We start from the raw sequence: 144,179 nt of genomic DNA, 5'->3' as shown, positions 1-144,179 counted from the left end.
GTGGCGAGGAGGGTATTCCTGGTGCCTCGGCTTAGATAGGTAGAGTTTTGGTTCTCGCAAGGGCGGCGCTTCTTCTTCGAGTCAGTCTTCCAGGCTCCGATCCTCCTCAAGTTCGTTCGTTGGGATGGATTAGATGGAGCTCCAGCGTAGAGTCTTGCGAGCTGCTCGTAGCGGTGAGGTTAGGGTTTCTCGTCGTGCGTAAGCAATAGTGAGATTTAGTGTGAGGTTCTTCAGATCGATTCAAGGATTCAATGGAGACAACCGAGGCTCCCCAAAGCTGGTCCTTAGGGGCACATGGACGAAGACTTCCCAGCTATCATCGACAAGGTCAAGCCGCTTCAGGTATGGGAGTGGCAACAGCGGCGCGTTGGTGGCTCTTTGCGTCGGCAATGGTCGTTCAGTTGTCCATGGACCTCGATGTAATTTTTAATATGTTTGGGGTGCTTTATATTTCCTGTGAATCTTTATAATAGATCTGATTTTTTTAAATGAACCTGACATGTGCTACCTCTTGAGCTTGCGTTGGTTTTTCCCTTGAAGAGGAAAGGGTGATGCAGCAAAGTAGCGTAAGTATTTCCCTCAGTTTGAGAACAAAGGTATCAATCCAGTAGGAGACAACGCACAAGTCACCAAATACTTACACAAACAATCAACAACTTGCACCCAACGCGATAAAGGGGTTGTTAACACTAGTAGAAAACAGGGCTTTCGTTCGGGCCTAGCCAGCCCATTAGTCCCGGTTCACTCACGAACCAGGACCCATGGGGGAATTTGTCCCGGTTCGTGAGCCCAGGGGGCCGGCCGGGGCCTCGTGGGCATTGGTCTCGGTTCATTTCGGCCCATTTGTCCCGGTTCTAGGCACAAACCGGGACCAATGGTCCTCGCTCCTGGCCCACAACCATTGGTATCGGTTCTTGGCTCGAACCGGGACAGAAAGCTGGGCTTTAGTCCCGGTTTATACCATGAACCGGGACAAATGAGTTGCCTATATATACCCCATCGCCGCAGCAGAGCACTCCATAGTGCTCTGTTTTTTGCTGGCCGGCGGGGGGGGGGGGCATTGGGTGCTCTAGCTCACCTCCCATGCACATGAGGTGTTCGATGAAATGCCCGAGCCACGCTAGTTAAGCTTTCTCCTCTCGAAGCTCGACCTCCGAGCTCCATTTTTCCCAAGATTTGTCTAGGTTCATATTAGCGGTCCGTCACGCCCCGTCCCCGTCTTCACCGCCGTCGATCGCCCGCGCCGATCTCGTCGCCGGCACCACCGTGGTGAGCCTCTTGGTCTTATCTTCTTTCTGAAAGAAAAAAATTCTTACTTTACATAGATACTTGTCTAATTTTCTTACTTTTGACACACATAATTATATATAATGCACGCAGATGAACCGGCAATGGATGTACGGTGACAGACACACCTCCGAGTACATTAAGGGCGTGCATGATTTTCTCGAAGTGGCTGAGGCAAACAAGCAGAATGGTTTTATGTGTTGTCCATGCCCTAAATGTGGGAATACGAAGTCTTACTCTGACCGGAAAATCCTTCACACCCACCTGCTTTACAAGGGTTTCATGCCACACTATAATGTTTGGACGAGGCACGGAGAAATAGGGGTTATGATGGAAGACGGCGAAGAAGAAGAGTACAATGACAACTAAGTGCCCCCTGAATACGGTGATGCTGCTGAAGATCAAGAGGAACCAGACGATGTGCACGATGATGGTGCAACGGGCGAAGCTGCTGAAGATCAAGAGAAAGCAGACGATGTGCCCGATGATGATGATCTCCGCCGGGTCATTGTCGATGCAAGGATGCAATGCAAAAGTCAAAAGGAGAAGCTGAAGTTCGATCGCATGTTAGAGGATCACAAAAAAGGGTTGTACCCCAATTGCGAAGATGGCAACACAAAGCTCGGTACCGTACTGGAATTGCTGCAGTGGAAGGCAGAGAATGCTGTGCTTGACAAAGGATTTGAGAAGCTACTGAAAATATTGAAGAAGAAGCTTCTAAAGGATAACGAATTGCCCGACAGTACGTACGCAGCAAAGAAGGTCGTATGCCCTCTAGGATTGGAGGTGCAGAAGATACATGCATGCCCTAATGACTGCATCCTCTACCGCGGTGCATACAAGGAATTGAACGCATGCCGGTATGCGGTGCATTGCGGTATAAGATCAGACGAGATGACCCTGGTAATGTTGACGGCGAGCCCCACAGGAAGAGGGTTCCTGCGAAGGTGATGTGGTATGCTCCTATAATACCACGGTTGAAACGATTGTTCAGAAACAAAGAGCATGCCAAGTTGATGCGATGGCACAGTGAGGACCGTAAGAAAGACGGGAAGTTGAGAGCACCCGCTGACGGGTCACAGTGGAGAAAAATCGAGAGAAAGTACTGGGATGAGTTTGCAGGTGACCCAAGGAACGTATGGTTTTCTTTAAGCGCGGATGGCATTAATCCTTTCGGGGAGCAGAGCAGCAATCACAGCACCTGGCCCGTGACTCTATGTATGTATAACCTTCCTCCTTGGATGTGCATGAAGCGGAAGTTCATTATGATGCCAATTCCCATCCAAGGCCCAGAGCAACCCGGAGACGACATTGATGCGTACCTAAGGCCATTAGTTGAAGAACTTTTGCAGCGGTGGAATGGAAACGGTGTACGTGCGTTGGATGAGCACAGACAGGAGGAATTTAACCTGCACGCGTTGCTGTTTGTAACCATCAATGATTGGCCCGCTCTCAGTAACCTTTCAGGACAGACAAACAAGGGATACCACGCATGCACGCACTGTTTACATGACACCGATAGTATATACCTGGACAAATGCAGGAAGAATGTGTACCTGGGCCATCGTCGATTTCTTCCGACCAACCATCAATGTCGAAAGAAAGTCAAGCATTTCAAAGGCGAGGCAGATCACCGGAAGAAGCCCTCCATGCGTACCGGTGATCACGTACTTGCTATGGTCAATGATTTACACGTAATCTTTGGAAAGGGTCCCGACGGACTAGCTGTTACGAGTGACGCTGAGGGACACGCACCCATGTGGAAGAAGAAATCTATATTTTGGGACCTACCCTACTGGAAAGACCTAGAGGTCCGCTCTTCGATCGACGTGATGCACGTGACGAAGAACCTTTGCGTGAACCTGCTAGGCTTCTTGGGCGTGTATGGGAAGACAAAAGATACAGCTGAGGCACGGGAGGACCTGCAACGTTTGCACGAAAAAGACGGCATGCCTCCAAAGCAGTATGAAGGTCCTGCCAGCTACGCTCTTACCAAAGAAGAGAAGGAAATCTTCTTTGAATGCCTGCTTAGTATGAAGGTCCCGACTGGCTTCTCGTCCAATATAAAGGGAATAATAAATATGCCATAGAAAAAGTTCATCAACCTAAAGTCTCATGACTTCCACGTGATTATGACGCAACTGCTTCTGGTTGCATTGAGGGGGCTTCTACCGGAAAACGTCCGATTAGCCATTGTGAAGCTATGTGCATTCCTCAATGCAATCTCTCAGAAGGTGATCGATCCAGAAATCATACCAACGCTAAGGAGTGATGTGCTGCAATGTCTTGTCAGTTTCGAGCTGGTGTTCCCACCATCCTTCTTCAATATCATGACGCACGTCCTAGTTCATTTAGTTGACGAGATTGTCATTCTGGGCCCCGTATTTCTACACAATATGTACGCCTTTGAGAGGTTCATGGGAGTCCTAAAGAAATATGTCCGTGACCGCGCTAGGCCAGAAGGAAGCATCTCCATGGGCCATCAAACAGAGGATGTCATTGGGTTTTGTGTTGACTTCATTCCTGGCCTTAAGAAGATAGGTCTCCCTAAATCGCGGTATGAGGGGAGACTAACTGGAAAGGCACGCTTGGAGGGGACCCAATAATATGCAGGGACGGATATTCTTGGTCTCAAGCACACTACACAGTTCTACAGAACTCTACCTTGGTGACCCCGTATGTCGATGAACACAAGAATAGTCTGTGCTCCAAACACCCGGAGCAGTGCGACAACTGGATTACATGTGAACACATCAGGACTTTCAGCAGTTGGTTGGAAACACGTCTTAGAGGTGACAACACTGTTTGTGATGAGCTGTACTCGTTGTCCAGGGGACCATCTTCGACTGTAATGATTTACAAAGGATACGAGATAAATGGGAATACATTTTACACGATCGACCAAGATCAAAAGAGCACCAACCAAAACAGCGGTGTCCGCTTTGATGCAGCAACCGAGAGGGGAAAGGACACAAATTATGGTTACATAGTGGACATATGGGAACTTGACTATGGAGTAGATTTTAAGGTCCCTTTGTTTAAGTGCAAATGAGTCAATCTGTAAGGAGGCGGGGTACAGGTAGACCCACAGTACGGAATGACAAGAGTGGATCTGAACAATCTTGGGTACACTGACGAACCGTTCGTCCTAGCCAATGATGTGGCACATGTTATTTATGTGAAGGACATGTCTACCAAACCGAGAAAAAGGAAAAATAAGGAAGAGAATGCATCATACGATGAGCCAAAGCGCCACATAGTTCTTTCAGGAAAATGGGACATCGTGGGAGTGGAGGGCAAGACAGACGTGTCCGAAGATTATGAAAAGTTTCATGAAATTCCTCCCTTCAAAGTCAAGGCTGACCCGAGCATCCTGATAAATGATGAAGATTATCCATGGTTACGCCGCAATAAGGAAAGGACAGAAGCAAAGAAAAAGTGAAGACTTTTTCTGCACAACTATTATGATGATACAATGCCAACTTCCAGCCTTTTGTAGTTCATTTGAAATGCCTGTTGTAACAGACAAGTTTCCGTATGAATCCTGATACTTCGAAAGAGATTGTCCGTTTTGTACATGAAGTGCATCCAGTTTTTGCCGTAACCCTCTCAACTTTTTGCACATGCTATGTGGATGAAATGATTATACCATGCCAACTTTCAACCTTTTCAGAGTTCATTTGAAATGCTTTTATAAACTCTAATAGCAAAAGGAATCAACTAAAAAGCTTTTATAAACCTCTAGTATTTTTTAAACTAAAATTATATAAAATTTATGCAACTAAAATTATCAAAGTATTTTCTGATCAAAACATGAAAAGCAGAAAGAATTATCATAAAGAATGTTTTGTTAGAAACTTTAGTAGCAAAAAGAATTTTCATAAAGTTTTTTTTATAGAAACTAAAATAACAAAATCTGTTTTTGAATATAATGATAAAACGCAGTAATATTAAATAGCAGGAAAAAATCAATCAAAATATATAAATAATTCAAAAAACAAAAAAAAGTACTGGAAAAAATAAAAAAATGCCGCCTAATGGGCCACACGGCCTGCATACGACTAGAAACCCATCTGTACATGGGCCAGGATGCAGGCCCACAGGCCCAATAGGCCCAACAAGGCAGTGACAACAGTAGGCAACTAATGCCTGCATATTAGAGAGGAGTTCAGCACGTGAGCTGCAACGCAGCTTATAAACAGGTGCTGAGCTCTCTCAGCTAGCGAGGTGGGACTAAACTTCCCACCGCACCGCGCTGTGCAAGGCCTTTGGTCCCGGTTGGTGGCACCAACCGGGACTAAAGGGTGGCTTTGGTCGCGGTTGGTGGCACCAACCGGTACCAATGCCCCCCCCCTTTAGTCCCGGTTGGTGCCACCAACCGGGACCAAAGACGACGTCATCAATTTCCAAACTGGACAATCTCTTTCGGAGTATCAGGGTTTCGGACGAGAACTCATCTGTTACACGGGCACTTCAATGTTTTTTAAACTTATTTGAACTCCAGCCTATTTTTGCGTTCAGTATGCAACTTTCAAAGCGACATTATCAATTTCCAACACGTTCTGACATCATTTGCTGTTTTTCAGTCATTTACCGATTTGTTTAGGGAGCTAAATGACGGTGAAATTGAAAATCACTACAAAATTAACTCTGAAAATGTTGGAACTTGGCCTGGTACCATCATTTCGCCCGCATAGCATGTGCAAAAGAGTAGAGAGGGTCACGGCGAAAACTGGACACACCTTGTGTACAAACTGGACAATCTCTTTCGGAGTATCAGGGTTTCGGACGAGAACTCATCTGTTACACGGGCACTTCAATGTTTTTTAAAATTATTTGAACTCCAGCCTATTTTTGCGTTCAGTATGCATCATTCAAAGCGACGTCATCAATTTCCAACACGTTCTGACAACATTTGCTGTTTTTTAGTCATTTACCGATTTGTTTAGAGAGCTAAATGACAGTGAAATTGAAAATCACTACAAAATGAACTCTGAAAATGTTGGAACTTGGCATGGTATCATCATTTCGCCCGCATAGCATGTGCAAAAGAGTAGAGAGGGTCACGGCGAAAACTGGACGCACCTCGTGTACAAACTGGACAATCTCTTTCGGAGTATCAGGGTTTCGGACGAGAACTCATCTGTTACACGGGCACATCAATGTTTTTCAAACTTATTTGAACTCCAGCCTATTTTTGCGTTCAGTATGCATCATTCAAAGCGACGTCATCAATTTGCAACACGTTCTGACATCATTTGTTGTTTTTCAGTCATTTACCGATTCGTTTAGAGAGCTAAATGACGGTGAAATTGAAAATCACTACAAAATGAACTCTGAAAATGTTGGATCTTCGCATGGTATCATCATTTCGCCCGCATAGCATGTGCAAAAGAGTAGAGAGGGTCACGGCGAAAACTGGACGCACCTCGTGTACAAACTGGACAATCTCTTTCGGAATATCAGGGTTTCGGACGAGAACTCATCTGTTACGCGGGCACTTCAATGTTTTTTAAACTTATTTGAACTCCAGCCTATTTTTGCGTTCAGTATGCATCTTTCAAAGCGACGTCATCAATTTCCAACACGTTCTGACATCATTTGCTGTTTTTCAGTCATTTACCGATTTGTTTAGAGAGCTAAATGACGGTGAAATTGAAAATCACTACAAAATGAACTCTGAAAATGTTGGAACTTGGCATGGTATCATCATTTCGCCCGCATAGCATGTGCAAAAGAGTAGAGAGGGTCATGGCGAAAACTGGACGCACCACGTGTACAAACTGGACAATCTCTTTCGGAGTATCAGGGTTTCGGACGAGAACTCATCTGTTACACGGGCACTTCAATGTCTTCTAAACTTATTTGAACTCCAGCCTATTTTTGCGTTCAGTATGCATCATTCAAAGCAACGTCATCAATTTCCAACACGTTCTGACATCATTTGTTGTTTTTCAGTGATTTACCGATTTGTTTAGAGAGCTAAATGACGGTGAAATTGAAAATCACTACAAAATGAACTCTGAAAATGTTTGAACTTGGCATGGTATCATCATTTCGCCCGCATAGCATGTGCAAAAGAGTAGAGAGGCTCACGGCGAAAACTGGACGCACCTCGTGTACAAACTGGACAATCTCTTTCGGAGTATCAGGGTTTCGGACGAGAACTCATCTGTTACACGGGCACTTCAATGTTTTTAAACTTATTTGAACTCCAGCCTATTTTTGCGTTCAGTATGCATCATTCAAAGCGACGTCATCAATTTGCAACACGTTCTGACATCATTTGCTGTTTTTCAGTCATTTACCGATTCGTTTAGAAAGCTAAATGACGGTGAAATTGAAAATCACTACAAAATGAACTCTGAAAATGTTGGAACTTGGCATGGTATCATCATTTCGCCCGCATAGCATGTGCAAAAGAGTAGAGAGGGTCACGGCGAAAACTGGACGCACCTCGTGTACAAACGGGACAATCTCTTTCGGAATATCAGGGTTTCGGACGAGAACTCATCTGTTACGCGGACACTTCAATGTTTTTCAAACTTATTTGAACTCCAGCATATTTTTGCGTTCAGTATGCATCTTTCAAAGCGACGTCATCAATTTCCAACACGTACTGACATCATTTGTTGTTTTTCAGTCATTTACCGATTTGTTTAGAGAGCTAAATGACAGTGAAATTGAAAATCACTACAAAATGAACTCTGAAAATGTTGGAACTTGGCATGGTATCATCATTTCGCCCGCATAGCATGTGCAAAAGAGTAGAGAGGGTCACGGCGAAAACTGGACGCACCTCGTGTACAAACGGGACAATCTCTTTCGGAGTATCAGGGTTTCGGACGAGAACTCATCTGTTACGCGGACACTTCAATGTTTTTCAAACTTATTTGAACTCCAGCATATTTTTGCGTTCAGTATGCATCTTTCAAAGCGACGTCATCAATTTCCAACACGTTCTGACATCATTTGTTGTTTTTCAGTCATTTACCGATTTGTTTAGAGAGCTAAATGACGGTGAAATTGAAAATCACTACAAAATGAACTCTGAAAATGTTGGAACTTGGCATGGTATCATAATTTCGCCCGCATAGCATGTGTAAGAGAGTAGAGAGGCTCACGGCGAAAACTGGACGCACCTCATGTACAAACTGGACAATCTCTTTCGGAGTATCAGGGTTTCGGACAAGAACTCATCTGTTACACGGGCACTTCAATGTTATTAAACTTATTTGAACTCCAGCCTATTTTTGCGTTCAGTATGCATCATTCAAAGCGACGTCATCAATTTCCAACACGTTCTGACATCATTTGCTGTTTTACAGTCATTTATCGATTTGTTTAGAGAGCTAAATGACGGTGAAATTGAAAATCACTACAAAATGAACTCTGAAAATGTTGGAACTTGGCATGGTATCATCATTTCGCCCGCATAGCATGTGCAAAAGAGTAGAGAGGGTCACGGCGAAAACTGGACGCACCTCGTGTACAAACTGGACAATCTCTTTCGGAGTATCAGCGTTTTGAACGAGAACTCATCTGTTACACGGGCACTTCAATGTTTTTTAAACTTATTTGAACTCCATCCTATTTTTGCGTTCAGTATGCATCTTTCAAAGCGACGTCATCAATTTCCAACACGTTCTGACATCATTTGCTGTTTAGAGAGCTAAATGACGGTGAAATTGAAAATCACTACAAAATGAACTCTGAAAATGTTGGAACTTGGCATGGTATCATCATTTCGCCCGCATAGCATGTGCAAGAGAGTAGAGAGGCTCACGGCGAAAACTGGACGCACCTCGTGTACAAACTGGACAATCTCTTTCGGAGTATCAGGGTTTCGGACAAGAACTCATCTGTTACACGGGCACTTCAATGTCTTTTAAACTTATTTGAACTCCATCCTATTTTTGCGTTCAGTATGCATCATTCAAAGCGACGTCATCAATTTCCAACACGTTCTGACATCATTTGTTGTTTTTCAGTCATTTATCGATTTGTTTAGAGAGCTAAATGACGGTCAAATTGAAAATCACTACAAAATGAACTCTGAAAATGTTGGAACTTGGAATGGTATCATCATTTCGCCCGCATAGCATGTGCAAAAGAGTAGAGAGGGTCACGGCGAAAACTGGATGCACCTCGTGTACAAACTGGACAATCTCTTTCGGAGTATCAGGGTTTTGAACGAGAACTCATCTGTTACACGGGCACTTCAATGTTTTTTAAACTTATTTGAACTCCATCCTATTTTTGCGTTCAGTATGCATCTTTCAAAGCGACGTCATCAATTTCCAACACGTTCTGACATCATTTGCTGTTTTTCAGTCATTTACCGATTTGTTTAGATAGCTAAATGACAGTGAAATTGAAAATCACTACAAAATGAACTCTGAAAATGTTGGAACTTGGCATGGTATCATCGTTTCGCCCGCATAGCATGTGCAAAAGAGTAGAAAGGGTCACGGCGAAAACTGGACGCACCTCGTGTACAAACTGGACAATCTCTTTCGGAGTATCAGGGTTTTGGACGAGAACTCATCTGTTACACGGGCACTTCAATGTTTTTTAAACTTATTTGAACTCCAGCCTATTTTTGCGTTCAGTATGCATCATTCAAAGCGATGTCATCAATTTCCAACACGTTCTGACATCATTTGTTGTTTTTCAGTCATTTACCGATTTGTTTAGAGAGCTAAACGACGGTGAAATTGAAAATCACTACAAAATGAACTCTGAAAATGTTGGAACTTGGCATGGTATCATCATTTCGCCCGCATATCATGTGAAAAAGAGTAGAGAGGGTCACGGCGAAAACTGGACGCACCTCGTGTAGAAACTGGACAATCTCTTTCGGAGTATCAGGGTTTCGGACGAGAACTCATCTGTTACACGGGCACTTCAATGTCTTTTAAACTTATTTGAACTCCGGCCTATTTTTGCATTCAGTATGCATCATTCAAAGCGACGTCATCAATTTCCAACACGTTCTGACATCATTTGCTGTTTTTCAGTCATTTACCGATTTGTTTAGGGAGCTAAATGACGGTGAAATTGAAAATCACTACAAAATGAACTCTGAAAATGTTGGAACTTGGCATGGTATCATCATTTCGCCCGCATAGCATGTGCAAAAGAGTAGAGAGGGTCACGGCGAAAACTGGACGCACCTCGTGTACAAACTGGACAATCTATTTCGGAGTATCAGGGTTTCGGACGAGAACTCATCTGTTACACGGGCACTTCAATGTTTTTAAACTTATTTGAACTCCAGCCTATTTTTGCGTTCAGTATGCATCATTCAAAGCGATGTCATCAATTTCCAACACGTTCTGACATCATTTGCTGTTTTTCAGTCATTTACCGATTTATTTAGAGAGCTAAATGACGGTGAAATTGACAATCACTACAAAATGAACTCTGAAAATGTTGGAACTTGGCATGGTATCATCATTTCGCCCGCATAGCATGTGCAAAAGAGTAGAGAGGGTCACGGCGAAAACTGGACGCACCTCGTGTACAAACTGGACAATCTCTTTCGGAGTATCAGGGTTTCGGACGAGAACTTATCTGTTACACGGGCACTTCAATGTTTTTAAACTTATTTGAACTCCAGCCTATTTTTGCGTTCAGTATGCATCATTCAAAGCGACGTCATCAATTTCCAACACGTTCTGACATCATTTGCTGTTTTTCAGTCATTTGCCGATTTGTTTGGAGAGCAAAATGACGGTGAAATTCAAAATCACTACAAAATGAACTCTGAAAATGTTGGAACTTGGCATGGTATCATCATTTCGCCCGCACAACATGTGCAAAAGAGTAGAGAGGGTCATGGCGAAAACTGGACGCACCTCGTGTACAAACTGGACAATCTCTTTCGGACTATCAGGGTTTTGAACGAGAACTCATCTGTTACACGGGCACTTCAATGTTTTTTAAACTTATTTGAACTCCAGCCTATTTTTACGTTTAGTATGCATCATTCAAAGCGACGTCATCAATTTCTAACACGTTCTGACATCATTTACTATTTTTCAGTCATTTACCGATTTGTTTAGAGAACTAAATGACCGTGAAATTGAAAATCACTACAAAATAAACTCTGAAAATGTTGGAACTTGGCATAGTATCATCATTTCGCCCGCATAGCATGTGCAAAAGAGTAGAGAGGGTCATGGCGAAAACTGGATGCACCTCGTGTACAAACTGGACAATCTCTTTCGGAGTATCAGGGTTTCGGACGAGAACTCATCTGTTACATGGGTACTTCAATGTTTTTTAAACTTATTTGAACTCCAGCCTATTTTTGCATTCAGTATGCATCATTCAAAGCGACGTCATCAATTTCCAACACGTTCTGACATCATTTGCTATTTTTCAGTCATTTACCGATTTGTTTAGAGAGCTAAATGACGGTGAAATTGAAAATCACTACAAAATGAATAGCAGAAAATAAATAATGCAGAAAAGAAAAAAACTATATAATTTTTTTATATTCACAAAGAAACTAAATACAGCAAAAAAAATTACTCGAAAATAAGTAGAAGAAAATTATATAAAAAATTGTTGGGGCGCTGCCCGCTGGGCCTGCCAACCCTAGGGTTTGCAAATACAGGCCCAGAAGGGCCAGCAGGCTCAACGGACAGCGCGCCAAAGTTAGGCCAGAAGCCTGCTATAGAGAGGAGTTCGAGACAGCAGCCGTGCCGGGGCTTTGAAACTGGTGCGGGCGCCCCTCGGCTAGCGAGGTGGGACTAAACTTGCCCGCACCGCTCCTGCGCCAGCGCACATCTTTAGTACTGGGTCGTGGCTCCAACCGGTACTAAAGGGGGGCTTTTAGTACCGGTTGGAGCCACGAACCGGTACTAAAGGGGCAGTTTCCCGCCCCTTGGCCTGGCGAAAATTGGCCTTTAGTACCGGTTGGTGGCTCCAACCGGTAATAAAGGCCCCTCCTATATATATGGCACTTACGAAAAATTCTGTTTCATCGACCACCACTTCTTCTCCAACTACTTCGCGCGACATCGCCACCGCCCCCGCCGCCCGTGGTCGCCGTCACCGCCGTCGCCCTCAGCGCCCGTCGCCGTCACCGCCGTCGCCCTCACCGCCCGTCGTCGTCGCCGTCACCGCCGTCGCCCCCGCCGCCCGTCGCCGCCGCCCCGTACCACGTCGCCGTCTCGATCGCGCCGTCGCCCCCGGCCTCCCGCTCGTCGTCACGCCGTCCCCGTCGCATCGCCGTCTCGCGTCGCCGCCCGTATGCCGCCGCCCCCCGCTCGTACACACACACACATATTGTTTTTACTTATTTTCTGTTTTCTGTTGTTTAGATTAATGTTAGATAAATTACGTAGATAAGAATGTTAGAATGTTAATGTTAGATGAATTATATGGAAAAGATGTTAAATATTAATGTCAATTTTAGATGAATTAGCTAGATATTAATTAGGTATATATATGAGATTTGAACTAGTTGAATTAATATAACTAGTTTATTTTTAGTATGAAAATTAATAAAACAAGTTTATTTTTAGTAAGAAAATTTAGGTATATGAGATTATTTAAACTAGTTGAATTAATATAACTAGTTTATTTTTAGTAAATGCTTAGTTGAACTAGTTGAATTAGTAGAACTAGTTTATTTTTAGTAAGAAAATTTAGGTATATGAGATTTGATGATCTAATTAAAATATTACTATATATATAGCTACTTTATATATTTTAGTAAGAAAATTAATAGAACTAGTTTATTTTTAGTAAATTCTTAGTTGAATTAATAGAACTAGTTTATTTTTAGTAAGAAAATTTAGATATCTGAGATTTGATGATCTAATTAAAATATTACTATATGGAACTAGCTACTTTATTTTAGTAAGAAAATTAATAGAACACGTTTATTTTTATTAAATGCTTAGTTGAATTAATAGAACTAGTTGAACTAATAGAAGTAGTTGAATTAGTTGAATTAATAGAACTAGTAAGTGTTTAATGTTTCACCTATATGAACATAGGAAATGTCGTCTGACGACAAAAAAAGATTTCATTAAGTGCGAATTCTGTGAAGACCAGCGCGGCCTGTGCGACAGAAATTTCCTTGTTGATGATAGGCGCTTCAGCATCAAGCTGGATGAGACCTTCGAAGTGGATACAGTAAGTCACAACGACAAGTCTTTTTTCGTAACTAAGCATGACTTATATATGCTTCATTGCTTCAACTTATAATTTTAAATTTTCACTATTCTACTAGCGCATCCCCTGCCATGCAAGAATTTTTGTCTTGGATAAGATAGGTTTCAGTGCTATGGAAACTATGGAGGTAAAGAGAGTTTACCTAAAGACCGAGCATGCTGGTTATACTTTCAACGTCAAATTATACAATGCAGACACGTACACCTATTTTGAATGCAAAACTTGGCAAGCACTATGCAAGGCTTATGCATTTGAGCCTGATATGGTTATCACCTTTGATATTCGTCCGAAAGATGATATTGAAGGCAATAGAGACATCTGGGTCGATGTGCAGACGCCTCCAGTTCTACCATTATGTGAGTTTCTCAACCATATTTATGTCTTTGATATTGTTTATTCAAAAATAGTTGACAACTAATTTCTATTGACAGCTTATTTCCATTCAAGCAAACATGTCCGGCGCTTGGTAGACAGGACCTACTACTGTCCCGGAGTAAACTGCGAGGAGATAAGTCATTATGTTTCATGGCTTGAGGATCTTGATGCTGTTAAGAGAAATCATTTTCCTGATTTGAAAATCTTAGTACTCAAAACGTGCGACCAATAGTGATCGTATTGAACTACGGTCACATGTATTTAGGAAAGATGGTAAGATTTTTACTATTAGTCCTCAGTGCATCTTTTGCATACATTATTTTTCAAGCTAAACTTTCATTGCTAAGTATATTAATTACTATACGATGTTCTTCAACAGGGACTCCCGATGACAGTTGTGCCTTAGTGGATCGAGACTAAAGGTCGCATGTCAATTGTTAGCTTACGGCCAAGATATCCTACAGTGCACATGAGTGCATTCAGGATTTCTGAAAGCGATGAATGCTTAATAATGAAAGATTGGAGCAAAATTGTTAACGATCGCATAGAAGTACTAGGGGGCAGCAATCAGAAGCGCAGCCCACGATTAGGAGACAGGTTTATCTGCATGCTCCAATATGTTGAATCAGGAGAGCTATACATGTTCTATGCTATTTTACCTGAGAGAGAGCAGCATCAGTGATTTAGCTAGTTATCATGCTCTTAGTACTTGTTGTCCTCTCATGCGCGTCCGTGTTCTTTGTCCTGAACTTAATCTCAAAGAGTGATTTGCTTTTGTGGTGTTATGCACGCTTATAATATGATGATGATGATGAGTTATTATATCATTTATGAAAGAAACCGCATATTAGTTTTAATTGGATGGATCCTAGCTAAGTGATCAAGTATATGCCATATCCATATTACTTAGATCACTAGGTGATCAAGTATATGCCATATCTATATTACTTAGATCACTTATATGCCATATCTATATTACTTAGATCACTTAGTGATCTAAGTAATATAGATATGGCATATACTTGATCACTTAGCTAGGATCCACATGCATCCAGTCGAAACTAATCTGCGGTACTTTCACCTAATGATTTAACAACTCATTATAATGTAAAACAATCACTAAATTAAATTGAAAACACAAAACTAAAGGAAAAATAAAAATTAAAACCAAAACACACCCAAACATTTAGTACCGGTTGGTGTTACCAACCGGTACTAATGTCCTACACGCACCCGGGCCTGGCTCGTGCCACGTTAGCGCCGGTTCGTGCCAAACCGGTACTAAAGGGGGGGCCTTTAGTCTCCACTCCATAGTGCCGGTTGCAGAACCGGCACTAAAGGCCCTTACGAACCGGTGATAAAGGCCGGTTCTGCACTAGTGTATTCTCAAACTTTTTCAACTTTCACGCAATACATGAGCGTAAGCCATGGACATAGCACTATAGGTGGAATAGAATGGTGGTTGTGGAGAAGACAAAAAAGAGGGAGATAGTCTCACATCAACTAGGCGTATCAATGGGCTATGGAGATGCCCATCAATAGATATTAATGTGAGTGAGTAGGGATTGTCATGCAACGGATGCACTAGAGCTATAAGTGTATGAAAGCTCAAAAAAAGAAACTAAGTGGGTGTGCATCCAACTTGCTTGCTCATGAAGAGCTAGGGCATTTGAGGAAGCCCATCGTTGGAATATACAAGCCAATTTATATAATGAAAAGTTCCCACTAGTATATGAAAGTGACAAAATAAGAGACTCTCTATCATGAAGATCATGGTGCTATTTTGAAGCACAAGTGTGGAAAAAGGATAGTAACAGTGTCCCTTCTCTCTTTTTCTCTGATTCATTTTTTTATTTGGGCTTCTTTGGCCTCTCCGTTTTTTTATTTGGGCTTCTTTGGCCTCTCTTTTTTTAATTTCCTCACACGGGACAATGCTCTAATAATGATGATCATCACACTTCTATTTACTTACAACTCGAAAAATTACAACTCAATGCTTAGAACAAAATATGACTCTATGTGAATGCCTCCGACGGTGTACCGGGATGTGCAATGAATCAAGAGTGACATGTATGAAAGAATTATGAAAGGTGGCTTTGCCACAAATACGATGTCAACTACATGATCATGCAAAGCAATATGACAATGATGAAGCGTGTCATAATAAATAGAACGGTGGAAAGTTGCATGGCAATATATCTCGGAATGGCTATGGAAATGCCATAATAGGTAGGTATGGTGGCTGTTTGGAGGAAGGTATATGGTGGGTGTATGGTACCGGCGAAACTTGTGCGGCATAAGAGAGGCTAGCATTGATGGAAGGGCTAGACTGCGTATAATCCATGGACTCAACATTAGTCATAAAGAACTCACATAGTTATTGCAAAAATATATAAGTCATCAAAACCAAGCACTACGCGCATTCTCCTAGGGGGAGGGTTGGTAGGAGTTAACCATCGTGCGATCCCGACCTCCACACAAAGGATGACAATCAAAGAGATACCTCATGCTCCAAATTTGTCACACAACAGTTCACCATACGTGCATGCTACGGGACTCACAAACCTCAACACAAGTATTTATCAAATTCACAATTACTCCAATAGCATGACTCTAATATCATCATCTTCATATCTCAAAACAATCATAAAGAATCAAACTTCTCATAGTATTCAATGCACTTCATACAAAAGTTTTTATTATATCCCTCTTGGATGCCCATCATATTAGGACTAGTTTTATAATCCAAGCAAATTGCCATGCTGTTCTAAAAGACTCTCAAAATAATATAAGTGAAGCGTGAGAGTTCAACAATTTCTATAAAATAAAACCACCGCCGTGCTCTAAAAGATATAAGTAAAGTACTAAAGCAATATTTCCTAGCTCAAAAGATATTAGTGAAGCACATAGAGTATTCTAATAAATCACGATTCATGCGTCTCTCTCCCAAAAGGTGTGTACAGAAAGGATGGTTGTGGTAAACTAAAAAGCAAAGACTCAAATCATACAAGACGCTCCAAGCAAAACACATATCATGTGGTGAATAAAAATATAGCCTCAAGTAAAGTTACCGATAGACGAAGACGAAAGAGGGGATGCCTTCCGGGGCATCCCCAAGCTTAGGATTTTGGTTTTCCTTGAATATTACCTTGGGGTGCCTTGGGCATCCGCAAGCTTACACTCTTGCCACTCCTTATTCCGTAGTCCATCAAATCCTTACCCGAAACTTGAAAACTTCACAACACAAAACACAACAGAAAATCTCATGAACTCTGTTAGTATAAGAAAATAAATCACCACTTTAAGGTACTGTTGAAAACTCATTCTTTATTTATATTGGTGTAATATCTACTGTATTCCAACTTTTCCATGGTTCATACCCCCCCCCCCCCCCCGATACTACCCATAGATTCATCAAAATAAGCAAACAACACGCGAAAAACAGAATCTGTCAAAAATAGAACAGTCTGTAGTAATCTGTAACTCTCGAATACTTCTGTAACTCCAAAAATCCATCCAAATTAGGAAAACCTGAGCAATTTGTCTACCAATCCAGAGAAAAAAGAATCAGATCAAAAGCACCTTAATTTTCAAAACTAATTTACTAAGCGCAAAAGTTTCTGATTTTCAGCAAGATCAACACAACTATCACCATAAGCTATCCTGAAGGTTTCACTTGGCACAAACACTAATTAAAACATAAAACCACATCTAACCAAAGGCTATATGAATTATTTATTACTAAACAGGAACAAAAAGCAAAGAACAAATAATAAAATTGGGTTGCCTCCCAACAAGCGCTATCGTTTAACGCCCTTTGCTAGGCATAAAAACACGAATAGATCTAGGTATTGTCATCTTTGGTATGCAATCCATAAGTGGATCTCATAATAGATTCATATGGGAATTTAATTTTCTTCCTAGAAAGTGTTCCATGTCTTTCCTTAACAGAAATTGGAATCTAATGTTTCCTTCTTTCATATCAATAATTGCACCAATCGTTCTAAGGAAAGGTCTACCAAGAATAATAGGACATGTAGGATTGCAATCTATATCAAGAAAAATGAAATGTACGGGCACATAATTCCTAATTGCAACAATAAGAACATCATTAATCCTTCTCATAGGTTTCTTAATAGTGGAATCCGCAAGATGCAAATTTAAAGAACAATCATCAAATTCACGAAAACCTAACACATCACAAAAAGATTTTGGAATCGTGGAAACACTAGCACCCAAATCACGCAAAGCATAGCATTCATAATCTTTAATCTTAATCTCAATAGTAGATTCCCACTCGTCATAAAGCTTTCTAGGGATAGAAACTTCTAATTCAAGCTTTTCTTCAAAAGATTACATCATAGCATCAACGATATGTTTAGTAAAAGCTTTGTTTTCATTATAAGCATGAGGAGAATTTAACCCGGATTGCAACAAGGAGATACAATCTGTTAAAGAACAATTATATCATAATTAAATTCCTTGAAATCCAAAAGAGTGGGTTCATCGCTACTTAAAGTCTTGACCTCTCCAATCCCACTTTTATCAATTTTTGCATCTAGATCTAAAAACTCTGAATCATTGGGTCGCCTTTTAACTAAAGTTGACTCATCTCCAGTCCCATATTTATAAGATTCATATTGGAAAACAAAGATTTAATAGGAGTCACACAAATTACTTTTAGATCTTCATCATTATTATCATGAAAACTAGAAGAACACGCTTTTACAAACCAATCTTTTTTAGCACGCATCTTAGCAGTTTTTTCTTTGCACTCATCAATGGAAATTCTCATGGCTTTGAGAGACTCATTGATATCATGCTTAGGTGGGATAGATCTAAGTTTCAAAGAATCAACATCAAGAGAAATTCGATCCACGTTCCTAGCCAAATCATCAATCTTGAGAAATTTTTCTTCAATCAAAGCATTGAAATTCTTTTGTGAACTCATAAATTCTTTAATATTATTCTCAAAATCAGAGGGCATCTTATTAAAATTTCCATAAGAATTTTTGTAGGAATTACCATAATTATTAGAGGAATTATTAGGAAATGGCATAGTATTAAAATTGCATCTATACGCGTTGTTACCAAAATTGTTCCTACCAACAAAATTCACATCCGTAGATTCACTATTATTCTCAATCAAAGTGGACAAAAGCATATCATTAGGATCAGAAGAAACACTTTTATTAGCAAATAATTTCATAAGTTCATCCATCTTTCCACTCAAAACATTAATCTCTTCAATCGCATGAACTCTTTTACTAGTGGATCTTTCGGTGTGCCATTGAGAATAATTAACCATAATATTATCTAGGAGCTTAGTAGCCTCTCCTAAAGTGATTTCCATAAAAGTGCCTCCCGCGACCGAATCTAAAAGATTTCTAGAAGCAAAATTCAATCTGGCATAAAAAATTTATATAATCATCCACAAATTCAAACCATGTGTAGGGCAATTACGTATCATCAATTTTATCCTCTCCCAAGATTGTGCAACATGCTCATGATCAAGTTGCTTAAAATTCATAATATATTTCCTAAGGGAGATGATCTTAGTGGGAGGAAAATACTTAGAGATGAAAGCATCTTTACACTTGATCCACGAATCAATACTATTTTTAGGCAAAGATGAAAACAAGTTTTAGCACGATCTCTAAGCAAAAACGGTAATAGCTTCAATTTAACAATATCATTATCCACATCTTTCTTCTTTTGCATATCGCACAAATCAACGAAATTGTTTAGATGGGATGCGGCATCTTCACTAGGAAGGCCAGAAAATTGATCTTTCATAACAAGATTCAACAAAGCGGCATTAATTTCACAAGATTCAGCATTAGTAGTGGGAGCAATTGGAGTGCTAATAAAATCATTGTTGTTGGTACTGAAAAAGTCACACAATTTGGTATTGTCTTGAGCCATCGTGACAAAGCAAGCAATCCAACACACAAGCACACAAGAAGCAAACAAAAAGAGACGAACGGAAGAGGGGCGAAAAAAAGGCAATTGTTTTCGAAAATCGTTTTACAAGTGGGGGAGAGGAAAACGAGAGGCGAATGGCGAATAATGTAATGCAAGAGAGAAGAGTTTATGATGGGTACTTGGTATGGCTTGACTTGACGTAGATCTCGCCGGCAACGGCGCCAGAAATCCTTCTTGCTACCTCTTGAGCTTGCATTGGTTTTTCCCTTGAATAGGAAAGGGTGATGCAGCAAAGTAGCGTAAGTATTTCCCTCAATTTGGTAACCAAGGTATCAATCTAGTAGGAGACAACGCACAAGTTACTGAATACCTGCACAAACAATCAACAGCTTGCACCCAACACGATAAAGGGGTTGTCAATCCCTTCACGGTTACTTGCAAAAGTGAGATCTGATAGAGATAGATAAATTGTAAAGTAAATATTTTTGGTATTTTTGGTTTGTAGATCGGAAAGTAAAAGATTGCAAAATAGTACTCGGAAACTAGTATGATGTAAAAGAGATTCAATATAATGGAAAAGAGACCTGGGGGCCATAGGTTTCACTAGTGGCTTCTCTCAAGATAGCAAATATTATGGTGGGTGAACAAATTATTGCCGAGCACTTGATAGAAAAGCGCAAAGTTATGACGATATCTAAGGCAATGATCATGAACATAGGCATCACGTCCATGTCAAGTAGACCGAAACGATTTTGCAGCTACTACTATTACTCCACGCATCGACCGACTCCTTCCTGCATCTAGAGTATTAAGTTCATAAAGAACAGAGTAACGCATTAAGTAAGATGACATGATGTAGAGGAATTAACTCAAGCAATATGATGAAAACCCCATCTTTTTATCCTCAATGGCAACAATACAATACTGCCTTGCTGCCTCTACTGTCACTGGGAAAGGACACCGCAAGATTGAACCCAAAGATAAGCACTTCTCTCATTGCAAGAAACATCAATCTAGTAGGCTAAACTAAACCGATAATTCGAAGAGACTTGCAAAGATATCAAATCATGCATATAAGAATTCGGAGAAGAACCAAATAATATTGATAGATAACAATTCATCGGATCTCGGCAAACACACCGCAAAAGAATATTACATCGAATAGATCTCCAAGAACACCGAGGAGAACATGGTATTGAGAATCAAAGAGAGAGAACAAGCCATCTAGCTACTAGCTATGGACGCGTAGGTCTGTGGTAAACTACTCACGCATCATCGGAGAGGCAATGGTGTTGATGTAGAAGCCCTCTGTGATCGAATCCCCCTCCGGCAGGACACCAGAGAAGGTCCCTAGATGGGATCTCACGGGTACAGAAGGTTGCGGTGGTGGAAAAGTGGTTTCGTGGCTCCCCTGGATGTTTACAGGGTATAAGAGTATATATAGGCGAAGGAGCTAGGTCAGGAGAGCCACGAGGGGCCCATGAGGTAGGGGGCGCGCCCTCCTGCCTCGTGGATGTCTTGTTGCGTCTCCGACTTCATCTCCAAGTCTTCTGGTTTCCTTCTGGTCCAAGAAAGATCATCGCGAAAGTTTCATTCCGTTTGAACTCTGTTTGGTATTCCTTTTATACGAAACTCTAAAATAGGCAACAACAAAAAGAAACTGGCACTGGGCTCGCGGTTAATAGGTTAGTCCCAAAAATAATATAAAATAGCATATAAATGCCTATTAAACATCTAAAATAGATAATATAATAGCATGGAACAATCAAAATTATAAATACGTTGGAGACGTATCAACATTTCGTGGAAACTACAGCCGGTCAGTTCAGTTTGTTGCCGAAGCATAAAATGCTTGCCTTCATAAATAGCTTACAAGATTTAGAAAATAGCTTAGGTGACACATGCAATAGAAACTTGCATAAGGGACGCAAATGTCTAAGAAGAGAATAAGAAAAATAGGTCATGTGTTCGACATGCATCAGGAAAACCCAATGTTTGTGCTCGTAGTTGAATACAAACAATGGGATGAAAAACCTGATGCACCAAACCCTTTATTCCACACACAATGTAACAAAAGGTCTTATAGCTAGTATCACTGTTGAGGATATCGCTTGTCATTAGCGTTTCGGTCGGCTGAGGATTAGAAATTAATTGGAAATCAGTCGATTATTGATTTTATCAATCGACAACTAATCAGCCAGTTTTTGCTGCAATTCCCAGGTTCCAAGCAATAATAATGTAAAAATGGAAACAATCACCAGTGTGCTCCAGCCTTTAGATAGAAAAACACTACATCAGTACATAACTACATATTACATGTTAAACAATGAGTCATTGAAAAATAAAATAGGACAACACTACAACACATGTCCAGTTGAATGGGGGATGAACTGTGTTGTGGGGGAGGCCACTGAAGGGAAGGCCATGTTTTAAGGTTTCTGACCATAGGGGCCCAGCCTAATTAATTTCTAGATTCCTGATTAATCGCTTGTCACGGCGATAAATTGGTCCAAATGGTAAATAGCAAAGATAAGGTGTAATCTCAGCAGTCACCCACCGATAAGCAATAAATTGTAAGATAAATCAGTGAATCAGATGACATTTTAAACATCCTAGTATAAGGTGTCCACTATCAGTATTCTCGAAATAAGTTGTAGAGCCGTGGTAAATGGCAGAGCACGGAGTCAGGGAAACAAACGTGTAGCTCAGCTTACTTGATCTTCTTGCTGCTGTGGAGGAAAAAAGGGGGGGATCCGTAAATCACACGATGTAGTGCAGTGGAATGAAGAAACCAGCGGGCCAAGATGTATACCTCTAGCGCATTCTCCTCCAACATGACCAAAGGAATGAAGAAACCAGCGGGCCTTCCCCTCTTTCTTTCCTCCTCGTCCTTGAACATAAGATGTTCATCTTTTCTATGGAGATGGAGTTGAAGAGTCTGACGGTTGGGATGCAAGGTGACTGCTTTTTCAACGGGACCCTCCAGGGCCTCCACCTCCTCTAGAGTTGCACCAACACACCAAGTTTCGACCTGGAGTTGTGCAAGGCTTGAAAGATGCTGGATGCCCATGCCAACACCATCACTATACCTCAACCTCACTAGCCTTGCGCGCCAGGAAAGATGGAGCCGCCGGAGTGCTGTCATAGCACCTGCTGCAAATTCTATCCCCTTTTCTCCGTATGATATGTTACAGTGGAAGTGGAACACCTCTAGGAGCTTGAATCCGTTACTACCAACATTCATGGGACTCATGACGCCACGTAACCCTACCGATAGCTGCAGATAGGCGAGAGAAGGCATACCCATGAGAATGTGGAGACCTTCCTCATCAGATTGTGTGACTGCTATCTCCAATTTCACGATGTTGGTTAGGGAGGCCATTCCCTTGGGAACCCTTTCCATGTCATGCACTAGTTTAAGATCTTGGAGGAGTGGAAAGGTGCAACATGGATCCCTGAATATAATGTTTCCCATATCTCCGTTAGTATGAAGATACTGAAGGTTGTATTTACCCAACTTATTTAGAGACGACCCCAGTGTTTCTCGATAGCATTTAACATTCCCGAAATTCACACGCCACCACCCCCATAACCGACTCATCGAAATCTTTCTCAATTTTGTTAGATGTCCAAACTCTTCCAAAAATTTCTCAGGATTGTCAACTTTATAGATATCTGACACTTCCTCCAGGGCTCGCATGTTCCCAAACATATCAGCAGAAAACACAAAGTCATCGTTGTCAATCAATAGGGGCACCAGTTTCTGTAGTCGGGATATTGTTGATGGCAGTCTTCTAATACGACTGCCCCGCAAATCAAGTGTCTCTAAGTTCTGTAGCTTTCCAATATCTGCAGGAAGCTCTGTGATTCCTAGTCCGTGCATCCTCAAATACCTCAGTTGGTAGAAACTTCCTATATTTCTTATATGCTTGTTTTCCCACGACGAATAATCCTTGTATATATCAAACACACGCAAGGACAGGAAGTCCACAAGTGGTGGTATCTCCTTTGTTTCTTCAAACACATTCAATGAGCGAACATGTAACTTGCTTCTTATGATGGATTGGATTGTCCCTTTCTGTTCAAGCCCACTAGATTGCAGGGAGAGTCGACGCATCTTGGTTGGCAACGAATTGCACACACCGTTCAAAACAGTGGCGAAATTCTCTTCAGTTGATCGAGAAATTATAAGGTCAAGCACCATATCATGAACCTGACAATATTTCTCTTCAAAACTGTCAACATCAACTGTCTGGATCATACTTCTGTTGAAAAGTTCATTAAAACAACTCTCTGCTTCTTGATTCAAATTTCCCTGTTTTGAAGTAATAAACCCTTCGGCTATCCATTTCCATTTCAGTTCTTCACACGAGATTTCCGCATCCTCTGGATATATACATAAGTACAACAAACAAGTCTTCAAGTGGTGTGGGAGATTCCAATAACTAAGTAACAATATATGTGACATACCCTTTCCACCATCATCACTCTCATATGAAAGACCTGCACCAATGGAATATTGGAGTCTCTCCCATTCATCTGCGTTTTGAGGTTTATTGGCTAGCAAACTCGCAATGGTAATTATAGCCAATGGCGGACCACCACATTTTTTTAAGATCCTAGCTGAAACCAGGGGCGGAGCCAGGATTTAGACATAGGGGGGGCGAGACGACGGTGAAGCTAATTTTTTTTTATGTCTCACAAACCATCAAAGAGTTCTATATCCACATATCAGTCACATTTAACTTTGCCTGGGCGGGCATGCATAAAGCATGTCTAGCTATAGCTAATAGTGTTGAATAATTCCACATACACAGCACGTAGATGAAGTTCTCCAAAATATGGCATAAAGTATCTTGTTACAAAACATTATCATATTTATGTTTAAGATATGCGAACATGACCAATCGTTGTATGTATAACTGAATGGCTTGATTTCGCTTGCACTCATACACCTTTGAAAGAAAAATCATCACTGCCTGGGACACCACTCAAATTTACTTGATAGTTTACTAACGTGCAGACATAGTTAAACATAAAAAATCAAATTGCGTGTGATCAAGGTCGCCAAAATACATACCTTATAGAGTATCAAATCCATCCCCTCTCCGTCCCATGCATGTGCTCGTCATAATAACTGGTCAGTGTGTAGGCGGGCATGCGACCAAATCGCTGGTTAACTTTGCTCAACGAAGCATCGAGGGATCCGTGCTTCTGAAAGATTGCTTGTGACTGTGCCCTAGCGTGGAGATGACGGCCAATAGCAACGCTTGATTAAGCCCTGGGTGTGGGCGGCGGCGGCGGCGGCGGCAACAGATCGTCGAACAGCCCCGAAGAGAAACTGAACGGATGTACGTGTAGATGCGACTATTGCGCATGGTCATTGATCAATCGCTGATTGGATTGATGCGTCCATCACGGAAAACCAATGCCTTTTCTGGGTTATTTGCCATGGGCTTGGGCCAGCCAACATTGGCTCTACCGCGCATGCCATTGGCTTGGGCCAGCCTAGAATAAAGAAGGCCTGTGCGCCTTTTGGTAGCTACTAGGCCGGAACTAATCAAAGAATACACGGTAGATTAGTACTAGTCCCCTCCAAAAATCCATGGGGGTGGCCGATCCATGGGGGGGGGGGGGGGGGGGGGGGGTCTGGCCCCCGCTCGCCCCCCCAGTGGCTCCGCCTCTGGCTGAAACCTTTTCTAGTTGAGGAGGGAAGGAGCTTTCTGAGTCGAAAATTCTCTTAAAGAACAATATTCGGGGAATCAACATCATTCAAAGGTAGCATTTGATAGAGCCGACCACCTTGAGCTGCTCGCTCTCCTCCGTCAACCAAGAGATAACCTGGTCCCTAAGGCCGTCTATGGCCACCAAGCCCTTGGCCACTCCGTGGAACGCAGCTAACCGGGGATCTATTGCCACGACCCTTGTTGGACTTACAATATACTTGTCGAGGTTTAGCCTCTGCCGCCGTCGGTTCTCCTCCTCAACGCGGGCCTTGAGCTCCTTGATCTGGCTGCCGATTCCATGGCGCTCAAAGAGAGTCTTGAGCTGGCGCACTGTCTTCTTCCTGAACCTGGGCTTGGCGTCACCATTCCCAAGACGGAGCATGAAGCGGTGGATGCACTCCTCCATGTCGTAGCTGAGGTCGCGCATGGTGCCCTTCCAGTCCTTGGCCAGCTCGTCGAGCTCTTCCATGTCTGCCAGTGTGTCCACCAGGATCTGCATCCTGCGGAGCTCACGCTCGAGGAAGGCGATGTCCTTGCGTACCCTCTTGAGCATCGTGTACTCGTGGCCGAGCAAGGTGGCGAGCTTGCCGATGACGGAGCCCAACGCCCCCGTCCCGACGCCCACGCCCAAGCCCACCATCTTCCTCTCTTGCGGCTGCTACACAAGTGCCATGGCTGGTGCCTGGTGGTATTTGTTTGATGGTTGAGTAATGGTCGTGAGCAGAGCGAGGCGCTAGTGAGGAGCGTGGTGTGCATATATGCGTGTGGACGGGCTTTTTTCACGATGGGAATGGGACGTGGAAGCCAGGCTACCAAGTAACCCGAGCAAACGTGATAAGATGAACAATTATCGTGACCAGTTAGTTCGTGTACCATATGGGAAGGCGGGATGAACCATCGGACATGGATTTCATGGTGCTAATCAAGAATGGAGTTGCTAAATCTGAGTCGACTGAGACATAACCAAGTCTCAGTTATGCTATAGGGAAACGTTTCCAGCCGGTGCGCCGGCGGAACGTTTCAGCCGGTCGCGCACGAGTCGTAGATGTAGACTGAAATTGCCTGCCCATCTGCTGACACGCGTCCCTCCGCACCGTTCTATCCAGCCCCACCTTTTCATTTGGTCCACACACGTTCCCCGCAGCCCCGAAGCTCCTGGACCACCCGTGTCTTATCTTCTTCCCTGTAACTTTTTCTCTCTTTCATTGCCTGGCTGCTCTGTTTCCATGGCGCTGCCATGGATTTTTCTCAGGCCGTCCTCCTCTCATCTCTTCTTTCCTTCACCTTTTAGTTGCGTGCTGGGAACAGAGCTATCCTCTGCTGCGAGCGATGGCCGGAGCTGAGCGAGCTGCAATCACGACGGTGCTGCAATCAGCGCTCGTCGCCATGGCCGTCCGCAACTGATTGCGCTGCTCTTCATGGCCGCCGCATCAGATTTTTGCTACAACCATGCTTTGATTTTGCTGAAACCAGTCCATGTTTTTGCTACCACCCACCCCCACACCCCCTCCCCAAAATCTGCTACCACGGTAATTTATGCTGGAACCGATGAACCATTTTGCTACATCTGTTTTTGCTTTTGTTACTACCGGTGTTTTATGGATTTTTGCTACATCCATCTTCATGACATGGTCTGTTTTTCCAATCGATTTTTGCTACAACCATGCTTTGATTTTGCTGGAACCAGACCATGTTTTTGCTACCACCCACCCACCCAAAAATCTGCGGCCACGGTGTTTTTTGCTGCATTTGTGTTTTTTTGCTGGAACCATAATCAGATTTTGCTGGAACCATGTAATTTTTTTGCGACAAGCATATCAATGTTTTGCTGAAAACCATCTCATTTTTTGCTGGAACCACACAATGTTTTTGCTGGAACCATATAATGTTTTGCTGGAACCTTGTTTTTTGCTGGAATGTCTCCGCTTTTTTGCTACCCAATTCTTTCTATTTTTGCTTCCATCGTTTTTAATTTTTGCTGGAACCAGCCTCAAAATTTGCTACCAACATATTTAGATTTTGCTGGAACCGGCAATTTTTTTGCTTCAATGAGTACTGGAGGTTTTTGTTGCTTTTGTTTTTTTGCTGGATGTGGCTTTTCCGTTTGCTACAATCGGCTATGCAGGATGCTAGAACCTCTTGTTTTGGCGAAGCTGCAATGCCGCATGAAAACTGGTGAAGGAACTGCCTGCGCGCTTTGGTGTTGCAACCATGAGTGGTGGAGCCGCAATCCTTCGCTGGCAGTTTTCTCATGAATTTATCGAGCTGCAACCCGCCCACATGGAGTTGCGACAATTTCATCGAAGATTTTTTGCGTGGGCCATGGCCACCACTGCACTGGTGGGAGGGAAGGGGAGCGGAAAGCTGCAACGGGCGAGCAAGGACGGAAAACTCCGACCGGCGGCGAGGGCCGCGAGGTTCGTCCTGCGGTGAGGGAGGGTGGCGGGAGAGGAGGACGGTCGGAGCTGCAGCGGGCGCGCATGGTGAATCGATTGACGGGGGCGAGGGGATTTTTTCTCCTACTGAGTTGGGAACGAAGCGGAAGGAGATCTTACGGCTAAATTTCATCGAATCGGACAGCGTGGGTGCGACCGACCGAAACTGTTGGGCCGGTGCGCCGGCGCCTATTAGTCGCCTATGCTATATCCGTGAGATTGAGATTCGTGCAAAATTTTATTTAAATTTTTTCTTTCTTCTTTTTTATACAATCTCTCACTTGATTGAGATTTAGCCACACACATAAAAAAAAGGTTATACCGTGCAAGGAAGGAGAGCCACCAATTCTTCGTGCCCGTTGCCATGTGAATTATCCATGAATTCCAGAACACTAACCAATCAACCGTTCAGTTCAATGCCATGTGAATGAATTAATGCGGTGGTTGGATCGACCGCTCATCATGCATCCTAGTAGTAGCATCCACCTTCCGTGCCTTCCCTGCCTGCCCGGGAAGGAATGCCTCGCCGTCTCTTGTGGGCCGTGGCGCTGACGAAACTTGTCGCCAGTAAACTGACTCGCGTAAAAACTATGTAATCAAGAGAAGGATAGGTCCCTCTTCGGACAGATTGTAAATTTTTTTTTAAACAAGGTAAAAGACTCACATTTTCATTAATTAAGGAGAAGGTTTAGACAAGAGCCACAAGGCGGCAAAAATAAAAGACTACTCTTGCGACATAAGTTCATGCAGGTGTTTGGTTACAGCCAACGCCCAAAGATGGGCCTCCTCTTTGATCTTGACAACAACAATGGTTGTCGTTGAAGCCGTGTTGCGAAAGATTCTAGCGTTCCGATCCTTCCAGATTTCCGACGTGACTAGCACATCTAGCTCCTTGCAATCGCAACACTTGTGTTGCTGGTCAGACGGCGCGCGCCTGCGATGACATAGCATACACACTTAGAAAACTATTAGCCCATTTTTTTCTCAGTATTATTTTTTAATATGTTTCAAGGATTTAGAAAAACATTAGTAAAATTTTAAAATTGTTCGTGCATTGGCCGGCCCATGTAGTTTCTTTTTCACCGTTCTAGGCAGTTTTTCTTCTGGTTTTCCCATCATGGGATTTTGCCATTTTCTCATTTTTCTTTCCTTTTTCTTTTTGGGTTTCAGTTTCAGTTTCGTTTTTCTTTTTTCGTCTTAATGGAATTTGTGAAGTTTTTTAAATTTGTTTTTTGAAATCTCTGTTAATTTTGTTCCAAATTTCGTGAAATTTTTTATATTACACACTGTATTTCAAATCTTGTGAACTTCTTTTTTGAAAATCGATGAACTTTTAAAATTTGTTATGCTTTTTCTAAATCTCTGCGAACTTTTGTTCCAAATTTAATGATATATTTTTAGAAAATCACGTGATTGTTTTTCAAAAAACGATATACTTTTTTTTTCAAATCCATGAACTTTTTAAAAATCCATGAACATTTTTTTTCAAAATCGTGATTTTTTGATTTAGTGAACTTTTCACATCCGTATACTATTTTGAATTCACAACTTTTTTTCAATCTTTTGTAAATTTTCTTTTGGTAATTTTTTTTTTTGCATTTTCCCCAAAAGTCAATGGTTGACGGGCTGAGAGGTGATCATGTACCCTATGGCGGATGTCAGCACAGCGGTTCAAGTCCAATGTCCACCCCATGAACTCAGCGGTTACTATGATAACGATATCACTAAAAGGTTTTTAGTACGGTAACACCGGTGACATAAGGTTTAGTATGGTAACACGGATCCTATCTCTGGGGATACAAGAGGTGTACTCATTAAACGCCTAATGCTTTTGTCCAATTATTACTATCTTAATTATCGGGATAGTCCTGCGCGATGCACAGGGCCTTCACTTGGACAACCGACTCTTGATGCAGGGCCCGTGCCAATCAAGACGTAATTTGGACACATCCCCCCACTTCAAATCGTAGCAAGCATGTCTCGAGGGATGACTTCCAGGGCAAAAATTAATATCATAATGATCCTGTTCCCAGATATATGGTTGTAAGAATAAGTCCTCATACCCATATCTATTTGATGTGAATTGTTTCTTAAATTTGTGACCGAATTAATGAATAGTTTTCAAATTTGAGAATTTTCTCACAGACAACATGAATGCTTTGTTTAATTCGTGAATAAATTTTGAGAGTAATAGAAAAATATTACCTCCATCACAAATTAGTTCACTTAAATTTCCGTATCTAGACAAATCTATGAAAATAAATTTGGGATGGAGGAAGTAAAAAGGAAACACCTAAAGAAATAGAATAAAAAAGTAACAACACTCAAATAAACATGAATATCTCTCAAAAACCAACGTTACCGAATGAGCATAAAAGAAACAAATCCTTAAAAAATTGACCAAATAAACGTTCATGCATTTTATAGGAAATACCAAAAAAATTATTTCCCATTCATTGTGGGCATACATGCAGGCTCATGTACTATGGAAGATTTTCTTGGTTTTCGGAAGTTCTTTTGTCTCTTTTTATAGTTTGGTGATTCTTTGCCCGTTTTAATGTTATTCTTGTTGCATTTTTTATTTTTCTCTTTAGTTTTTGTTTTATCACCTTTTATATATTTTATTTTCATCTATTTCAGTCCATGAATATTTGTTAAATTTGGTTAAAAAAATCATGATTTGTTAACATTTTAGTTTTTTAATGAGATTCAATTTTAGCAAATTATTGAACTTTTTTAGAATTCTCAATTTTTAATGCACCAACATTGTTTTTAAAGATAGATCATTTTCAAAATTTGTTAGTACATTTAAATCCTGGAATATTCGATTTTAAATTGTCATGAACATTCTAAAAATATTGTGCACATTTAAAAAAACCTATGAATAATTTTTAAATAAAGGTATATTTTTCTAATTCATGTTGTTTTGAACTATTAACTGATGCAATAGAATCGGATTTTTTTTATGAGCATACAGTCGATCAAACTGAGCAGGGCGAGCAGGCATTATTGAGGCAAATCGTCGCTTGAAACACGAAATAGGACCTCGTATTCTGCGCTTTAAGCGACAAATAGCCTATAGCAGAAACCTAAGCAACGAACAATTATGCTTCGCTCGCTTGCTCGTTGGCTGGTTTGTCGGCTTACTCGTTCGTGTGTCGTTGGCTGAGGGAAAAAGTATAATTTTTCTGTTCGTTTTTCAAAACGTTGGTGAAACAAAGAAAGTTTATAAATTAAAAAAAATGTTTACAGATTTTAAAAATATTCATGGGTTTGAAAATTTTCATGAATTAACAAAATGTGCACTGATCTAAAAATGGTTTTCAATTTTTTTGAAAAACATGATTTTTTCAAAAGGCACAGATATTTATTAAATATTCATGAATTTCAAAGATTGGCCATCAATTTAGAAAAGATGTTTGCACAAAAAATTTAAAACTTGTAAAATATATAAATTTCATTATTAGAATCAAAAAGAAAAATAAAACAAAAAATAGAAAATAACAACAGAAAACAGAAAAGGCAATTAAAATACCGGCAAAATAGAATAAGGAACAAAGAAATACTCATCGGAAAAACAGGAGGGGACCTTAGCTTATACTACTTCCGTTTCTAAATATAAAGTTTTTTAGAGATTTCAATGCGGATTACATACAGAGCAAAATGAGTGAATCTACACTCTAAAATACATCTAAATATACCTGTCTGTAGCCCGTATTGAAAATTTTAAAATGTTTTATATTTAGAAACAGGAGCTTGAATCCGTTACTACTAACAGTCACGGGGCTCATGGCGCCACGAAACCCTACCGTTAGCTTGAGATAGGCCAGAGAAGGCATACCCATGAGAATACGGAGATCTTCCTCATCAAACGATGTGACTGCTATCTCCAATTTCCGGATGTTGGTTAGGGAGCCCATTCCCTTGGGAACCATTTCCATGGCACACACTAGTTTAAGATGTTGGAGGTGCGGAAAGGTGCAACATGGATCCCTGAATATAATGTTTCCCATAACTCCGTTAGTGTGAAGATACTGAAGGCTATATTTACCCAACTTATAGTCCTAACACTACCATGTAAATAAAGAGTAAAAAGTGATGAAATATTGGACTCATCAACTCCCCCAATCCTAGAGTTTTGCTCGTCCTTGAGCAAATGCCACAACTTGTAAGAACAAGGTCATCTTGTTCATGAGGTGAAGATAGAAGTACATTAATGAGTCCATTGCATAGAATCAAAATTCACAAAAGATATACAATCATGATGGGTCCTACGTCATCTTCATCACCAAGATAATTATGAAGATTTCCACACCTTTGCTAACCAATTCATCAATGAACGCGCTGAAACTCTGTATAATATGTTATCAATCTTTCAACCGAGCAAGTAGCGTGGGGTTCTCATTTTACATTTGGAGGGTTTTAAGCGCTCATCTTTCAAAAAAAAGTCCAATTGTTGTTTTTCACCTTTTCTCAGAGAGTAAGCTTATTTGCCCATGTCACAATTATTTATTGTTTTAACTTGTGACATGTAAGCTAAGCATACTTTTTTTAATATGAGATTGGACTTTTATAAAAACTTTAATATAGTCTTGTTTAGAGAGTTTCACCTTCTTGCTACTTGCTCTCTTTTTTTTTTGCGGATTTCTTGGTACTTGCTTTTGTTAAATAATTTCCGGTCGGACTCGTGGCTTGAACCTCTTTTTCATTTGCTTCCAAAAACTTTCATGGGAATACTCGAAATCAAGATACACTATTACACACAGTTGTTTACTTCCACTAACGAATCGACACCGAAGTTGTAGAAGACTTATAATTATCAAAGATTAAAAATGCGATAACACCACTACTTGACCATACACCTAATATAATTTTCCAAAAGGTGCAATGGGACTACTCATTATAATTATCCATAACTCATCAGATAAAGGATCCTCCCGTCATCAAAAGGGAATTTAAGGGTCCACCTTATTATGCAAAACGAATTAAGCTTGTCCACAAAGTAAACATGCAAGATGGTAAAAGAAGATACAAGGGTTCAAATATCCCCAAGCTTAACACTTTAAGCTAATGAGATTCATTCGTCCCCTTGATTATTGGTACCGGGGTTCTCCTTTGCTGCAGTTCCGGGACGACGAGCGAGGGTCTTGCGTAGGCCCTGAAGTGGACCAATTCTTAGTCTTTGATTTCTTCAACAAAGTGAATTGGTACCATTTATCATTGCAAGCAGAACCTATCCACCGGTTGTAGTTTATGGGATTCGCTCCGTGCACTCGCGTGCCAAAACGAGTTATGTAGGATTCTTCTGGACTTGTCTAGGCATCACGTGTTGGTACTTAGAAAACTTTCTATTCAAGATCTTTTGTGGTTATTTTCTTATGTACTCATCATGTAAAGACGTAATTTTTGCAGTTTAACCAAGAACCAAAGTGCATAGCATGTGCCTTTTACTAGTAAGCATTAGTATACTTGGGTAAAAAATGGAATATCCAATTCTGAGCTCGGGCTCATCTGCACCCGCTCAAGAAACAATTCGTAAAAAATTCAAACAAATCCAAGTTTGTTGTGCAAGGTAGATAATTTGGTGCGTGACGTGCGCTCCAAATTTCAGAGCATTTGGACATTTGAGTAGCTCTCCGCAAAAAAGACAAATTGGGTCAGAACAGTATATGAACAGTACACTATTTAACAGACCCTAAATTTGTCTTTTTCAGTGAGAGTTACTTAGATGTCGAAATGATTTGAAATTTGGAACGGACATCACACACCAAATTATCTACCATGCCAAAAAAATTTGGAAGTTTTTGAATTTTTTAGTATTTGTTTTGGTTTTATTATTGAGTGCAGGTGCAGATGATCCTGGAGCCAAAACGCCTCTCTTGGTAAAAATACACTAATACTTTCATGTAATTTTAAAAAATGGTTCACATAGACTTTCTAATATTTTTAAAAAGCTTCATGCATTTATAAGAACGTTAATGATTTTTTTTAAAAAATTGTGCATTTTAATAAATGTTGATGACAATTTATAAAAATGTTGGTACATTAAAAATATCTTAATGACATTTAAAAATATGCTAAAGAAATATCAAAATTTCTTCGTGCATTTTTTTAAATCCACCTTTCTGAAAGAATATAGCATGATTCAAAAAGAAATTATGTGTTTTTAAAAAATGTTCAAGGCATAAAGTTTTAATATTTTAATAATGCTAAATGGTCATATATGTATCAACAAAACTATGTTTATGATTTTTTAGGAAACAAACATTTTAAAATGGAAAGGTGGAAAAGAAATAAGAATAGAATAAAAGAAATGAGAAACTAAGTAAAACAAGGAAAACTCAGAAAAACTTTACCAATGGGTATAGAAAAAAGAAAAAGAAATACAAGTACGCAAAAGTTGTGCGAAAACTTAATTCCCACACACTAATCCAAGGAGGAACCAGCCCTCCAAGTTTTTTCCCCGGAAAACTAGGAGCCCTCGTTACGGGCGATTAGGGTTTCGGTGGAGGCGGAGGCGGCCGTTGTCTTCTCGCCGGCGGGTCGCAACACTCCTAGGGCTGAGGATGTCGTCGTCCTCGGATCCCAGCAAGGGGAAGCAAGGGGCTGCGCCGGACAGGACGGCGAGGGCTCAGATGGAGGAAGCCATGGGCAGATTGGATCTCACAGAGGAGGAAGCCACCCCCTGGTGGTGGATGATCTTGAGGAAGGACCGCAGCAGAAGTGGGCGATCGCTGGGAAAATTCTGCACCGCAAGGTATTCCACATCCTGACGATCGCAAACGCATTAAGGTCGGCTTGGGGAAACCCGAGGGGTTTGTTCTTCAGGCCAGCTGGAGAGAATATTTTCGTGGCGGAGTTTGAAAATCGCCGCGATCGTGATCGTGTGCGTGATGGATCTCCGTGGCACGTCAGTCGGCACGCAGTGATTCTAACTGATTTCAATGACAACATGCGACCGTCGGAGCTCAGTTTTGATAAGCTTCAGTTGTGGGCTAGGGTTCTAAACCTGCCCTTCAACATGCAGAACGAAGTCAGGGGACTGGCGGTGGCCAAGCAAATTGACAATACGGTGACGTCAGTACAGTTTGATCCTGTTGGGGGGTTTCTCAGAGCGCGTGTGACTATTGATGTATCAAAACCCCTGCGACGCTGGATATTAATTGATTCTGCAAAGAGAAAGGGTAGAGATTGGTACGATGTGCAGTACGAACATGTGCCAAATTTCTGTTTTTCGTGTGGTCGTCTTGGCCATGCTGATATGGTTTGTCCCACACCTGGTACTCGAGATGAGAAAGGAGATTTGCCGTTCAACACAAGTCTGCGAGCACCGGAGGATAGAAAACCTAGTGGCTCAGGGGATAGCTCATCAAAGGACCATCAGAGCTCTAATAATAGCAGGACTGATGCGGCTGCCCAAAAGAGTAAGGCAAGTGGATCAGCTGAGGTTACTTCCCCCAGGAAGAATCGAGAGAACTTCAATAAGCGTAAGGGAGGCCCCCAGCAGAATCAAGTCTACCGTAGGGTGGATATTTCAGCATTGGCTAATTCTGGTAATGAACAAACTGACAACACAGCAGCAGCGCCAATGGATATGGTTTTGTTTAAGGCAAAGGGGCAGGATAATTCAGCAGGAACTGAAGGTGGGGGCGAAGCTTCGGTTGAACCTGATGCAAAGAAGAAGAAACCAACGCCTCCAACATCTGAAGACTCGGCAACGGCTGATAAACAGCCCTGCCGGAGCCAATGAATTATCTAAGCTGGAACTGCCGGGGGCTTGGGAACCCCGAGGCAGTTCGAGAGCTTCGCAAAATTGTGAAGCAAGAAGGGCCTTCCCTGGTTTTTGTTATGGAGACAAAGATTAGGGCGACAAGGGTGGAAAATTTAAAGCATTCACTTGGGTTTGCGGGAAGTTTCGCGGTTGATAGCATGGGTCTCAGTGGTGGAATTGGACTGTTTTGGTCCAAGGATGTAACGGTTGAACTAAAAAAATTCAGTTCTGGTCATATAGATGTTATGGTCCGGAAAGCTGATGGTACTGCTCCGGTATGGAGATTTACTGGGTTCTATGGAGCCCCAAGAAAGGAGGAAAGACATCACAGCTGGAGGTGTTTACGCACACTGCATGCTATTCAACATCAGGCATGGTTGTGTGTCGGCGATTTTAACGAGACGGCGTACAGCACCGAGCACTTCAGTCGCGCTGCTAGGCCGGAGTGGCAGATGCTGTCGTTTCAGGAGGTGTTGGAGGATTGCTCTTTGCAAGACATGGGCTTCTCTGGCGTACCTTTTACTTGGGATAATAGACAGGTAGGTGGTGCTAATGTAAAAGCCCGCCTTGATTGTGCTGTAGCAAATGCTGAGTTTCTACAACGCAATGAGCACTCACGTGTACGCCATATTAGTTCTGTAGAATCAGACCATTGCTTTGTTTTGATTGAAACTCGTGATTCATTGAATAAAAGGGGACCACGACAGTTTCGATATGAGGATGTGTGGCAGACTCATGCTGACTATGATAGTGTTGTGATGGATATGTGGCAGCGTAACCATACTGGGCAGGGTCTTGCATCGATATCGGCTACTTTGCAATGTATGCAGAGGGAGCTGGGGTCTTGGGGGGCACAGGAGTTCGGCTGCCTCGCAAAGACAATAAGGAAACTTCAGAAAAAACTTGAAATACTCCGAAAACAGTCGGTTGGGAGAGGGCCCTCCGAGGAGGAGAAAGTAACTGTGGCTAAACTGCGGGAGGCACTCCGGCAAGAGGAAGTATGGATGAGACAGAGATTGAGGGTGCCGTGGCTGCAACAGGGTGATCGGAACACAAAATATTATTAGGCTCAAGCAGCCCAGAGGAAACGTATGAACAGAATTTCTAATCTTCAAAGAGCTGATGGGACAGTGTGTGCTACTGAAGAGGAAGATAAGACTGAGATTCAATCGTTCTATCAAGCATCATTTACGACTCAAGGCTTTCATGAAATGGATGAACTGCTGCAATATGTTCCTGAACGGGTGTCGATGGAGATGAACACCTCCTTGGATAAACCCTTCGAGGCTGATGAAGTGAAGGCGGCGTTGTTTCAGATGTCACCGTCCAAAGGGCCGGGTGTGGATGGATTCACTGCCGGTTTTTTCCAGAGGCACTGGGGAGTTATTAAAGATGATTTGGTGCCAGCTATTCTGGACTTTGTTAATGTGGGGAGCTTCCGTAGGGATTTAACGATACGTCAATTACTCTTATACCCAAGGTATGGAACCCCCAGTCTATTTCACAATACCGTCCTATATCCTTGTGCCTAGTTCCTTATAAAATTGCTTCGAAGATGATCACCAACCGTCTCAAGCTTTTGATGGATATAGTTGTGGGGGAGGAACAGAGTGCGTTTGTTCCCGGTCGCCTCATCACGGATAACGTACTTGTGGCTTTTGAAAGTGTACATGCGATGAGGAGAAGAAAGAAGGGGAAAAATTACTCGTGTGTAGTTAAGTTAGACATGATGAAGGCTTATGATCGAGTGGAGTGGCATTATTTGGAAGCAATCATGTTGAAACTTGGCTTCAGTGCAACTTTTGTGCAGTTGATTATGAAGTGTGTTTCATCGGTGAGATACACTGTTCGTGTTAATGGCGAGTTGATGCCTTTTTTCACCCCCTCAAGGGGATTTCGGCAGGGGGACCCAGTGTCGCCCTTCTTGTTCCTGCTCTGTGCGGAAGGTCTAACATCTTTACTAAAGTTTTATGGAGGAGGCCATATTGACAGAGGCATACGCGTGTCGTACAGAGCTCCGTGGGTCAACCATCTTTTGTTCGCCGATGATTGCTTAGTCTTTATCAGCGCAACAACAGATAGTGCGGATAGACTGAACAGAATTTTACTCATCTATGCTTCTTGCTCGGGACAGTCAGTCAATCGCGCGAAGAGTGCTGTGTTCTTTTCTCCTAACACGCCTGCTAATAGAAGAGAAGCTCTTAAGCAAAATCTTGGCGTTTTGGTGGAAGCTTTCACTGACAGATACTTGGGACTCCCAACCGCGGTCGGGAGGATCACTAGTGGTACGTTTGATCATATTGGGGAGAGCTCACGTAGCAAAATGAATGGATGGGCGGAACGGTTGCTAGCTTGTGCGGGCAGAGAGATTCTTATAAAATCAGTTATCCAGGCCATTCCTACTTTCAGTATGAGCTGCTTCCTGTTGACAAAGAAGGTATGCAAAAAGTTGACGTCTTGCATGGCAAAATTCTGGTGGAGCGGTTCCCTTGATAGACGATCTATGCACTGGATATCATGGGACAGTCTCGCATCCCCTAAGGTTAACGGTGGTATGGGTTTCCGAGATCTACCATTGTTTAACTTCGCTTTACTTGGGAAGCATGGGTGGAGGTTCATTACAAATCCGGGATCCCTGTGTGCCCGGGTTATGAAAGGTCGCTATTTTCCTGATGGAGAGTTCATGGATGCAGTGGTGTCGCGCTCGTCTTCGGCTGTATGGCGGGCTATTGTTGCAGGCCGTGAAGCTCTCCAGAAAGGACTCGTGAAGCGTGTGGGGACGGGGTCTACCATCTCCATATGGGAAGACAAATGGATTCCAGGATTGTCAACTCTTCAACCGACAGTCATACCGGGGGGCACTACTTTGTCCTGGGTGAGTGAACTTATAGATGAAGAGAACTGGACATGGAAGAGGGACTTGATTCGGGATGTTTTTATTCCCCCGGAAGCGGAGGCCATACTAAATATAGCTCTTCGTAATGGCGGCGGGGAGGATTTTCTAGCTTGGGCTCGTGAAATTAATGGCAACTACTTTGTCAAATCTGCGTACCGTGCTCTCGTGACTCGCAAAGAGCGTGCAGCTCTAGAGGAAGGGGCGGCTACAAGCACATCACAGAATGAAGGACAGATGTGGAAGCGGCTATGGAGGCTCAAGGTGTTGCCTAAAGTGCGCGTATTCTGGTGGTGAGTTGTTAGAAAGATTTTGCCAGATGAATGCACCCTTCGGCACAGACATATACAACCACTTGGTAGATGCAAAGTGTGTTTGGCAATGGATGAGGACTTGATGCACGCCTTAGTGCATTGCACTCATGCGAAGATGTTCTGGGAAGAAGCTTATGCCTGGTTGGGTGTGAGTCGGCCATGGCTACACCCGGACACGTGGGCTCGTGACATTCTGTCTGACCCACAGTTCACGGACACTCAGAGGGCGCAGATGATTTCTGTTATGTGGGCGATCTGGCATTCTAGAAACAGAATTACGCATGACGGAGAAAAACTGGACCCGTTGACGACTGTTCGGCGGATCAAGGAAGACCTGTCCGTTTTGGAAATACCGAGTTCGGCTGCTGCTATTTTACCAGGGTACCGTTGGGTGCCTCCGGATCCTGGGGTGGTGAAGATCAATAGAGATGCAGCAATGAGTTTGGTTTTGGCTCAGTGTGGTGCAGGAGGAGTTGCTCGTTCTGACACTTGCTTGCTGGGAGCTTGGAGCAAACCTCATCATGGGGTTATGGATCCGTTCATTGGTGAGACGATGGCGCTAAGAGATGGAGTTATCTTTGCAAGACTGCGCGGTTTCTCACATGTGATTGTGGAGACAGACTGCCTGGAGGTTGTGAACCTCTGGAAATCTCGCCATAATAGTGGTTCTGTTGTGGTATCTTTATTTGTAGAAATTGGGGAGCTAGCTGCCAACTTTACTTCTTTTTGTATTCAACATGTAAACAGGTCAGCCAATTTACCGGCCCATCTTTGTGCTAAACATGCATGCTCACTGATGGCAACCGAGAGTTGGACTGACACTAGACCTTCTTTCCTGCTCACTAGCCTGTTTGTTGGCTGATGATGCTAGGAGTTCCTCAGTTGAATAAAGCTCCCGAGTTTGAACGCAAAAAAAAAAAAACACACACACACTAATCCAAGGAAAACCAAAGAAAAGGCCGACACCAGGAAAACCCCAGAAAGATAACCAGTCACGCGCTTTGTTTTTTTTCTTTGAACATAAGAACGGCCTCCTCTTCGATTTTCTATTAAAAAAAACCATCTGGTTCACCTAATAACAAAGGGAAACGCTTACCTTCAGCTAGGATTCGTGCGGCTGGCAGAGACAGAGACTCGTGCGGCTAGGATTCCATCCGGATCTCGCCGGATCCGGCGAGTATGGCGTGTGGGCAGGAGGCTGGGACGTCCGGGAGCGACGGGGGCGGAGACTCGTGTGGCTGGGAGGGCGACACAGATGTGGATCGGACGAGGATGTCGCTGGTAGGAGGCGGGGAGGTCCGGGAGCGGCTGGGGCTCGGCTCGGCTCGGTCCGGCGGGGTTGGAAGCGAGCTTCATCCCGAGGTCCCGTGACGGCAGCGACGCATGGCGCTCCTGCGGCAGGAGACAGATAGATGGAAAAAAGGAAGGAAGGGATGGCGGCAAGGCGACCTGGTCGAAGGTCCGGTGTTCGCCGGCGGAGGCGCGAACATGGGGACGGGCCAGCTTCGATCCTCTCCCTCACCACCATCTAGTGGAGCTCGTGGCACACTCTTGCTGCTACTGGGTGATGAAGAAGACAACCTCCGCTCGCCACTGGCGACGGCAAGGCTGCCGTCCAGTTCTGCAATGTCACTTCTGTTGCAAAAAACAAATGTACAACAAGAACTTGGTTGCAAAAACAAATCCTAAACAAGACGTTGGTTGCAATAAAAAAAATCCATGAAGGACACAAGTAGAAGCTGTAGATGCTTTTCTCAAACATAGATGGTGGCTGCAGTGTCAGTTCGCGTAGCCGCGCTCTTTCTCGATCTTCTTGGTGCAAGCTTGGCAATGATGGGTGCTCTGCTCTGAGGTCATTAGTCTTGTTTGCATCCCTATTGGCAGATGCATCCTTACCATATCTCCAGGTTTCTCTCGCTTCTTCTCCTCCAAAGGAAACGTTTAACTTGGCCCTTATAATGGGAACAATTTGAATGCCACAGTAGATGCTAATCAAACCAGGAAACGAAATGCTACCGAATGTCTGAGACTACCGTTACCTATGTTCAGTTTAAGTGTACCTTTACAGACCATGGCCCAGGGCTTATCAACGCTCAAAATCTGTATATATTTTTTACATTAACGAGTACTTAATGTAATTTAGAAAAAAGGTTAATAATGATACAGTAGATGCTACTTAAATAAGGAAACGAAACACTACCAAAACCACCGTAAAAACAATGTTCAGTTCAAGTTTAAATTTCAGATACATTCCAGAGTTTATCATCACGGGAAAAAAAAATGGTTTTCACATTGACTAGTACTACTTCTCAGTTCTCACTCACACTCCTTTTCCATATTGTCTCACTATATGAAGACTCTGTTTACATATTGTCTCACTGTATGTAACTAGCAGGCTGAAGACTCTGTTTTGAATCAAACCTTGCAGGAAGGAGGGAAGGGCTGCCTCTGTTTTGTGACAATGTTGTGGAACGACTGCAAAACTGAAGAAAATCCAGTCCCGTTTAGGCCTGCTGCCGTTATGTTCAGTCCTTGCCTAGAAACAGCATTCTATCCATCCGCAAAAAAAAAAAAAAAAACAGCATTCTATAAGGACTCAGAGTAAACGCCAGCTTGGCTATAACTTGAGCTCCAGTTACAACTTACACTACTGTTTTTCTCTCTTCATGACTGCTTCTCTTCATCAGGCTTAGCCTGTGTTGCAGGAGAACAAAGGCAGGCCAAAAAAGGCTCTCCCGTCCTGCGATCAGGTACTTGAAAAATTCATCGGCCTCATACCGAAACGTTCATGTTTATCCACAGGTACTGCTGCTTTAGTTGCCACTGCGGCAGGCAACAGTATTGCTTTAGTTGCCACTCTCCGGGCAATTCACATTCACCATTATCAGGACTACCAGAACCGTCCCCCGGCCTTCCCAGCTACCAATCAAATATCAATGTAGCATCCATATATACACCAACTTCAAACAGTTCAGCTAGTATACCGTAATATGCTGCAACCAAACTGAAGCTGTTGACCACGTTGCTCCTGAAATTCAGAGATTTGAACCAGCCCCATTTCCAGGCAACTACAGCCGGTTCACTTATGTTGACTGCTGAAACATAAAAACCCTGCCTTTTCCAAATACCAACTTATAAGATGCAAATAAATAGTTCAAATCATCCAGATACAGGCAAGATCAACTTGAAAAGAGGAAACAACAACAAGCCTGTGAACAGAAGAAGAAAGTAGGTTATGGGTTCGACGCGCATCAGGAAAACCCACTGTCTGCAGTCATACTCGAATACCAACTATGGGACAAAAAACCTGATGCACCAACCAAATTACCCTATTACAAACACACAATGTAACAAAAAGGTTCTAGCTACAACACATGGCAATACATAAATACGGTAGCTCACACCACTTGCTCTTCTCGCTGCTGCAGAGGAAAAGAGGGGCAGATCAGTAAATCACAGGATGCAGTACAAAGGAATGAAGTAACCAGCGGGCCAAGATGTATACCTCTTACAACCCGTCACCTGCTCTCCTACGCCTTTCCTCTGCCCATGTCTCCTGCAATTTCTTGTTATATTCCTTCTCTGCCCTCTCCTCGATAGTTATAATCGCATATTCACATTCTCTACTGAGACGGAGCTGAACATTGTGACGGTTGGGATGCAAAGCGATTGCTTTTTCTATGAAACCTTCCACAGTCTCCACCTCGTCCACAGTTGCACAATCACAATTAATTTCGACCCGGAAGTCAGCAAGGCTTAAAAGATGCTCGAAGCCCATGTCGGAGCTGTCACTATTCCTGAATGGAACATGACGTGCCATCCAGTTAAGATATAGCCATCGAAGTGCTGGCATAGCACCTGTTACGACCCAGCCTACAGCCCTTACCGCACCAGCTCACACCAGCGGTCAAGCCCAAGAGAAGAACGGACGAGCCCGCAAGCCCAGCAAGCGGTACGGAGGCCCAGAATGGACGACCTAGCTACTTAGGCCAGCAGGGGAACCGGACAGAGGCAGGCAGAAACGAGACACTGGCGGCGGCGGCTCTCTCTCTCTCGATCCCCTTTCTTCCTTGTATCCCATGAACCCTAGATCGAAAACCTCCAATTCCTCTGTACTCCGCCTGTGATTGAGTTAAATTACCTAGTGGGAGCGTAACAGCACCTGCGGCAAATTTTATACCCGTTGTTTCGGGTGCATTAATTCTGTAGCGGAACACCTCTAGCAGCTTGAATCCGTTCCTACTTACAGTCAGGATGCCAGCCGACTCCCATACATGTAGCTTGAGATTGGCCAGAGAAGGCATACACATAAGAATATGGAGACCTGCATCATCAAATTGTCTGACGTCTAGCTCCAATTTCAGGAGGTTGGTTTGGGAGGCCATTCCCTTGGGAACCCTCATCATGGGGAGCACTAGTACAAGATTTTGGAGGTGCGGAAAGGTGCACCATGGATCCCTGAACAGATATTCTCCTATTTCTCCACGAGTATAAAGATATTGAAGTCTCTCATTGCACAACCCCTTCAGAGATGACGCCAGTCTTTCTCGATAGCGTACAGTCCATGATTCAGTCATCGTGATCTTTCTCAATTTTGTTAGATGTACAAGCTGTTCCAAAAATTTCTCAGGGTTGTCAATTTGTTCAATATCTGCCAAAAGTTCCTCCAGGACTCTCATGCTCCCAAACATATCTGCAGACAACACACAGTCATTGCGAACAAATAAGCGCACCATATTCTGTAGTCGGGCTGTACTTGATGGCAGTTCTCTAATGCTAGAGTGCCGCAAATCAAGAGTCTCTAAGTTCTGCAGATTTCCGATATCTTCAGGAAGTTTTGTGATTCCTCCAGACTGAATTCTCAAATACCTCAGTTGATAGAAACTTCCAATATTTCTTATATCCTTGTTTTCCCACGAAAAATAGTCCCCACATATATCAAACACACGCAAAGACTGAAAGTCCACAAGTGGAGGTATCTCCTTTGTTACTCCAAACACGTTCAACGAGCGAACATGTAACCTGCTCCTTGTGATGGCTTGGATTGCCCCTTTCTGTTCAAACCAACTAGATTGCAGGGAGAGTCGACGGATCTTGCTTGGCAAAGAATTGCAAACACCGTTTAAAACAGTGGCAAAATTCTCTTCATCTGACAAAGATATAATAAGGTCAAACACCATATCATGAACCTGACAATATTTCTCTTCAAAGCTGTCAACATCATCAACTATCTGGATCATGCTTCTATTGACAAGTTCATTGGAACAACTCTCTGCTTCTTGATACAAACTTCCCCATTTTGTTGCAATGAAGCCTTCAGCTATCCATTTCCATTTCAATTCTTCACACGAGATTTTTGCATCCTCAGGATATATACATAAGTATAACAAACAAGTCTTCAAGTGGTGGGGAAGATCCCAGTAACTAAGTAACAATATATGTCTCATATCTTTTCCATCACCGTCACTCTCATATGAAAGGCCAGCACCAATGGAATCTTGGAGTCTCTCCCATTCAGCTGGATTTTGAGGTTTATGGGAAAGCAAACTCGCAATGGTAATTATAGCCAATGGCACACCACCACATTTTCTTAAGATCCTAGCTGAAACATCTTCTAGTTGAGGAGGGCAGGAGTTCTCCAAGTTGAAAATTCTGTTAAAGAACAGCCTTCGGGAATCAACGTCATTCAGAGGTGGCATTTGATAGAGCTGATCACCGGAGTTAGAACAACATGACTTCGCAACCTTGATAATGCGTGTAGTAGCAATTATTCTACTACCATTATTATTGTCGGGAAAAGCTGCTCTTAGAAAATCCCAGTCTTGTTTTTTCCATACATCATCAATAACAAGAAAGTACCTGTATGCAAAATGTTACACTGTTAATAAATCTGACTAACAAAAATATGTTTGTTGTGTCTTTCTTCCACTACTAACTGGTTGTGTCTGCAAAAAATTACTATCATCAATTATGGATGAAGAAACTATACCTCTTTCCTTTCAATATACTTTGGATCCGACGAATTAGTTGGTTTTTCTTCCACCACTCTGACTGGGCATCTCCATCGATTTGAGACGGGATATCTTTCAAGAGCGTCTATAGATCAGGGGTGCGCGACACCGAAACAGAAGCTCGGCACTCGAAGTGCTCTCCCATCTTGCGATAGGTTTCCATGGCAAGTGTGGTCTTCCCCAATCCCCCACCTCCAACGATAGCCACCACCTTCAGCTCCTCACTCTCCTCTTTCAGCAAAGAAACAACCTCATCTCTGCGGCCGTCAATGGCCACCAATCCCTTGGCCACCCCGTGGAATGCAGCGATCCGGGGATCTATCACCACGGTCGTCGTTCGGGCGTAGTTGTCGAGGTTCAGCCTCTGCCGCCGCTCACCCTCTTCGGCGACGCGGGCCTTGAGCTCCTTGATCTGGGTCCCGATGCCATGGCGGGCGAACAGCGTCTTGAACCGGCGCGCGGCCTTCTTGGGGAAGCTGCGCTTGGCGTCGCCGTCGCCGTCGCCGATGCGTCGCATGAAGCGGTCGATGCACTCCTCCATGTCGTAGCTGAGGTCGCGCATGCTGCCCTTCCAGTCCTTGGCCAGCTCGTCGAGCTCTTCCATGCCCGCGAGCACGTTCACCAGGATCTGCATCCGGCGGAGCTCGCGCTCGAGGAAGGCGATATCCTTGCGGACCCGCTTGAGCATCTTATACTCATCGCCCAGCAAGGTGCCGAGCTTGCCGATGACAGAGCCCAGCGCCCCCGTCCCGACGCCCACGCCCACCATCTCCCCCTTCCCCCCTTGAGAAGAAGAGGAAGCTGCTACACGACCGCCATGGTTTGGTGCGTGGTGTTCGATGGAGGAGCAGAGCAATGGTGGCGAGGAGAGCACTTGACCTCTGCTTTGCACTGTATGCGCGTGAAACGGCAGTGTCTCGGTTATTGCTACAAAGCTTGCACGAAGCCCATCGTTTGAGACTGCCAAGTAGGTCCCATCAGATAAATAAAAGAGCATTTGTTCGTAAAGAAAACCTTTTATTAGACTATTATATCAATAAAAGAGTCCATTTCTCTTTCTATCTCATCTTTTGATATTTCTGACACAATTTCCATTCAAAAACGTTTTGCCCCCAAGTTTAAATTATGTGAATCATTTTCCCCCTCATGTGTGTGCAAATGGCTATGTGCATAATATTTGGTGCACCGGAGCTTGCGGTGCTACCGGTGTACCGATCTCACATTGTGCTTTTAAAATGTTTAAATTTTTTGGAAAAACAATTAGCACAACATCAACATAGGTTATCATAAAAATTTAATTCAAAACTCAAAACATAACTCAAAAAAATATTTGAAAAATTCAACACTAAATAGTACATAACATAACTTAGGCTTTAGAATTGGCCCATTATCACACTTATGACAAATTTGTCATTTTTATATCTCTAAATATATATTAAATTTTTATGCAAATTTCTATGAGATCATACGTTGATGTTGTGTTAACGTGCTAGATTTTTTTAGATTGTTTAAAATATTCTATGGCATCCGGTGCACCGGTAGCACCACAAGCGCGGGTGCACCAGATACATTCACATGTGCATCTTGTGATGCAGATGTTGTATACTCCTCATTTTCAAAAATAAAAAAATTACAACAATGGAGTGCATCTTAGCAAGTCCGATGGAGTGAGCAAGGGCATCTCCAAGGCAGACCCGCAAATTACCGCATCTGTTCGTACCGTGCTGTCCGGACCACGAGACCCATCCAACGCGGCTCTATATCGGTACGCGCGTGGTCCGGATGCAATTTATCCCGTAATTTGGAGACAAAGTGGGGGAGGTTTGCGGGAGTCCGAACACCTGAAACGTAGGACTCCGACACTCCCACCCCACCCAATCCCCCTCCATGTCTCATTTCCTTCCACTCCGCTCCTTCTGCCCCTTGCACTGCATCCATTTTTAAACTTTTTAGAAAGGAAATTAACAATCATGAATTGCCGAATATTCTTAGAAATGTGAACAATTTTTAAAATCCCTAATTTTTTTCAAAAAATGCGAACAATTTTTTGAAAATCCCATCCATTTTTGGAAAAAAGACAAAGAAAAATTGAAACGGGAAGATTTTTTTGAAATTCACAAACATTTTTTGAGAAAATGAACTTTTATGAAAACATGATTTTTTTTTGAATTTATGAATATTTTTTGAAAACGAGAGCATGTTTTGAACATTCAGAACAATTTTAGAAGATGCGATTTTTAAACATGAACATTCAGAACAATTAACAATCACTTAGCTTTGCTGCTAGCCTGCTACAGAGTAGACTTGACCGCTGTTTTGCACTGTATGCGCGTGAAACGGCAGTGCCTCCGTTATAGCTTCGCGAAAGCCCATCGTTGAGCTGCCAAGTAGGTCCCATCACATCAATAAAAAAGCATTTTATGGTAAAGAAAACCTTTTAGACGATTATATCAGTAAAAGAGTTAATTCCTCTTTCTATCCTCTCTTTTGATATTTGTGACACAATTTACCCCCTAATTTCCGTTCAAACACTTTTTGCCCCCAAGTTTAAATTATGTGAATCATTTCCCCCTCATGTGTGTGTGCAAATGGCTATGTGCATCTTGTGATGCAGATGTTGTATACTCCTCATTTTCAAAAATAAAAAAATTACAACAATGGAGTGCATCTTAGCAAGTCCGATGGAGTGAGCAAGGGCATCTCCAAGGCAGACCCGCAAATTACCGCATCTGTTCGTACCGTGCTGTCCGGACCACGAGACCCATCCAACGCGGCTCTGTATCGGTACGCGCGTGGTCCGGATGCAATTTATCCCGTAATTTGGAGACAAAGTGGGGGAGGTTTGCGGGAGTCCGAACACCTGAAACGTAGGACTCCGACACTCCCACCCCACCCAATCCCCCTCCATGTCTCATTTTCTTCCGCTCCGCTCCTTCTGCCCCTTGCATTGCATCCATTTTTAAACTTTTTAGAAAGGAAATTAACAATCATGAATTGCCGAATATTCTTAGAAATGTGAACAATTTTTAAAATCCCTAATTTTTTTCAAAAAATGCGAACAATTTTTTGAAAATCCCATCCATTTTTGGAAAAAAGACAAAGAAAAATTGAAACGAGAAGATTTTTTTGAAATTCACAAACATTTTTTGAGAAAATGAACTTTTATGAAAACATGATTTTTTTTTGAATTTATGATTTTTTTTTGAAAACGAGAGCATGTTTTGAACATTCAGAACAATTTTAGAAGATGCGATTTTTAAACATGAACATTCAGAACAATTAACAATCACTTAGCTTTGCTGCTAGCCTGCTACAGAGTAGACTTGACCGCTGCTTTGCACTGTATGCGCGTGAAACGGCAGTGCCTCCGTTATAGCTTCGCGAAAGCCCATCGTTGAGCTGCCAAGTAGGTCCCATCACATCAATAAAAAAGCATTTTATGGTAAAGAAAACCTTTTAGACGATTATATCAGTAAAAGAGTTAATTCCTCTTTCTATCCTCTCTTTTGATATTTGTGACACAATTTACCCCCTAATTTCCGTTCAAACACTTTTTGCCCCCAAGTTTAAATTATGTGAATCATTTCCCCCTCATGTGTGTGTGCAAATGGCTATGTGCATCTTGTGATGCAGATGTTGTATACTCCTCTTTTTCAAAAATAAAAAAATTACAACAATGGAGTGCATCTTAGCAAGTCCGATGGAGTGAGCAAGGGCATCTCCAAGGCAGACCCGCAAATTACCGCATCTGTTCGTACCGTGCTGTCCGGACCACGAGACCCATCCAACGCGGCTCTGTATCGGTACGCGCGTGGTCCGGATGCAATTTATCCCGTAATTTGGAGACAAAGTGGGGGAGGTTTGCGGGAGTCCGAACACCTGAAACGTAGGACTCCGACACTCCCACCCCACCCAATCCCCCTCCATGTCTCATTTTCTTCCGCTCCGCTCCTTCTGCCCCTTGCATTGCATCCATTTTTAAACTTTTTAGAAAGGAAATTAACAATCATGAATTGCCGAATATTCTTAGAAATGTGAACAATTTTTAAAATCCCTAATTTTTTTCAAAAAATGCGAACAATTTTTTGAAAATCCCATCCATTTTTGGAAAAAACACAAAGAAAAATTGAAACGGGAAGATTTTTTTGAAATTCACAAACATTTTTTGAGAAAATGAACTTTTATGAAAACATGATTATTTTTTTGAATTTATGAATTTTTTTTGAAAACGAGAGCATGTTTTGAACATTCAGAACAATTTTAGAAGATGCGATTTTTAAACATGAACATTCAGAACAATTAACAATCTCTTAGCTTTGCTGCTAGCCTGCTACAGAGTAGACTTGACCGTTGCTTTGCACTGTATGCGCGTGAAACGGCAGTGCCTCCGTTATAGCTTCGCGAAAGCCCATCGTTGAGCTGCCAAGTAGGTTCCATCACATCAATAAAAAAGCATTTTATGGTAAAGAAAACCTTTTAGACGATTATATCAGTAAAAGAGTTAATTCCTCTTTCTATCCTCTCTTTTGATATTTGTGACACAATTTACCCCCTAATTTCCGTTCAAACACTTTTTGCCCCCAAGTTTAAATTATGTGAATCATTTCCCCCTCATGTGTGTGTGCAAATGGCTATGTGCATCTTGTGATGCAGATGTTGTATACTCCTCATTTTCAAAAATAAAAAAATTACAACAATGGAGTGCATCTTAGCAAGTCCGATGGAGTGAGCAAGGGCATCTCCAAGGCAGACCCACAAATTACCGCATCTGTTCGTACCGTGCTGTCCGGACCACGAGACCCATCCAACGCGGCTCTGTATCGGTACGCGCGTGGTCCGGATGCAATTTATCCCGTAATTTGGAGACAAAGTGGGGGAGGTTTGCGGGAGTCCGAACACCTGAAACGTAGGACTCCGACACTCCCACCCCACCCAATCCCCCTCCATGTCTCATTTCCTTCCACTCCGCTCCTTCTGCCCCTTGCATTGCATCCATTTTTAAACTTTTTAGAAAGGAAATTAACAATCATGAATTGCCGAATATTCTTAGAAATGTGAACAATTTTTAAAATCCCTAATTTTTTTCAAAAAATGCGAACAATTTTTTGAAAATCCCATCCATTTTTGGAAAAAAGACAAAGAAAAATTGAAACGGGAAGATTTTTTTGAAATTCACAAACATTTTTTGAGAAAATGAACTTTTATGAAAACATGATTTTTTTTTTGAATTTATGAATTTTTTTTTGAAAACGAGAGCATGTTTTGAACATTCAGAACAATTTTAGAAGATGCGATTTTTAAACATGAACATTCAGAACAATTAACAATCACTTAGCTTTGCTGCTAGCCTGCTGCTACAGAGTAGACTTGACCGCTGCTTTGCTGTATGCGCGTGAAACGGCAGTGCCTCCGTTGTAGCTTCGCGAAAGCCCATCGTTGAGCTGCCAAGTAGGTCCCATCACATCAATAAAAAAGCATTTTATCGTAAAGAAAACCTTTTAGACGATTATATCAGTAAAAGAGTTAATTCCTCTTTCTATCCTCTCTTTTGATATTTGTGACACAATTTACCCCCTAATTTCCGTTCAAACACTTTTTGCCCCCAAGTTTAAATTATGTGAATCATTTCCCCCTCATGTGTGTGTGCAAATGGCTATGTGCATCTTGTGATGCAGATGTTGTATACTCCTCATTTTCAAAAATAAAAAAATTACAACAATGGAGTGCATCTTAGCAAGTCCGATGGAGTGAGCAAGGGCATCTCCAAGGCAGACCCGCAAATTACCGCATCTGTTCGTACCGTGCTGTCCGGACCACGAGACCCATCCAACGCGGCTCTATATCGGTACGCGCGTGGTCCGGATGCAATTTATCCCGTAATTTGGAGACAAAGTGGGGGAGGTTTGCGGGAGTCCGAACACCTGAAACGTAGGACTCCGACACTCCCACCCCACCCAATCCCCCTCCATGTCTCATTTCCTTCCACTCCGCTCCTTCTGCCCCTTGCACTGCATCCATTTTTAAACTTTTTAGAAAGGAAATTAACAATCATGAATTGCCGAATATTCTTAGAAATGTGAACAATTTTTAAAATCCCTAATTTTTTTCAAAAAATGCGAACAATTTTTTGAAAATCCCATCCATTTTTGGAAAAAAGACAAAGAAAAATTGAAACGGGAAGATTTTTTTGAAATTCACAAACATTTTTTGAGAAAATGAACTTTTATGAAAACATGATTTTTTTTTTGAATTTATGAATATTTTTTGAAAACGAGAGCATGTTTTGAACATTCAGAACAATTTTAGAAGATGCGATTTTTAAACATGAACATTCAGAACAATTAACAATCACTTAGCTTTGCTGCTAGCCTGCTACAGAGTAGACTTGACCGCTGTTTTGCACTGTATGCGCGTGAAACGGCAGTGCCTCCGTTATAGCTTCGCGAAAGCCCATCGTTGAGCTGCCAAGTAGGTCCCATCACATCAATAAAAAAGCATTTTATGGTAAAGAAAACCTTTTAGACGATTATATCAGTAAAAGAGTTAATTCCTCTTTCTATCCTCTCTTTTGATATTTGTGACACAATTTACCCCCTAATTTCCGTTCAAACACTTTTTGCCCCCAAGTTTAAATTATGTGAATCATTTCCCCCTCATGTGTGTGTGCAAATGGCTATGTGCATCTTGTGATGCAGATGTTGTATACTCCTCATTTTCAAAAATAAAAAAATTACAACAATGGAGTGCATCTTAGCAAGTCCGATGGAGTGAGCAAGGGCATCTCCAAGGCAGACCCGCAAATTACCGCATCTGTTCGTACCGTGCTGTCCGGACCACGAGACCCATCCAACGCGGCTCTGTATCGGTACGCGCGTGGTCCGGATGCAATTTATCCCGTAATTTGGAGACAAAGTGGGGGAGGTTTGCGGGAGTCCGAACACCTGAAACGTAGGACTCCGACACTCCCACCCCACCCAATCCCCCTCCATGTCTCATTTCCTTCCACTCCGCTCCTTCTGCCCCTTGCACTGCATCCATTTTTAAACTTTTTAGAAAGGAAATTAACAATCATGAATTGCCGAATATTCTTAGAAATGTGAACAATTTTTAAAATCCCTAATTTTTTTCAAAAAATGCGAACAATTTTTTGAAAATCCCATCCATTTTTGGAAAAAAGACAAAGAAAAATTGAAACGGGAAGATTTTTTTGAAATTCACAAACATTTTTTGAGAAAATGAACTTTTATGAAAACATGATTTTTTTTTGAATTTATGAATTTTTTTTGAAAACGAGAGCATGTTTTGAACATTCAGAACAATTTTAGAAGATGCGATTTTTAAACATGAACATTCAGAACAATTAACAATCACTTAGCTTTGCTGCTAGCCTGCTACAGAGTAGACTTGACCGCTGCTTTGCACTGTATGCGCGTGAAACGGCAGTGCCTCCGTTATAGCTTCGCGAAAGCCCATCGTTGAGCAGCCAAGTAGGTCCCATCACATCAATAAAAAAGCATTTTATCGTAAAGAAAACCTTTTAGACGATTATATCAGTAAAAGAGTTAATTCCTCTTTCTATCCTCTCTTTTGATATTTGTGACACAATTTACCCCCTAATTTCCGTTCAAACACTTTTTGCCCCCAAGTTTAAATTATGTGAATCATTTCCCCCTCATGTGTGTGTGCAAATGGCTATGTTCATCTTGTGATGCAGATGTTGTATACTCCTCTTTTTCAAAAATAAAAAAATTACAACAATGGAGTGCATCTTAGCAAGTCCGATGGAGTGAGCAAGGGCATCTCCAAGGCAGACCCGCAAATTACCGCATCTGTTCGTACCGTGCTGTCCGGACCACGAGACCCATCCAACGCGGCTCTGTATCGGTACGCGCGTGGTCCGGATGCAATTTATCCCGTAATTTGGAGACAAAGTGGGGGAGGTTTGCGGGAGTCCGAACACCTGAAACGTAGGACTCCGACACTCCCACCCCACCCAATCCCCCTCCATGTCTCATTTCCTTCCACTCCGCTCCTTCTGCCCCTTGCACTGCATCCATTTTTAAACTTTTTAGAAAGGAAATTAACAATCATGAATTGCCGAATATTCTTAGAAATGTGAACAATTTTTAAAATCCCTAATTTTTTTCAAAAAATGCGAACAATTTTTTGAAAATCCCATCCATTTTTGGAAAAAAGACAAAGAAAAATTGAAACGGGAAGATTTTTTTGAAATTCACAAACATTTTTTGAGAAAATGAACTTTTATGAAAACATGATTTTTTTTTTTGAATTTATGAATTTTTTTTGAAAACGAGAGCATGTTTTGAACATTCAGAACAATTTTAGAAGATGCGATTTTTAAACATGAACATTCAGAACAATTAACAATCACTTAGCTTTGCTGCTAGCCTGCTACAGAGTAGACTTGACCGCTGCTTTGCACTGTATGCGCGTGAAACGGCAGTGCCTCCGTTATAGCTTCGCGAAAGCCCATCGTTGAGCTGCCAAGTAGGTCCCATCACATCAATAAAAAAGCATTTTATGGTAAAGAAAACCTTTTAGACGATTATATCAGTAAAAGAGTTAATTCCTCTTTCTATCCTCTCTTTTGATATTTGTGACACAATTTACCCCCTAATTTCCGTTCAAACACTTTTTGCCCCCAAGTTTAAATTATGTGAATCATTTCCCCCTCATGTGTGTGTGCAAATGGCTATGTGCATCTTGTGATGCAGATGTTGTATACTCCTCATTTTCAAAAATAAAAAAATTACAACAATGGAGTGCATCTTAGCAAGTCCGATGGAGTGAGCAAGGGCATCTCCAAGGCAGACCCGCAAATTACCGCATCTGTTCGTACCGTGCTGTCCGGACCACGAGACCCATCCAACGCGGCTCTGTATCGGTACGCGCGTGGTCCGGATGCAATTTATCCCGTAATTTGGAGACAAAGTGGGGGAGGTTTGCGGGAGTCCGAACACCTGAAACGTAGGACTCCGACACTCCCACCCCACCCAATCCCCCTCCATGTCTCATTTCCTTCCACTCCGCTCCTTCTGCCCCTTGCACTGCATCCATTTTTAAACTTTTTAGAAAGGAAATTAACAATCATGAATTGCCGAATATTCTTAGAAATGTGAACAATTTTTAAAATCCCTAATTTTTTTCAAAAAATGCGAACAATTTTTTGAAAATCCCATCCATTTTTGGAAAAAAGACAAAGAAAAATTGAAACGGGAAGATTTTTTTGAAATTCACAAACATTTTTTGAGAAAATGAACTTTTATGAAAACATGATTTTTTTTGAATTTATGAATTTTTTTTGAAAACGAGAGCATGTTTTGAACATTCAGAACAATTTTAGAAGATGCGATTTTTAAACATGAACATTCAGAACAATTAACAATCACTTAGCTTTGCTGCTAGCCTGCTACAGAGTAGACTTGACCGCTGCTTTGCACTGTATGCGCGTGAAACGGCAGTGCCTCCGTTATAGCTTCGCGAAAGCCCATCGTTGAGCAGCCAAGTAGGTCCCATCACATCAATAAAAAAGCATTTTATCGTAAAGAAAACCTTTTAGACGATTATATCAGTAAAAGAGTTAATTCCTCTTTCTATCCTCTCTTTTGATATTTGTGACACAATTTACCCCCTAATTTCCGTTCAAACACTTTTTGCCCCCAAGTTTAAATTATGTGAATCATTTCCCCCTCATGTGTGTGTGCAAATGGCTATGTTCATCTTGTGATGCAGATGTTGTATACTCCTCTTTTTCAAAAATAAAAAAATTACAACAATGGAGTGCATCTTAGCAAGTCCGATGGAGTGAGCAAGGGCATCTCCAAGGCAGACCCGCAAATTACCGCATCTGTTCGTACCGTGCTGTCCGGACCACGAGACCCATCCAACGCGGCTCTGTATCGGTACGCGCGTGGTCCGGATGCAATTTATCCCGTAATTTGGAGACAAAGTGGGGGAGGTTTGCGGGAGTCCGAACACCTGAAACGTAGGACTCCGACACTCCCACCCCACCCAATCCCCCTCCATGTCTCATTTCCTTCCACTCCGCTCCTTCTGCCCCTTGCACTGCATCCATTTTTAAACTTTTTAGAAAGGAAATTAACAATCATGAATTGCCGAATATTCTTAGAAATGTGAACAATTTTTAAAATCCCTAATTTTTTTCAAAAAATGCGAACAATTTTTTGAAAATCCCATCCATTTTTGGAAAAAAGACAAAGAAAAATTGAAACGGGAAGATTTTTTTGAAATTCACAAACATTTTTTGAGAAAATGAACTTTTATGAAAACATGATTTTTTTTTTGAATTTATGAATTTTTTTTGAAAACGAGAGCATGTTTTGAACATTCAGAACAATTTTAGAAGATGCGATTTTTAAACATGAACATTCAGAACAATTAACAATCACTTAGCTTTGCTGCTAGCCTGCTACAGAGTAGACTTGACCGCTGCTTTGCACTGTATGCGCGTGAAACGGCAGTGCCTCCGTTATAGCTTCGCGAAAGCCCATCGTTGAGCTGCCAAGTAGGTCCCATCACATCAATAAAAAAGCATTTTATGGTAAAGAAAACCTTTTAGACGATTATATCAGTAAAAGAGTTAATTCCTCTTTCTATCCTCTCTTTTGATATTTGTGACACAATTTACCCCCTAATTTCCGTTCAAACACTTTTTGCCCCCAAGTTTAAATTATGTGAATCATTTCCCCCTCATGTGTGTGTGCAAATGGCTATGTGCATCTTGTGATGCAGATGTTGTATACTCCTCATTTTCAAAAATAAAAAAATTACAACAATGGAGTGCATCTTAGCAAGTCCGATGGAGTGAGCAAGGGCATCTCCAAGGCAGACCCGCAAATTACCGCATCTGTTCGTACCGTGCTGTCCGGACCACGAGACCCATCCAACGCGGCTCTGTATCGGTACGCGCGTGGTCCGGATGCAATTTATCCCGTAATTTGGAGACAAAGTGGGGGAGGTTTGCGGGAGTCCGAACACCTGAAACGTAGGACTCCGACACTCCCACCCCACCCAATCCCCCTCCATGTCTCATTTCCTTCCACTCCGCTCCTTCTACCCCTTGCACTGCATCCATTTTTAAACTTTTTAGAAAGGAAATTAACAATCATGAATTGCCGAATATTCTTAGAAATGTGAACAATTTTTAAAATCCCTAATTTTTTTCAAAAAATGCGAACAATTTTTTGAAAATCCCATCCATTTTTTGAAAAAAGACAAAGAAAAATTGAAACGGGAAGATTTTTTTGAAATTCACAAACATTTTTTGAGAAAATGAACTTTTATGAAAACATGATTTTTTTTTTGAATTTATGAATTTTTTTTGAAAACGAGAGCATGTTTTGAACATTCAGAACAATTTTAGAAGATGCGATTTTTAAACATGAACATTCAGAACAATTAACAATCACTTAGCTTTGCTGCTAGCCTGCTACAGAGTAGACTTGACCGCTGCTTTGCACTGTATGCGCGTGAAACGGCAGTGCCTCCGTTATAGCTTCGCGAAAGCCCATCGTTGAGCTGCCAAGTAGGTCCCATCACATCAATAAAAAAGCATTTTATGGTAAAGAAAACCTTTTAGACGATTATATCAGTAAAAGAGTTAATTCCTCTTTCTATCCTCTCTTTTGATATTTGTGACACAATTTACCCCCTAATTTCCGTTCAAACACTTTTTGCCCCCAAGTTTAAATTATGTGAATCATTTCCCCCTCATGTGTGTGTGCAAATGGCTATGTGCATCTTGTGATGCAGATGTTGTATACTCCTCTTTTTCAAAAATAAAAAAATTACAACAATGGAGTGCATCTTAGCAAGTCCGATGGAGTGAGCAAGGGCATCTCCAAGGCAGACCCGCAAATTACCGCATCTGTTCGTACCGTGCTGTCCGGACCACGAGACCCATCCAACGCGGCTCTGTATCGGTACGCGCGTGGTCCGGATGCAATTTATCCCGTAATTTGGAGACAAAGTGGGGGAGGTTTGCGGGAGTCCGAACACCTGAAACGTAGGACTCCGACACTCCCACCCCACCCAATCCCCCTCCATGTCTCATTTCCTTCCACTCCGCTCCTTCTGCCCCTTGCACTGCATCCATTTTTAAACTTTTTAGAAAGGAAATTAACAATCATGAATTGCCGAATATTCTTAGAAATGTGAACAATTTTTAAAATCCCTAATTTTTTTCAAAAAATGCGAACAATTTTTTGAAAATCCCATCCATTTTTGGAAAAAAGACAAAGAAAAATTGAAACGGGAAGATTTTTTTGAAATTCACAAACATTTTTTGAGAAAATGAACTTTTATGAAAACATGATTTTTTTTGAATTTATGAATTTTTTTTGAAAACGAGAGCATGTTTTGAACATTCAGAACAATTTTAGAAGATGCGATTTTTAAACATGAACATTCAGAACAATTAACAATCACTTAGCTTTGCTGCTAGCCTGCTACAGAGTAGACTTGACCGCTGCTTTGCACTGTATGCGCGTGAAACGGCAGTGCCTCCGTTATAGCTTCGCGAAAGCCCATCGTTGAGCAGCCAAGTAGGTCCCATCACATCAATAAAAAAGCATTTTATCGTAAAGAAAACCTTTTAGACGATTATATCAGTAAAAGAGTTAATTCCTCTTTCTATCCTCTCTTTTGATATTTGTGACACAATTTACCCCCTAATTTCCGTTCAAACACTTTTTGCCCCCAAGTTTAAATTATGTGAATCATTTCCCCCTCATGTGTGTGTGCAAATGGCTATGTGCATCTTGTGATGCAGATGTTGTATACTCCTCATTTTCAAAAATAAAAAAATTACAACAATGGAGTGCATCTTAGCAAGTCCGATGGAGTGAGCAAGGGCATCTCCAAGGCAGACCCGCAAATTACCGCATCTGTTCGTACCGTGCTGTCCGGACCACGAGACCCATCCAACGCGGCTCTGTATCGGTACGCGCGTGGTCCGGATGCAATTTATCCCGTAATTTGGAGACGAAGTGGGGGAGGTTTGCGGGAGTCCGAACACCTGAAACGTAGGACTCCGACACTCCCACCCCACCCAATCCCCCTCCATGTCTCATTTCCTTCCACTCCGCTCCTTCTGCCCCTTGCACTGCATCCATTTTTAAACTTTTTAGAAAGGAAATTAACAATCATGAATTGCCGAATATTCTTCGAAATGTGAACAATTTTTAAAATCCCTAATTTTTTTCAAAAAATGCGAACAATTTTTTGAAAATCCCATCCATTTTTGGAAAAAAGACAAAGAAAAATTGAAACGGGAAGATTTTTTTGAAATTCACAAACATTTTTTGAGAAAATGAACTTTTATGAAAACATGATTTTTTTTTGAATTTATGAATTTTTTTGAAAACGAGAGCATGTTTTGAACATTCAGAACAATTTTAGAAGATGCGATTTTTAAACATGAACATTCAGAACAATTAACAATCACTTAGCTTTGCTGCTAGCCTGCTACAGAGTAGACTTGACCGCTGCTTTGCACTGTATGCGCGTGAAACGGCAGTGCCTCCGTTATAGCTTCGCGAAAGCCCATCGTTGAGCAGCCAAGTAGGTCCCATCACATCAATAAAAAAGCATTTTATCGTAAAGAAAACCTTTTAGACGATTATATCAGTAAAAGAGTTAATTCCTCTTTCTATCCTCTCTTTTGATATTTGTGACACAATTTACCCCCTAATTTCCGTTCAAACACTTTTTGCCCCCAAGTTTAAATTATGTGAATCATTTCCCCCTCATGTGTGTGTGCAAATGGCTATGTGCATCTTGTGATGCAAATGTTGTATACTCCTCTTTTTCAAAAATAAAAAAATTACAACAATGGAGTGCATCTTAGCAAGTCCGATGGAGTGAGCAAGGGCATCTCCAAGGCAGACCCGCAAATTACCGCATCTGTTCGTACCGTGCTGTCCAGACCACGAGACCCATCCAACGCGGCTCTGTATCGGTACGCGCGCGGTCCGGATGCAATTTATCCCGTAATTTGGAGACAAAGTGGGGGAGGTTTGCGGGAGTCCGAACACCTGAAACGTAGGACTCCGACACTCCCACCCCACCCAATCCCCCTCCATGTCTCATTTCCTTCCACTCCGCTCCTTCTGCCCCTTGCATTGCATCCATTTTTAAACTTTTTAGAAAGGAAATTAACAATCATGAATTGCCGAATATTCTTAGAAATGTGAACAATTTTTAAAATCCCTAATTTTTTTCAAAAAATGCGAACAATTTTTTGAAAATCCCATCCATTTTTGGAAAAAAGACAAAGAAAAATTGAAACGGGAAGATTTTTTTGAAATTCACAAACATTTTTTGAGAAAATGAACTTTTATGAAAACATGATTTTTTTGAATTTATGAATTTTTTTTGAAAACGAGAGCATGTTTTGAACATTCAGAACAATTTTAGAAGATGCGATTTTTAAACATGAACATTCAGAACAATTAACAATCACTTAGCTTTGCTGCTAGCCTGCTACAGAGTAGACTTGACCGCTGCTTTGCACTGTATGCGCGTGAAACGGCAGTGCCTCCGTTATAGCTTCGCGAAAGCCCATCGTTGAGCTGCCAAGTAGGTCCCATCACATCAATAAAAAAGCATTTTATGGTAAAGAAAACCTTTTAGACGATTATATCAGTAAAAGAGTTAATTCCTCTTTCTATCCTCTCTTTTGATATTTGTGACACAATTTACCCCCTAATTTCCGTTCAAACACTTTTTGCCCCCAAGTTTAAATTATGTGAATCATTTCCCCCTCATGTGTGTGTGCAAATGGCTATGTGCATCTTGTGATGCAGATGTTGTATACTCCTCTTTTTCAAAAATAAAAAAATTACAACAATGGAGTGCATCTTAGCAAGTCCGATGGAGTGAGCAAGGGCATCTCCAAGGCAGACCCGCAAATTACCGCATCTGTTCGTACCGTGCTGTCCGGACCACGAGACCCATCCAACGCGGCTCTGTATCGGTACGCGCGTGGTCCGGATGCAATTTATCCCGTAATTTGGAGACAAAGTGGGGGAGGTTTGCGGGAGTCCGAACACCTGAAACGTAGGACTCCGACACTCCCACCCCACCCAATCCCCCTCCATGTCTCATTTCCTTCCACTCCGCTCCTTCTGCCCCTTGCATTGCATCCATTTTTAAACTTTTTAGAAAGGAAATTAACAATCATGAATTGCCGAATATTCTTAGAAATGTGAACAATTTTTAAAATCCCTAATTTTTTTCAAAAAATGCGAACAATTTTTTGAAAATCCCATCCATTTTTGGAAAAAAGACAAAGAAAAATTGAAACGGGAAGATTTTTTTGAAATTCACAAACATTTTTTGAGAAAATGAACTTTTATGAAAACATGATTTTTTTGAATTTATGAATTTTTTTTGAAAACGAGAGCATGTTTTGAACATTCAGAACAATTTTAGAAGATGCGATTTTTAAACATGAACATTCAGAACAATTAACAATCACTTAGCTTTGCTGCTAGCCTGCTACAGAGTAGACTTGACCGCTGCTTTGCACTGTATGCGCGTGAAACGGCAGTGCCTCCGTTATAGCTTCGCGAAAGCCCATCGTTGAGCTGCCAAGTAGGTCCCATCACATCAATAAAAAAGCATTTTATGGTAAAGAAAACCTTTTAGACGATTATATCAGTAAAAGAGTTAATTCCTCTTTCTATCCTCTCTTTTGATATTTGTGACACAATTTACCCCCTAATTTCCGTTCAAACACTTTTTGCCCCCAAGTTTAAATTATGTGAATCATTTCCCCCTCATGTGTGTGTGCAAATGGCTATGTGCATCTTGTGATGCAGATGTTGTATACTCCTCTTTTTCAAAAATAAAAAAATTACAACAATGGAGTGCATCTTAGCAAGTCCGATGGAGTGAGCAAGGGCATCTCCAAGGCAGACCCGCAAATTACCGCATCTGTTCGTACCGTGCTGTCCAGACCACGAGACCCATCCAACGCGGCTCTGTATCGGTACGCGCGCGGTCCGGATGCAATTTATCCCGTAATTTGGAGACAAAGTGGGGGAGGTTTGCGGGAGTCCGAACACCTGAAACGTAGGACTCCGACACTCCCACCCCACCCAATCCCCCTCCATGTCTCATTTCCTTCCACTCCGCTCCTTCTGCCCCTTGCATTGCATCCATTTTTAAACTTTTTAGAAAGGAAATTAACAATCATGAATTGCCGAATATTCTTAGAAATGTGAACAATTTTTAAAATCCCTAATTTTTTTCAAAAAATGCGAACAATTTTTTGAAAATCCCATCCATTTTTGGAAAAAAGACAAAGAAAAATTGAAACGGGAAGATTTTTTTGAAATTCGCAAACATTTTTTGAGAAAATGAACTTTTATGAAAACATGATTTTTTTTTGAATTTATGATTTTTTTTTTTGAAAACGAGAGCATGTTTTGAACATTCAGAACAATTTTAGAAGATGCGATTTTTAAACATGAACATTCAGAACAATTAACAATCACTTAGCTTTGCTGCTAGCCTGCTACAGAGTAGACTTGACCGCTGCTTTGCACTGTATGCGCGTGAAACGGCAGTGCCTCCGTTATAGCTTCGCGAAAGCCCATCGTTGAGCTGCCAAGTAGGTCCCATCACATCAATAAAAAAGCATTTTATGGTAAAGAAAACCTTTTAGACGATTATATCAGTAAAAGAGTTAATTCCTCTTTCTATCCTCTCTTTTGATATTTGTGACACAATTTACCCCCTAATTTCCGTTCAAACACTTTTTGCCCCCAAGTTTAAATTATGTGAATCATTTCCCCCTCATGTGTGTGTGCAAATGGCTATGTGCATCTTGTGATGCAGATGTTGTATACTCCTCATTTTCAAAAAATAATTTTGCAGTAACGGAGTTCATTTTAGCAAGGCCGGTGGAGTGACTAAGGGCATCTCCAAGACGAACTCGCAAACCGCTCGCATCGGTGCAGACCGCGGAAGCTATTCAACGTGGGTCTGTATCGATACGCACGATGTCTGGATGCGATTTATTCCGTAAATTGAAGATAGGGAGGTTTGCGGGAGTCCGAACACCCGAAGCGTAGTACTCCGATACCCCCGGCCAACCCAATCCCTCCGGTCCTGTTTCCTTCCACTTCGCCCCTTCTCCTCCTTGCTTTGCACCTCAGCCCCACCTTCGTCGCCGCCGTTGTGCGTCTCCGGCCGCCACAGAGGCATTGTCGGACGTCTGCAACCAGCACCAACGCTAACACAACGATGGGCTTGACAACACGACAGAAGTTCAAAGTATCCAGTGCAGAAGGTCTAGAAAACTAGGGGCCGTCTAGCGCTAACACAACTAAGAACATACAAGTTTCTGAAAATAACAAGCAGCAAAAGCTAATTACAGCAGCACTCACTCAGGGCTGCACCACCCGTCATCCGGACCGGGGCAAAAGGCTATATAGATGGAACCTACACCAGCGCTATGAACAAAGACGATAGGACAACCTTCTACTGTTTTGATCACACAAACCAAGACAAAACCTGATTTCTGCCTTGCATCCGTTTTCTCCTAGCACGGCGATCTTGCGACACGGTCCACTCGCCCCGAGACATCCCTGCACAAGTTTGAACATAACACAGTCACGTGTGCAACGTAAGATTAGTTTGTATGATGAGGATTTGAGGACACAAGTGCATGCAGTGGATTTACCGGAGGGCGTTGATGATGATCGGATTCCCCGGATCAAGCTCCAATGCCTTGCTAAACGCGGCACAAGCACTGACGTAATCCTAACACAAGCATGACGGAATCAGATGCCATCTCGACTGATGAGCTATGAATATAGGTGAATTAAATGAGGCCGAAGATCACCTCCAGCAAGTGGAAGGCCATTCCCTGACGGTAGTATCCTTTCTCCCAGTCAGGCCAGACCCTGGTGCAGGCCTGGGCATCCGAAAGAGCCTCGCCGTCACCAAGATGCAGCCAACAGATGCTCCTGTTTGAATATAAGGTGGCATCCGTCTTCAGTGCCTAAATGTTTGTTTTCTAATGTCAGGATTTCAGAAATGTAGATCTGAACCATGTGAATTGAATTGGGGATATGCCTTGACAATTTCATAGTGTTTTTGCTGCCAGTAGGACAAAAACAGAACATTTGCAGCCGAACATGTGCATACAAGAACAATCAATGGCGAAAGAGAGGTTACCATGCTGTACAGAGGAATCGCCGCATCGTAGTCCTTGATTTCAAAGGCCTTGTTTCCTTGTAGTTTTAGTTCATCTTTCTTCTTACATTCCAGCTTGATCATCTAAACACAACATAAAAACTATCAACCTAAATAATAACCATCTAAACAGAAAATAAAAAATATCAACCTAAATAATCAAGATGACGACCTGGTAAGTGATTTCCTTCATCATCTAAAGACAACATAAAAACTAGTTTTAAGGAAATCACTTACCTGGTAAACATGGAGATTCTAAAAAGAACTTAGAGAAACAAGAGTAAGGGCCCATCATCTAAAAAGAACTTATGGATGTTTACTAGTACTATATAACGAACAGCAATATGGCATTACCCGCTCCCTGTAAGAAGCAGATTTTACACGTCTCACTATGCTAGCAACACTCCAACCAAGCACAGTTGTAGGGCGTTGAGTCACAGGAAACAGAGCTCGAACAACTTTCCTTTCAGCATGGACAGCGGCGATTTCTATCGGCAACCTACCAAGCTGTTACAGAGTACAAAAACCATGAGTTAGTTTCTGGGGAACATTTTTGGTCAAGGCCAAGGATTGCAAAAGAAGAAGAAAAGGATGTAGTGTGGCAGCAGAGGAGGTTCAGTATGCTCACTTCATCAGTAATGTTTGGATCTGCTCCGGCTTCCAGCAAGCACTCGACGAGCCAGATGTTGCCGCGGCGGCTGCATGCTACCAAGAGAGGGACCGTTCCAGAAGATCCACCGGTGTTAACATTAGCCCCGGCCTAGTTAACATTTCCACAACAGTTTCAGTTCAGCGAGTTGACTGACTGAACTCATCGCACACTTGTATTCACATATCGCAGGGGTATTTATACAATGGGGTGAGGGAGAGAACGTGTACAATGGCCGTTGCCGAGCATGCCGTGCATGCGAGGGGGGCGTGCCCACGATGTGCACGCCCCTGCTGAACTGGCGGAGAGAACAGGTCAAGGCCGTTGGCCCTTTGCTCGTGTGCGTGTAGTAGACTTCCAACACAGCGCTCCGTGAACTCTTTCTTGAAGCTAGCTAGTTTTTTTTAGAAATGGAAGAGGACCCCCGGCCTTTGCATCTGGACGATGCGTGCAGCCACTTTATTAATTATTCACACAAGACCTTACAAAGTCATTCAACGCCGTCTAGGCAACATCTGTCGCTACTCCTATCCAGTTGATGAAGGAATGCTGATAGTCTGGGCCAAATACCAAACAGACCTCGCAGCCAAACCTAAACATCTAAGACCTGAGGTCCCACCCAATACGTCTGCCGGGTATGGGGTACCCACCAGTCCAGCGCACTCCTCAACCAGGACGCCTGCCGGGTATGAGGCAGCCGCAGCCACCTGCCACCAATCCGTCTTCAGAGCTGTACTGTTGCATCTACCGTGCCAGGTCTCTCTGCCATCGACGCCACCACGACGCCAGACAACGTCGTCCTCCTGCGCGGGTCCATCCTCGCACACGGGACCTTGTATGGTATTGATATGGGCCCTGTTTGAAACGGGGGGAATTCGATATGAAGAAATTCTACAGGACTCTGGCGATCCAAGCATTGCAAGTGATACTAAAGACAGAACCGCCATCAATCGAAGAACTAACTAGAGTATGATCTATGCTTTGAATACAAACTTACAGATTCATCAGCACAAGAGAGAGTAATGTTAATGTAGCACCTGACCTGAATGATCATCTTCATGCATTCCAGAAAGCCGCCAAGAATCGATGAGACCAAGGGTGTGAAGACACGGCAGACGAGCTTGTTCGGCTGCACAAACAAACTGTAAATTGTTCGGCCTTGAATACAAACTTACAGATTCATCAGCACAAGACGAGCTTGTAGCAGGCCGCGTCGAGGAGCCCGCCCTCCCACCGCCGCCGTGTTTCGTCTTCCCGCGCGTCGTCCTTGGCCGCATCGATGCCTAGGCAGAATCCCACAACAAGTACTAGTACGCTTCCGATTGATTAACTTTCAGTTTTGCTAGAACTCATCTAGATGAGATATAATTTAGTCACATTCATCTTTTATAGCCATTAGATCTGATGCGTGTGTGCTGATATGTGTTGTATTTGTTATTGTTTTCAAAGTGAATGAAACCAAATTATATCTCATTTAGATGAGTTCTACGTACTCTCGTTAACTTTACCCAGTGAAGAGGACAGAAACAGATGTTGAATCGAGGCGACGCAGACCTGCCGTAGAATCGAGGCGACGCAGACCTGCCAACGGCAGAGGAGGCTCCGACGATGAGGGGGGCACGCCGCCGTGCGCATGTTCTTGCCTGGTGCCTCGATTGTGGTGGCCGGCTTGTGTTGTTTGGGTTGTGCTTGGGCTGGACGGAGGGGACGAGAAGAGCGGTGCCTCGGGAGCCCGTAGCAGGGGACGAGACTTGACCGAGCTTTAACGTGACGGGACGTTGGCTGGTGTACAGCAGCAGGCCAGGAAATGACACGCGGTCATTCCATCTTTGGTGTGTGCGTGTTTTTTTTCTTTTTCTGAGGGGAATGCGTGCGTGTTTGAGAATATCAAGTGATGAGATATTTCGAAAAATAAATTGAATATCCAGTGATACCGAGTCCTACATGCTCCCATGTTCCCATTTCAAAAAGTGAATTTTAAACATTTCAAAATATTCTAAAACTATCAATGTTCAGAAGGAACGTGTCTACAACCCTAGCAAAAATATAAAATCCTAGCAATTCCAGCACTAGTAGAAAACATGACACTAGTCCCGGTTTCAGAGGGCCTTTAGTCCCGATTCTGGAACCGGGACTAAAGCCCAAAACCTTTAGTCTCGTTTCACTTACGAACCGGGACAAAAGAGGCTCCACGTGGCCGCAGCGGGGCGCCCAGGCAGGAGGACCTTTACTCCCGGTTGGTAATACCAACCGGGATCAAAAGGCTGCCACGCGTCAGCAGCTCGCAGACGCTAGGGTTTTTGTTTTTTTTAAGGGGGAGTGGTGATTAGGGGTTTTGGAAGGTTAATTTAGGGGTTTCATATTGTGTAAAAATCTAGCTAATAGAGAGAAGTGACCTCTCTTTCTCCGTGCTTTATCGACGCTAGCTACTATAGATATGGAGAGAACTTGACACGCTAGTTAGAGTAAGCAAATGAAGGAACCATTAATTACACAAGATCATCATGAACATATACAGAGAGAAGTGACCTCTCTTTCTCCGAGAGATTGGTCGAATGACAAGTTTTCGTATATCGACGCTACTACATATATACAATATAACATCTCTTACAATACCTAACATCTAAAATCCATTTCAACTTCCACATGGCATTCTCCTTTCTCATTTATGACGTGGTCAAGAAAGAATCCCGCCAATTCCTCTTGAATTGCTCTTAGGCGATCATGTGGTAGGAGTTCACCCCGCATCTGCCACATATAATTTAAAGAAGGGGGTCAATACATATATATGAATGAAACTCAACACAAATGATGGTAATAAAATAAAATTGTGAATATTATTGTTTACATACTTCATATTGTTTTTCATAGTAGCCCCGCTGAGTGGTCGTGTTGCAGATGAACTCGCATACGTAGTATCCACATAAATTATTCCCGCCTTCCTGCCACAAGACCTTTACGAGAAATAGAGTTCAATCAAACTCATAATCAAGCATGATAAATGGTATTGATGAAACTAGAATCAATGAGAGATGCGCGGAACTAGCTAGTACTACTTATTTTCGGGTGTGTAATCGTAGCTCCCTCGGCAGTCTCGGAACAATTTTGGTGAACTCTTTCCAAACCCTGTCAAACAAAGAAAATAATTACTTGATATCAGGAAATGAGCAAAGTTGCCGATATGGTGCGATAATGATCGATTGAACTTACTTCTGGAGCATTGCAGTCATGTCCGCAAAGTCGTGGGGATCTCTTTGTCTCGAGTCTAAGACAGTTACTACTCCCCGGTCAAGTTTAATCTCTAGCAGAATAAAGTGGAAGCTGCGCACGCATGCATAACTCACCAGTTACATTACTATAATTAACCTCGAGTAAGCCAAACCGAATATGTACAAGACAGTAACACTCACTTGAAGTTGTAAGGAAAGAGTATTTTCCCTTTGTTTTGATTTCGAAGTAACGATTATAGCAAGTTGTCCTGAGTATCTTCGACTCTCTTTTTAACCGACCATTCATTTATGGTATTTGTGTTAATGTGAAGGAAATATGACCTAGAGGCAATAATAAAGTTATTATTTATTTCCTTATTTCATGATAAATGTTTATTATTCATGCTAGAATTGTATTAACCGGAAACTTAGTACATGTGTGAATACATAGACAAAACATAATGTCCCTAGTATGTCTCTACTTGACTAGCTCGTTTATCAAAGATGGTTATGTCTCCTAACCATAGACATATGTTGTCATTTGATGAACGGGATCACATCATTAGGAGAATGATGTGATGGACATGACCTATCCGTTAGCTTAGCATTATGATCGTTACAGTTTCACTGCTACTGCTTTCTTCATGACTTATACATGTTCCTCAGACTATGAGATTATGCAACTCCCGAATACGGGAGAAACACTTCTAGACATATCATAAACTTTATTCAGCTTTTCTCCTATCGTAGCATTGAAAACTTTTTTGAGTATTGATAAATTCTTTAATATTATTCTCAAGATCAGAGGTGTTCCTATTATTATTATAAGAGGGATTAACACAATTATTAGAGGAATTACTATGAAAAGCCCTAGGATTAAAATTACCTCTATAAGCATCGTTATTCAAATTGTTTCGCGAGATAAAATTCACATCTATGGCATCACTATTTTGCTGAATGAAAGTAGACAAAGGCACATCATAAAATCAATAGGAGAATTTTTATTAGCAACCAACTTCATAAGAGCATCAACTTTTTCACTCAAAGAATTTATTTCTTCTACCGAATTGACTTTTTTACTAGTAGGAGCTCTTTCGGTATGCCATTGTGAATAATTTTCCATAATATTATCAAGCAATTTCGTAGCATTATGATCGTTACAGTTTCAATGCTACTGCTTTCTTCATGACTTATACATGTTCCTCAGACTATGAGATTATGCAACTCCCAAATACCGGAGGAACACTTTGTGTGCTACCAAACGTCACAACGTAAAAGGCTGATTATAAAGGTGCTCTACAGGTGTCTCCGAAGGTGTTTGTTGGGTTGGAATAGATCGAGATTAGGATTTGTCACTCCGTATTTCGGATAGGTATCTCTGGCCCCTCTCGGTAATGCTCATCACTATAAGCCTTGCAAGCAATGTGACTAATGATTTAGTTGCGGGATGAAGTATTACGGAACGAGTAAAGAGACTTGCCGGTAACGAGATTGAACTAGGTATGATGATACCGACGATCGAATCTCGGGCAAGTAACTGACCGATGACAAAGGGAACAACGTATGTTGTTATGCGGTTTGACCGATAAAGATCTTCGTAGAATATGTGAGAGCCAATATGAGCATCCAGGTTCCACTATTGGTTATTGACCAGAGATGAGTCTCGGTCATGTCTACATAGTTCTCCAACCCATAGGGTCCGCACGCTTAACGTTCGATGACGATATGTATTATGAGTTATGCATTTTTGATGATCGAAGTTTGTTCGGAGCCCCGGATGAGATCACGGACATGACGAGGAGTCTCGAAATGGTCGAGACATAAAGATTGATATATTGGACGGCTATATTCGGACACCGGAAGTGTTCCGGAAAGTTTCAGATAAAACCAGAGTGCCGGAGGGGTTTCCGGAACACCCCGGGGAACTAATGGGCCACATTGGGCCTTAGTGGAGAGAGAAAGGGGTGGCCAGGGCAGGCCGCGCCCCCCCTTTCCTACTCCCTATCCTTCCTTCTCCCTCTCCCGGGAGGTGGACTCCTACTAGGACTTGGAATCCTAGTAGGACTCCTCTCTCCCAGGCGCACCTACAGGGGCCGGCCGGCCTCCCCATTGCTCCTTTATATACGGGGGCAGAGGGGCACCCTAGAACACACAAGTTTCTCTCCCAACCGTGTGCGGTGCCCCCTCCACAGTTACACACCTCGATCATACCATCGTAGTGCTTAGGCGAAGCCCTGCGCCGGTAGCATCATCTTCACCGTCGCCACGCCGTCGTGCTGACGGAACTCACCGTAGTCCTCAAGTGGATCAAGAGCACGAGGAACATCATCGAGCCGAACATGTGCTGAACACGGAGGTGCCGTGCGTTCGGTACTTGATCGTTTGGATTGTGAAGAAGTTCGACTACATCAACCGCGTTATTGAAACGCTTCCGCTTTTGGTCTACGAGGGTACGTGGACACACTCTCCCCTCTCGTTGCTATGCATCACCTAGATAGATCTTGTGTGATCGTAGGAATTTTTTTGAAATTACCACGTTCCCCAACATAATGAACCCAATGTCATAGATTTTTTTGCATTCAACGATCTTCAATCTGCATAATATAGTGAGGATAATTATATATACATGCAATGAAAGAGCTGACCTATAGAGACTTAATTACAGAAGTAATAGCTATAGAAAGTTGCAAGTCATGAGTTGTTTGTCGAGGGAATCTTGAGTGTATAACTGGAATAACTCCACAAATTGAACAGGCAACGTATCAGTTCCAACGAGGTCGTGCTCCTCTTTAATTCTCAGCATCAAACTATCCTTCCCAGACTTCCTGCAACTATCCATGTACCATTCATCCAATATTCGCATCGTCGTTGTTAGAGGATGATGATCACGTTTGACGAGAGGCTTCCCGTGCTCGCATCTGAAGATCTCTACTGCCTCATGTTTCAAACTCTACATCATCGCTCAGGTAATCAGCATGATTGGTACGGGGCAATATCTCCGGATGATTAGCGACGATATCGCTAGACACCCTGAGCGGGGGGCACGATTGCTTCGCTTGTTCGTCGTGCCGGGGAATTGTTTTCCCACTTCTTCGTTGTGCTAATCTTGCATCACTGGAAGTACTTCCCGACCCCTGCGCTTCCTTATATGTCCTTTCAATAATGCGCTCATAGTTGGGTTGCGGCGGCGGTGGCGGTGGTGGTCGCTTAAGGGCATCCAGAGTGCGCTTCACTTTCACCGGATCTAACATTTCCTTCGGAGGTGGAGGTTTCCGTGCAAAAAAGTCCCTCACTTCGGCAGCACAGATGTCCGCGTTTTCCTTATCGGTCATCTCATATGGTAACTTTTCTGGAGCCTTGAGACATGGACTGTATTTGAATTTCTTCTCGCCTCTGCTTCTACTGCTAGCCGCCGGAGCGGCAGCGTCTCTCTTCTGCCGTTGCTGACGCGGCGGAGTCCGCTGACATGCCGGAGGATGCGGAGTGCTCCAACGCGCCGGAGGAGGTGGAGGAGGAGTCGGAGTGCCGTCATGCGCCGGAGGAGGCGGAGTGCTTCGGCGCGCCAGAGGAGGCGGAGGAGCCGGAGTGCCATCACGCGCCGGAGGAGGCGGAGTGCCCTGATCACTCGCCGGAGGAGGAGGCGGAGTGTCGTGGATTTGTCATGGCAGATGTCCTAGTGTGAGGACTTAGTTATGAGGCCAGTGCATCTATGTGATAGCTTGAGAGGGGTTGGTCGGAATCGAGAGACGCGAGGTTTTACCCAGGTTCGGCCCCTCACGGTCGAGGTAAAAGCCTACATCCTGCTTCACTGATATTGATCATGGTCATGCTCACGATTACAAGGGTGCTCTTTTGCTACCTCTCTCTCGGGAGCTATTGACTTGTGTGTCTACACTTGTGAAACTTGTCCCCCTTGGGGTGCCCTGTCCCTCCTTATATAAGTTGGAGGGGCGGGTTACATGTGGAGTCCTAGCAGGATTAGGACTACTCTATCGCAAGTGGAATCCTAGTATTGCTTCCTTTGTAAGGGAATACTCCTTATGCCTTCCCTCTTAAGCCGGCCTAACGTAACATGAGTCGGCCTTCCATGAACCGCCTTCTGGGCCACCGGGTCTTGTCGCTCCTCTGACCCGCCTGCCGGGTCACCAATGAGTCACCAGACCCGGCGGGTCATCAGTGAATGGAGAGATCCGGGCGGGTCACTTAGTGAGTCGCCAACCTTCGGGCGGGTTACCGATGAAACGCCAAGTCCCAACTGGGTCATCTATCCGGCCGGGTCATACCGTGGGGTATATCCCTGACATTAGCCCCCATTTTAATTTGGATTCATCCATGTTAAACCGATCCTGCAAAATAAACACAAGAACAGATTTGACAGGTTGTGCTCCAGGTTAAAAGTTTTCTTGAACCGACACCTGATCATCCTTAGTCCTTGTCATTTCCTTCTTGATACGTGTCCATGGTCTCATAGCAAATCTCCTTTAACAAATATGTTCAAACTTTGCCGATGCAAAAAATCCACGTACTTCTTCTGAAAAGTCCGGGTCAATAGGCCAGCTTAAAAATCAATTTGCTGACATTGGTTTCTTGCAGAAAAATATTATAAAGAATAATCCATTTGATTCAGCTTCCAATGCTTAAAAAAAGTATTGGTCTTGAAATACTCATCTGATTTTCAGCTGGCTTGAAGATGTAGATCCTGCCAATTTATGATTACCCAAATTGCCGGATTATAAAACAGATGTTGCCGGGTCATGATTGTTGCTGACACCGGGTCAATCTTATAGCGGCTTGGTGCTTACTGGTTTGCTCAAAACTGAGAATTTGAAGATGTTCCTCCCTTATATGCAGATCACCTATATCCCCCAAGTCTTAAAAAGAGAACGTAGTGATAGCTTAAGACTTGCTTTAAAATGTTCGCAGCTTTAGAGATATCCGGGTTGTTCATGCAAATCGCCAATCATAAACTGCACATTTTGAACTTTGACAAGATCAATTAGTAGCCCCCAAGGGCTGGCTCATCACCATGTGATGTGTCGGGTCTTCAATGAGGCGAGTTAAAATGACTTTGCATTAGCCCCCAAGTGCCATGGTGCATGATTGCAGTGACATGAGACTTGCATACAAGATGTAATCTTGATTTGAATAATGTAGCCCCCAAGTGCCGGGTCGTATGCCTGCAGCGACTCAAGACTAAATAAAACCATATTCATTGTCCGAATGATGTTTGTAGAAAGCCTTTGCATATCAATATTGAATCATTCTCTCTGTTGTGAACCGATACTCTTGGATGAAGAAATAATAGCCATTGCTCTGAAGCGGCTTTTGAAAACCTCAATCATCCAATATTGGTTATAATAATCATAATGAAAATCCAGCCATTTTGGCTATTTAAAGATTTTAATAATATAATCCGGTCTGAAAACCTGGCGGCTCTTAGCCGATGGCAACTTAATGTGCATCCATTGTACTCCAGGATGTAACCTGACGGCTTATAGACTTTGTAAAAATCAAGAACTGATAACCCTTTTAAACACCAATTTTAATCTTTGATGATGGGTTTGAACTTAATCATTTATGCAAGACATAGCTCTGCATGTCCTCCACCAAGTTAAACAACATATTCCTTGGCGACTTAACGTCAAAAGCCAGGGCGGGTAAGACCCCAAATATAATATAGTCTTATGTAATTATGGAAAAAACTAGAATTAGGGCTATCAAAGCCAAAATATACTGGCAACTTAAAGTCAAAGGCCAAGGCGGTTTATCATACCTCGCATATTCATATAACCAGGAAAACATACCTGTAGATTTGACTTTGAATGGTGCATTTTGAACACACAAAAAGTCTGGAGTTCAAATAAGTTCAAAAAAATAAATCCCTTTGTAACAGATGAGTTTGAATCCGAAACCCTGATACTTCGAAAGAGATTGTCCATTTTGTACACGAAGTGCATCCAGCTTTTGCCGTAACATTACTAGGGAAAACCTTATACACAGAAGCTTACCAGTAGCGCGGTTTAAAAGGAGGCGCTACTGCTAATTAGTAGTAGCGAGACGTATAAAACCCGCGCTACTACTAAGTTAATAGTAGTAGCGAGCGGTATAAACCCGCGCTACTAAGTGGTCTTCACCATGCCCCCAAGACAGGCCATAGTAGTAACAAGGGATGTAAAACCTGCGCTATTGCTAAGTTAGTAGCTATAGCGCAGGTAAGACCCCATGCTATTACTAAGCATGTCACCATCCACCCCGGCCCGATCCACTTCCACCCCACCACTCTCTCTCTCTCGTCCCTAAAAAAACTCTCTCTCTCATCCTCGGTCCACCCCATCCCGGCTCTCCCCACGATCTCCTCGCCGCCGCCGCCACCCACTCCGGCTGTTCCGGCGAGCACGGGCCGCGCGCAACACTCCCCCAAGCTCCCACCTTCCTCTGCTCCGATCCCCATGGAAGCCACCGCCGCCGCCTCCCTCGCACGGACCCTCGCCTCCTCGCCGCTCCCCCGCGGCACCCGCCGTAGCCGCGTGCGCGTGGCCGTGGCGCCGGAGCGGCGGAGGAGGGGTAGGGCGGTGCTCGCCGCGGCGGACTCGACGGGCAACTACGTGGTGCCGCTGGAGCCCGCGCCGTCGGGGTTCACGCGCCCGCTCGTCGAGATCCTGCGCGTGGCCGTGGCGCCGGAGCGGCGGAGTCGGGGTAGGGCTTCTCCGGCAAGGAGGAGGAGAGCGAGCTGGTGCCGTCCTCCCTCGCGCCCATCGTTCCCATCCTCAGTATGGCGAGCTGGTGCTCCAGAGTTGGTAGCAGCAGTATCCGTCGCCCGCATCTCCTCTGGGAAGACGACCAAGGTATATATGTGCTTCAGGCCTTGTGTGAACAGGAACGGGGTATGGAATGGGTGCAGCAGATTAATTATAAGCGGAACCATCCGAATCTAGTTTTGACATCAGGCCTTGTCTGCAATTGTTAAACTTGTGATGTTAGGCAAACTCAACTTCTTCTCTTTTTTGTTGTACCAATTGCTCAACACCATCAATGTGTATTGTGAATGTGTAGTATTTTCTCATTGTCAGGGGGGAAACATGTATCACTGCTGATAAAATTCATTGCCTATCTTTGATTTTACCTGATGATGAATATGGGTTGCAGTACATCGGGCCTGACTGACTGATTGCGTCTAGCCAAAATCTGCCCCTAGAGTAGTGTGTGGCAACATCTGAGGAGTGATTGTATTGTGGTTGTGCAGGGCTAGGGAGTGCTAGCCTTGATGTGCAAGGAAAGAAACCTGCCTGCCTTTGCGCTAAGTCCGCTTCAGAAAAGCTTGATTGATGCCGCTTTTCAGAGCGGCGACTGCGGATGGCCGTGATGTATGCTGGAGCGCCGTGACCTTGTGCTTGGAAGTGGTGGTCTGTTCCCTTTGTTGCAGCAGCTCAATGAGCATGCCAAGCTCTCAATGCTCAGGAATGCCACATGGACACTCTCCAACTTCTGCCGTGGGAAACCACAGCTAAACTTTGAACAGGTTTAATTCTGGGAAGTTGTCTCATTGATTGAACTTGCTGTAAAAAATGATGCTTATGAGTTGATCTGTGTGTGTGGCAGGTCAAACCGGCTCTCTCAGCACTGCAGCGCCTTATCCACTCTCAGGATGAGGAGGTGCTCACTGATGCCTGCTGGGCTCTCTCGTACCTGTCTGATGGTACTAATGACAAGATCAACTCATAAGCATCAGGTAAGCTCATTTGAGTGCTGTTCTCTTTTTATATATGACCTGCTGTTATTTCAATGATTAAAGCTGCAATTCCTTGTTGTCCATGTGGTAGTTAGTAGTACCTTGGGTATTTAATTATGTGTCCTCAATGTCTATAAATTTTAACATAACTTACAGCTCATAGAAGTGATAAAATAACTTGACAGCTATTATATGTTCGTTTATGTCGGAGCTTATTTAGGTATGTTGGTTGTTGAATTGCAGTGCTGGTTCATGGAATGTATGATTCTTAGATGTGTTTTGTTAAATAGTAGCTCATTTATTTAGCTTTGTTGGTCCCTCTCTTTTCATAATTTAGATGAGCTGTTTAACAATTCCTTTTCCTGGCTACACGAGTACAGCATGCATGCGTCTAAGTAGTGCTCCAAACAAGATGATCCTTTCGTTATCAATTTTATTATGGCAACCATACAACTTTTTTTTGCTTTTTGGTCTAAGATGAAGTTTATTCATGATAATTTTTTTATCATGTCAACCATACAAGTTATAACACTAACTATAGGAAGATTACCCTTGAGAAAACTATTAGGAAAATCCAAAAAATAAGATGAACTATAATAAGGGTTAGATATAAAATTTTGCCTAAGTAACCGACCATGTGTCATATGAAAAACTTAATTTAGTTTAGCATATGTGGTTGCCTCACTTTCACGCTAGCACTAAATTTTGTTCATGTAGCTCATTGCTCCTCTGTTTTGTTTTCCACCTGACTGACTGACTTGTTGAATTATGTTACACAAGGCCGTTTTACTGCATTCGAGAAGGTGCACAAGATGGATCCAAACTCGAGCAGGCGCGGGGTTCGGCAGTTTAAAACCTATCTGCTGCATAGGCTGGAAAAGGTATGTATGCGCACGCATGCTGCTATAACCAAATTACTTACTGCAAAAGCAGAGGATTAATCATCTCTTAGTGTCATGATAAATTCGTCCGGCCGGCCAAGTAATTTTGTTGAAATGCAGCAATCCAGAGGAGCAGGTCGCTAGAAAAGTAACATGTGCCCAGCCGCCGGCGGCGGCCTTTGGTCCCGGTTGGTGACACCGACCGGGACCAATAGGCATCCACGCGTCAGCATTTCAGTGGCTGGAGTTTTTGTTTTTTTTTGAAAGACGCGGGGGGGGGGGGGGTTGGGGGTTTTGGGGGGTTAATTTAGGTGTTTGTGTTAGCTAGCTAATTAATAGAGAGAAGTGTGTCCTCTCTTATCTCCGTGCTTGGTCGACGCTGCGTACTATACGTATAGAGAGGACTAGACACGCTAGCTAGCTAGTAAGCAAATGAAGGAAACAGATAAGTGACCAAATTAATAGAAGTTCATCATCACATTAAAACCAAAGTACATACATAGTTCTCATTGAATAACATATAGTTCTCCAGAGCATCTAATTATACCATACATTGAAATTATGTAAAACATTTCAATGCAACAACAAATGCGATCATAATCGCAACCAAGGTAACAACTGATCCAACTGCATAATGATATCAAGCCTCGGTATGAATGGCATATTTTCTAATCTTTTTAATCTTCAACCGCATTGCATCCATCTTGATCTTGTGATCATCGACAACATCCGCAACATGCAACTCCAATATCATCTCCTCCTCAATTTTTCTTATTTTTTCCTTCAAGTAATTGTTTTCTTCTTCAATTAAATTTAACCTCTCGACAATAGGGTCGGTTGGAATTTCCGGTTCAACAACCTCCTAGATAAATAAAATCTATGTCACGTTGGTCGGCATAATTGTCATAAACAATAAATGAACCAAATAGTTATGAAAAGATAATATATACCACATCTGAATCATAGACAGGACGAGGGACGACGGGGGCGGATACCAAAACCATCGCACTATATAATAACAAGGAATAATAAAAGTAAGAAAATTAGACAAGTCTCTATCTAAAGTAAGAATTTTTTTCTTTCAGAAAGAACATAAGAACAAGAGGCTCACCACGGTGGTGCCGGCGACGAGACGACAGTGAAGACGGGGACGGGACGTGATGGACCGCTAAACCTAGACAAATCTCGGGGAAAATGGAGCTCGGAGGTCGAGTTTCGAGAGGAGAAAGATTAACTAGTGTGGCTCAGACATTTCATCGAACACCTCATGTGCAAGGTGGTGAGCTAGAGAGCACCCAAATGCCCTCCCCTCGCCGGCTGTGGAGTGCTCTGCCGTGGCGATGGGGTATATGTAGGCAACTCATTTGTCCCGGTTCATGGCTACAAACGGGACTAAAGCTCCACCTTCTGTCCCGGTTCTAGCCACGAACCGGTACCAATGGTTGTGGTTGTGGGCCAGGAGCGAGGCCCATTGGTCCCCGTTCGTGCCTAGAACCGGGACAAATGGTTCCCCACGAACCGAGACCAATGCCCACGAGGCCCCGGCCGGCCCCCTGGGGCTAACGAACCGGGATGAATGCCCCCATGGGTCCCGGTTCTTGACTGAACCGGGACTAATGGGCTTGTCCTGCCTGAACGAAAGTCCTGTTTTTTACTAGTGTGGTCATTCGTGCGTAGCAATGCATAATGATGGTTTTTGGCTCATTTATTGCCTTCAGTGTCTGGTTAACCATGAAATAGGAGCCAGAGCAGTGGTCACTATCGTGTTTTTCTGGAATTGTATGCATAAAACGGAATTGGTTGATTTTATTTTTTTAATTTCTAATAAGTTAGTAGTGGCGTGGGAAAAAACAGCGCGCTACTAGTATTTAGGATACTAGTAGCGTTGGTATTATAGACACGCTACTACTATTTCGTTAGTAGTAGCGCGGGTTCGTAATAGCAGTAGCGCGGGGGCACACACGCTACTAATAACAAAGTTAGTAGCAGCGCGGGTGCACCCACGCTACTACTAACTATTAGCTGTAGCGTGATACTAGTAGCGCGGGTACCCGCGCTGCTAGTAGCCATTTTACCCGCGCTGGTAGTAGCCTTTTTCCTAGTAGTGTAACCCTCTCAACTTTTTAGCACATGCTATGTGAGTGAAATGATGATATCATGCCATTTCAACCTTTTCAGAATTCATTTGTAGTGCTTTCCAATTTAAGGGTCATTTAGCTCAAAGAATGAACTAATAGCAAAATGAATGAACTAAAAATAAAATATTCTGTTATGATCAACTAAAAGAAAACTATAATATTCCTCAATAGCAAAAAGAACCAACTAAAAAGCTTTTATAAAACTCTAATAGCAAAAGGAATCAACTAAAAAGATTTTATAAACCTCTAGTATTTTTGAAACTAAAATTATATAAAATTTATGCAACTAAAATTATCATAGTATTTTTTGTTCAAAACGTTAATAGCAAAAAGAATTTTCATAAAGATTTTTTGTTAAAACTTTAATAGCAAACTAAAATAACAAAATCAGTTTTTCATTAAAACAAACATTTAAAATAACCTAAAAACTACCAAATTGAATATAATGATAAAACACAGTAATATTAAGTAGTAGGAAAAAGAATCACTAAAAAAAAATCTGTTTTTATAGAATAGTTATTCACAAACTAGTGATTCACACAAATTTCAAAGAATTCGAATTTAAACTATTCAAATTTGAAAACTAATGGCACTAACAGAAAGTTTATAATTTTTGTGACCTAAATTTGAAATGGGAAGATTGTCTTTCATATGCCGAATTCTCCTACAACAACAGCTTCCAAGCGAGTTCGGGCAAGGCCCCATTCGAGATTCTATATAGCAGAAAGTGCCATACTCCTCTCAATTGGTTAGAGACTGGTGAACGCCAACTTCTTGGCAATGACTTAATCACAGAGGCTGAAGAAGTGTGTAAAGTCATCCGTGAGAATCTCAAAGCCGCGCAATCGCGCCAGAAGAGTTACTATGATAGCAAGCACCGTGATTTGGCTTTCGAGATCGGAGATCATGTCTACCTCCGCGTCTCTTCAATGAAAGGCACTCGTCGCTTCGGTATCAAAGGGAAGCTTGCCCCTAGATACGTTGGTCCTTTCAAGATCATTGGCAAAAGAGGCGACCTCGCCTATCAACTTGAGCTTCCCTCCAACTTCGCGAACGTGCACGATGTGTTCCACGTGTCACTGCTTCGCAAGTGCTTCAAGACTCCTGAGCGCACCATCAACTTCGAAGAGATTGATCTCCAAGAAGATCTGTCTTATCATGAGCACCCCGTTGCTATTCTTGAAGAAACTGAGCGCAAGACTCGCAACAAGTCAATCAAATTCCTGAAAGTGAAGTGGTCGCACCATTCCGACCGAGAAGCCACCTGGGAACGCGAGGACCACCTCCGTTCCGAATATCCGGAGTTCTTTCAGTCCTAGATCTCGAGACGAGATCCTCTCGTAGTGGTGGAGTGTTGTAACACCCCGGATGTAACTTTCCACCATTGTAAATCCAACTCTTGCCATTTTCGACTATGTGTTATGATATTCCCTCCGTGGTCGGGTTTTTGTTTTTCGTTTTGCATTTTGTTCATGTCATGCATTTCATATCATGTCATCATGTGCATTGCATTTGCATACATGTTCGTCTCTTGCATCTGAGCATTTTCCCCGTTGTCCGTTTTGCAATCCGACACTCCCACGTGCACCGGCGCACCCCTCTTGTTTCTTTTCGTGAGCGGGTGTTAAACGTTTTCGGAATGGACCGAGGTTTGCCAAGTGGCCTTGGTATACCACCGGTAGACCACCTGTCAAGTTTCGTTCCATTTGGAGGTCGTTTGATGCTCCAACGGTTAACCGGGTAACCGCAAAGTCCTTTTGTGTGTTACAGAAAACCCCCCCTCCTAACAGCCCAAAACCCACCTAAGTCCCCTCCATGCTCTTGGTCGTTCGATCACGATCGTGTGGCCGAAAACCGCACTCCATTTGGAGTCTCCTAACTCCCTCTAGCTATAAATAAGTGAACCCCCTCGGATTTTTCGCACAGATCAAACCCTAACCCGCTCCCTCTCCGCCGCCGGACGCGTTCTCCCCGCGCCGGACATTTCCGCCGCCTCGCGTCGCCTCCACCGGAGCTCCCGCCGTCCCGCGCCCCGGCGAGCTCCGCCGCCCGTGCCCGCCTCCCCCGACGGACCCGGCGACCTCCTCCCTCTCCGGCGCCCTTCCTCTCCGCTCCGGCCGCCGTGCGCCCCGACCCCGGCGTCCTCGAGCCCGATCCAGATCTAGGTTGACTTCTCCCTCCCTCCGAATTTCTCTAAGTCCCATATATTTTACATTATATGCTCCTGTTCATCGCATCATATCTCCGTGCATACTGCTCCGTTTCGTGCGTGTAAGATGTCCTCAATCACTTTGGGTTTGTAGGTTTGGGTTTAGGATTTGGGTTTTCCTTACTTCATGATTTTCGCTCAAAGTCCTCGAGGATGGGATGCTCTCAAATGACAAGTGTTAGTTTCTCTCGGAGCAACCAACCAGCTAGTGGTTGTAGGGGGCGGCTAGTTATATCCTAGGGACACTACTGGAATCAGCTTCTTTGCCGTCCTCCATGGCGGACGGCAAAGGCACAGATCCCGGACGCAAAGGCCTTTGCCGTCAGCCAGCAGACGGCAAAACGTCCTGCTGAAAGAGCGACGGCAAAGGTCATGCCTCTTTGCCGTATGCTGGCGGACGGCAAAGACAGGCTCTTTGCCGTCTACGGGCAGATGGCAAAGACTGGATCTTTGCCGTCTGCGGGCAGATGGCAAAGACTGGATCTTTGCCGTCTTCCAGCTAATGGCCAAGAGGCCTCTTTGCCATGTGCTGGCAGACGGCAAAGACTGCAGGCTCTTCGCCATCTGCTGGTAGATGGCAAAGAGACCAAATAGGCATTAATTCTATTTCTTCTTATATCCATTCATTTTCACAGAAAATCAAACACACACACACACACACACACACATATATATATATATATATATATATATATGACCAATATAGGATATTCAACACATGTTACCAATAGTAGCAAGTTTCATCCATACATATACATAGTTTCATCAATATTACACAGTTTCATCCATAGGTAGCAAGTTTCACAAAGTAAAAACAAAAACTAAAGACAAGCACTCCATATCTGAAATTACAAGAAATGACCTAAAACTAAATATCTATTTTCCTAGGAAGCACACACTTGACCACCATAGCAGCTTGCCAGACCGTTGTATCTGTGGAGCACAAAACAGCAGTCAGCCTGATTAGAAATTTTAAGAAGAGCAGTGCTAGTTTAAGAGTTATGAACAGATAGAAATGGTGCATAAATTAATATTATTCAACAAACATAAGTTCTTTCCAAGTGAAACACGGGGCAATGTTATCCACTTCAAAATAGAACAGAACACACAGGTACACACATCGTCAAGTTTTTTCCACAAATGAGTTACTGATTGAGTTCAAGAATGACCAAGGGCCTAATTGGTTCACATGACCTAAAAACTCATAAATAGGAAAATCACTGGGTTGCAATGTCATGCCCTCTCTTGATACAATATGATCGACAGGATGTTTGAGTGCATCATAGAAAACCATAGGAGTTTTTCAAGGCCGCATATTACAATCATATGGAATAATTTGAAGCAGAGAGGCCCCAAAAAGGGAAATCATGCTGTGTGGGAAAAGAGAATACCATTCGCCGCAATGAAAAATATAGCATGCCAGAATCACTATTCTAGAGCACATATCCGTACCAAAACATTTATAGTGTTTACAACTCTTCTAAGCATGTGAGAACACTATGAGGACAATCAAATTGAGTTATCTAAGCAATTTGACAATCAAATGGAGTTAACACGGGCCCCAGCGTTAGGGATTTAGTCACGGCAGCAGTCTGCCAGCCGGCTTCCTCGATAGAAGGGACAGACCCAGTGCTAGAAGCAGAACAAGAACATTGATACACAAGATAAGCACAAGCCCTTGAGAGCAGTCTGCTTGGCAGAACAATTAATTAACCTCTAGAAGCAGAAGAAGCACGTTGATAGACAAATTATTATGAAGAACCAACCTTGAGAGCAGTCTGCTTGCGCAAGATATCATTGGACTTGAACATGACTGTGGCAATCCAGATCATGACGAAGAAACCTACACAATATAAACTCAATTGTAATGAGGAACTCGCCATCATCTTCTGACCAAGAGGCATCAAGTACCTAGACAAAAAAGTAAGAGCACAATAAGATACAATGTATGCCGGTGGACATTTTTAACAGCAAGAAAACTACCCTATGAATAGCATAGTTAAATGGATTCCTCCTAGTAGTATGTGTTCTATTATTCATAGTGATGAGAGCCCGACACTATGCCAATAATGTCCAGAAAGAAAAGGCCTCCAAAATGTAGCATTATTTCAGTAGCAAGATTTTCTTTTCGGAAATAGGTTTATCCGAGGAGCATTGACCTTCGTCACATACTGTAATACAGGCACTTCATTTGTTTTTAAGAAACTTGAGATTACTGCTGGTGCTAAAACAAACCCCACCAAAATCCTCTTTCAGTTAAAATACCAATTCACGTACTAGCTAGCATCACTAGTTAAGAAAACAGATTTATCACTTGTAGCAGCGCTGACCAAATTGCCACGGCAGCAGAACCCCAGCCATATGAGTACCCTGTCTTAAATCTAGACTATACCAATTGTGCAACTGACATTGAGATTTCAGAGGGCGGGTGCAGCAGAACGGCAAGTGCTATACCCTCACATTGGGGTCCCTCAGGTTGGCGTGCAGTCACTCGGCGGACACAACAGGCTCGGTCTGCGGCACCGCGTGGACGACGCCCGACGCAGCGTTGGCGGCGGCGGCCTCTGCCGACGACGTGGCGTTGAAGCGCGCGGCGATCCCGAACCGCGTCATTGACGGCGACAGCGACGCCCCGCACCCGACCTCCGCCGCGCGCGCCCATCCGACCCTGCCCTACAAGTTTCCAAGAAAATTATGACAGCCTCAACAAGTACTGAACGAAAAGAAGATCTGACAACTACTGCCTCTGTCTCATAATATACAGAAACATCAGAAACTTGTGTACCTTCCAAATGGACCAATCACTTTGTTGATCGCTTGGAGAAAATATATGCTTTGAGGAAGAAGAATTATTGTCGCGCTGCCTACGTAAGAAGGTTGCCGCATAAGTAATCAGGTTGATCATGAGGGTGGTTTATGCTATGCAAGAGGAAAGTACAAGGTTGTGGTCAGAATATTGTTTTTTTACCTGAAACACACTCGATGTAATATTGGTATGTTAGAACTTGTTTAGCCGCTGTTTAGGGGCAGTACAGGGGGTCACTCGATGTAATATTGGTAAAGCTAGCTAGATGCATCTACAGTAGTTAGTAGCAGCAGTACAGCAAACAGCGATGCAAGCAGTAACTGCAGCAGCAGAAGTAGCAGCGCAGCAGGGGAGCATGCTAGCGGACGGCAGCGGGCGCGCGCAGCGTAGGGGACGGGAAGGGGTGGCGTAGGGCCGTAGCAACAGGGGGCGGCGCCGGCGCAGCCGGGCGAAGACAGGCGCGGCCAAGCGGAGCGCGCGCGTAGCGAGGCAAGGCCGCGGGTGCAGCGCAGCAGCGGGCAGCGTTGGGGTGGTCGCGGGCGTGCGGACAGCAGCAGTCTACAGCAGCGGGGCGCGTACAACACGTGTACGACCATGGACGAGCACAAGGCGACGACTACAACGACATATCAAAGGGGGAAAGGAGGGAAATCGACATAGGAGCTCACCACGGAGCTTGTGGACGTGGTCAGGGAGCGCCGGGGTGGCCGGACACGAAAGACTCGAGGACGAGATGCGGCGGCCGTGGGCGAAGACGACGGCGATGGCGAGCGTGCGGGGCCTCCTAGTTCGAGCCCTTATGCGAGGGCAAAGAAGACGACGATGGAGGAGCTCCTAGACGTCTTGGCGCGGCGAGAGGGAGCTGGTGAAGGGGAAATGGCGACAGGGCTGCAGGTGCGGGCGGATCTGAGCGAGGGAGACAAGGGTGAGGGGAAATGGTGAGGTGGCAGCGCGCATGGGCGGGCGGAGGCGAGGTGGCGCAGCGGCGCGGGGTCGAGGGAGGCGGGGTCGGGAGGCTCTCGGCTGTGGGGCGGGCGTCGTCGAATCCCGCCGGAGCTCGCCGGAATCGGCCGGCGTAGCTTCTCGTGGCAGGGAGAGGGAGAGACGAGCGGGAGAGAGAGAGGGTTGGGGCAGAGAGAGGGGCGGAGAGAGAGGGGATAGGGATAGAGGAGGTGGGGCAATGGTTTTTTTACCCGCAAAAAAAAAGATAGCCCCCTCGTTGCCGTCTGCCAGCAGATGGCAAAGAATCTTTGCCGTCCGCGAGCAGACGGCAAAAAGTGGGGTTGGACCATTGCAGTATACTGGCATCCGGTGGCACCTCTTTGCCGTTCGCTGACAGATGGCAAAGATTCTTTGCCATCTGCCAGCAGACGGCAAACAAATAACAGATGGCAAAGACCTTCTTTGCCGTCTGCCAGTTCTTTGCCGTCTGTTGTTTGGTAGCAGATGGCAAAGATCTTCTTTGCCGTCCGCAAGCAGACGGCAAAGAACTGGCAGACGGCAAAATCCCTGATTACAGTAGTGGGAGCAGCCTGACATGATAAGACATAAATGCCCTTCAACGATATGACCGTTAGATGGGTAGATATTTTGGGACAGCTGGCACGTAGCACAGCAACGGTCAGATATTTGAGGTTCGAATTCCTTAGGGATATCATGTTCCTCACTGTGTAGGCAATCCGCACTGACGAATTCCTAACTCCTCAGTCAGAACAAATTCCTCAGAGTCTTCGTCTCTGTCACTGAAGAAATTGACTGAACTGATATGAGATTTCCAATGGCTTCACTGGAAGGATTGGGTAGGTGTAGGATTTTGAGATGAGCATCACTTGGAAATCAGTTTCCTCAGTATTACCTCGACCCCCCTTTAACAGTACGGTGTTTCCTATGACTCACGAAGAAGAAAACGAAACTATGAAAACAAAAGTCTCCGCGCTTCATAATCCTCGCATGAATATCCAAGTCTTCAAGGTCACACCAATTTCTTCACTTTCAAAGTCTTCGGGACAATCAAAGTCTTCAGCCGAAGACATTCATTTTTAGGAGTTGACTTTCAATATAAATATCAAACTCCTCATCGACTTATAAAATCTGTGTACACTCACAAACATATTAGTCCCTTGACCTATAAGTCTTCAATACACCAAAATCACTAAGGGGCACTAGAAGCACTTACAGTTAGTCCCAAAAATAAAATAAAATAGCATATAAATGCATATTAAACATCCAAAACAGATAATATAATAGCATGGATCAATAAAAAATTATAGATACGTTGGAGACGTAAAGGCTCGAAGAAAAGGTTGCGCCAGAATGAAAAGTTCACGATCACAGAAATCGCGGACGATGGCCAACCGATTGCTCCCAAGTGGACCAAGGACACATTTGTATCTCAGTGCGGAGCTATTGTTATGGACAACATCCTGATAAGCATCCATCAGTGGACTAAGAGTAATGACGACCCTAATGTTTCTTATGTCCATGATAGAATGAAAGGTGATCTTTGGACCTCGCTAATGACAAATTTCAGCCTCCCACCAGAGGAGGATCCGAATAACCCTGTTATAGAGCCAAAGGTCAAGGCGTTTCCTTTTAAGAAGATGGCTGATCTATTCAGGAACAGGAAGAGAGAGTTGAACACAAAGTTTCTCTACAAATGGAAGACTACATAATTCACCAGTCGATACAAGAATATAAGAGATCAATGACCCACATTTGTGGCCTACAAGAAATCAGAGAAGGGTCTGAAAAGGTCAGCGACAAACAAGAAAAATGTTGCAAAGAAGAAGTATCACCATCACATGGTGTCAGGTGGTTACTACAAAGCCCGGCCATTGTGGGATAAAGTTGAGCAAGACCTGCTTGCTAAAGGGGTCCAACCAGTGACATTGAATTGGCCAGACCATGCAAGGACTTGGTTCTTCAGGGTTGGGGGAACTTTGGACTCAGAGACAGGGGAGTGTGTTTGGACGGACAAGCAACTTGCAATACCCATCAAGAAGCTTCACAAATATATCAGGCCAGCGCAGAAAAGGACGTTCATTCCCGACAGAGAGAAGGACAAGCTGACAGAGGTCATCGGGAATCCTGAGCACCCTGGAGGAACACGAGGCACACCAGGCTCCATTTCGTGGGTGCATGGGTTTCCCGGCCAACCATCTCAGCGGTGGTTACAGAAGCCGAGAGAGGAAGAGCAAAATGGAGAAGCTCAATGGAAGAATAGCAGCGCTAGACGAACTTGAGAGCCAGCGAGCTACCGGCCAACATCTCACAGTGGCACGAAGATCCTTGCTTCGATGCTGCCCCAGAAGCTACCCAGCATCTTAGCGAAGAAGCTGTGTGGCTTCCACGGAGCTCGTTCAGCTTGATTTCACGGCTCCTCGCTACCCTGCGGATAGTATCACGGAGGCTGAAAATTGCGAGCTAATGACAAAATTCATGAACCTGACTTTGAAGGCGGCGGTCGGCTCTACTATACCTCCTCAAGCTGAGGGTACTGTTCATCGCCATCCGATTCCACATGGCTATGCTGTTGTGACGGTGGATGAAATAATGGAGGGATTTGAGGAGCCGGAGTTTGACTTCCCTACAGGTGAAGGGGAGAATCATCTGCGAGCAGATTTAAGGAATACATTTCTATGGAGGAAGGAGTACATCAAGCTTCCAAATTGGACGCCTCCTCCTCCTCCTCCTCCGGCGAGTCAGCACACACTACTAGGGAAAAGCCTAGCAGTACCGCGTGTTTTTGGCCTATCAGTAGCGCGGGCAACCGCGCTTGTGAAAAGGCGCTACTGCTAAAGATTATCAGTAGCTTGTGTCCACCCGCGCTACTGCTATATCCACTTAGTAGTAGTGCTTCCTCGGAAGAGCGCTACTGGTAATTACTAGTAGCGCTTCTGGCAGCCCGTGCTACTACTATTATTCCTTATTCTACTTCTTTTTTATTTCATGTTGTATTGATACACCTTTATACAAGTTTTCATACAGTAGCAATTTAGAGATTCTTTTTAGATCATAATAAGTTATTACATCACGGCATGAAAGAACCGTGGACTAGTTTCAAGTGGATGTCCATCCACTTGAAACTAATATACGGTTCTTTCACCCAATGATATAATAAATATCATCATCATCATCAAATCATTAACAACTTATCATCATAATACATCATTGTCATATAAAACCTCCTCATGATCATCATTTTCATCAATGAGACATCATATAGCAAGTTGGTCACTAGTCATAATCACAACTCCTCCTCATCATCATTAACACATTGTACCTAGGACCTACTTCTCTCATAGGACCTAGTACCTTCTCTTAGGTAAAATAGCATAAAACAAGATAGGCCCTGACTCTCCATTATGAAGAATGGAGATTATCCTATCTCCAATTATTTCCCTTCGCACAATGTTGCTTCCAAGTAGCTCCCTACGAGTGACCATATATTTTTTTCCAATCTTTGATTGTCATGTCTTCATTGGTTTTAGAAATCCAATATGAATAGGAGTGATTCGTAGGATGACCTGGCCATGTATTCAAAACATCAAGGCGACCTTTCTGAAACATCAGATGAGGCACACACTCCTGCGGGATTATCTGTTGAAAAACATAGTAATAACTTCGTAGTTAGCAATGTAGTTCAGTTTTAGAAGAATTTATGCAAAAGATGCACAGATGTCGTAATACTAAAAAAACTTACCATGACATCTCCATGGATGTTACCATAGGAATCCTAGGAACCTTAGCTCGGCAGAGGTAGGGGAGGAGGAGGAGGAGGTGTAGGCGTGCTCACCTCGGGCGCCGACGGAGTTAGGGAGCAGTCGAGGGAGGGGCACGCGGCATCGACATCGGGGTCGGGGTCGGTGTGGAGGTCGGGGTCGGGGTCGGCATCGAAGACGGGGTTGGGGTCGAGGGCAGCAGCGGGCGTGCGGAGGGCGATGTGAGAGCGCGCGGCGGCCGACGGCGATGCAGGGCGACAACGGCGGCTACAGCAGATCGAGGTTGGGGGAAGTGGCCGAGGGAAAGAAGAACCGCGCGGTTAAGTCAAAAATAGCAGTAGCGCGTTCGCGAAAATGCGCTACTGCTACATTAGCTATAGCTAACATAGCTATAGCGCGGGCTAACAGAACGCGCTACTGATATGTTAGCTATAGCGCTTGTACTGAAAGTACGCTGCTGCTATGCCTTTCTCCTTTATTTTTATTTTTCTTTTATTTTCCTTCACATTTTATTTTTTCCTTTCCATTTTTTCTATTTATTTCACTTTCATTTACTTTTGTATATGTTTTTATTTTCTTTTCTTTTCATTATCAGTAGCGGTTCCCGCGCAAAACACGCTGCTACAACCATCTTAGCAGCAGCGTGCTTTCCTTGAGCTCGCTGCTACTATTCCTAGCCTGCGGAGAACAGTGTCGGAATTATAGTAGTAGCGCTTCTTTGGCATGGCATGCTACTGCTATAATCTTAGCTGTAGTGCATTTATTTTACGGGCGCTAGTGGTAAGTAGTAGTGGCGATTCTTTTTTACAAGCGCTACTGGTACGGTTCTGTGATCAGGGCACTCCGCCTCCTCCGGCGCGTGAGGCCACTCCAGCTCCACCTCCGCCTCCTCCGGCACGTCGGAGCACTCTGCCTCCTCTGGCGCGTGAGGGCACTCCGGCTCCTCCTCCGCCTCCTCCGGCGTGTCAGCAGACTCCGTCGCGTCAGCAACGGCGGACGAGAGACGCCGCCGCTCCGGCGGCTAGTAGTACAATCAGAGGCGGGAAGCAATTCAAATACGGTCCATGTCTCAAGGCTCCGGAAAAGTTACTCTATGAGAGGACAGACAAGGAAAACGCGGACATCTGTGCTGCCGAAGTGAGGGACTTTTTTGCATGGAACCTCCACCTCCGAAGGAAACGTTAGATCCGGTGAAAGTGGAGCGCACTCTGGACGCTCTTAAGCGACCAGCACCGCCTCCACCGCAATCCAACTATGAGCGCATTATTGAAAGGACATATAAGGAAGCGCAGCGGTCGGGAAGTACTTCCAGTGATGCAATATTAGCACAACAAAGAAGTGGGAAAACAATTCCCCAGCTCGGCGAACAGGCGATGCAATCGTGCCCCGCGCTTAGGGTGTCTAGCGATATCGTCGCTAATCATCCGGGGCTATTGCCCGGTAGCAATGCTGGTGATTACCTGAGCGATGATGTAGAGTTTGAAACGTTAGAGGCAGTAGAGATCTTCAGATACGAGCATGGGAAGCCTCTCGTCAAACCTGATCATCCTTCTCTAACAACGATGATGCGAAGATTGCATGAATGGTACATGGATAGCTGCAGGAAGTCTGGGAAGGATAGTTTGATGCTGAGAATTAAAGAGGAGCACGACCTCGTTGGAACTGATCTGTTGCCTGTTTAATTTGTGGAGTTATTCCAGTTATACAAACAAGACGCCCTCGACAAACAACTCGTGACTTGCTACTGTCTATAAGTATTACTTATGTAATTAAGTCTCTATAGCTCACCTCTTTCATTGCATATATATATAATTATAATTATAATTATCCTCACTATATTATGCAGCCTGAAGATTGTCGAATGCAAAAAAAAAAAACAAATCTATGACATTGGGTTCATTAACCCAAATACCATAACTGAATGGTCGGTTAAAAAGAGAGTCGAAGATACTCAGGACAACTTTCTACAATCGTTACATCGAAATCAAATGGGAAAAATACTCTTTCCGTACTACTTCAAGTGATTGTTACTGTCTTGTGCATATTCGGTTTGGCTTACTCGAGGTTAATTATAATAATGTAATTGATGAGTTATGCATGCATGCGCAGCTTCCACTTTATTCTGCTAGATATTAAGCTTGACCGGGGAGTAGTAACTGTCTTAGACTCGAGACAAAAAGATCCCTAGGACTATGCGGACATAATTGCAATGCTCCAGAAGTAAGTTCATTCAATCATTACCGCACCATATCGGCAACTTCCTGAATAGTTCCGGGACTACCGAGGGATCTGCGATTTACACACCCGAAAGTAAGTAGTACTAGCTAGTTCCACTCATCTCCCATTTATTCTTGTTTAATCGATACCATTTATCATGCTTGATTATCAGTTTGATTGAACTCTATTTCTCGTAAAGGTCTTGTGGCAGGAAGGCACGAATAATTTATGTGGATACTACGTTTGCGAGTTCATCTGCAACGCGACCTCTCAGCGGGGCTACTCTGCAAAACAATTTGAAGTACGTGAACAATAATATTTAAAATTTTATTTTAATACCATCATTTGTGTTGAGTTTCATTCATATATATGTATTGACCCCCTTCTTTAAATTAGATGTGGCAGATGCTGGATGAACTCCTACCACATGATCCCATTTGAGCAATTCAAGAGAAATTGGCGTGATTTTTTTCTCGACCACGTCATAAATGAGAAGGGAGAATGCCATGTGGAAATTGAAATGGATTTTAGATAGGGATTGTAAGAGATGTTATATTGTATATATGTAGTAGTGTCGATATACGAAAACTTGTTGTTCGACCAATCTCTCGGAGAAATAGAGGTCACTTCTCTCTGTATATGTCATGACGATCTAGTGTAATTAATGATTCCTTCATTTGCTTACTCTAGCTAGCGTGTCGAGTTCTCTCTATATGTATAGTAGCTAGCGTCGACCAAGCACGGAGAAAGAGATGTCATTTCTCTCTATTAGCTAGCTAATACAATATGAAACCCCTAAATTAACCCTGCAAAACCCCTGCCCCTTAAAAAAAACAAAAACCCCAGCGCCTGCGAACTGCTGACGCGTGGTAGTCTTTTGGTCCCGGTTCGTGTTACCAACCGAGACTAAAGGTCCTCCTGCTTGGGCGACCTGCTGCGGCCACGTGGAGCCCCTACTGTCCCGGTTCGTAAGCGAACCAGGAGTAAAGGTTTTGGGCTTTAGCCCCGGGACTAAATAGGCCCTCTGGAAGCGGGACTAGTGCCCTGTTCTCTAGTAGTGTTATCAGCAAAATCCTAGCAGAAGGGTGAACAATATGGTTTGGACGATGACTTTGAGATACATATCTATGAAACTTTATCATCGGATTGTTAATGAAGTTGAGAAGGTTTCACCCAAGTTTGCATCAAGGATTCAATCAAATAATGGCCGATATATATTTATCACTCTAAGCACATGCAAAGTGGCCGAGTCGTTTCGGACCGACCGAGTTGATTTTACTCTGTGAGACCGAGTTTGCTCGGAAATTCTGAGTGAGATACAGAAGAGTACAGAAGGTTGGACACGTTCACTTGGTGGGACCGAAGCAAACCACTCGGTGACTTCGAGTTGATCCGGAAAGTAGCCAAAGATTCCTGTCTAAGTTAGTTTAGGGTTTTTGATGTTTTAGACGTAATTTTTAGTCATTTTCTTGTGTGGGAAGTCCAGCCGCGTCATAAATAGATGAGAGGTGACGGCCGATTGAACAACAGCAATCGACAAATCATCTACAACTTTTACGTTTACGTTTATCTTCTCCTTTTGTTCTTCTTCTTCCTCGTTCTTCGTTCGTTCTTCTTGTTGCAGGGCGGTGAACCTCGAAGCCTTAGGGACGGTCAGGCCGACCTAGGGAAGCCCATAGCCGCCGCTCGTCCTGACGGGGTTCCTCCCGGGCGTGTGGGGATTCGGAGTTCTCAAAAGCACCCGCCGGATTGCTTAGGTACTGCGCTTCCGGACGGATCTCCTTCGATGTGATCTACGGTGCATTACTCTCGACGTTGGAGATACATGATGACGTGTACGTGTGCAAACACCAGCACAATCAGCAAGTAATGTTCTTGGACCAAGTTTGTGATCAAACTCCAGACAAGATCGCACTGAGAAGTAGGTTGTTGCTGTATGCTTAACAGTGAGAGACAAGGTCCTGTCGTCGCCCTTCGCTCCTATAATAACTTAGACTCGTACATTCGCAAAAAGTAACAAATAAATAACTTATTGTCGTCCGCACAGAATACGATTGCGCCGGACTGCTCTGCCCTATCTGTGGGCTGCACTACTCGACCACCCTTGTTGGCGTCATCGCCTTGAGCATCATCTCCGCATACTCAGCCTCGGGGTCCGACAGCGCCACGATCGCCCCACCTGCCCCAACCGAGGCCTCTCCGTCATGCAGCACGATTGTCCTTATCACGATGTTCAGGTCGAACCTGCTGTTGTAGGAGAAGAACCCAATCGACCCGGAATAAATGCCTCTCGGGCTGCTCTCCAGCATGTCGAGGATCTCCATCGATCTGACTTTCGGGGCGCCGGTCATTGAGCCTCCTGGAAACGCGGCTTTCACGCAATCAATGGGGCTTACATCAGGCTTTTTTGTTCCCCGGATGGTGCTCACCACGGTGTGAACAGATTTATATGATTCGACGTCCATGAGGCGAGGAACGTGCACGCTCCCAGGCTCGCATACCTTGCCCAGATCGTTTCTCAAGAGATCAACAATCATCAAATTCTCAGCCTGATCCTTTTCACTGTTGAACATATGCAGAACAAAAACAGTATCAGCATTATGAGCAATGTGGCATCCCGATTCACGAGCTAGCAGGAATAAAATCGAAGACATCTACATGACAGTGGTACATAACAGCCAAGAGGACACGCAAGAATGAACCACATCTGTGAGCTAAGGTGCTTGTTACAAAATTCAGGATTGCTAAATCTCAGTAAACTGAGAGTTAACGAAGTCTCAGTGGATGCTATATTCTTGAGATCTTACGTGAAAATTCTTATAAAATTTCTTTTACCTTTTCTTCTTCTTTCTATATGTTGTGTCATTTGACTAAAACTTGATTAAGTCTCAGTTGGCTGAGATCTAGCCACACCCTACAAAATTAATGAATAGAGATCTCCTGCGAACAAAAAACACAGTACTACATTCGCAAAAAGTAAAAAATATTGTACGACATGTTGGAGTATATAGGCATATCTCTATATATGGTAGACTATGATTTGTATCAATCTCCTGCCTTATCTTTAGGAAAGGTTTCTTGCCCTCTAAACCTTATATTCTATATAAACCGCCCGAGAGGCTCAATACAACATTCAACGCATTACGCCAATACCTCTCTATTTTCCCTCTAACATGGTATCAGCCTAACCGATCCAAAACCTAGCCGCAGCCGCTTCTGCTCTGCGCCGCCCTCGGGGCAGTCGGTCTACATGATCGCCATCGGGGGCCGCAACGTCCGTACCTAAGGTTCGTCCGCCGGTCGTGTTGACCGGCTGCCCTAGAGAGTCTTTTCTCTGATAGTTTGATCAGGGTTTCTCTCTCTCCCGCTGGTCATCTTGACTGGCATTTTTCTTTTTGGTTATAAAATCGGTTTGAGTTGTCCGCTACCGCTGTCGACCCCACGTGTTACTTCATCGACATCTTCATCGTCTCCGGCTGAAAAGTGCCTCGGGCTGCACGCATGTGTCGCGAGCACGCTGATATGGCTGTTGCTCGGGCGGTCCTATGTTTGACTCGCTCAGCCGCGGCCACTTACACGCCATGCGCCGCCGTGGTTACTGCTTGGGTGCCCATCATCCTCCCACATCAGCTGCATCACAGCGTCCAGGTTGTTCCTCATCGCATCGGTTGTGGCGGCCCGTCGGCTGCTATTCTCTCCATTCTGACCGTTCACGATGCTCCTGCGACGCTACCGCTATAACTGCCGAGAATGTTGGAGTATATAGACATATCTCTATATATGATAGACTATGATGTGTAATCATCTTGTGCCTTGTCTCTAGGAGATGCTTCTTACCACCAAGCCTTATACTCTATATAAATCTTCCAAGTGGCTCAATACAACATCCAACGCATGACGCCAATTCCTCTCTATTCCCTCTAACACTACAGGATTTTTGAACTTTGCCCGGTGACAATGGCACACATCAATTACAAAAAAAATACAAGGCAAAGTGTCTGCTGAGCGAAACACTCGCAAACACGACTCGCCTGGACTCTAGCCAGCAAACTTTATTTTGTCGGGTTCTTTTTCATGAGTAATTAGCAAAGACATACTAAAACCTAAGTACTACCATGGCACGTCCAGATAAATCAATCGATCGATTAGCACCGCTGTATAGAACGGCCCATACGTCGGGCTCGAGCATGGCGCTGCCGCTCCTGCGCGTCGATGCCTCCCCGAGGAGCTCCACTGGAGGGCCATTGACAGCCTAGCCGTGCCCTTCACGGAGTCCTTTCGCCCGCTGCTTCCGCGGACAAGCCGGCAACGGAGACACGAGCTGGCGGTGGAGAGATAGATAGAGAGAACATATGGTCTAGACGTGTTTTGTCATCCAACGCAGTTCTACATTGGTGCGCGGGCTGGTCTAGACTCATTTTTTCTCACAAACCGGAGAAATGGGATGACTTTACGAGCATCCCAACCGCTGTCACACCCGCTTTTCACGACCCTAGCCCACCAAAATAGCTCCTCCCTGTCTCGCATGCCTTTCCACGCGGCGCTAGCTGCTCGCATTCATGCCGCTTTAGAGCGGATGCTTCGTATTGACGCCCGCACAGAGCAGACGACAACATCTCACTGGCTCCGGCAATGAAGCGGCATGCGCACAAGGGCGCCGCTTGTGTCGCGTTTCCGTTGTCCGCGCCTATTCAATGCCGGAGATACGCGGACCGGACTGGACAAAACGGATATTTACCATGGCCAATCAATGGTCGTCCATCCGTATGCTGCCATTAAACAGGCTCGCTGGCCGAGAAACCCACACCGGCACCGCCCATTGACGCATCCTGACGATTAGCCTCACTGAAATACGCTATTTAAAGGGAGCCACACTCGGCTAGCTCCACGCACAACAAAGCCGCCTGGCAGAGCCGTCATGCCAGGCGCATCGAGGTCAACATGCCATCCATCTCTCCGATCTGTCCAACGACGATCTCACAATGAAGACGGACTCCGATGACGACTTAGCACCAGACCCCGCACTGGTGAAGTGGGCCTGACCATGGAGAAGGTGCACACGCACTTCAATGCTGCCATAGTGGAGGAGCAGCCTGCACTGGCTCCGATGTCGGCGTTCCAGCAGGTCCTCGAGTAGCACCGGTTGGCGAAGTGCCAAATCAATGGCGAGTGCGCGAGCGAGGAGACCGCCGTGGCAATGGCCGTGGCAAACGGCGACTTCGTCTTGGAGCAGTGTGCGATCTACAAGGTTGCTCGCGCCGCACAGGACATAGCAGACAAGAACACCGGTTGCTGCGCGTCCTACGCCCCGCCAAATACTGCTTGGCCGCACCGGTGGGTTCATTTTCACCATTAAACTCACGTCCATCAGCGACGAATAGGCCGCGGACTTCTCCGAGAATGAGTAGGGCATGGGTAGCGGCATGGCCTTGTGCCCCATGTCAGCCGGTCCTTCTCCAACGTTCTACTCTTCCTCGCCGCCGACCGAATTTTCGCGGGTCTTATTCTCGGTGCTCTTTGAGATGGAAGATGGAGGGCGTGATTGTAGGAAGGGAACAAGAAGGTCTTGACGACGGCCACTACCCGTAGTATTTGTTTAGATCCCCCCCCCCGCCCCCACCCTAAATGAAAACAATCCGAAATGTAATGAATGTGCTACAATTTGTATGAATATCATCCGCTTTGGACAAAATTCGTACGGTGTGCTGAAACAATGTTTGAAATGCATGCGGGTAGCGTTGAATGGCCATCTTCCGCATCCGTATCCGCGGACTGGTGTGCCCTATCCATGGATGGGTGCAGGTGTAAAATTCTGGGTCGGCGCTAGAGATGCCCTAAGAGATGATAAGAGAGAGGGAGAGAGAGAGAGAGAGAGGGGGGGAGTGGCAGGGAGGAGGAAACTGGCTATTTGATCTCGGGGTGGTGGATGGTGTGGATTGATGACATGTCATCCATATGCCCCACACCCTACAAACCAAAAGATGCCGAGTGTATTTTAAGAATACTCAACAAAGACATTTTCTTGCTTTCCCTTTTTCTTTCATTTCTTTTATAGTTTTCTTTCATTTATTTTCTCTCTTGTTTTCTTTCTTCTCTTCTCTCTTTTATTTTCCTTTTTTTTATTTGATTCTATTTTTTAGTTATATCCATCATATACCTATGAAATCATTTATGACTTCAATAATGGAAAAGAAGCCGTATTTTTTCCAAAATTTAACATATCTCAAGTAATGATGTAAATTGAGTATTAAAAGAAAATTAAAAGTCAACCAGTGAAGAAGCCATTAACTGGCCTTTGAATCTGACTTGTTTCCTTTCGAAACAACAATGTTTTCTTGGAGATTGTCTAGTTTCTAAGAAGGCTATGTGACATTTTTTTTTGAAACTGTCTCAATTCTTAACCAAAACATATTGATGTCATATGAGGTCTGCCAAGTTTCATGTTTTCTAGACTTCGTTTGCATTTCTTATAACTGAAAAATCGATAGCCTTCATTTTCGGGCCGAATCTTGGCACTCTGAGGTTCAAATTAGTTCCCTTTTATTTTATAAGGCAACATGGACCTCAGGGCACAAATATGATTTTAAAAACTAAAAATGCAAAACAAATTATGCACCTGGTGTTCAAATTTACTTAGATGCACTGAATGCCTAGAAAATGAAATGATAAATCAAATGTAGCATCCGGACCAAAAAATATGCCAAATTTTGACATCCGTCTTATAATAGTATATCTTGAGTGTAGAAAAAAATGAATCAATCTCAACTGATGAAGCAATCGTTACCTTGCCTTCAAACTTGACGCTTTGCCTATAAAAATCACGATTCGACAACAAAGATGGTCTAGTTTCCAAGCAATATATGTGATTTTTTTTTTGAAAACTGACTCAAATATGTACGACAACATATTGATTATATATGAGGGCACCATGATAAGTTTAATATTTTTTGTACTTTGTTTGCCTGACTTATTTTCAAAACACCATTCATCCCCATGTTTGGTGTCGAGTCTTAGCATCCTAAGGCTCGGAATTTATTTTATTTTATTGCATAAAGCCTAAATATGGACTTAAGAGCAAAATACGATTTTTCAACCTAATGTTCCTAAATTTTGAAGCACTTGCAGTTCAAAGTTTACTTATATGCACTAAATGCCTAGACAATGAACAAATGACTTAGATTAGCAAAGGGACATCAAAATATGCCCAATTTTTAATGTCACAATTAATTGTGTATCTTGAGTGTAGAAAAATATATTCAATCTTAACCAGTAAAGGAACAATCACTTTATCTTCAAACCTGACCTGTTTTGTCTAGAAAAAAAGATTCTTCATTCGAAATGGTGCAATTTCCGAGTAGTGTACGTATCAAATTATGCAAAACCTGCTGAAAGTTTTACCACACAAAAGTGATGAAATATTTGGGCACCATGCAAGGTTCATGTGTTTTAGACTTTGTTTGCATTTCTTATGTTGAAAAGTCCAGTCATCTCCATGTTCGGGATCAAGGTTTCACACCCTCAGGTTCAGAATGCCTTTTATTTTATTGGATTAGCCTAAACATATACTAAATAACATAAATATGATTTTTCAACACATTTTTCTTATTTTTTGATGCACTTACATTCAATTTTGAATTATATGTAGTAAATGCCAAACAATGCACGAAATGACTGAAGACTAAATAGAGAGGAGGAAGAAAAAAAATGTAGCAAAAACAGAGCATAAAATGCAAAAAAGGAAAATATATGATATATAAAAAAATGAAACAAAAGAACGCGGTTGGAAGAAAAAAATGTGTTTGCCCAGTGCCACCACGTTGCAGGAACTCCACAAAACATGTGTTTGTCGAGTGCCATGTGGCAGTACTCATTAATTGCCAAGTGTCATCCTTTTGCCTAGTATTTTCTTCATGGAACTCGACAAAGGTCATGTTTGCCTAGTAGATAATGAAATGCACTCGGCAAACAACCTGGGCAATGCTCCGGATTCTAGTAGTGATAAGTGTATGATCTTCTTACTATTATAACAACGAAAGAACTACCTATATTATTATATAATCATGTCATTTTCGATGAAAAAACCATGATAATGTTATGAAAAAAATAAATAGTTTCCACAGGTGTAGTTGGTTTCTCAGTAGGATTGTTGAAAAAACCTTGACGTTTAAAGGTCGTACAATTGACATGCTTAGCACTCAAAGGGTCGAATCATTCACAAAGTAAATTAATCCAAAAGAAAAATCATTATTTCGATATCTGACTGCAATGATTGTAAGTAGTGCAAAAACCAAGTGTGAAAAATAAGAAACTATATGGCCCATGTTTAATCGGAAAAAAATGATGTATGGAAAATGGAAGGGTACATATTTCATATACTTGCCTGTACTTCAGTTGCAAACGTAAACACTCATCTTCCTCGGGTGTTCTGCCACGTGCTATAGTACCTTTGATTGGTTTTGCCTCTCAGAAACCGTTCAGGAGAAGAGCAACATATACTCAGGTTGACTGAGGAGAAGTTAAACCAGGCTGCATAGGGGGCAGGATTTTGCTTTCTCAATTTAAGGTATAGTTGCAGGGCATTTATATTTTCTATCCTTCTCCTCATACGAGTAGTCAGGCACAACTCATAACTTTCTCCGTCTCTGATAAAATCCAGGCAACTCTGAACATCCTTAATGTATTGATCCTTTGATTTTTCTACAACAAAACTATGCTTATTCACATCTCTTGATCCGACCAGCGAATTTCTATTAATCGGTAGTGTGGGCGCCATAGCAACCATCCTGAGAAGCCTCTTCTCAGTCTCCAGTAACCATGAAGTATGTGTTGCATTACCATAAATTCCATTCCCATTATTTGAAGAATACTCATCATATAATGATAGAATATATACATCACCATTGTTGTGATCGATCACCACAAGGTTATCAGCAAAGAAGAAGCATGCATCAGGAGTACTTGATTTAGCTTTGTTAGATGATGCATCACATTCAACTTTAAGACCATACCTGGTATAAAGATAATCTATTGATGTCAGATAAGAGCTGGGCGAACTTCAAAACAAACTATGGTACTTGAATAAAATAAAAAAGCTCTAAGAGAAACATAGAATATAAATATTTGAATGGGGACAAAAGAATGCGTCGATTGTTTGTGAAGCAGAAAACTATGAACAACAATCTCAAGGAGCAAGGAGTAAGGCCAGGCGGACGAAGACGTCAGCTTTTGTCGGGCGGGCTGTAAGTGAGCCGGCGACGCATTTCAGACTTGAGCGTTAAAATAAAAACTTAATCCAAATAAAACATTATAATATTTAAAACGCAGGGGAAAGTCCACTAACTTTAATTAAAACTTAAAACAGTACCATACAAAATTTATAAAAAAACAGACCCGCAGCCCGCAGCCTTAGGCATTGCCGTCGTCCTCCTCTTTAGTTAAGACGACGAGCGTCGGCTCCTCCATCAACGTGAAGTCCTGCTGGTAAGCTGCCAGGGCCATCTGCTGCTGCTCCGCCTGCCGCTCGGCCACCATCTGGCACTTCGCCTTCTCCCGCTCGGTCGCCAATGCCCGCGTTTCGGTGTCGTACATGTGTTGCCACTCCTCCTCGTTGGCCACTCCCACCCACATGGGCGGGCACAACGTCCTCGTCCACGTCCATGATTGGAGTGGCTCGGGCACGGGCGACGCTGGTGGTGGTGGTCGTGGCGCGTTGGCCCCCTCTCCGTCCGCAGATTCAGTCAGGCCAAGGGCCAGGCCACCTGCCCATATTTCACGGTCGGCCTCCTTGAGAACCCGCCTTGTCGCCTCCCCGAGGGCCATGACGTACGCCGCCTCCTCCTCCTCCTACACCACCACCGGCGGTCGTGGTGAGCTGGGCCTAATCTTGACGCTGCCTCATCGGCGCACATCGCGCTCTGTGGCAAACCACACATCCCAGCTTGGTGAGTTCGCCGCGTAGTCTGGGTGGTGGAGGAGCTGGGGCGGCAGTTCAGCACGGCGGCAGTTGTTCAGACTAAGGCACCGCTGGCACCGGAACCTGTCGGGGTTGAGGCACCAGCCGTGCGGGAGGTTGATGTCCGGCCATGAGAGAAGCACGCAGTACTCCCAATGTTATTGGTAGCGGTGCATGGGATTGTACAAGCGCTGGCTTGCTGGCCGGCACTGCGGCGCCATTCGTGAAGTTGGCCGGATGATGCATCGACGAGCAGCCGGCCTTGTGGTCATGCTTACCACGCTTTGTTGAAGAAGCCCATGGTGGCGAGGGCTAGGGTTGGTGTACGCCTGCCGGGGAGCAAGCTTAGATGTGGACTTCAGGATGGAAGTGGATGAGGCGGCGCCCACTACACGTTTGCCACTAAAAAGTACATGCGTGGACCGTTTCCCGTGGTTGACGGGTGAGCCAGAGCGTGCACAAGGCATTTAATAGGGCCGAAGGATGTGACTGGGTGGCCGATATGCAGGCCGGAGGCAGACACCGAGCAGAAGGGGTGCATGTCCATCTCGGTCCGTGTGGATGCAATTCAGGCTCAAATTTGGTGCAGAAATTCGTTCGGACAGACACATGGCAAACATTAATTATTGTGGGGGCAGCGCGTTGGGCCGTGGTTTTCAGTCAAGCGGACCAAAACAGATAGGAGCGGACCAAATGTCTCGTCGCGTTGGAGGTGGCCTAACCTAACTGCAAGCAGGAAAAGTGTTAAATATGAAAGCTGAATAAAACTGTTGCTTATTGATGATTTGGTGCGGCATACAGGAGTATATAAGAGGGTACAAACCGACTTGGGGTAGGGGTACAAAACTGACTTGGACTAGAAGTCGTATACCATAATGACTACTCTAACATCCCCCCGCGGTATCAATGGCAGGCTCGACGACGTTGAGACTGAAACAGATATCTTGAAATGGCTTAGTAGGCAGTGCCTTGGTGAAAATGTCAGCAAACTGAGCCGTAGAGGGAACATGAAGCACCCGAACCTGACCAAGAGCAACCTTTTCACGAACAAAATGAATATCAATCTCAATATGCTTTGTGCGTCGGTGTTGAACTGGATTGCTGGTCATGTAGACTGCTGATATGTTGTCACAGTAGACAATAGTGGCCTGCTCAATAGGCCTTTGTAGCTCGGAGAGTAACTGCCGAATCCAGATTGTATCTGCAACGGCATGTGCCACAGCGCGATACTCAGCCTCGGCCGACGAACGGGAGACTGTAACCTGTCTTTTCGAAGACCAAGAAATCAAATTGTTACCAAGAAAAACACAAAAACCGGAAGTGGACCTTCGAGTGTCAGGACAACCAGCCCAGTCTGCATCAGAGTATGCGGTAAGCGAGTTTGGAGAAGAATTATTGAGGTGGAGACCATGATTGAGAGTTCCTTTTAAATACCGAAGAATGCGTTTAACATGATTATAGTGAGGAATCCGGGGATCATGCATATAGAGACATGATTGTTGAATAGCAAAAGAGATTTCAGGACGAGTAATGGTGAGATATTGGAGAGCACCTGTTAGGCTACGATAGAGAGTAGGATCGGAAAAGGGTTCACCGGTAGCCGAAAGTTTAAAACTAGTATCGACAGGAGTGCGAGATGATTGACAGTCAAGCATACCAGCACGATTAAGAAGATCAAGAATATACTGGCGTTGGGAAAGAAAAAGGCTGGTGGAATCTCGAACAACAGCAATGCCTAAGAAATGATGAAGGAGTCCTAGGTCAGTCATAGAAAATTCAGATCTAAGAAGAGAGACAATATGATCTAAGAACTTTTGAGAGGAGGCGGTAAGAATGATACCATCTATATAGAGAAGTAAATCGGCAGTGTCAGAAGTTTGATGGTACACAAAAAGAGAGGTGTCGGAGAGAGATGGAGTGAAGCCTATTGTTTGAATGAAGGAGGAGAAGCGTTGAAACCAAGCTCGTGGGGCCTGTTTAAGACCGTAGAGAGATTTCTGAAGAAGACATACATGAGTTGGAAAGGATGGATTTTCAAAACCCAGAGGTTGCTGGCAGTAGACAGTTTCTTGAAGGGAACCATGGAGGAAAGCATTTTTAACATCAAGTTGGTGAATGGGCCATGAAGAGGAGACAGCAACACTAAGAACGGTGCGAATGGTGCTAGGTTTAACAACAGGAGAGAAGGTTTCTTCGTAATCAATTCCTTGTTGCTGAGAAAAGCCACGAAAAACCCACCTGGCTTTATATCGTGAGAGGCTCCCATCGGAGTGGAACTTTTGGCGAAAAATCCATTTGCCAGAAACAATATTGGTATTGGGAGGACGAGGAACAAGTTGCCTGGTGTTGTTTTGAAGTAAAGCATTATATTCTTCTTGCATGGCAGCGGCCCAATTGGGATCAAGTAGAGCAGTTTTGTAATTCTTTGGAAGAGAAGTGAGAGATAGTGAGGTATGAAGGTTTAGGCGGTCTTGGGGTTGATGAAATCCTTATTTGGCCCTAGTACGCATGCGATGATCATTAACCGGGGCTGCTGTAGGAATAGCACTAGGGGGTAAGGTGGGTACTGGTGAGTCCAGCGCAGCGGAAGAGTCGGACGAAGGAGTAGGGCTGGGTGGTGGAGTGGGAGCAGGGCTGGGTGGTGGAGTGGGAGCAGTGCTAGGTGTTGGGGAGGGAGCAGGGGTCAGGGGTGTTGGGGACGTCTCGGGTGGGGTGAGTGTATGGTTGGGATTGGCTATGGTTGGTGTTAATGGTGGTGGTGATAAGTTGTGTTCGGCAGGTAGGGGAGTATATAGTTGGAAAGGACGGGGAGAGGGGGTGTTTGCGGAGCTAGGGGTGTTGGATGGTGTAGTAGTGCGTTGTGAGAAAGGAAAAATGTGCTCAGCAAACGTGACATGACGAGAGACATGAACGTGTCCGGTGTGAAGGTCGAGACAGCGATAGCCTTTGTGCTCGTCAGAGAAGCCGAGAAAAGCACATGGGATAGAGCGTGGTGACAATTTATTTGCAGAAGTGGCGTAGGCATTGGGAAAACAGAGACAGCCGAAAACACGAACCGCGGAGTAGTCAGGGTGGGAAAGAAAGAGGGAATAATAGGGAGTAGTGTTGGGTTTAGTTTTAGAAGGTCGAATATTTAGAAGGAAGGTGGCCATGTGTAGGGCTTCAGCCCAAAACTTGGGAGGCATAGATGATTGAATGAGGAGAGTGCGAACTATATCATTGAGGGTGCGAAGAGAGCGTTCTGCTTTACCATTTTGAGGGGAGGTGTAGGGACATGAGAACCTAAGCAGGATGCCATGTTGTAAGAAGAAAGTACGATTTTTAATGTTATCAAACTCGCGATCATTGTCACATTGGATAAAGCGAATTGGGAGGAAGAAGTGAACAGACACATAGCGTTGAAAATTAAGGAAAAGAGAATGGACCTCGGATTTGTTGCGTAGAGGAAAAGTCCAGACAAAGTGGGTGAAATCATCTAGGATAACAAGGTAGTATTTAAAACCCGAAACACTTGCAATGGGAGAGGTCCATAAATCACAATGTATTAATTCAAAGGGATAAGTGCTACAAGAACTAAAGGGAAGACCCACATGTTTGCCTAATTGACAAGACTCGCAAAACACAGAATTATGAGAGTCCCTATTACATGGTATGGTAAATTCACTAAGCATAGAAGCTAAGACGGCGGGGTTGGGATGGCCCAGGCGACGATGCCAGAGATCGACGGAGGCCAGCATGGATGTTGGAGGGGTGGCGGCAGGAACTCCATTAAGAGAATAAAGATCACCGGAGCTATTGAAGCGAGTGATCTCGGCCTTGGTCAGGTAATCTTTCATAGATAAACCAAAAGGGTCAAATTCAGCCGAAACCAGATTGTCGCAAGTAAATTGGCGAACAGAGATAAGATTTTTAATGAGGGCGGGTGCAACTAGAACATCGCGAAGTAAAAGAGGTTTGGTGGAAGAGGGAACTTGAGCCTGACCAACACAATATATAGGAATAGATGATCCATCTCCAAGGATAATGAAAGGGAAAGGAGATTTAGTGCAAGAAGACAACCAATTACTAGATGCAGACATATGACTAGAGGCCCCTGAATCAAAGATCCAATCCGTACCTGAGTTTCCTTGTGCAGCAAAGTTATTCATGGCTTGGAGAAAGGCAGCTTGATCCCAGCTCGGCGTCGCAGGTGAGGGTGGCGTCGGAAGCAGTGCCGGCGGATACGATGGTGAAGGCAGTAGGGCCGGCTGGGGAGTGTAGTAGGCATTGGCCGGCTGTGGTGGGGGTGGCGTCGGGAGCAGGGCCGGCTGAGGTGTGTAGTAGGCGCCGCCGTCGGTGGTGTAATGACCATAAGGAGCATACGTCGGGGCGGCGTGATAGGCAGTGGCCGGCTGTCGGGGGTTGAGAACCCCGGGAGCACCAGTAGGCGGCCGAAGGCCGGGTTGCCAGGCACCTGAGTATGCCGGCGGAGCACCGAGGGTGGACGGAGCGGACCAGGGCATGGGCCATGCTTGAACAAGCCCCGTCCAAGGATCATGAGGAGGCCGCCATGCAACCGCAGATGGAGCACTGGTGGGTGGTGCAGGACTCGGTGCTGGTGATGTCGTAGGCGGAACCGAACGAGTCGACGGCGGCCAGTAGATAGGGTTTTTGCCGCGGTAGTTCGGACTAGGACGCCAGCCTGGGGGCGGTTGAACAGATGACGATGCGGACGGCCCGGCGGCAGGAGCCGGCATGGAAGGCGGCGCTGGTGTAGACGACAGAGGAGGACAAGCCGCAGCATGAAAGACCTTGGGGCGAGAGTCCTTGCGAGCTTGTGTTTCCGCCGCGAGTTGTAGCAAGGAACGAACTTCAGCGAAGGTAGGAGGGGGCCGTATCATCGGTATGAACGAGGCTTGCTTGTCAAAGTCTTCGCTGAGGCCGACGACGACGATATTGATTAGCTGTGAGTCGCTAACTGTATCGCCGAGTTCGCGGAGCTCATCACCAATGGTCTTAACGCGCTGGCAGAACAGGTTCACCGGGGCGTCTCCTTGCACCATATTGCGAATCTCGGTGTGGAGAGCGTTTTTTCGAGCGTCGGTGTTGCTTTGGAAGAGCTGACGGAGGGAGTGCCAGATGTTGGTAGCGGTGGCGCCGTCGTGATCGAGCATGTTGAAGATCTCGGTGGTGATGCGGGTGTAGAACCACCGGACGATGGCGAGATCGTCTTTCAACCATTGCGGATCGTCGGGGCGGGGAAGACAGTTGGCGGCGACATGCGAGCGCAGGTTGTAGCGGCCGAGGTGGAGATCGAAGAGATGTCTCCAATGGTAGTAGTTGTGGGCGGCGAGATCAAGAACTATGGGGATGTAGGGGCTGACGTCTGAGATTGTGTCAGCAAGAGATATTGGTGCGGCGAGGATGGGTGCAGGGTAGTTTTGTGGAGCTATGGTGAGGGCCGAGAGAGAAGCGGCCGCGGCGTTGGCAGCCTTGGCGATGAGTGCGGCCCGGCGCTCGAAAGCCGGGCGGCGGCGGCGTTGGCGGAGCCATACCCTAAACCCTGGGACCGGTATCTGATACCATGAAAGCTGAATAAAACTGTTGCTTATTGATGATTTGGTGCGGCATACTAGAGTATATAAGAGGGTACAAACCGACATGGGTAGGGGTACAAAACTGACTTGGACTAGAAGTCGTATACCATAATGACTACTCTAACAAAATACTCAGCCCGTGATGAAGCCATGATAAAAAATGTACGTACCCTAGATATCCAACAAAGCCACCGTGGAATTCAAATGGAAGCCCTTGAAAATCCTCTTCATTGTTTTGAATGGACTGAATTTCCTGTGAAATGTGAATTTGTGAGAAACTGGAACTCCTAAGCAAGATTAAGCTTGCTGATGAGCTGAAGAGTTAGTAGTATACATTAGGTTAATACAAATCCAATCTAGCACGAGTTCATAATATTAGATGTAGAATACAAACAATGTAAGTCAAAGACAAGGAGATGATGGTGAGCACGGACCTATGAATTGGGATGCAGAGCCACATCCGTACCTGTCCCACTTCGTACTCAAAACCAGTCAGATTAGTTGTATGATATTTTTTGCGCTGTAGCTCAATTTGTACTGGCTCCCAGCTTTTGCGGGCTTATGCAGGATGCCCGCTTGCATTCCTACCTATAAGCTCAACTTCCTCTAGAGGGAGGGACAATTGCTGTTCGCGATTCTGGTCCCGAGGTGTCCCCCGCTGAGGATCGCAGTGCCAATGCCTCGATATGATGGCGTAATCTTCTCCAAATAAAGACAACGAGCTATAGTTGGCGCGCCGGGCAGGAGTTGCATGTGCCTGAAGCGAGGTTCAGATCGGATCAAAGCTTTGTGGCGACATCGTTTAGGGCCAGAGCTTTTGCTTTCAATCTCTAAACTTCACTAACAATGTGGCCAGTCACCTCGCCCTCACTACTACGGTATTACAATCGGTCTCTCGTAATATCGAATTCGAGAGGTCTCTGGTGGGGAATGATGGAGCTTGTGGCTTCACATGGTCCGTAGGTTGATGGAGGTTTAACTTTCTCACCAGCCAAATGCCATTCATTGGAAGTTAACTACAAATGGTAGTTTGTTGGTGAAATCGATGTACTTAGATCTTATTGATTATGGGCCAATGCCGAGATCCCTCCATATCTGAAAGATAAAAGTTTTGCTTATAATTAAAATATTTATGTGGTTTCTTCACAAGGGAGTGATCTTGACGAAGGACAACTTGGTAAAGCGCAGATGGGTAGGTAGCTCTAGATGCTCTTTTTCTGACCCGAACGAGACTACAAAACACATGTTTCTCGATTGTCCGCTTGTCAAACTTCTTTGGCGTACTTTGCATATAGCCTTCAACATTAACCCTTCACATAGTATGAACACATTATTTGGGACGTGGCTAAATGGAGTGTAAGCAAACATAGTGAGTCATGTTCGGATTGGAATATGTGCACTATTTTGGGCTATATGGAACTACAGAAATGATATGACCTTTAATAGAAAAAACTTTACCAACTTTTAGCAGGTTATCTACAGAGCCACTGTTTGGATCCGTACGTGGTTGTTACTCACGCATGCACATTCCAGGGAGCTTTTGGTTACTGGGTTCAACCATTGGGATACGACAGTACGGATTATCTTCAACCGATTTGGATGGCGAGCAACTAATAGGCTAGGTGTTTAGTCATCGCAGCCTGGTCTTTTTTCGCTGGATGTGGCATCTTTTTTACCTTTTCATCAGGCCTGTTTGATCTTGTACTTTGTTGGATAACTTATGATTAATAAAATGGCTGCATGAATCACTCTGATGCAGAGGCCGGGGGTTATTGTCCTTTCTTAAAAAAAAACCTCGCCCTCGCTGCTGCGCTCATGGAAGGCTTCCAGCTTGAGTTCAGGAGCATCAACTTCATCACCGACAACCTCGGCGCCATTCAGCACCTTCACTAGGACAACGGCCAGTGGACGGAGCGCAAGACCTCTGCTAGATGTGCTTCATTTGAAGGGGTATACATGGTACAACTAAAATCCACCTAGCTCTGCTACTACCACACCTAACCTTGAAGTGCTAGAAAGACAATAATTCCTTCGAACGCGGATCACCGGAACCTCTGACACGGAGAATGTGTCAGAAGAAACCCGCAAAGTTCTAGATGAAGAAGAGGCCTCGCTTAGGACAAGGTGACCCTCGAAGCTTGGGAGCATGAGTGGCAGGAAACGGTAGTCTAGATCATACGAAGCAGTGACATTGGCCTCGAAGATGGTGGATCCTAACTCGAGTCAACAGCCCGCTTGAGTTTAGCGTTTAGAGAGATTGACACTGGTGGTGTTGCACTCATGGGTGCGTTCTGTGCTTCCTATCAGTGATCACTCCATTCGGGCTCGACATCTTTCGGATATGGATAGCAAGTCCAGGCTACGGATTTTGGGTACGATGGCCAAAATAGCCTGATATGACCCCTTGAAGTCAATGACAGGAAAGTAAATTGTCTCAAACAACAAGTTATCGGGTTTGCCGAAAACCACCCAAGGAGATTCTGCCTGGAGGATGGGTGGACTTCCCAGGAATGATGTCGTGGAAAGGCATAGTGTTGGGTTCTGAGGTCTGACAACATATTTTCATCTTTTTCAGCATGTCAGTCTAGAGAACATTCATAACACTAACATTGCCCTTCAGTACTTTGGTGAGCTGATACTCAACAATGATAGCGATCCACGACCAAGGTAGACTTTCTAGGGCAAGGAATATGCTCGTGATGATCCGAACATTTTACCTATTGAGGAATCTATGGGAACTTTGCGTTCACTCCAAGGGTGAGCATGTGATGCCTTTCGCACTCCAACCCTTGGAAGATCATGACGACAAGGCCCTTCTAGTCAGGGAAATTGTTTCCACCGCTACACTTGGGAGTGTTTTGACACTTCTCGGATCATACGGCAGACTTCTGATTGCTGTCTGCCAACCATGTGTGGAAGTTGCACTAGCAGTTAGTGTGCTGGGCCGACTTGCCCTTCCTACTATGGCAGTTTTAGGGCTCATCCATCACTTCTTCATACGTCAATGAAGAACATGACATCCAACATATGATAAATTGATGAGTTCGTGGAGGCTGTTGTCAAGAAGTTCTCATGCACTTATATGTGGAACAGAACCTTCTGGGACATCGACAACTTCGTCCAGAAAGAGGGCGAGTTGTTCTGCAAATACATCCAACACTGGACCAAGGAGCGCAACTCCACGGAGGATATAACGGAGGCACATGCCATGTAAGTATTCAAGCATAGGGTGATGTGCAACAAGATGAAGCGTAAACTTGCGAGAGACCTGCCAAAAACCATGAGCAGACTCATGGAGGTACCAAAGAAGTATGCCACTGCATAACATGTAGTTCTCAATGCGAGCAAGTTTGTGAGAAGGGCAAGGCTACGCAGCAGGACTCCATGTATAAGGACAACCCCTAGTCATATGGCCATGGTAACAACAACCACAGCACCCGAAAGAACAAGAATGGCTAGGGTCGTAGCATGCGCGAGCTCATCTCATCCATATATCGTGATGCTGGAGGCTCTGGCCAGAAGTAGAATCATACGCTAAAGCAAAATAAATCTTAGAAGGTCATGTATGATGAAGTGATGGACAAGTCCTGCTACTAGCATAGGAGGAATGGAAAGCCCGGTGATCACACACACCAGGAGTGAAGCTTGCGCATCCGGCTGGCAGAGGTCAATCAGAAGTATGCCACATGATCTAACAAGGATCAAAGCCATCTCAAGGGAGGCAGTGGAAACGGTCCCCCCGCCTAGAATGACGTCATCATGGTTACTTTCTTAGGGGCGTAGTTCAAAAGGGCTTAAAATGTCGCCCTCTGAGAAGGTCCCAGCCTTTCCTTACTCGTGAATCTGGTTGGGTAGGAGCATCCTATTCGATAGTTGTAATCATCCCTAGAATGTCTGCCTTGGTCATGGTCACTCATTGTTTGGTAACATCTAACAAAAGTTCATAGGGGCGATGGCAGTGTCGTGAATATACTCCTTTCCATGACATCATTCCTAGGATGTGCTCCCAACCTCTCGGCATTATCTCGTTGGACGTGGTTTTCGGCAAACTAGACAACTTCCATCTTGAGACACTTCCCTTTCTGGTTGTTGACTCAGAATGGGCATATCAAGCAAATTTTAGGTTGCCCAAATTCATGGCCTGCCCATGCTATGGTCATCTGAAACTTAAATGTTAGGCCCAAATGGAATCCACACATGGGACACGGGGCTTGAAACATGCCGATTTGCTGGCCACGTACTTGGAGGAGCCTCATTGGAGTGAACACCTTGCTTGAATTTAGTGTTTGATGAGTTCGACACAACAACAATCCCTCGTGGTGGTAACGGAGAGCTGCCTGGGTTCGGCTGCACCATGTAAACCCTTTCACTAACCACAACTAGCAGAACTCTTGCCCGCCTCTAACTCGGAGTCAAAGATAGGAAAGATGGACTAGCCATGGTTACAAGTTCTAAAGAAGGAACACCGTTATGATTGGCTAATTAACATCCCAGGGGTTTCCTGCTGGTGAGCTCCTTCCACTGGTTGGTCGCTGCATCACAGAGTTGCACGGCGTCGAGCTTGTCGGCCATGATGCTCCCGAACTCGAGGTCGCACCCTTCTGTGAGAACAACCTGAACCTCCCTTCTGGCACATACAATCCCGACATGGCACACCAACTATCATGTTATTTTCCGGACGGTTGTCATTATTGGGTGACGCAGGTGCCCATGATCTGGATGGTGCACATGAGGTGAGATTTACATAGGTTCAAGCCCTTGGACCGTGGTAATACCCTATTTTCTGCTTGTTTCTATTGTTGGATATAACCTCATACCAGAACTAAGGTTTTTGTTGTGTACAAGGGGTATACGAGAGGTTTTGTTATGTACCTTGTAAGTACCGATTAGGGGGGGGGGGGGGGGTCCTGAGCAGGCCCTATATACTCGGGCATGGCTAGTGCTCCAATAGTCCCGATCTGGTTGTTACTGTCTAATACAGAAGACATACGCTAGATGTCAGGTAGAGTCTTTGTCTTGTGTCTGAACGCGGCGATGCGCCACGTATTGCTGAAGAACTCTGCAGACCAGGCTTGGGCCTCCCTATGGTCGTTGGGCCTCTTCTGTCCTCCGTGGCCACAACCCCGGGGAATAACATCATCATAATTCTTCATACTAAGATGCGTAGGACTTGTCTTCTAAAAAATGCCTAGGATCAATGAATTATTTTACGCACATCTGGTACCAATGAAACACTTTTATTTAGTTCTGTAGGAAAAAACTTCTAGTTCCTGTCTAATGTGTATATAGTGTCACTGTGCTTAATTATTGAGATATGTTGTGTTGTCAGAGAAACCACATAGCTTTAATAAAGTGACAGAAGACAAGATTACCAGTTTACCATCACAGCAACAAAATGTGAGATTGATATTAAGCGTACCAACGAGTGCACCATTTCAACTTATACCTTGTGAAGAAATTCCAAGAAGCCATCTTTGAGAGTGTTTTTCACAGCAGATCCGTCAGCACGTCGAATAGTAATGTTCCCTTCAGAACTGGATGTACACATAATTAGGAAATCAGGAAAAGAAGAAGAGTTACGAGACACATAAAAATGCACTAAATCTCAATTCTTCTATTTCTGAGAAGCACATTCCTACCTTTGATTGGAGAGGTGAAATGTCATTTGCTTCCACAGAGGTCCGCCCTTACCACCCATGAATGAAAAACGTGCCCTATTCTGCGAGAAGCAATATTTGAGAATAAAGTATGGTCAGCATTCAACTTAAACAGGAGGAGACAAAGTGCATTGTCAAGATCAGGGAAGAAAACGGAATTAGTATCACACATTAGTGAATACATTTCCCAATTCCGGACTTAATTAACGTAGATGAAAAGAATTATTATCCGCATATTTTCTTCTTATATCATTTCATACAGCGAAGCAAGCTTTTTACAAAAAGACTTGAGTAAGAACTAGGAACTAAGAAAGACAGAACTGGGACAGTAAATCTGTATGTAATAACACAAAATCCTATCCTCGTCAAGCTTCACTTACATCAGATGAAATGCACAGTAAAGTAACTGGATGATCAATCAAGAGTTTGGCACCTGGTCGACTGATGAGCTGTCCAGCCAAAATGTATCATCAGCGTTTTCATGACCAAAAAGCAATGAAAAAATATCTTCAGATCCACCTGTGCGGCTGAGGAAGTTATCAATCCTCTTCCATCTCAAACGTAAATATTTTTTCTCGCTGCTTCTCTCTGGAAGCATGCGAGCCTCAACAGAATCGCGAAGCTCCAGTCTTTCAGTGTGCAACAAGCCCTTCGGGACATAATTGCATTGATCTGAACAATTTACGTGCTGAACAATGAGGAAGTCAATTGGGCGATGGAGTATGAAGGGTAGGTGCAAGAAATTTCGAGGCGTGCTTCCGTAACCCCCCCCCCCCCCCCCCCCTTCTGAATATATTGAAAAGGGTAGTTCGGTCCATGCATGTAAAACAAAACCATTAAGAAATTAATCTCCTAATTGGTGCTGTGATTAACAGCAATGCTAGACTCACGGGCATTTTAGGGGGGGTTAACGGGGTGGTTACAATTGATTAGCTGACTTTGGTTAAATGAGGCACGCCTAACAGTGAAAGACCGTTGTTTCTTTCCGTGCGGGTAGTATTACCGGGTGATTAATTAAGTAAGGTGTGAGTAGTGGAGGGAAGAAAATCTTATACGACCTGGTCTAACGCACCATCTTGAGAGACCCCATCCATCAGATGACACGTGGCTTTGAAATCTCAATACAGCCAAAGGACAAATTATCGTGTTCCTGGTTAATGTTTGTCTGTTTAGTTCGTGATGTCCTGTATACCAGCCGCGTTCTCTCCCTCCCTCAATCCCTTGCGTCCGCAGTCCGGCACACAACGCACAGTGATGCACGCATGCAGCCGGACGCACGCACTGCATATGACCACACTGTTGAGTATAATGTATATTAGGAAGTATGTGATAGATTAGGATTTGTTCTGCCTTGTCTTGTACTCCAAGTAAATCATTGTACTCTTATATATATGCTCACGAGGCTCAAGCAATACAACGAACTATTCCACCAAATTCTTTTCTCCCTTTTAACATCGTATCAACCTAATCGATCCAACCCTAGCCGCCGCCCGACGCTTCCGCACCCGCGCGCCGCCCCCAGGGCGGTCGGCCTCCATGACCGCCTCCGGGGGCCGCGCCGCCAGTACCTAGGGTTCGTCCGCCGGTCCTGTTGACCGGCTGCCCTAGAGAGTCTTTTCCCCGAGGCCTTGCTCCGAATTTTCTCTCTCTCCTGCCGGTCACCTTGATTGACGCGTTTTCTTTTGGTTTTTCCGATCTATACTTGATCGGTTTGCGTCGTTTGCCGCTGCCGTCGACACCCCGCGCCTCTACTCCGACACCAGCGCGACCTGCCGGCTACTTCACCGACCCGGCGGCCTCGCGCGACAGGCGGCCCCTCAAGGCCGTCATCCGCGCGCTGGCCCGCCCGTCGCCCTGCGCCAGCCGTCCGTCACCGCCTTGCTCCGACCGGGACACCTGTATCGCCTCCACCCGGCGGCCTCGCGCCATGCGGCGGCCAATTATAGCCGCCGCTCGCGCGTCGGCCCGCCAATCGATCCTGCCACCCGCCTCCGCCGCGTCTGCACGGCGGCCCTGCGGGTTGCCTTGACGGCCTCGTCCCCGGCTGCGTCGGGCCTATTGCGTCAGGCCCGTCGGTTGCCTTGAGCTCGGGCGCCGCTGCTCCATTGGTCGCCGGGCCTCGCTGCGCGGGCGACGGCGCTGCTTTGGTGGCCCGGGTGCCGGTGCTGACGCGCTCGTCCGCATGTTGTCCCATGCCGTCCATTATCGCCGGCTTCATCTCGGACTCCGCCGCCACCCCTCCTCAACCGAGCGGCGTCCACGACCTCGCGCGCGATCGGATTGATCACCCGCCCGCCGCCGCGATCCACCTCATCTACCCCGTGAGACCGACCTGGCCCGTCTGTTGCGTGCGCCTCCGTAGGCCCTGTGATGACTGTCCCGAGTTTAGCGCACCCCTCTACCGATCGAGCAATGGGAAGCCGCTGCGTCGCCCAGTCGGGCCGCAGCGCCGCCGCCCCGTGGTTCTTCTACCGGCTGCACCGACCCGTGTCACCGCTGCGTCGCCCATTCTGGCCGTAGTGACGCGGCCCGCGGTCCCCCGCCGCCCAGAGGCCGCCCGCTCCAGTTCGTCCCGTGGCTATACCGACCCTCGCGCCGCCACTGCGTCGCCCCGTCGGGCCATAGTGAGCGTGGCACGCGGTCCACGCCGCGGTCCCGAGACCGTTCCTACGGTTGCACCGACCCGAGTTTCGCCGCTGCGCCGCCCCTTTAGGCCGTAGCCCGCGGCCCGCGGTCCACCGCCGGCGCCACGCGTCGACCTCCCGTGGTATGTGTCGCCTCGCCTCCCTTGGCGCGGGTACGCCACCGTCCGCGCCGGTCTTCGTCATGCTGTTGGGTTCGTCGCCTACTTCGAGCACCGCTGTCGCGCTCCTAACCTAGCCCCAAGGTCTTCCGCCGTCGCCCAGACCTGCCCGCCGCCGCTGCCTCGCCCCTTCGGGCCGTAGCGCCGCGGCCCGCGGTCCACCGCCGTCGCCACGCGTCGACCTCCCGTGGTATGTGTTGCGCCGCCTCCCTTGGCGCGGGTACACCACCGTCCACGCCGGTCTTCGTCATGCTGTTGGGTTCTCGTCGCCTACATCGAGCACCGCTGTCGTGCTCCTAACCTAGCCGCCGCCGCCACCGTCAGGTCGCCGCCACCGCTCTTCTTCGGCCGCCGCCGCCGCTACCCCCGTAGCTGACGTCGCCGCCCGTCCACCTCCCTTCGTATTCGTCCAGCACCAGCCCGTCGCCAGCGTCGCCGTCATCTACCCCGACCACTTCGTCTACTCCGACCACTGTTGGCGACATTGGCCCCGCGCCGATGGACGCCGCAATCGTCGTCGAGTCCTTCTCTGCTGGGCCCTCCGACTTCTCCGACATGACGTACAACTCGTGCAGGTCCCTCGTCTACGCATCCCCGATGCTGGAAAGACCGCTGTGTGCTTTCGTCCACGACGTGTCCCCAGGCCTGGCAAGCCTGGTGCGGTGCTTCGTCAACTTCGTCTACGTCCGTCTTCGCATGACCGGTGCTGGCAACACCGACGCGTGCCTTCGTACACGATGTGTTCCCGGGCTTGGGAAAGCAGACGCGACGCGTCATCAACATCATCTAGTTCCTGGCGCGCCACTACTTCGACACCACTGCGCCCATGACTAACTCGGCGCATCCTTGCGCCCGCGGCTCCACGGCGACTTCCTCGACATCGGCCACCCTGACTCGACATCGACCACGGCATTCTTCGCACAGCTACCTCGACCACGGCTCCACCACACACGCTCTCGGCTACCTCGACAAACAGTACAAAGGGCTACCGCCTTGCTTGAGCAACCTCGTCGATTTCCACTCCAGCCATGACTTCCGCGATGCATCGACTGTTGCGACTATGGGGGGGGGGGGGGGGTGTCCATCGGCTTACCTTCGGATTCTTCGACAGTCTCACCGTCTGCGTCGCTACCGTTGTGACTGCGGGGGATGTTGAGTATAATGTATATTAGGAAGTATAGGATAGACTAGGATTTGTTCCTGCCTTGTCTTGTACTCCAAGTAGATCATTGTACTCTTATATATATGCCCACGAGGCTCAAGCAATACAACGAACTATTCCACCAAATTCCTCTCTCCTTTCTAACACACACCAACACGACACACCGTACAGGACGCATGCATGTCATCCTCGTCTCCGCCATTTCCGTCCATCTTCTCTGCCTCCCACATCCTAGGCCTAGATCAATGTATAAGAGGGATACAGAGTCTCCTGATGACACTATCTTCTTATTACAAGATGATGACGACAGTGCTACAAATTTAAAATTCCTCTTAACTGCCTTTGAGCAGATGTCTGGTCTGAGCATTACTTCCACAAAAGTGAAATTTTCTTACTAGGTGGGGCTGGATAAATCTTGCATTTACCAGGAAATATTGACTTGTGAATTGGGTAAAATGCCTCTAAAATATTTGGGCTTACCTGTTTCATATAGGAGAATTAGAAACAAGATGTGGAAAATGTAAAAGAGAAGATAGAAAAAAGATGTGCCTGCTAGCAGGGGAGACTACTTAACATAGCAGGGAGAATTACTCTGGTTCAATCATGTCTATCTAATATCCCTATGTACATGATGTCCTTTTACCCACTACCCACTGGAGTGAGGAAAAAAATTGATTTCTTTGGAGCCAGGTTGGTCTTGCATGCTGATGAACATAAGAAAAAAATACCACTTAGTCAAATGGAGTACTTGTTGTTTGCCAAAAAATGCAAGGAGGATTAGGACTCCTCAATTTTGACATCTTCAACATTGATTTATTAGCTAAATGGTTGTGGAAAATTTAAAATGAATCTGGGCTGTGGCAAGATGTCCTTTGGAGGAAATATATAAAAGATAAATGCATTTCTGGAATCCACCACAGACCTAGAGATTCTTAGTTCTGGTCTAACATTTTGAAAATTAGGGAAATTTATTATAGACATATTAAAAAGAGAATTGGAGATGGTAAAAACACTAGATTCTGGGAGGATTGGCGGGTGGGAGATAAACCACTCATAGATGCTTACCCAAATCTACATTTCATCAACATGAATCAGAACATCTTTGTGTTTGATGTGCTGTTAAAGGGGTGGCAGTTTTTCTCAGAAGATCATTGAATGACGAAGCTGCTGCCCTGCGGAATAGCCTATAATCTAGATGTGAAGATGTTAATGTATATGAGAGCAAAGATATATGCATGTGGATGTTAACTGCAAATAAATATATTTTCTGTTAAATCTCTGTACCTACTCCTGATCAAAACTGAAATTGGCTTTCCTCAAAAATTTATGTGGAAAACTAAGGTGCCTGCTAAAATAATTGTTCTTTCGGTTACTGACCAAAAGAAGCATTCTAACTAGAGATAACCTACTGAAAAGAGGCTGGAAGGGAGACAAAAATTGCCTTTTCTATGGGCAAGATGAGACAATTAATCATTTGTTATTCTCTTGCTCTGTGGCCAAATTGATTTGGAACCTGCTTAGATCCTCTTTGGATCTACATTCTATTCTTGCTATTTGGGTGATTGTTTTGGCAGATGGGTTCGAACCTTCACTAAATCAGATAGGGGAATTGTCCTAGTTGGTGTTTCTGCATTATTTGGTGATGTGTGGAAATGCCGCAATGATGTGATATTTGAAATAAAGAAAATTAATGATCCTTTATGTGTGGTGAAACTAATTTGCAACTAGATCTTGGATTGGTCTATTTTGCAGATCAGGGACACAGAGAGAAGAATCCTGCAGCTGGGAGCAAAGGTGGTAGAACGAGTGGAAGTGTAATCTTCAGAGCTTAACAGGGATGGCGACCGGGTGTGCTGAGGCTGGAAAATTGAAGAAAGGAAACAACACTGCCGTCCCATTTTGATGCTCCTTCAGCAGCTTTTGCCTACTTGTTTTCGATGCTATCATGTACTTTCTATTTCGTTCTATCTGGACTAGTCAAATTCTGCTTCTTTATGTGAGCTGGCTTGTAATGGTACTTCAAAATAGACCAGTAGTCTTAGTATGATGCGAGTCAAGTAAGGGAGTCTGTTACTAGAACTGGGTTTATTTATATGAAATCGGAGAGGGAAAGCCTCTCTTTTGCCAAAAAAAAAAACATTCTGGGCCCAGATGGCAGTGATTGACCGCCACCAGGCTCGCAAGCCGGTCGGTCCTAAGGGCATCTCCAATGCCGACCCTCAAACCGCCAGCATAGTTCCGGACTGCGCGGTTTAGATGTGTTTTGCCCCCTCCAACGCGATCCTGTATCGATCCGGACACAATTTCTCCTGTAAATTGGAGACAAAGTGGGAGGGGGGGGGGGGGGGTTCCGAAAGTCCGCCGCTGCCACGTAGGACTCCGAAACCCAAGGCCCACTAAATCCACCTCCCGGTCCCATTTTCTTCCAGTCCGCTCATTCTCTCCCATGCTTTGCGTCCACACCATCCACCTTCGCCGCCATTGTTGTACCTCTCTGGCCAACACATATGCATTGTCGGAAGTCTGCAATCAGCACCGACGTGCCCGCTCGCCTTTTACTCCATCGCAATCCACCCTGGAGATGTTTATACCTAGGTACACTACGTGCCTCTATGATGACATCCATGGCGGACACCACGCCTGCCTGTTGTTCGTTCAAGTGCCATTTAGCTTACTTTCAGACGTCATGTCGTTTTTTCAGAGTACGAAGGATGGTGGGGTACTGGATCATTGAGGATGAGCTGTTGTGCGATGTGTGGTTTGCCATATCTGCGGATTTCGTAGCCAGGAGCACAGGGGGTCTCTTCTGGAAACATTGTGCCCTACAACATGCACATCATTCAAGAACGCAATATGAGGTCACTATCGTATCGCTGATACGCCATCCAGACCATCGTCACTAAGTTTTTTCATGTGGTTGTTCGGCTGGAAGCAAGGTGGCCATTGCACGGGGCAGAGGAGGAAATTGTAAGTTTTGCTTCTTCTTGCTGGATACCCGGCTAATCTCGTCGAATTAAGACGTATTTGTACTAGACTTATTTGCATGCTATATACGGTGATTTGTGCTATTTTTATCCGAACTTCGATGAATATGAAAATGTTTGCATGAATTTCGTGCGCTTAGTTGAAACACGTCTTGAAATGTATGCAGGCAACGTTGGATGGCCGCCTCCCACATCCGTGTCCGCGGACTGGTCCCCTGTCCATTGACGGATGTGGGAGCAAATTTGCGGGTCAATGTTGGAGATGCCCTAACCGAGCTGTCCTCAGGTGGTTCGGTCCGGTCCGGTCTGGACCGCCGGCGGCCGACTACACGTCAGCTCGGTCAAGGACATGACCGGACCTTTTCCGACCTGAGTCATCACAATTCATAAAAGAAGGATTTAAGGTTTCTGTTGGGTTTGGCGTCTGCTAAACTTGACTTAATTATTTTTATTGTCCATCATGCCTTTAATTACGAAGGGGTACAGACCGATCTCAGTGAAAAATATTATTCATTTACGGTACATGAGATTTTTCCAGTTTACCAGCACTGTGAGCCTTTCTTTCCAGAAACGAAGATGACGGTGATCCATATTCGGTTGTTATCCTCTTGAAGTTCTGAAAAATATGTCTTCCATAACGAGTAGCAATACTCTCTGGATGAAACTGAAGTAGAAGGCAATATATTATAAGAAGAATTAACAATCTAAGAGGTAAAAAACGAACAGATGTAGCCACTAGAAACGAAGTATACCTGCACTCCATAATGAGGCCTGCTAGAATGCTTGATACCCATGATTATCTTGTAGCCATCTGGTTTACCAGGATTGTGTATGGTAATCGGCACTTCTCTATTGTTAGTTACTTCCGAAGGGTGTGTAATGGAAAAGTTATTTAATGATCCCAATAAGGGACAATTATCACCCTGATCGCTATCTACAAAAGATAGCATTTTGGGAGAGGCACACCATGCTATTGACACAAGATCCTCAGGCAGTGAGGTTGCTTCTATTACAAGTGAATGGTAGCGCACTACCTGAAAAATAGCACCATTAATTATAATACTTATTGCAACCTACATGGAAAGTCCATGCTGGAACACAAATGATACAGAACTGGATACACTAACCTTGAATCCAGAGTTTATACCCGACGGGATATGATTAAAGAGGTAGCTTCCATTATGTTCAATTTCACTGATTTAAGAAAGATAAGTGTCAGGTCATGTGGTAACCGTAGTGCAGGTGCAACTAGAACTTCAAGATCATGATATACACACAACAATTTGCTAACGAAAAGGATTTGCATGGATCAGAAACCTGAAAGTACGTATTAGCGTGAAGAAGAGTTCAAGGTCTCACCTAAGTCGTCCATGTATAGCTTCAGGAGCGTGAACAATTTTAGCGCCATGTACTAACCCCAATGCCTGCAACGTTCAACATTAAAACAGGATGTCCATTTCAGGCAAAGCTGCCACCTGAAAATTTCCTTTTTTTTCCTTTTTCATGAATGATCCCTAAATATTTTTAGAAGGACAAGTATTATTATTTCACCTGGTGGCCAAGGCAGACACCCAGGATGGGTATATCTCCGCACTCAGAAACTATCCGGAGACACAGACCTGAAAAACAACACATATATAATGAATAGCACACACCTGAAAAATTAACATATATAAATAGAAGCATTCTCTCACAGATGCAACAGTATCAACTGAAGTAGAATTGGTGAATAGTCCTCACCTATGTCGCCAGGACACGCCGGAGATCCAGGGCCAGGCGAGATCACGATGTTGTCAAAGGCCCTCTTCTTGTACACCCAGTAGTACACGTCCCCCCATGCCCACTCGTCGTTGCGCACCACCACAGGCGGCACTGCAGTGCAGATACAGACGACCATCATGACACCATCCAGCAAGCAACTCAAAAGTGTGATTCCTCTCAATCCACTTCAGGACATCTCCAAGAATCAATCAATTCAATCCAATCCACAGACTTTATGGTAAGCAATAGAAAGAAGTAGTAGCCTGTGGGATGCTGGGAGAGGGAAAGTTAGTGGTTCACCTCCATTGACGACCGAGAGCTCCTGGAAGAGGTTGTAGGTGTAGCTGTCGTAGTTGTCAACCAGGAGGGTCCTCACCGGCGGTGCCTCCGCCTCCTCCGGCCCGTCGTCTCCACTGGCCCGCCGCCGCGCAAGGCCCCTGCGACGCCTGGCGCAGTCCTGGCACAGGGGGTGCTGCCACCGCCGGGGGGACGGTGGCGGGGACCACCTCGCGATCGCCGGAGCCGTGAGGCAGAGTGCGGCCATCTATTTCGGTGGAACGGAGCGAGAGAGATCAGAGGAGGGAGGGAAAAGAAAGAACAGAAGAAAAGACTGCTCCGTTTTCTTGGGTGGTGGTTCCCTACTGGTGCAGAACTATTTATGCGAGGCGTGCGTACAGCCGTACACCCACGGTAAACCAACACAGTTAAAAAATACTCCCTTGATCTGCTATATGTATTAAATCTGCGACACTACTATAACCAATAGAGTGCCCGTGCGTTGCCACGGGCTCTTGAAAAAGTTTACAAGAGATACATGTTAAATTGGTCTTACACCATCGTGTAAGAACATATCATCTCTCATAGTAAACAACCGATTTTCCCTTGAAACCAAACAACCGATCCTTCTCTTCTTACCTAAAAAAAAACAATTCACCCTCTCACTCATCGCACGATGCAATGGTCACACTCACATCTCAATTCCCTGGCGTGCTCTGCCCACCACGGCTTCTCATTGTCGCCTCCCCTCGACGCCACGTCATTTAGCTCGCACCTTGCTCTCGGCGCACATGCCACCGTCCCTGCTCCTCCCTCTTCCTAGTAGAATGCCCGTGCGTTGCTATATGCTATAATGCATATAGATAAATGAAAAAAATGTTAAGATCGTCTCCAAGGTCAAAGACCGTCTGGACATGTTCAAACATGAAAAGGGCCCAACGGGCTACCCAAAATCCAAGATAGTCTGGACTCCTTCAAATCCAATCAATATGTGAGGGAGAAATATGGTTGTTCAAAATATCCATCATGCTATCTTCAACGTGCGGTCCCAACAAAAAAACCAAACCTCACGATGCATCCTTCTTTTTCCTGCCGGGTCCTCCCCTTCCCGCTCAGTTTTCTCCTGTAGCGGGACATTTCTCGCTGGAGCCCTCTCCTTTAAACTGGATGACACGCACCTCACTGGATGACGTCCACCTCACCTTCGCCATGGTGCCCTCCCTCCTTCACACCGTACTTCCCCACATACCACCAATGATGAGTCCCTCGCCAACCGCCCCTCCCCTTCCCCCTCATGTTCGTGCCGATCCGCCACCGCCATCAAGGGGGGTGAGGCATGCGCCGCCCGTGATGCCCCCCCCTCCCCCCCGCCACCCCAGGCAAGAAGGCAGACCCGATATCTACCGAGTCATTGTTATGGTGTAACATACAGTTGAATGTCGTCCATTACCATAAAACAAAAGTATGATGTCCGTTGTTGCACACGCAGCGCTTACGTCACCGTGTCCATTATTAACTTTTGAAGTAATCAACCAATGCATTTATCCTTCTATCCTAACCAAAAATTAACTGACTTGATGAGGAAAAGAATATGAACCGCTCGCCCATGCATTTTTCAGCAAAGTCATCTCTAATGAGATGCAATTTGCCGCATTTTCTACAGTAGGGAAATTATTCCTCTAAGACAGTCGTAACCGAACTGACGAACCCCCACCCCGCTCGCTCTTAACCCTCACTCTTATCACAAAATCCACTAACTCATGTTCTAAGTGAGTCAGCGATCGACGTCGCTGTAGCAGACCAACAACAAGGGACAAGGGCAGCAACTTCCATTGAAACAACGCACGAGCATTTATATATGGAACCAGCAAAAGATTTGAAATGACCGTTGACGAACACGTTGACATTCTACTACTACCTTAATCCACTCGATCCATACCTGAGGCACGTACACGCCAACCACAGCTGCCACCAAAACCCTAGCATAGCATGTGACACTGAACTGATTCTTAATATACCTTTAAGTACTCGTCACAGTGATGATTTCTTGGCATGGGGACATGACAAGAGGGGCGTCTTCTCGGTACGATCTGCGTGCAAAATGCTAGTAACGACCAAGTTGAACAGAGAAGCTTGGTCGACGAGAGAGGTGGTGCGTCAGATAATGCAAGGGAGGAGAAGAGTTGGTCCAGACTATGGAAAGTTAGTGTGCCTTCCAAATTAAAAGTTTTCTTGTGGAGGCTTGCGCAAAGTTCTCTTCTTACAAACGATGTAAGGAACCACCGAAACATGTCAACGACATCTTGTTGTGCCATATGCGGGAACGGGGACTCCTGGATGCATTCCCCCCTACTGTGTACAATGGCGAGATGTGTGTGGACTCTGTCTGATCCAGAATTAGTTGAGCATATGATGACAACAGCTGAGCCGAATGCAAGGAATTGGTTATTCTCTATGATGGGGACATTATCACAGGAAGAATTTACAAGGATGGTGGTGACAATCTGGGCCATATGGACTGCTCGGCCGAAGTTAATTCACAAAGGTGATCACCAAAGTCCATTGGCTACTCATACGTTTATTACGCATTTCTTATCCGATCTTAGAGATGACAGTACCACCAAGAGTTTCAAGCGAAGCAAGGGTGCAGCGGGTAAAACAGCGAAGGTGGATCCCCCTTCATCTGGGATGATGAAAATAAACGTTGACGGAGCAGTCCAAGATACAACCAAAACCGGGCAATTAGTGCAGTTTGTCGCAACATTCATGGACAACACCAGCAAATGAATGACTAATCTGCATACAAAAAACCACTAATTGTAAACCAGTGAAGAGAGAAATCTCAAACCCAGTGCAAATTCCTCCTCTGTCAATCAGGATTGTGAGCTCATTAAGGCATTTTTTAAAGACACAAAAAGACAGCGACATATAAAAAAGATTTAAACACAGTTAATCCTTGATACAATTTTTTGATGCCTGTTATTCTAAAAAAAACTGATGGCAGTCCCGTTGCTGGCTGAGACAGTAAGATTGATGATATGATTTTATGAGACTATGGCAGTGGGTTCACATAGTCAAAGAAGATAACTGTAATATCCAGTTGACTCTCCAGAATAAGTACGGCATCAACAGTATACTTATCTATGACAGAAACTCAAAGGAGTGGCCATCTTCTTGGATCAGCTGCAGCAATCCCTTCACCTTCTTGTACATTCCTGCTTCTTTCAGTTAAATGATAATTAGTTAAAGCTAATACTTTAAACATTGACACCACTAAAAGGGTGACTACAAAAGGGGAAAATCATTATAACCTCCCATTAAAACTATCTGACCATTCCCATTAAATTATACAACATTTTTCTTAACATTCTTTACTTATTACTTTTTCCAGGCCTTAATTTACTTATTTCCATTTGTCTGGTATCCATATTTGCATCACTCCTATAGTCAAAGATCTATAGCCATGTAGATGTGTGCCAGAAAAAGAAGAAGTCTACATACCCACTAGAGATTAACAAATGGCACTGGTAGAAAAAAGGCCTTTAGTCCCGGTTCGCAAAGGCCTTTAGTCCCGGCTGTGCAACCGGGACTAAATATGCGCGACTAAAGAACCCCCCCTTTAGTCGCGCCTCTTACGAACCGCGACTAAAGGCTTTAGTCCCGGTTCTCGTGGCCAACCGGGACTAAAGGCCCGTCCTTTAGTCCCGGTTCTCGTAGCTAACCGGGACTAAAGGCCTCCTCCGCAGGTTTTTTTGCGAATTTTTTTAAATTTTTTTATTTTCAAATTTCTGAATTATTTTAACCTCTAATCTCTAATCACCACCCCTCATCACTGCTCAATTTAACCTCTAATCTCTAATCTCTAATCATCCCTCATCATTCCAAATCATCTAACTTCCCGGACGGTCACCCATCCTCTCACTACTCCAGCCTGAGCACGCTTAACTTCCGGGTTCTATTCTCCCTCGTTTCCAAGTCTGCACTTGTTGTTTTCCTGACAATAGTAGGATGTCAATTCTATTAACCCTCAGGAATTTAGCTTGAGCATGAAGTGACACATTTCACTGTTTGAGTTTGAAACTATTGTTTTAAAAAACAATAATTATTTAGTAACACTAATATTTCTGGAATAATTAGTTTGACCATTATTTGACCACTGTTTGACCAGATTTGACCAAAATTTAAAAAAACTGAAATAATTATTTAGTAACACTAATATTCTAGAATAATTAGTTTGACCATTGTTTGACCACAGTTTGACCACAATTTGAAATTTTTTGAATTTTTTTGCCTCTCCAAATCTTAAAAGCCCCGTAACTTTTTTCTGTTAGGCTTTTGAGGATTTTGAAAATGTTTAACGGGGTTCCCCCGGTTAAATTCGGATGTAACTTTTCGAGTAGATGATTTTTCATATAAAAAACTTTTTCATCCGAGTTCGTTTGCAAAAGTTATGCCCATTTTAAGAAATTCCAGAGAGATTTTGCAAATAAAGTCGAAATTCATATTTGTTAATTTTCCCAACAACTAGACCACATATCACATGGGAAACTTATTTTATTTTATTTTTTGACATTTCCATCATTTTCTTTTGTTTTTTCTAAAACTGTAAAGGCGATCCAAGGGGGGGGGGGTAGAGTTTGAAAATGAGGCCTCAAATCCCTTTAGTCGCGGTTGGCCAGACCAACCGGGACTAAAGGTCTAAGCTTTAGTCCCGGTTGGTCTGGCCAACCGCGACTAAAGGTTCGGGCCATTAGTCGCGGTTGGCCAGGCCAACCGGGACTAAAGGTCTAACCTTTAGTCCCGGTTGGCCTGGCCAACCGCGACTAAAGGCCTTCGGGCCAGCCTGAGGACCTTTAGTCCCGGTTGGCCAGGCCAACCGGGACTAAAGCCCCTCCCGTCCGCCAGCGCGCGCTGGGCCCAGATAGTTGGTCGCGGTTCTCCTCCCGAACCGCGACTAAAGACCCCTTTGGTCGCGGTTCGATTATTTTGGGGACTAATGGGGGCGTATGGAAGCCTCTTTTTCTACTAGTGTGGCTAATGATTCTGTCCGGCTGTCCGGCTAGAAATTCGGCCGGCCGCTTTCCACGCACGCCCGCTGACTCTGGCCCCATATGAATTACTCGAGTATTTGACAAAAAACTACCACATTACGGGTTACCGTCCCACAGAACTACCACTTTCAAAAAAGTGAGGAAAACTACCGAAAATTTCTAATTTGTGACAAAAAGCTACCAAGTCGTGTTGATCGTCGTTTTAGCTAGTTTAACTGCTTTCCTAACAGGGCTGGCCCACATGGCAGGCCGACGCGTGCCCTAATGGCTAACGGCGCCCACTCGCGGCAGTTAGTGGCCCGGCCCGGTCGGAACCAGCCAGGTCCAGGTCAAAACGGCCGACCGACCGGCCGAACTCACTCCTCTCTCCCCCGAGCTCTATGCCCTGGCGGCGGTGGTAATGGCGGCTGTGGAACCAAACCTCCTGACGTTGTTGGGGGGCGCGGCGACCTGTCGGAGGTCGATACCTGGCTAGGCAGCTCTAGCGTTGTGGCGCAACAGCCTGAATCTGAGCCATCCCAGGAGTTGGCGGCGGCTCCACCACCGTCGACGACAAGAAGTGCACCTTGCGGCCGGCGCAAGCTTCCTCGTGCGGGAGGCGGCAGGTACAACATATCTTCTTATTTTTCAGTTTTATTGACATTGGTAATTATGATGTATTTTAGGTCAGTTTCCAAGAATGTATGATAACAGAGTAATTGCAAATTGTTAGGAACTTTAACATTGTGCATTATTTATAATAATTCATTTCATTTTTGTCCAGTATTGATGACCCAAAATGGGGAATTTGGTTCCATTCCAAGGCAGAGATTCTGTTGTTAGAAACATGTACCAGTCAGACATATCATTTGGGACTCTCGTATCTCTTTTTGGGAGTGAGGGTTGCTGCTCTGATGATTATATGTACTATGTTAGTGATGATCATAAAGGAATAGAAGGCTTAGAGAAAATATCTTCTGAAGATGTTGTGCAGCAGATGTTGCTCCACTCTCTAAATGAAAAGATTGTGAACATAAGATTTGTGAGAGCAAATGATCTATGTAATGCAGATGAAAATAGAGATTATTATTTTGTTGATCATTGCATTAACACCCAGCAAAGTGGCACTAAGTTGGTGGACACAAGCATGGACAGAAAGGAAGAGCTTAAGAAAAGTATTCTTCAGATAGAAGCTGACCTCAATCATTTTGAAGGTGACACTGATGTGTCAAAATTTCTCTCTGATTCAGATGGCAACAATGTGGAACTGCAAGCAGTTTCTTCCTCTGATGATGAAGATAGACCAGTGGCACAGAAACTGAAGACAGTGAGACATCCTGGTCCAACAATTAGATCACACAATGAGGCTGAGAAAATGGAAAAACCAGATTGTTTTCCTGAAGCTGTTGAATTTTTTTTCCTGGTGACTATGGCATTAATGATAAAGAAGATGAGCCTAAAGGATCCTATAAACTACCAGGTGGTAGGAACAGAAGGAATATGAAGTTGAAGGAAAGGGTATGGTTCAATCCCAAACTACCAGACCTAGAAGAACAACTTTGTAAGGGATTGTGCTTCACAAGTGTTTATGAGTACAGAGATGCACTTAGGGATTTTCACATTAGGACATTGAGGAACTTTCAATACCGTAGAAATGCCCCAGATAGGATTATTGTTTCGTGCTCAGAAAGTGCACAGGGATGTGACTTTTATATCACTGCTTCTAAGATAGCTCATGAGAAAACTTTCTTCATCAAGAAGTGTGATATTGTGCACACTTGAGGAGCATGTGCAGAGTCCACAAAGGTTACTACAAAATGGTTGTCCAGATCAGTACAAGAAGAATTGAGAGAAGACATTAGATCTCACGTGGATGCATTAATTAAAAAGACAAAGACCAAGTTTTCAGTGGATGTGTCAAGGAGTGTGGCATATAGGGCAAGGAGGAAGGCTATTGATGTGGTGAAAGGTGACCACAAGCAGCAGTACTTGAGGTTGAGAGATTATCTTCAAGCTGTTGTTGATACAAACCCCGGGATCAGGTTTATAGTGACAACATTTAAAGATCTAGAAAACCCAGCACCTACTCCTAGATTCAAGTATCTTTTCCACTGTTTAGTAGTTTCAAAGGAAGGTTTCCTTAATGGTTGTCGACCATTTATAGGTAATTTTTTAAGATTTAACTGTTCTTAATTAGTGGTTTCCTAGAAGTTCTATGTCGTAGCTAATTTGTCACTTAATCCAGGTCTTGATGGATGCTTCATCAAGTTAACCACTAGACAGCAAATACTTGTAGCCACAGGAAGGGATGGCAACAACAACATCTACCACATAGCTTTTGGTGTGGTTGACAAGGAAGATGGAGACAGTTGGACTTGGTGTTTAACTCAGTTGAGATGTTGCATTGGTAGTGGAAACAAATTTGGAAGATACACCATCATATCTGACAGGCAAAATGTTAGTGTCTTATGCACAAATATGTTTGATCAGTGTGGTTTTAGTGCCTATTGGAATTATTTAAGTTTGATCATGTGCATTACTAATTTGTTAATGTACAGGGCTTGCTTAAGGCAATAAATGAGGTATTCCCTGATTCACCTCAAAGGTATTGTCTTAGGCACATATATGCAAATTTCTAATCAGTTGGATTTAGAGGGCAGGAGCTAAAGAAATGTGTTAACAAGGCCAGCTACTCCTACACAAAACATGGTCATGAATTAGAGATGGCAGATTTGAAAGCACAGTGTGAGGAAGCTTGGAAATGGCTCAAAAAGATTGATGCTTCTGCTTGGGCTAGGTTTGCTATGGATCATACTTGCAAAAATGATCTAGTGGTGAACAACCTGAGTGAAGTGTTCAACAAGATGACACTGGATGTTAGGGCTAAGCCTATAAGGACAATGTTTCAAGGGATTAGGACCAAGCAGATGATCAAGAGGCAACAGACTAGAGAGAAGTTACAGATTAGCAGGTGGACAATCACACCCAACTATGCAGAGATTTTAGAAGAGAACAAGAAATATGTCAAATATTGCCAGGCTGATAGAGAAGGTCCAACAATATGGCAAGTTACTAGCAAAGAAAAACAATATTGTGTTGATATGGAATAATATACCTGTGATTGCAAGAGATGGGACATGTCAGGAGTACCTTGCAGTCATGCTATATCTGCAATGACAAAGCAAAAACTGCATCCTGAGGACTACGTTAGTAAATTTTTCAAGAAGCCATTATACTTTGAGATATACAAAGAAATTATATACCTTGTCCCTGGTCCAGATTGCTGGCCTCAAACAAGCACACCAGACATTGAGCCTCCTGTTTTAAAGAAAAGGCAGGGAAAAAACAAACTGCAAGGAGGAAAGGGGAGTTTGAAGGTCCTGGTCCAAGAGATAGTAGTAGGATGGGGACTATAACATGTTGTAACTGTGGGCTAGAAGGACACAAGTATACAAGTTGCCAGAAGGCTCAGAGGCCTAAGCTTCAGATGAGGAAAAACAAACATCAGGTAATACCCTGTCCCTGGTCCAGATTGCTGGCCTCAAACAAGCACACCTGACATTGAGCCTCCTGTTTTTAAAGAAAAGGCAGGGAAAAAACAAACTGCAAGGAGGAAAGGGGAGTTTGAAGTTCCTGGTCCAAGAGATAGTAGTAGGATGAGGACTATAACATGTAGTAACTGTGGGCTAGAAGGACACAAGTATACAAGTTGTCAGAAGGCTCTGAGGCCTAAGCTTCAGATGAGGAAAAACAAACATCGGGTAATTACATGACTCACAACAAGTTTTCCTTTTTACATGGTATTTACCTCACTAAATGTCCTGTTTCTTACATGCAGGAAAACATGGCAGTTTATGCAGATACACCAGCTCCAGGCCCTGCTACAACTGGAAGAAGAGCCAATCCTACCATATCAGGCCCTGCTGCAACAACAAATAGAGCATCACATTCAGCTCCAGGCCCTTCTGCATCAGCACCAGCCCCTGTTGGTACAGCCAGAAGGGGCAGGCATGTAGTTAGAGGGACAAATACTGGTTTCAGTGCACCAAGGTCTGCCACAACTTCCTCACATGGTTTGGCAGGGACCAAAAGGAAGAGGTATCCAAGCTCTAAATTTAAGGGCTACTTCTATGCAAGTGGTACCTAATGGTAAGTCTGAACTTTTCTGAACTTAGTTGTGTGCATGAACTTAGTTGTCTGCATGAGAACTTGTCTGAAGTTGTCTGAAACTATATGTAGTTGTATGACAGTTTATCTAAGATGGGCCTGCTGCCCTGTTATGCTTTATTAATTTAGGCCTGGTACTGGGCTCGGTTATTGGATCTCTCTTGCCACCCTCCCAAGCCAGCCATTCTGTCTACAAAAGACGCAGCAATCATATGACCTCTTTCCCCTAACCCAAAACCTAGCCGCCGGGCAAGCACGCGGACCGTAGTTCAGCCAGAGATGGATCCAACATTAGGAGAGGTAGTGGATGAGCATGAGGAGGTTGCTAGGGCGGAGAGGGCTTCTACGATGGCCAATCGCAAAGCGCAGTTGCTGGAGCGACGACAGAGGCTGGCTGCCAGGATTATGGCAGAACGCAACTCCAACGATGTCAAGCAGTTCAACGAGGCATTCCCAGAAGGAACGCACATCATGGATGACCTTGTCATCTGGTGGGCAAGAGACAGGGCAAGCTTCCATCGATTCCAAGTAACAAAGACTCGGTGGACTAGGATGTTGGCTGCGTTCGAAGAAAGAGATGATTAGTTCTCTGCATGTTCAGTGTTTTCTGTTACTATCTAATAATGTATGTCTCTGAACTTATTTCATCGTTTATACTGCATTTGCCTGCACTTATTTTTATTACTTCTGAATGTTCAGAGCGGGAGCGCGTCGTCTTCGTTGTCTGCAGAGTGAGTGAGCAAGCAACAATGGAGATGGAGCAGCAACTAAAGTGTCGATGCTACTGTATTAGTACTACTTTGCTTAAATTAGTTCGAACCAACCATGTTCTATGCGTTTTCTTGCTTGTTTGGCGTCTGCTTGTTTGCTACAATCAATGTCTGAATCCGGTTAAGGATTATGGTATCTAAGTGTTGCTGAATGTTTAAGTTTATGTTTGAATCTCGTTTAAGTTTATGAATCTGTGTAAATATCTGAGCAATCTTTTAATGTTTGGTTCTATCCAATATGTGTTATCACAAGTTTCAACACACTGACACTGTGACCATTAACTACAACACATCTACCACATGTATAGAGTAGTCAAATCTCACCACTCCTCACTATTACTTCTCCACTACCACACAACACCTCCACTTAACTACTACTCCAACACCTATCCACCTCTCTTCTGCAGCACTCCATATAGCCAAGACACCAGTCACAACTACTCCTCTCCCTAGCTCCAACCATGGCTGGTTCTTCCTCTTCCCCAGACCCATGGCTAAACCCATTCCCAACTGGAAAGGGATGGGGTGCCATGATTTTTGGTTCAGCACGCGACGACGAAGAACTCTTCCTCGACTACATGAAGGTTGCCATGAGGTACACCTGCGTTCTTGGGCTGGTAAATGCAGTAGAGGAAGTGAGGAAGAAGGCGACTAGTGAGGAGAAGCAGCGCATGGAGCACCACTATGGAAACCCAGGTAAGGTGATCATGCCCATGAAGATGCTCCGATGGGCAATGAAGGAGGCTGACTCCGCCAATGCTGGGCAGAGGCAGCGGGGGGCAGACCACCTCTATGTCGCCGACAGCAATGCAGGCTCGCCGCCGTCCTCCTCCCGTCATCGTCATCGATGAAGACAAAGACGAAGAGGAGCCAAATCCCACCCAACTAAAGCAAGAGGTACTGAGGGAGTCCTGGACTAAGGAGTCCTCGGACAGCCGGACTATATACTTTGGCCGGATTGTTGGGCTAGGAAGATACAAGATAGAAGACTTCGACCCGTGTTCGGATGCGACTCTCCTTGGCATGGAAGGCAAGCTTGGCGATTCGGATATGTAGATTCCCTTCTCTGTAACCGACTTTGTGTAACCCTAGCCCTCTCCGGTGTCTATATGAGCTGGAGGGTTTAGTCCGTAGGACAACAATCATAATCTCATAGGCTAGACTTCTAGGGTTTAGCCATTACGATCTCGTGGTAGATCAACTCTTGTAATACTCATATTCATCAAGATCAATCAAGCAGGAAGTAGGGTATTACCTCCATAGATGGGGCCCGAACTTGGGTAAAGATTGTGTCCCCCGCCTCCTGTTACCATTAGCCTTAGACGCACAGTTCGGGACCCCCTACCCGAGATCCGCCGGTTTTGACACCGACATTGGTGCTTTCATTGAGAGTTCCGCTGCATCGTCACCAGAAGGCTTGATGGCTCCATCAATCATCTACAACAACGCAGTCCAGGGGGAGATCTTTCTCCCCGGACAAATCTTCGTATTCGGCGGCTTCGCACAGCGGGCCAACTCGCTTGGCCATCTAGAGCAGATTGATAGCTACGCCCCTGGCCATTAGGTTAGATTTGGAAGCCTGAATTTCGTGGCCAATATCCGCAGAGACTTGATCTTCGACGGGTTCGAGCCCACGAGGGCTGTCCCCTGCCACCACGATGAACATGACCTAACTCTGTCATCTGGCCGCACTCAGGAGATTGCGCCTGTAACCACTCTGGCCTTAGATCCAGAGCAGACCGCGGCGTCTGAAGACGGGAAGCTTAACCCCGCCACGGAAGCCGCAGACTCAGCGGCGCTCGAGCCACACACAGACCCAACATCTAGCTGGGCTTGTGTCACCGGAACCTCGGACTCATCTCTGGCCAAAGGTTCCGGGCCGCGTGCATCCACGTCCATCGAACCCGATTGGGCGCCGATCTTGGAGTTCAGCTCTGCTGACATCTTCCAACACTCACCTTTAGGCTATGTGTTAAGCTAATTGAAATCCCTCTCCTTGTCGGGGGATTCTCAGCCGAACTATGTCCGGTTTGAATGGGAAGCATATGACGAAGAAATTCGTTTCCCACCCACCACCCACTTTATAGCCACTGTCGACGACTTAACTTACATGCTTGACTACGATTCCGAAGACATCGACGGTATGGACTACGATGCCGGAGAGGACCAGGAACCACTGCATACAGGGCGTTGGACAGCCACCTCCTTGTATGACATATACATGGTGGATACACCCAAAGAAAACAACGGTGACAATGAAAATCCAGTCGAGGATAAACCTCCTGAGATACAGCCAAAGCGCCGGCGTTAGCGGAGCCGCTCTAAGCCATGCCGTAGTAAAAACAGCAACACTGTCACATGAGAAAACAATACTCCGGACGATGTCGAAGATAATGAAGACCCCGTTGAGCCAACCTCCGAATAGGACAAATGGGAAGATGGGCAAGCCGGCCCTAATGAACAGGCCACGAATGAAGACGCAGAGGATAGTAATTACCTCGGTGACGAAGACATTATCGTGCCTGAGGATCCCGTGGAGCAGGAGCGCTTTAAGCGCCGGCTAATAGCCACTGCAAGGAGCCTGAAACAGAAGCAGCAGCAGCTTCAAGCTGATCAAGATCTGCGCAATGAAAGATGGACTGATGTCCTAGCGGCCGAAGAGTACGGCCTCGAGCGCCCAAACAAGAGTTACCCGAAGCGCAAATTGCTACTCCAGTTCGACGACGAGGCGCTGGATCCCGTCTTACCAGCACATAATGCGGCTCACCGGCCACCACGCGGCCGAGACAAAGTGGCACCTCGAGCCGAACAACAGCCCGCAGTACCTCGCCGCAAATACAAAAATACAATAGCTCGGGGATTTACATATGACCTGCGCCATAACTTGGAAAATAAAGCAGGCCAGACCAGATCGATCTACGGATCGCGGGGGCGTTCCCCGACGCGCGATGATGGCCACCAGGCCGGACGTGACAAATACAACCACGTCCGGGCCGAAAACAGCAAACAAACTCCATCCGAGCTACGTCACGACTTGGCCCGATATAGAGGCGCCGCACACCCCCTTCGCTTCACTGACGAAGTAATGGGACATGATTTCCCAGAAGGGTTTAAACCCGTGAACATCGAATCATATGATGGCACAGCAGACCCCGCGGTACGGATTGAGGACTTTCCTCTCCATATTCATATGGCCCGCGGTGATGATCTTCACGCCATGAAATACCTCCCGCTCAAACTCAAGGGACCAGCTAGGTACTGGTTGAACAGTCTGTCCGAAAACTCCATTGGCAGCTGGGAGGAGTTGGAGGACGCGTTCCTCGACAACTTCCAAGGCACATATGTCCGACCTCCGGATGCCGATGACTTAAGTCACATAGTTCAACAACCCGGAGAGTCAGCCAGGAAATTCTGGATTAGGTTCTTAACTAAAAAGAACCAAATTGTCGACTATCCGGATGCTGAAGCCTTAGCGGCCTTTAAACACAACATCCGTAACGAATGGCTCGCCCGACACCTCGGCCAAGAAAAGCCGAAGTCCATGGCAGCCCTTACGGCACTCATGACCCGCTTTTGCGCGGGTCAGGATAGCTGGCTAGCCCGTAACAATAATCATGCAAGCGAACCTGGTACTTCTGAGGCCAGGAACAACAGCGGCAAGCCCCGACGCAACATACACAAGCGTCAAAACAATGGGGATAACGCCGAAGACACGGCTGTCAACGCCGGATTCAGTGGCTCTAAGTCCGGTCAGCGGAAGAAGCCATTTAAAAAAAACAAGACGGGCCTGTCCAGTTTGGACCGCATACTCGATCGTCCATGTCAAATCCACGACACTCCTGATAAACCAGCCAATCATACCAACAGGGAATGTTGGGTTTTCAAACAGGCCGGAAAGTTAAATGCCGAGAATAAGGAGAAGGGGTCGCAAAGCGAGGACGATGACGAGGAACCCCGGCCACCCAACATAGGGGGACAGAAGAAGTTTCCTCCTCAAGTCAAAACGGTGAACATGATATATGCTACACATATCCCCAAGAGGGAGCGCAAGCGCGCACTCAGGGACGTCTACCCGATGGAGCCAGTCGCCCCAAAGTACAACCCATGGTCGTCCTGTCCGATCACCTTTGATTATAGGGACCATCCAACTAGTATCCGTCACGGCGGTTCAGCCGCACTGGTCCTCGACCCAATCATTGATGGATTCCACCTTACGCGAGTCCTTATGGACGGCGGCAGCAACCTGAACCTGCTCTATCATGATACAGTGCGCAAAATGGGTATCGATCCCTCAAGGATCAAGCCCACAAAAACCACCTTTAAAGGTGTCATACCAGGTGTGGAGGCCTGCTGCACGGGCTCAATCACACTGGAAGTGGTCTTCGGATCCCCGAATAAATTCCGAAGCGAAGGATAGATCTTCGATATCGTCCCCTTCCGTAGTGGCTATCACGCACTACTCGGACGAACCGCATTTGCTCGCTTCAATGCCGTGCCGCACTAAGCTTACCTCAAGATCAAGATGCCTGGACCACACGGTGTTATAACAGTCAATGGAAACACGGAACACTCCCTCCGTACCGAGGAGCACACCGCGGCCCTTGCTGCAGAAGTACAGAGCAGCCTTTTTAGGCAGAACTTTAATTTGGCAGTAAAGCTCCCGGACACCGTCAAGGGAGTCCGGATTACTCTGCAGCAGGACAGTCCAGCTCGTCCAGAGCTTGACTAGCAATTTGGCCTCCGTCCCAGTTCCAACAAGGCGGCAATACTCGTGTCGCGCGTACATAACTATGCACTTAAAATACCATGGGCACGAACAGAGGCACAGCTAGACCGTGGTACATAATGCGGCTCAACCGCTCCTGTACCCGCATACTTTCAGTTTTTCTTTTTTTTAGGTTTTTTCTCTTTCCGAGGCTTTCTCTGATAGCCTGATCATCAGACTTATTGAGGGACGGACACACCAAGAAGGCAAGAAGCTTTGACGTACAAGGGAATCCCCAGGTGGTCTCTGCTAACGATCATTATACCTGTTTTATAAACCCACATGCAGCTCGCCCTTGGTCATGGAATGTCAAATAACCTTATTTGCTTATCGCATTATTTGTACAAGTACGCCTTGACGTCTTAATCAAATTACAATGGAAAATAATTTGCGGCTCCATATTTGCAGCGTCAGCTTATTACTTGACTTTTTCCTTTTCTTTATATATTCTTATCAATTGCACCCGTACACTCTGGTACGTCTTAATTCTCCAGGGGCTTCATTACGCCCCATAAGACGGCAACAAAGTCCGAACACTTTGACAGTACTGTTCGGCACCCCGAACTTATAGCATTATATGCATCGGCTCCGAATCATGTCTTTGGTCAATAGTTGGGTTGCCCGACTCTTGTGCTTGCTACCTTGCGTTCCGCTATAACGGCTAGGGTAGTAAAGGGAGAACTATTGCGATTGTGTCCCGGTTCTTCCGGACGAGCACCTCAGTAGAGAAAGCCGAAAACTGACCGTCATGATGCGGCGAGAGCTGGTCAGTTGTTCGAGAGGTCAACAAATCTTCAGCGATTATTTCCGCATTATGCGATGAATCGGTTTTTGTCCGATTTGGCGTGTATAGCACCCCAGTTCGGCCTTCCGAACACTAGGGGCTATGCCCAAAATTAAAATTATAGAACTCCTATGGCTAAGTGAGTGTGATAAAGCCATATAGTCCGATTGCCTTGTTCGTTGCGCTAAACACCTCCTTTAAGGACCAAATTTTGGAGTAAAGAGTGTTTAGATTTATCCCGAATGCCCCCGTACTACCTACGTGGGGGCAGAAGCCGACGACTTGCCAACTCTCAGATTTAACAAAACGGCCGCACAGGAGGTAAAATTTTAAATAACAGACATTATATTATATAACAGATCTGTTCGATAGTACAGTACATGATAAACATGAGTTTATTCATGGGAATATGATATGCTTAGTACATTTCTCCGCCACAAGGCGGGATCCCTCCAGGAAACTGTCATAGTATAGCTCGGGTCGGCGGTGCTCCTTACCCTCAGGCGGCCCCTCGGTCATCAGCTTCGTGGCGTCCATCTTCGCCCAATGCATCTTAGCGCGGGCAAAGGCCATCCGCGCGCCTTCGATACAGACCGACCGCTTGATGGCTTCAAGCCGAGGGCAAGCATTGACCAACCGCTTCACGAGTCTGAAGTAGCTGCTGGGCATAGCTTCGGCAGGCCATAGCCGGATTATCAAATCCTTCATGGCTAGTTCGGCCACCCTATGCAGCTCGACCAGCTGTTTCAGCTGATCGCTAAAAAGCACCGGATGTTCTGGCGCAAGGTATTGCAACCAGAACAGCTTCTCCATAGAGATCCCCTCTTCGGCTCGGTAGTATTCTGCAGCATCTGAAATGCTGCGCTGCAGATCCGCAAACGCCCCTGGAGAACTCCAAATCGGGGTGAGTAAGAGAAACCTTTTCTTCACATATTTGCTCTGCATTATATAAGCCTTACCCGCCGCGTTCTTCTTGGCCGCCTGGATTTCCTGGAGGGCGCCTTCGGCTTCGGCTCGGGCATCTTGTGTGCTCTGGCGGGCCTTGGCAAGTTCGGACTCTCAATCCTTAAAATCACGCTCCAAGGACTCGTGCTTCTTGACGCCGTCCTGGAGCTCTTGCTGGACCTCATTGACCCGGGCCTCATGCTTTTCGCATGCGGCCTTTTCTTTGGCCACTCTGTCCTCGGCCTCGGCTAGCGCCTTCTTGAGGGCTTCTATTTCGGTGGTTGCCCCTAATAAACATTATGACACTTCAGTCAGAACAAATCGTTCATTCTATCTGAATTTAGACAAGGTTAAATACATACCTTTGCTCTCCTCCAGCCGCTTCTTCACCCAGCCGAGTTCTTCCTCGACCCACTCCAGATTTTCCTTCAGTCCAGAGACATCCGCGGTATGAGCGGCTGCAGCTAGCAGTGATGCCTGCTTATTCACATAGACATATTAGATTAGAATCCTGTGAAAATTATTTGATACTCTGTTTTGCTTTTCTTTCTGAACACCGGACAGAGTATCGGGGGCTACTGTCTATACTGTGACATTATTTTACTTGCCTCAAAGCCTGTTAGAAGGCTAGTGCAGACTTCAGTCAGTCCGCTTTTCGCAGACTGTATCCTCTCAATCACCGTACCCACAAGGGTATGGTGTTCTTCGACAATGGAAGCGCCTCGAAGCGCCTCCAGCAAAGTGTCCTGTGCCTCTGGTTGGACAGAGGTCACTGGCGGGATAGGCACGCCTCCTTCTTTCGAAGAGGGCTGCTCGCCTGATTCCGGAGCCGTATTGGTCTCTAGAATTATATTCGGATGAGGGCCGAATTGAATACGGCCCCCATCGTCAATATCCATCGGGGTCTGCTCCCCCATGTGTCCGGCACCTGAGGCCTCACCCTCTGGCGCCTCCCTGACGGCCTCCGGATTCTCTCCCGGGCCTGGGATCCTTCGGGACGATGCCTCGGCGCCATCCACATCCTTGGGAGAGGAGGCCGCGGGAAGGGTCCCGCTGTCCATCGCGACCAGATCCAGCGAGTCCTCCGAAGATAAGGACTATCCGGGGTTGGACCGAGCCGGACTACAAATACATGATTCAACATGTTAAAACGATGAGGTAAAGAGGCCGGATACATAAATGTGTCCGGATAATTACGATTTGGCCAGGGGCTTGTCCCTGGGCTCCCACTGCGAGCTGCTGTCGGTAGCTGCTGTGGAGCTGTCCGGAAGGGATGCTTTCCCCTTCTTGGACGCCGGCCGGATACATAAATGTGTTTGGATAATTACGATTTGGCCAGGGGCTTGTCCCTGGGCTCCCACTGCGAGCTGCTGTCGGTAGCTGCTGCGGAGCTGTCCGGAAGGGATGCTTTCCCCTTCTTGGACGCCGTCCTCTTCTTTCTCCCCCCTACAGGGGGACGGATTTCTTCTTCCTCCTCCTCTTCCTCGTCGTCTTCGGCGATGGAGGAGTGATCTTCGGCATCTTCGGACGTCGCGTCTAAAGTGCTCTTGCGGCGGAGACCACCTCTGGTCCCCTTGGCCTTCTTCTCCGGCACCTCATAAGGTGCCGGAAACAGCATCTTCGTCAGAAGCAGGGTTTCTGGGCCTTCGGGCAGCGAAGCCGGACTGTTAATCTGCTCCGCTATCTCTATCTAGGCCTAAAATAATTGATAGGGAGACTTAGATGCCTTCCTCGAATATGCCAGTAAAGGGTACACCTTGAAAACATGAATGAACTTACCGGATTAGCTTTGCGAGTTGAGCTGAGCCCCCGATCCTCGGTCATGGGCTGTGGTGTCTCACCGGCCTTGAAAAGCACCTTACAGATGTCTTCGTGCGTCGTGCCAAAGAGATCTAGTAGCGTCTGGTGCTTGGCCGGATCGAACTCCCACATATAGCGAGTCCGGCGTTGGCACGGAAGGATCCGGCAAACGAGCATCACCTGGATCACATTGACGAGCTTGATTCTCTTGTTTATCATGTTCTGGATACACGTCTGGAGCCCTGCCAGCTCATCTGAAGATCCCCAGGCCAGGCCTTTCTCTTGTCAGGAGGTGAGCCGCATCGGGGCTCCGGATCGGAATGCGAGGGCCGCTGCCCACTTGGTGCCGTGTGGCTCGGTGATGTAGAACCAACCCGATTGCCACCCCTTTACAGTGTCCACAAAGGAGCCTTCGGGCCAGGTGACATTGGGCATCTTGCCCACCATGGCGCCTCCGCACTCTGCTTGTTGGCCGCTCACCACCTTCGGCTTCACATTGAAGGTCTTCAGCCATAGGCCGAAGTGAGGTGGGATGCGGTGGAAGGCCTCGCACACAACAATAAATGTCGAGATGTTGAGGATGGAATTGGGGGCCAGATCATGGAAGTCCAGCTCGTAGTAATACATCAGTCCGCGGACGAACGGGTTGAGGGGGAATCCCAGCGCACGGACAAAGTGTGTGAGAAACACTACCCTCTCCTGGTGCTCTGGGGTGGGGACGATCTGTCCCTTGGCCGGAAGTCGATGGACGATTTCCTTGGCTAGGTACCCGGCCTCCCGGAGCTCCTTGATGTCCTTCTCCTTGACGGAGGAGGCCATCCACTGGCCTCCTGCTCCGGACCCGGACATGGTTGGAGTGCTTTTTTGGGCGGAGAGAGCGAAAGCTTGGGCGCTGGAACTCGAGAATAGATGGGCAGAGGAAGGAGAAGGCATGGGTGAACGAGGATGAATCCTTATCCCTTTATAAAGACAGTAAAAGTCATGCGCCTCCCCACTCGCCTTAAAACTCGCCTATTTCCCCAAGCGCCGTGCAGATGACACGGTTGGGTTACCCATGACCGTATTGATGAGAATCCTATGATAAGGGGACACGATCTCTGCTTTGGCAAGACGTGCCAATGAAACCGCACCTCGAAATATGGAGGGGCGGGCTAAAAAATGTTTTGAATAATAACCGGGCTGTGGCGTGACCTACGAAAAGTTGTCTGCGGATTCGACTCGTGAAATATTATACTCTCTACAGTTGTGTGTGGAACTTGTTTTGCAGAGCCAGACACGATTCTTGTGTTCGAAATCTACTTTGAAGTATTCGGAGAAGGAACCCGCCTTGCAATGCCGAAGACAATCTGCGCGCTGGACTCATCATCATTGAAGCCTGGTTCAGGGGCTACTGAGGGAGTCCTGGACTAAGGGGTCCTCGGACAGCCAGACTATATACTTTGGCCGGACTGTTGGGCTATGAAGATACAAGATAGAGGACTTCGACCCGTGTCCGGATGGGACTCTCCTTGGCGTGGAAGGCAAGCTTGGCGATTCGGATATGTAGATTCCCTTCTCTGTAACCGACTTTGTGTAACCCTAGCCCCATCCGGTGTCTATATAAGCCGGAGGGTTTAGTCCGTAGGACAACAATAATAATCTCGTAGGCTAGATTTCTAGGGTTTAGCCATTACGATCTCGTGGTAGATCAACTCTTGTAATACTCATATTCATCAAGATCAATCAAGTAGGAAGTAGGGTATTACCTCCATAGAGAGGGCCCGAAACTGGGTAAACTTTGTGTCCCCCGCCTCCTGTTACCATTAGCTTAGGCGCACAGTTCGGGACCCTCTACCCGAGATCCGCCAGTTTTGATACCGATAGGTATGACGATCAGGACGCTTAGCAGGACAGACACCTAAGTAAATCTGAAACTGTAAGTTTCAGATTCAGTTTCATCAGTTATTCCCAGTGTCACTTATCTTCAGTGTTAGCAAGTTTCAGTTATTCTGAGACAGTAATGTGCTATCTATGTAATGCTACCTACGGTGCCTCCTTTGTGAACTACCTACCTTTGTTCAGTGTTACCAAGTGTGTGCAATCTGTGTAATGTTAGAACTAACACCCAGGACCATATTGTAGGTAGGGGATGCAACTACTTAGGATAAAAATGACAGAAAGAAACTTCATCAGGCTTGGATAATAAGGTTCTTAACTTAGCATCAGGGCATTAAACATAACATCATCTTAGAGCATTACATATCAGGGCCATTACAGCACCCCACACCACAACCAAAATGATCTGAAACCATAGAAAGTTCTTAGGCAGTTCATAGCTAATATTAGTACTAATATGCATATTTGCATCAGACTCCATCATTGCTAGGGCAGTTATATATATAGGCCTCTGATACGTCTGCAACGTATCTATAATTTTTGATTGTTCCATGCTATTATATTACCTGTTTTGGATGTTTAATGGGCTTTACTATACACTTTTATATCATTTTTCGGACTAACCTATTAACCGGAGGCCTAGCCCAAATTGCAGTTTTTTTGCCTATTTCAGTGTTTCGCAGAAAAGGAATATCAAGCGGAGTCCAAACAGAATGAAACCTTCGGGAGAGTTATTTTTGGAACAAACCCAATCCAGGAGACTTGGAGTGGACGTCAAGGAACAAACGAGGAAGCCACGAGGTAGGGAGGCGCGCCCCAAGGGGGTGGGCGCGCCCCCCACCCTCGTGGGCCCCTCATGGCTCCCCTGACTGACTTCTTTTGCCTATATATACTTACGTACCCTGAGAACATCTAGGAGCACCACGAAACCCTATTTCCACCGCCCCAACCTTCTGTACACGTGAGATCCCATTTTGGAGCCTTTTCCGGCGCTTCGCCGGAGGGGGAATCCATCATGGAGGACTTCTACATCAACACCATAGCTTCTCCGATGATGTGTGAGTAGTTTACCACAGACCTTCGGGTCGATAGTTATTAGCTAGATGGCTTCTTCTCTCTCTTTGAATCTCAATACAAAGCTCTCCTTGATCTTCTTGGAGATCTATTTGATGTAATACTTTTTGCAGTGTGTTTGTCGAGATCCGAAGAATTGTGGGTTTATGATCAAGATTATCTATGAACAATATTTGAATCTCGTCTGAATTCTTTTATGTATGATTGGTTATCTTTGCAAGTCTCTTCGAATTATCAGTTTGGTTTGGCCTACTAGATTGATCTTTCTTCCAATGGGAGAAGTGCTTAGCTTTGGGTTCAATCTTGCGGTGTCCTTTCCCAGTGACAGCAGGGGTAGCAAGGCACGTATTGTATTGTTGCCATCGAGGATAAAAGGATGGGGTTTATATCATATTGCTTGAGTTTATCCCTCTACATCATGTCATCTTGCCTAATGCATTACTCTGTTCTTATAAACTTAATACTCTAGATGCATGATGGATAGCGGTCGATGTGTGGAGTAATAGTAGTAGATGCAGAATCGTTTCGATCTACTTGTCGCGGACGTGATGCCTATATACATGATCATGCCTAGATATTATCATAATTATGCACTTTTCTATCAATTGCTCGACAGTAATTTGTTCACCCACCGTAATACTTATGCTATCTTGAGAGAAGCCACTAGTGAAACCTATGGCCCCCGGGTCTATTTTCCATCATATAAGTTTCTGATCTACTTTCTTTTGCAATCTTTACATTCCAATCTACATCATAAAAATACCAAAAATATTTATCTTATTATTATTATCTCTATCAGAACTCACCTTTGCAAGTGACCATGAAGGGATTGACAACCCCTTTATCGCGTTGGTTGCAAGGTTCTTACTTGTTTGTGTAGGTACGAGGGACTTCCGTGTAGCCTCGTACTGGATTGATACCTTGGTTCTCAAAACTAAGGGAAATACTTACGCTACTTTGCTGCATCACCCTTTCCTCTTCAAGGGAAAACCAACGCAGTGCTCAAGAGGTAGCAAGAAGGATTTCTGGCGCCGTTGCCGGGGACTCTACGCTGAAGTCAAGACATACCAAGTACCCATCACAAACTCTTATCCTTCGCATTACATTATTTGCCATTTGCCTCTCGTTTTCCTCTCCCCCACTTCACCCTTGCCGTTTTATTCGCCCTTCTTCTGTTCGTCTTTTCGTTTGCTTTGATGTCTTACTTGGCTCGTTTGCTCGTTTGGTTGGAATAGTTGTTTATTTATTGCTAAACAGAGAACCTAAGATCTATGGATCCTCATCCACTTGCTAATATTTTTAAGAGATCCAATTATGATGAACCAATTTCTAGTGATTTGAGTGCACTAGATTATCTTTATGAGGTTTTGCTTGAAATTCGTGAATCTGACAATTGTGATGAAGAAATTTATGAAGAGATTCATGATAGCTCCTTGAATAAAAAGCATGATTGCAATGATTTTATTATAAATTGTATTAATGTCAATTGTGTTAATGATATACAAAACCCTAAGCTTGGGGATGCTAGTTTTGCTATGTCCACTACTTGTTGCAATGATCATGATTGGGGTGATTCTTCTTATAATCCTGAAATTTTATTTAAGCCCCACGATTTATATGAGATTGATAATAATGTTTGCAATAAAACTGAAAGTGGGTTTCGAAGAGTGTTAACTTTAGATCCCATATATTTGGATAATGTTCAATCTTATGAAGTTTTTGATAAAGGTGGGTTTGGAGAGGTCATGACTTTAGTTAATGATAATACCAATATTTTGGAAGAGTGTCAACTTTGCATGCATGTGGATCATGTTGAAAATATTTTATGTGATAGCTATTTTGTTGAATTTGCTTATGATCCTACATGTAATTATTATGAGAGAGGAAAATATGGTTGTAGAAATTTTCATGTTACTAAATTACCTCTCTTCATGTTGAGATTGCTATCATCTTCTTCCTTGCATATGCTAGTTTTTGTTTTCCTTGATAATTTGTTTGCTTATAAAAAACCTATGCATAGGAAGTATGCTTCAATTCTTGTCTTTCATGTGAGCATCATTGAAATCTCAATGCCTTGCTAAAAAGGCCTTAAAGAAAAGCGCTTGTTGGGTGACAAATCAATATTTTTCCTTGCTTTTATTCAATAAATAATTCATCTAGCCTATGTTTAGAACCTATAGGATCATCTTGGGTGATAGTTAATTTGATCTTGCTAAAAAACAGAAACTTTTGTGCGGACGAGAATAATTTTAATAAATCACAGAAACATGCTTTTCAGTTGATTCTTTCTGCAGTAGATTAATAGACAAATTTCCTAGAACTTACTATTTTGGTAGAATTTTTGGGGTTCTATAAGTATTCGAAAGTTACAGATTGCCACAGACTGTTCTGTTTTGACAGATTCTGTTTTTCGTGTGTTGTTTGCTTATTTTTATGAATCTATGGCTATTATCGGGGGGTATGAACCATAGAGAAGTTGGAATACGGTAGGTTTAACACCAATATAAATAAATAATGAGTTCATTACAGTACCTTAAAATGGTGGTTTGTTTTCTTGTACTAACGGAGCTTACGAGTTTTCTGTTGAGTTTTGTGTTCTGAAGTTTTCATGTTTTGGGTAAAGATTTGATGGATTATGGAATAAGGAGTGGCAAGAGCCTAAGCTTGGGGATGCCCAAGGCACGCCAAGGTAAAATTCAAGGACAACCAAAAGCCTAAGCCTGGGGATGCCCCGGAAGGCATCCCCTCTTTCGTCTTCGTCTATCGGTAACTTTACTTGAGGCTATATTTTTATTCACCACATGATATGTGTTTTGCTTGGAGCATCTTGTATGATATGAGTCTTTCGTTTTAGTTTACCACAATCATCCTTGCTGTACACACCTTTTGGGAGAGACACACATGAATTGTAATTTATTAGAATAATCTATGTGCTTCACTTATATCTTTTGAGCTAGATAATTTTGCTCTAGTGCTTCACTTATATCTTTTAGAGCACAGTGGTGGTTTTATTTTGTAGAAATTATTGATCTCTCATGCTTCACTTATATTATTTTGCGAGTCT

At 44.6% G+C, this 144,179-nt stretch overlaps 2 protein-coding genes and 3 pseudogenes across 2 annotated transcripts; 1 reads left to right on the top strand and 4 right to left on the bottom strand.

Moving 5' to 3' along the window:
- Nucleotides 1–17,009: 17,009 nt before the first annotated feature.
- Nucleotides 17,010–26,219, bottom strand: LOC123169705 (disease resistance protein Pik-2; the record flags this gene model as incomplete). The annotated part of the gene is made up of 6 exons (XM_044587575.1): nt 25,621–26,219; nt 24,250–24,318; nt 22,592–24,163; nt 20,150–20,229; nt 18,588–19,259; nt 17,010–17,088 (listed from the first exon to the last, which is right to left on the bottom strand). Coding segments are annotated over exons 1-6 (2,997 nt in total), but the record flags the coding sequence as incomplete, so codon positions are not given.
- A 15,363-nt stretch (nt 26,220–41,582) lies between these two features.
- Nucleotides 41,583–45,698, bottom strand: LOC123171489 (disease resistance protein RGA5-like; annotated as a pseudogene).
- Nucleotides 45,699–62,430: 16,732 nt separating this feature from the next.
- LOC123171488 (uncharacterized) lies at nt 62,431–65,101 on the bottom strand (annotated as a pseudogene).
- Nucleotides 65,102–73,315: 8,214 nt separating this feature from the next.
- Nucleotides 73,316–74,763, top strand: LOC123170859 (uncharacterized). The gene is made up of 3 exons (XM_044588589.1): nt 73,316–73,878; nt 74,277–74,552; nt 74,633–74,763. Exons 1-2 carry the CDS (start codon nt 73,483–73,485, stop codon nt 74,280–74,282), a joined length of 402 nt encoding a protein of 133 aa, XP_044444524.1. The 5' UTR covers nt 73,316–73,482; the 3' UTR covers nt 74,283–74,552; nt 74,633–74,763.
- Nucleotides 74,764–82,477: 7,714 nt separating this feature from the next.
- Nucleotides 82,478–120,237, bottom strand: LOC123171487 (probable aminodeoxychorismate synthase, chloroplastic; annotated as a pseudogene).
- Between the last annotated feature and the right edge of the window lie 23,942 nt (nt 120,238–144,179).

Source organism: Triticum aestivum, chromosome 7D, assembly GCF_018294505.1.
Source record: "Triticum aestivum cultivar Chinese Spring chromosome 7D, IWGSC CS RefSeq v2.1, whole genome shotgun sequence".
In the NCBI taxonomy this organism is placed as follows: domain Eukaryota; kingdom Viridiplantae; phylum Streptophyta; class Magnoliopsida; order Poales; family Poaceae; genus Triticum; species Triticum aestivum.
This window is presented reverse-complemented; position numbering and strand designations above follow the sequence as displayed.

Excerpts from the sequence above, each read along its gene's own strand:
- LOC123170859 (XM_044588589.1), top strand. The coding sequence starts at position 73,483 with ATGGAAGCCACCGCCGCCGCCTCCCTCGCACGGACCCTCGCCTCCTCG.